The following is a 122270-nucleotide window of genomic DNA, read 5'->3' on the forward strand; positions in this document are numbered from 1 at the left end:
GGAACTTAGTAAGCCCCAGTCTCTTGGGTGCTCTTTCAGAACTTTGGTAAGCATTTATAAGAATATTTAAAATATTTGTTACTTTCTCACAAATAAGATCATACCATCCTAAATAAAAGGGTAATATGCAAATAGACTGAATGGCAGAACAACCGAACAACCAATCAAAGCATAATATGCTAATGATATCTAAGGCTGCTCAACTGCTCGCTATGACATGTACTGACCACCAGGGGACAGACAGTCACTGGTCGACCAGTTGCAATGACGTGCAATGACCACCAGGGGGCAGATGCTCCGACCAGTAGGTTAGCTTGCTGCTGGAGTCCGGCCAATCGGGACTGAGCAGGATGGGGCGGACACACCCTGGAGCCCTCCCGTGGTCCCTCCACATCCCAATTATGCACCAGTGAGGTCCCTCAGCCTGGCCTGCACGCTCTCGTAATCTGGGACCCCTCGGGGGATGTGGGAGAGCTGGTTTCAGCCAGATCCCACAGGCCACTCCCCTTGGGAGGGCACCAGATGCAAGGCTCATGGCTGGCGAGTGCTACTGCAGCAGTGTGAGCCACTCCCGATCGATTGGGACTGATTGGGCACAAGCCCTCGGCAGGCACAATGGGGCCAGGATGAGTGGGAGTGGCGGGTAGGAGCTGCAGGCAGCGTTGGACTGCGGGTTTTGGCCTGATACCTGCAGGCCACCCAGAGAGACACCCCCCCCCCCCCGCACCTGTGCATGATTTCATGCACTGGGCCTCTAGTGTCATGGGTAGGGTCCCTAGGCCTGGCCAGTGATCAGGGCCGATCTGTGGGGCAACTGGCGGGGCAATAGGGGGAAGGGGGGGCCACTGGCACCTGCCTTGGCTGGCCTGGGGCCTGCGGGTTGGGGGCAGCTCCTGTGTTGAGCATCTGCCCTCTGGTGGTCAGTGCACATCATAGCCACCTGTCGTTCCGCTGTTCAGTCGATTTGCATATTAGGCTTTTATTATATAGGATTTATTATACAGAATATATATAAAGCAAGTGTTCTGCAGCTTGCTTTATTTACCTAATGATACATCCTACACATATATAATGTACTATAATTCCTTAACTACTGCAGATCAACATTTTGGTTGTTTCATGGCTTTTTAGCATTGTCATTGTTGCTACCAACAATGCTGAGATGAACAGCCTTGCACATTTATCCCTATACACAAGCGTTTGTATATCCATAGAATCACTTCCTAGTGATGGGACTAGGTATCTTTTAAGAACCCCCAATCCCACAATTCTGTGATTCTGGTAAAACAAGCATGTTCAAGTGGTATAAAACAATCAACAGTGATCATTTGAAGAATCCTGACTTTTCTCGAGCCTAAATAAGCCTTCACAACTTTCCTAAATAAGCCCACTGCCATAAATAAAGATAAATTTTAGACCTTGAACTAAAAAGAACCTTCACACTATCATTCTCTCTAAAATTGTTAGACTTCCTTGGAGCAAATTTTTATCAAGATGCCAATGCAGAAAGGGTATTCACGCATTCACTCACTCCCCAATCATTCAACAGTACTGAAGGTCGTCTCACTGCCCTTTCCATTCCTGTTTTCCTCTCAAGGTTCATCAAGGGCATTCTTGGGTGCCTCATCATGATACACTAAGACAGTGATTTTCAACTGGTGTGCCACAAGAATTTTTAAAAGATGCAATATCTATTTAGTCAGGGGCACTGACCTCTTTTCCGACTATCAAATAAAAAAATGACAGCAGCCAACACAACAATGGTCACCCAGTGTGAAAGAATCAAAATTATACTAATTTTTTGATCAAATCAGCAAAAAAGATATCTTTTGGTGTGCCACAGATTTTTCGTAATTGGTTTACATGTTCCATGAGATGATTGAAAATCACTGCAATAAAATATTCAGAGAAGATGTGCTTATTTGCCCTAACCGGTTTGGCTCAGTGGATAGAGCGTCGGCCTGCAGACTGAGGGGTCCCAGGTTCGATTCTGGTCAGGGGCATGTACCTTGATTGCGGGCACATCCCCAGTAGGGAGTGTGCAAGAGGCAGCTGATCGATGTTTCTCTCTCATTGATGTTTCTAACTCTCTATCCTTCTCCCTTCCTCTCTGTAAAAAATCAATAAAATATATTTTAAAAAAAAGTTTTCTCTTTGCCAAAAGCTGATAGAGTCAGAAGGGACCCAAAGCCCATTCAAACCTAGAAGGAAGGTTTCCCTCTCTCCTTAGAAAACCAGTGGTGCCTGGCCAGTGTGGGTCAGTGCTTGAGCATGGACCTATGAACCAGAAGGTTATGGTTCAATTCCCAGTCAGGGCACACGTCTGGTTTGTGGGCTTGATCCCAGGAGGGAATGTTCAGGAGGCAGCCAATCAATGATTCTCTCTCATCACTGATGTTTCTGTCTCCATCTCCCTCTTCCTTTGAAATCAATAAAAATTTTAAAAAGAAAAAAGAAAACCAGTGGGAGCCAGGACAATACCCAGAGGAAAGGAGGAGCAAAAGGGTGGTTCACTAAAGCTACTCTCAGATTTAGATAGAGATGCTGTTTTAACCTCAGTGAGTTTTTCATCTTTCCTTTCCTGTGTAGCTGACAAGCTTTGTAGGACAAAGATATGGTTGTAGAAGTAGAGAAAACAGGCTAAAGAGGCCATTTGGCCTACTTCTAACTGTCTTAGACCATAGACACAAAAACTACATGAGGCCTGATCCAGTTCTCAAAATACTTCTACACTGAGATTTGTGGCCAGAACTTCAGCTGGTACTAAAGTATTTATTTTGCCTGGCCAACGTGGCTCAGTGGTGGAAGGTCAACCTATGAACCAGAGGTCACGGGTTTGAATCCCTGTCAGGGCACATGCCCAGGTTGTGGGCTCGATCCTCAGTGGGGAGCGTGCAGGAGGCAGCTGATCAATGATTCTCTCTCATCATTGATGCTTCTATCTCTTTCTCTCCCTCTCCTTTCCTCTCTGAAATCAATTATATGTGTGTGTGTGTGTGTGTGTGTGTGTGTGTGTGTGTGTGTGTGTGTGTGTGTGTGTATTAGAGGCCTGGTGCACAAAATTCATGCACTCGGGGGGGGGGGGTGTCCCTCAGTCCAGCCTGCACCCTCTCACAGTCCAAGAGCCCTCGGGGAATGTTTGACTGACAGCTTAGGCCTGCTCCCTGGCTTCTGGCGCACTGAGCACTGGGGGGCAGCTCCCGCATTGGGTGTCTGCTTTCTGGTGGTCAGTGCGCATCATAGTGACCAGTCGTTCTGCCAGTTGGTCGATTTGCATATTACCCTTTTATTATATAAGATATACATATATATTCCTCTTCCTGCAGGAATAATTCCTTCCTCTTGTACAGATCTCCGTTTAAGCTCATAGGGGTAGCTGGATCATGAAGGCAACAGTCCAAGAATTCAGGGACACCAAGACCCAGATATATCTTTCATCCTCCTTACACCCTGAAAATATGACCAATTACAGGCACTGGGCTAGCTGTTGAGGAGTTACCCATCTGTAACAAATTTGCTTTAATTCTTCAGTATACATACAGTTCAAAAACTATCCTTACCTGCTAAGAAGGCTCAGAAGAAAAGAGTTCTTCAGAAGGCCTCATGACAGCAAAGGGCATTTGCTCCAGAAAGTGTCCCATTTAATAGTGCCCTCTGCTTTTCTCAGGTGTTCTGAGGACAAAGAGAATGATGCAGCCTCACAGCGGTGCAAAGCCTGCCCAGCCCTGCTTGGCTTTGTCTGGGCCCTCTCCTTGGCCATCCCAAGTCCCTCTTCCTTTCTCTGTTTCTTTAGAGATTAAAAACAAACAAACAAACAAAAAAACAAGATCTGCTTCCAGCATCATTACTGCCAATTTTTAAAAGATGGTTCCTCAAGTGTGTTTATGGTACTGTTAGGGGCAGAAATAGGATATTGGGGACCAGCTACAATTATAATATTAATCATGCTCTGTTAACTGTGATGATTCTGTTCTGATTAGAGAAAGCACACTCTAACCTGGCTGAGAGCTATACGCCCTGGGACATGGAAGCTAACATTGGAACGCAGTCCATCCTCCTGTCCTGAGAACTGCCTATCATTATGGAAAGATTCACAGCCTAGTGGCTGAAAAAACTTAGTGGAGGCACCTGCTCTTTACAACCCCCAGCCCCATTTCCTGTAATCTGGTCCCTGGGCGCCCGAAGGCACCTGTCCTCTGTAAACCCCTCCAGCCCGCATGACTTGTAACCTGTAGTGATTATCCCATGCCTACTTTCCATACCTGTAATTCCTACTTTCCCCACATAATCTTTGTCTTTCTACCCAATATAAGCAGCTGGTTTATGGGGAGAGGATTGCAGATTTCTGTGGATGACCTCCTGCTCTCCCCTACTGCCAGTATTATTGGAGTAAATGCTCATATATGTTTGAACCCTATCTGCTTAATTGGCTCAAGTAGTATCAGGCAGCCCAGACCCTTTGGTTGTCCAGTTACAGTACTAATAGTAGCAAACACTTATTATCTATCTATCTATATATAAAATAGAGAAATATGCTAATTAACCAGGACACTGTAACGGGTAGACCAGACAGGAGGTTGAACGTGCAGTGTCAGGGGTGGGGCGGCAGGGGCCTCTGCACGCCTGCACTGGGGGAGGGCCTGATCAGCAGCGGCCGGGGCTGTTTCAAGGATCAGAGAGGGAGGCAGGGTCAGACCAGCAGCTCGAGGGTGGGGGGCACCACGCAGTTTCGAGTCGCACGCTGGGCTCCTAGTCCTATCTAATAAAAGAGAAACATGGTAATTAGAGTACGACCGCTACCCTTCCCATTGGCTAATCAGGGCGATATGCAAATTAACTGCCAGCCAAGATGGCGGCCAGCAGCCAGGCAGCTGGAAGCGAACATGAGGCTTGCTTGCTTCAGTGACGGAGGACTCCAACGTTCCCCGCCTGCTGCTGCGGGCCTCTGAGCTGCAACTCTAAGCAACTATGTTACAAATATAGAAGCTAAACAAAACCCCAGAAACCTGATTTAGTCGCCGGGCTTCAGCCAGCAGGATTGCAACATTGTTTCAAATACAGAAGGTAAACAAAGGCCAGAAACCTGCTTTCAGCAGCGGAGGCCTAAGAGTTGGAGCCTCAGAGCTAAAGCTGACCCAGAATAAAAAAAAAAGAAAAAAAGGAGCAGTTGGGAGCTTCAGTCACCCGCCAGCCTGAAAACAGCCCTCAGCCCCTCACCCAGACTGGCCAGGCACCCCAGTGGGGACCCCCACCCTGATCCAGGACACCCTTCAGGGCAAACCAGCCAGCCCCCACCCGTGCACCAGGCCTCTATCCTATATAGTAAAAGGGTAATATGCCTCCCAGCACCGGGATCAGCGGAGCCGCGAGACCTCCCGGCACCGGGATCAGCGTGACAGGGGGCAGTGCCCAAACCCCCGATGGCCCTGCGGCTCTGTGTGTGACAGGGGGCGGGGCCACAACCTCCCTATCGGCCCTGCTCTGTTTGTGACAGGGGAAGGCGCCCCAACCCCCTGATCAGCCCTGCTCTGTGCCTGATAGGGGGGAGCTCCCCAACCCCCTGATCGCCCTGGGGCTCTGTGTGTGACAGGGTGCGGTGCCCCAACCCCCCCCCCCAACGGGCCCTGCTCTGTGTGTGACGGGGTAGAGCCATAACCTCCCCATCGGCCCTGCCCTGAGCGTGACAGTGGCGGCGCCCCAACCCCCTGATTGGCCCTGCTCTGTGGGTGATAGAGGGCGACGTCCCAACCGCCCCCCACGGGCCCTGCTCTGTGTGTGACGGGGTAGAGCCATAACCTCCCCATCGGCCCTGCCCTGAGTGTGACAGGGTGCGGCGCCCCAACTCCCCTATCGGCCCTACTCTGTGAGTGCAGGGGGGAGCTCCCCAACCCCCTGATGGGCCCTGCTCTGTGCGTGACAGGGGGGAGTTCCCCAACCTTCTGATCGACCCTGCTCTGTGCGTGACAGGGTACGGAGCCCCAACCCCCCTGATGGGCCCTGCTCTGTGAGAGACAGGGGGTGGCACTGCAACCTCCCCATCGACCCTACCTTGAGTGTGACAGGGGGCGGTGCCCCAACCCCCCAATCGGCCCTACCCTGAGCGTGACTGAAGGTGTCATCGCAACCTCCCGATCCGCCCTGCTCTGTGCATGACAGGGGGCGGCGCCCCAACTCCCCAATTGGCCCTGCTCTGAGCCTGACCAGGGGCTGCACCTAGGGATTGGGCCTGCCCTCTGCCACCCGGGAGCAGGCCTAAGCCAGCAGGTCGTTATCTCCCGAGGGGTCCCAGACTGCGAGAGGGCACAGGCCAGGCTGAGGGACACCCCCCCCCCACGAGTGCACAAATTTTTGTGCATGGGGCCTCTATCTAATAAAAGAGAAACATGGTAATTGGCGTATGACCACTACCCTTCACATTGGCTAATCAGGGCAATATGCAAATTAACTGTCAGCCAAGATGGCAGCCAGCAGCCAGGCAGCTTGAAACTAACATGAGGCTTGCTTGCTTCAGTGACAGAGGACTCCAACATTCCCCGCCTGCCGCTGCAGGCCTCTGAGCTGCAAGCAACTATGTAACAAACATAGAAGCTAAACAAAACCCCAGAAACCTGCCGGGCTTCAGCAAGCAGGATCGCAACATTGTAAGCAAAGGCCAGAAACCTACTTTCAGCAGCGGAGGCCTAAGAGCTGGAGCCAAGCCTCAAAGCTAAAGCTGGCCCAGAATAAAAAAAAAGAAAAAGAAAAAAAGGAGTGGTTGGGAGCTTCCTTCACCCCCAGCCTGAAAACAGCCCTCAGCTCCTCACCCAGACTGGCCAGGCACCCCAGTGGGGACCCCCACCCTGAAGGGTGTGTGACCAGCTGCAAACAGCCATCATCCCCTCACTCAGGCTGGCCAGGCACCCCAGTGGGGACCCCCACCCTGATCCAGGACACCCTTCAGGGCAAACCAGCTGGCACCCACCCATGCACCAGGCCTCTACCCTATATAGTAAAAGGGTAATATGCCTCCCAGCACTGGGGTCAGCAGAGCCGCGAGGCCTCCCGGCACCAGGATCAGTGTAACAGGGGGCAGCGCCCAAACCCCCTGATCACCCTGCGGCTCTGTGTGTGACAGGGTGCGGCGCCCCAACCCCCTGATCGGCCCTGCTCTGTGTGTGACAGGGTGCGGTGCCCCAACCCCCCCCCCCCCCCCCACGGGCCCTGCTGTGTGTGTGACGGGGTAGAGCCATAACCTCCCCATCGGCCCTGACCTGAGTGTGAGAGTGGCGGCACCCCAACCCCCTGATCAGGCCTGCTCTGTGGGTGATAGAGGGCGGTGCCCCAACCCCCTGATGGGCCCTGCTCTGTGCGTGACAGGGGGCTGCGCCCCAACCCCCTGATTGGCCCTGCTCTGTGCATGACAGGGGGTGGCGCCGCAACCTCCCCATCGACCCTGCCTTGAGTGTGACAGGGGATGGTGCCCCAACCCCCCAATAGGCCCTACCCTGAGCGTGACTGAGGGTGGAATCACAACCTCCCGATCACCCTGCTCTGTGTATGACAGAGGGCGGCGCCCCAACTCCCCAATCGGCCCTGCTTTGAGCCCGACCAGGTGCTGCACCTAGGGATTGGGCCTGCCCTCTGCCACCCGGGAGCAGGCCTAAGCCAGCAGGTCATTATCTCCTGAGGGGTCCCAGACTGCGAGAGGGCACAGGCCGGGCTGAGGGGCCTCCCTCCCCGCCCCTGAGTGCACAAATTTTTGTGCACCGGGCCTCTAGTATATATATATAAAAGCCTAAGCAAACAGAACACCAGAACGACTGGTCGCTATGATGTGCACTGACCACCAGGGGGCAGACACTCAATGCAGGAGCTGCCCCCTGGTGGTCAGTGCGTTCCCACAGCCAACCTTCCACAGCCAGCCAACCTCCCCTGGCCTCTCCAACCACTCGGCAAGCCCCAGCCAGTAGCTGGAAGGCCCCAATCGGCCCTGATCACTGGCCAGGCCTAAGGACCTCACCCGTGCACGAATTTTGTGCACTGGGCCTCTAGTATAAAGATAAGGAAACTAAGACAGACAGAGATTGAATAACTTGCTGCTGTTATTGTTACATAGGCCCAGGCAATGGAACATGTCTGTGCTCCTTGCCACTGCACCTTATGGGTACGCCTTCTTGATGGCATCAGTGAACACAGGTCTCTGTGAACACACAGCAAAGCTCAGTTGAAGTCAGAAGCAAAGGTGCTGCCCTCATGCCAGTCACCAGCGTGTCCTGCATTTACACCTTTGCCTTACCAACCTGAACACCAGCGTCCTGATGTAGCCTTTGATCCCCTAGCCACCAGATGTCGCTTTGACTCCAGTGGAAAGCTCTTCTTTGAAGCAAAGCAGCTGTGGCTTCCACCAAAATCTTGCCAAGTTTGAACTCCATTCAATTGAATAAGTATTTATTTTAAAAGCTTAACTTTAAAAAAAAAAAAAGAGCGAAAGAAAAATAAATAAACAAACGAATGAATGAATGCATAAGAAAAGGGGGAAAAAAGAAAAGCTTAACTTTATACTGGGTGCTGTGAAGCACTTTTTAAAAAGTGTAAGTGATGTTTCCGACTATAAAGTACCTAAGGAGAATAGACACAAACAAGCTGAAACACTGCGAGTCACTGCGCAAATGATTGAAAGGAACATTGTAGAAATGATCACTATAGGCCAGACTGGAGAGTAAAGGCTTGATTGAAACTTAAAGAATGAATAAAATGAATTTAGGTCTGTGGGGAAGGGAATGGCAGGGCATTCCAGAAAACCTTGTAAACAAAATCACAAAGTAACAATAATAGCAAGGCAGGTCCAAGGAATGCACCTGAGGATGAAATCCCAAGTCACCAGGTTGGCTTTCAGAATGCTGCCTTCTCCCTCTGATAACCCCGCCAGCTGTCTCTCCCTCTCTTCCAGATAATCTCTCCTAGTCTAGTCAGGCAAGTCTAATCGACGTCCCTTGAATAGCCATACGTTCATGTTACCTGTCATGTCCCAGACTTACAGTCTGCAAGCCTAGGAAAAAGCAGTGACATTGACCACATGGGAAACCTAGAGATGGGATGGTTTCAGGGAAAGGCAGGAGGAAGTAATTCTTTTTGGCAAGTGAAGTCTGAGATGGCAATGGAATTTTCAAATGGATGATCCTATACACATTTATTCAACAAATATCAGGTGCTCTGCTGTGTGTTGGGCACTGTGACAGGCACAGTAGAAACAGCAAAAGGATACAGTTTATCAGGCAGAAAGAATAGATATTAAATATGTGCTATTTAATATGAAATTAGAATTTAGCACATTTTGGATGAGAAGTAAGATTGAAATATATAGGTTTGACAATGATCATAATTGAAGTGCACTGTGCAGGGTGCTGTGGAGAAGCAAAAGATGAGTAAGATACCGCCCATAAACAACAACGACAAAGAAAAAGGAAAAAAGGCACTGCCCAATGAGGAGCTTACAATCCAACTGGCGACATGAGGCTGGTTCACGCATTCAGCCAATGGACAACATAGCATGAGTGACACTATGGCACTGTCATGTCCAGGGAGGGTGGAGTGGGAGCACTGGTGTAATTTGGGGCCACCCCACTGCTATCCTCGAATTTGCTCCTATGGCTCTCTTGCTCCTCCACCACCCCGTCCCCACCTCATTCCCTCCTGGACCAAAGTCCTGGTGGGTGCACAGATTGGCCAAATCCAGGAGACATGCTACGGGTGCAAAGAAAGCTGTGAAAGCCAATATGTGGACATTTTAAATGCTACACTGGAAGATTGTTCTAACTCCCATAGATTCATAAGGTGGAGATTCCTAAACCCTAGGAAGGGGGTTTAGAGCTTGGAGGTGAAAAAGAATGGCAAACATCTACCACAGAGAGTATTTTAATTGCCAGGCCCACTAGGAACATCATATGATAAGATCCCAATTGCTCAGTTTTTGTTTAAAAATGTATCAAAAAGCCAGAGATGACTGCAAATGACATCATCAAGGAACTATGAACTACTTAAAGAATGCACAAAAAATAGGGGCAGAGAGCATCACAAGAGAGAAACTCAGATCATAGACTTATAGAGATGAAAGGCTTCAGAGGATATCCGAGCCACTCTTCCAACCACTGCAGGAAGCACCTCTACAGCCAGATTAGGGAAGGTGTTGGATGGTGTCAGCACGGCTTGTAGAGTGACAACACAAACACCATCTGTACCTATGGAGGAGAGTCTCATTTCTCCCATTTTTCCATTTATACAAAAATAGATTTTAGCATACTTGGGTGAGAAGATTTTTAAATTTTATTTATTAACTAGAGGCCCGGTGCATGATTTCATGCACAGGTGGGGTCCCTCGGCCTGGCGGTGGGAGGTTGGCTAGCTGTGGGAGGTTGGCTATGGGAGTGCATTGACCACCAGCGGGCAGCTCCTGTGTTGAGTGTCTACCCCCTAGTGGTCAGTGCACATCATGCGACTGGTTGCCTGGTCGTTCGGTCACTTAGACTTATATATATATATATATAGATTACATTTATTGGGATGACATTGGCTAATAAGATTATATAGGTTTCAAGTGTACATTTCTATGATAATGATCTGTATAGTACAGAGAAGTAAGACTTAAATATCTAGATTTGACAACCAGGTATACAATCATATTTTAAGCCAATCAACAAGCACTGTGCAGGGTGCTGTAAAGAAATAAAGATGAATAAGACACCATCCAACAAGGAGCTTATAATCCAGCCGCAGAGATGAGGCCAACTCACACATGCAACTACTTTGGTTCTCCTTTTTTCTTCTCCACTTAGATGAGTTATCAGCTTCAGTTATTGGCCCATTACAGGTATCTCTCCAATTTGTCTCTCTCCATTTCATCCTTGTGCCTGGGTTCCTCAAACTGCATCCCAGATGACCTTCCAGTCTTCCATCTGTCTTTGCAAATTGTCCCCCACATTAGTTTAAGATTAATTTTCTTTTTTTTCTTTTTAATTTTTTTATTGATTAAGTTATTACATATGTGTCCTTATCCCCACGTTACCCCCTATCCCCCCACTCATGCCCTCACCCCCCTGTTGTCGGTGTCCATTGGTTAGGCCTATATGCATGCATATAATTCCTTTGGTTGATCTCTCCCCCTTACCCCCAAGGATTAAGTTTCTTAAAGCTGTTTTCACCAAGTTATTCTTTTTTTATATGTTTTTATTTATTTTAGAGAGAGGAGGGAAAGGGAGAAACATCGATCAGTTACCTCTCACACATACCCCAACTGGGGACAGAACCTGCAACCTGGGCATATGCTTAGACCAGGAATGGAACCCAAGATCTCTCGGTGCATGGGGATGACGCTCAACCAACTGAGCCACACCAGCCAAAGCTCACCAAGTTATTCACTTGCTCAGAAAATCATAACAACTCCCAACTTCCCACTGCATCAAACCTGAACTCATCTGCAGACAAAAGCTGTATTGGACCCACTGACTCATAGGGTCTCTACGTTCATTGTTCACTAACAATGAAGAAATCCAGTCCAATGTTTTCTAATTGGTTAAAACTACTTGAACTCTATGGTTCTACATGAGCAAAATTCATATTTCTAACAATTCTCTCAAGAATCTTATTGTTTCGGTAGGAATACCTCATTGAGACAAGGAATTCTAGGCAATGTCTGCTTTCCCAGGAATGCAGGAGTTTACATCTCTAGAGCTTCCAAACTTTCACAGGTTGTTGCCTCGCTGTCTGCTTTACATCCTTACCTAAGTTCTCATTACTCCCTTATATACAACCTTCTCCTTTCCCCCATGAGAGGGGTTACACCTCTTTTTATGTTTTGCTTTCTGCCCTTCTTACACACCTCCATTCCTTCTTTTCACTCCATAATGATTTACTCTTTCTAAATCTAATAACTCACTTTATTTATATTGTTCTTGACCTAAAACACAACATGAGATAGTTCAGCCAATGTCTATGCCATTGGCAAGCCTAAGGTATGAGCAGAGGAGGAAAGGGAAATGAAAAAGAAAGGGAGAAGAACAAGTAGTAGAAGAAAGAATTTGGGAAAGAGAAATAATGATAATTGCTGTCATTATCAAGTGTTTAGAGTGTGCCACATACCTTCTATACATCCTCAGAACAATCCTGCAATCTCTAGCCTCATGTTTAAAATGACGAAATGGAGAGTTAAATTACCTGAGGCGAGTAAGGGTCAGAGACAAGATTGCATCCCAGGGTGAATTAAGCCCATCCTCTTGCAGCTAAAGAATATTATCTCCATAACAGAGAGTAAGAAAAGAAGCACAGATAGTGGAGACAGACAAGACCTTATCGGCAATTGCTTCAAGTGCTGCTAAAAAATAATAGCACCACTAGTTACCAAAAATTATTTAGAGACATTAAGTTTTCAGCATGACAAAACTTAAAATTCTTCTCTTATATGCAAACCCCTTTACCACATGGATACACACACTACATGGTCAATTAATATTTGACAAAGACATCTATTCAATAAATGGTGCTGAAAAAATTGGACAGAACTTTACAGAAAAAGAAAGAAAGAGCACGGCCTGCATGGTTCAGTGGTTGAGTGTCAACCTATGAACTAGGACCGTGGTCGGCAATCCACGGCTCAGGAGCCACATGCGGCTCTTTGGCCCCTTGAGTGTGGCTCTTCCACAAAATACCACGTGCAGGCGCACACGTACAGTGTGATTGAAACTTCGTGGCCCATGCGCAGAAGTCGGTATTTTGTGGAAGAGCCGGTATTTTGTGGAAGAGCCACACTCCAGGGGCCAAAGAGCTGCATGTGCCTCGCGAGCCGCGGTTTGCCGAGCCGCAGTTTGCCGACCACTGAACTAGGAGGTCAGTTTGATTCCCAGTCAGGGCATATGCCCAGGCTGTGGGCTCCATCCCCAGTGGGGGATGTGCAGGAGGCAGCTGATCAATGAGTCTCTTTCATCATTGATGTTTTTAGCTCTCTCTCCCTCTCCCTCCCTCTCCCTTCATCTCTTAAATCAATAGAAATATATTTTTAAAACAAAATAAACCTTCTTACACTACACACAAGAATAAGCTCAATATGGATTAAAGACTTAAATGTTAGACTTGAAACCATGAAAATCCTAGAAGAAAACATAGGCAGTAAAATCTCAAATATTTCTCATCGCAATATTTTTTCTGATATATTGCCTAGGGTAAGGGAAACAAAAGAAAAATAAACAAATGAGACTACATCAAACTAAAAAGTTTTTGCACAGCAAAGAAAACCATCAACAAAATGAAAAGACAATCCACTAATTGGGAGAACATGATCGCCAATAATACATCTGATAAGGGGTTGATATCCAAAATCTATAAATAATTTATAAAACCCAACACCAGAAAAAACAAACAATCCAATTAAAAACTGGGCAAAGGATCTGAATAGACAATTCTCCAAAGAGGACATAGAGATGGCCAATAGACATATGAAAAGATGCTCCCTGTCACTAATCATCAGAGAAATTCAAATTAAAACCAGAATGAGATATCACCTCATACCTGACAGAATCAAACAATCAACAAGTGTTGGAGAGGATGTAGAGAAAAGGGAATCCTTGTGCACTGTTGGTGGGAATGCAGATTGGTGCAGCCACTGTGGAAAGCAGTATGGAGTTACCTCAAAAAATTAAAAATGGAACTACTTTATGATCCAGTGATTCCACTTCTGAGAATATACAGGGTATCCCCCAAAAATGTATACACACTTTAAGAGCTAATGGCTCAATTTTGAAAATAAAATGTATTTTAATAAACACTTTATAATTATTCAAAGTGCGTGTATACATTTTTGGGACACCCTATTTGGGTTTCTACCCAAAACATTAATTTGAAAGAATATATGCACCCCTATCTATAGATATAAAACCCTAATATGCAAATAGACTGAATGGTGGAACAACTGGTCGATATGACGTGCACTGACCACGAGGGGGTGCATGCAGAATATGGTTGGCATCAGCAGCAGGCAGCAGAGCATGGAACATGGTGGCGTTGGCTGCGGCGGGATGGTGAAGCAGGTAAGCGGAGGTGCCAGACCAAGGCGGGGCACCAATCGCTGTCATTGGGGCGAGCCTCTGGTGGTTACTAAAGATTCTTTGCTCCCGCATGCCGCAGTCCCCGCCGGGCACTTGCACCTGCTGCCAGAGCCAGCCCGCTCACACCCCAATAGCTCCGCGCCATCAGTGGGTGTGAGCAGCAGCTGCTGCCCCAATTGCCCCTGAGGGCTTCTCCACCTCCCTTTGCTCCTGAGGGGCGATCAGGGGCAGAAACCATCGCTCTTACCTGCTACTGACGCTGGTCCCAATCTCTCTGCACCATCATTGGGTTTGGGTGGGGCCTGAGCCGTCAGTGAATGGGAACAGTGACAGTGGCAGTGGCAGGGGCCGGGCTGTGGCGCAGAGGATGGGCCGAGACCTGCTCCTGTGCCCACCTCATCCTCACGGCCCACAGTTCCTTTCAAGATGCATGAATTCGTGCACTGGCCCCTAGTGTTATTTATAATAGTCAAGTGTCCATCAGTAGCTGAATGGATAAAAAAGCTGTGGTACATTTACCTAGTGGAATACTACTCACCCATAAAAAAGAAGGAAATCTTATGCTTTAAGACAGCATGGATGGACCTGGAGAATTATGTTCAGTTGAAATAAGCCAGTCAGAGAAAGACAAGTACCATATAACTTCACTTATATGTGGAATCTAATGAACAAAATAGAAACAGACTCATAAATAGAGAACAGACTAAAGCTGTCAGAGAGGGATGGAGGGGGGTTTGGGGCTGGGTGAAAAAGGTGAAGGGGTTAAGCAAAAAAATAAAATACACCAAGTCATAGTCACAGACAACATATGGTTATTCCCAGAGGAAAAGGGGGTGGGTGGAGGTAGAAGAGGGTATAGGGGGATAAATGCTGATGGAGAGAGACTTGGCTTGGAGTGGTGACTACAGAATACAGTATACAGGTGATGTCTTATAAAATTGTACACCTGAAACCTATATAATTTTATTAACCAATGTCACCCCAATAAATTCAATTTTAAAAGTTTTTTAAAAGTGTTACATCTAGCAGGCTCTGGTATAGATCTATTTTGAGCTCTATACTTCTTCCTCATGTCTGCCCCACCACCCTTTGTCTTCCAGTCTTCCTCCCCACTCATCCTTCCCTACATCCAGTTCCTACCCTGCTCCTTCCCAATTGCCCACACCCCTCCATTAGTGCTCCCTACTTCCTCACAGACTCCGATGATCCTCCCATTCACCTCGCACCCCTTTTCCCGCCCTTTTCCCCCAAGGTTACAAAGCACGAGGACCTCGTTGTCTTTTTCCCCCATCCTCCAAGCAGCCCACAGGACAGCCTTGTTACCATGACAACATAGCTGCTCCCAGCTGAAGCCAAAGGACCTGGTTGCCATGGCTTCCGCTTCTCCTCCTCCATCCCCGCCCGCGCGCCCCGCAGCGTTGGCGCCTGCGCGGTACTCACCGCGAAGGGGCGGGGCGGGGCCGGGCTTCCAGCGGGAGGGGGAGGAAGAAGAGAAAGGATCAGAAAGGGAGTGGAGCTGGCACCTACGGCGGCCGGAGAGGGACTCGCCAAGACGGAGACTGCAGGATGGTAGGTTGTGCGAAGAGGGAGGGGAGGGGGACGGAGGGCCGTGGGCTGTACCTGCGGGGGTCCTTGGGGGCCGCCCTCGGTGAGAGCCACTCTTTCTTCCTCCGGTCCCCAGAGGACCTCAATTTCCTGGACGGGTGGGCGAGCCGGCCTGGCAGCAAGAGCAGCTGGAAATGGCTTTAGGTAGAAGGGGCGGGCAGAGGGCGCCTTAGTGGGGCGAAAGGGGGTTGATTTAGGGGGCGGCGGGACTGTCCCGAGCCAGGGGGAGCGCGCGGGTCGCGGTCCAAGGGGGCCCGACCACTGCCGCAGGGAAGTCGCCCGAGGGACAGGGGCGCGAGGGCTTGTGGGCGGAGGGAGGCGGCGGGGGCGCGGGTCACACTCCGTCCCGGTGCAGCCCGAGAGGAGCGGCGGCCGCGGGGAGAGAGCGTGTGCGAGGGGATCGCTTCCGGGTCCCAGGAGAGGCCGTCCTGCCTCGGTGGACCACCGGCTCGCCGAGAGGCTGAGTGCGGCGGGTCGAGCAAGTGGGCTCGAGGTCTTGCTCTGGGGGACCCGGGCCTTGGCTCCCGGCTCCGCAGCTCTTCGCTCTCCGCCCCGACCCCGTTCTCCTTCCGGAACCCAGGCCTTCCGTCTTCCTGCTCCCCCTTCACCCCGTCTTAGACGTGCGCGGCTCCCTGGCGCTCCTCGGTTGCCTTCCCACCAGGCTAACGGCGCTTCCCCTTCCTCACCACCAAAAAACCCCCTTTGTGGTCCTCAGCCTACTGAACAGCGTTAAACGAGAGCTGTTCCACGCACCCAGGGATTCCAGCCCTGGTAAAGCCCGTGGAGAGAGCTGCAGGGAGAAGGCGAGAACTCCAGGCTGGGACTGACGCCTTGGAACCGGGTAGCTGGGCACACCGGGTGTGCACGCGGAGGGCTCTGCACTCCTCCCCACCCTACCCGGCCTGAGCCCTGTGCCACACATTCCCCTGGACAGCCACCTGGATGGCAGTGTTCTAACTGAAAAATTGAAAGGGAAATTGGTCACCTGATATCTGCGAAGGAGTGGGCATGTAAGGGGAGGCATCATGAAAGGAAGAAGTGAGGAGCCCTGGCCCGGTGGCTCAGTGGGTTGGAGCGTTGTCCCCATACACTGAAAGGTTGCCAGTTCGATTCCAGGTCAGGGCACATATGGGAGGCAACAGGTCAATATTCTCTCTCTAAAACCAATTTAAAAAAACAAAAACAAAAAACAACCATGACCGGTTTGGCTCAGTGGATAGAGCGTCGGCCTGCGGACTGAAGGGTCCCAGGTTCAATTCCGGTCAAGGGCATGTACCTTGGTTGCGGGCACATCCCCAGTGGGAGGTGTGCAGGAGGCAGCTGATCGATGTTTCTCTCTCATTGATGTTTCTAACTCTCTATCTCTCTCCCTTCCTCTCTGTAAGAAAACAATAACATATATTTAAAAAAATAAATAAAAAATATAAAATCCCCATCTTTCTTAAAAAAACAAAACAAAACCATATCCTAGGGTGAGGATTGAAAAGAGAGAGAGGCATATCAATGGCCAAATGCCTGAATGGCTGAGGAGAGAGGAGGCTGGAACTTGGAGGGGGAGGAGTCTCAATACCATGTGCTAACATGAAGGATACCTAGGCATAGGACTGGCGCAGGAAAACCGTGTGTTAGGGACCTCTTTAAGGGTGAATGGCTAGGATGGGGTGGGAAATTGAGGTAGCTTCTCCAGGGACAAAATACCTGGTTTCGGTGTGGTTGTGAATAGGAGCATGGAAGAAAGCGGACAGAGCCTCTGACATCAGCTGTGGGTTGGTTGTCACTGTGGTAGGTATTTTACTTTCCTTTAGGAAATGGTTTGGAAACAGGAGGTCAGAGAAAAATAATAGTTATAACTAATGTGTTACAGTGTTTACCTTGTGGCAGGCACTGTTGCATATATCAACTCATTTAATCCCTCCTAACAACTCTGTAAGGTAAGTACTTTTATTAATCTGCTTCACAGACCAGGAAACATAAAGTAATTGCCCAAAGCAACTTACTCAACTAGTAAAGCCAGGATTTGAATCCAAATAACAGACAGACTCGCCGAAACCGGTTTGGCTCAGTGGATAGAGCGTCGGCCTGCGGACTGAGAGGTCCCAGGTTCGATTCCGGTCAAGGGCATGTACCTGGGTTGCGGGCATATCCCCAGTGGGAGATGTGCAGGAGGCAGCTGATCGATGATTCTCTCTCATCGATGTTTCTAACTATCTCTCTCCCTTCCTCTCTGTAAAAAATCAATAAAATATATTTAAAAAAAAAAAAACAGACAGACTCAGAAGCTCTGACACCCCCCCAGAAGGAAAGACACCAGCTGGTGGGAATACCCAGAGTTGAGAGCAAGGGCTGATTATTTGAAGAAAGTAGAAACTGTGAGTGGAGAAGAGTTAGATGAGTTTGGGGCTGTATGTTTGTGGAGGAAAGAAACTCAGAGAACCAAATCTCTGACCCTCAGCTCTGCCTCTCATTCCCCCATCCCTACCTGCTGCCTTTTCCCCAGATGCGATTCATGCTGCTGTTCAGCCGGCAGGGAAAGCTGAGACTGCAAAAATGGTACCTGGCCACATCAGACAAGGAGAGAAAGAAGATGGTTCGGGAGCTCATGCAGGTTGTTCTGGCTCGCAAGCCCAAAATGTGCAGTTTCCTGGAGTGGAGAGACCTCAAAGTTGTCTATAAGAGGTGACTCCCCACCTACTTTCAGACTTGCCTGAGTTCTGCGTGGTTGGGGCTTGGCAGTGGGTTTAAATGGCTGAGGAATAAGCAGTCCCTGGGTCAGAGAGAACTGGGGACTAAGGACGTCTCGAGGGCAGTGATAAACAGCTTTCTTTCCTTTCTACATTCACCTTGAAGAAATTCTTGTTCCCCACTTAGTTTTGCTCTAGTCTCACACCTACTTCACACACATACTTCTGTCCCAAGGGCCCTATCTTGTCCATTACACATGTCCCTTGCTGTCTCAGTCATAAATGGTAAATCCTGTGCCACCTTTCCCAACACACACACACACACACACACCACCATTTCTAAAAGGCGAAAGATTTATGCGATCTGAAGAGAAACCAGAGTATAACCACCATTTCTAGTTCCTTCTCTGAGGAGGTGAAATTATTTGGCTCACGGTTTTGCTGAGTCACACTGAGCAGGTCAGAGAGCAAGAGGAGGAAAGAGTTTGGTTGTTGCCTGTTTGGGAGAGGCATTAAGAGGCTGAGCGAGTAACTATATGCCCTGGGGCCACCCCACCTTTGTCCCGAAGCCACACAGACCCTGGGCTGGGAATAAGGAGAAATGAGAGGTTTGAGCCCAGAGTCCTGGAGCAGGCAATAGCCCTTTCAGCTATCTCTCATGTGCCCCTCTCCTCAGATATGCCAGCCTCTACTTCTGCTGCGCCATCGAGGGCCAAGACAATGAGCTCATCACCCTGGAACTGATCCACCGATATGTGGAGCTCCTGGACAAATACTTTGGCAGCGTAAGTCACCCTCCCTGTTTCCATACTCAGCAATCCCCTCTTCCCTCCGAACTCTGGGGTCCTTGGAATCTGCGTTGGAATGCTTGGGAGAGGTGAAGTGGGAGCAGTGAGAATGGTAAATAAGCTCCCTCTTTAGCCATGCCCCTTAATCAGTCTGGGGGAGGGGGTAGAGACCAGAATCTGCCTCTTAATCAATCCATCGAGAGCTCAGCTCAGACTTCTCACAAAAGGACAAAAGTCATATTCCGATTTTATCAGCAGTTCCTGATATTGACGACTCCTTCCCTGCCCCACAGAATTTAGGGAAGGAGGCTAGCCCAGTGCTGGGAACAATGTCACAGACTCTGGGGTCAACGCAACAAAAGCCACGGTCAAGAGCAACTAATACTTTATGATCAGGGAGAAAGAGGCAAGAGAAGAAGGAAAACCTGATCCAAGTACTTACTAAGACCTAGGGGTCAGGAGGACGTAGACCTGGGGCAGGAACCTAAGGTTGGAGGGTAGTCATGAAGAAGATGAGGAGACATATTGAGAACCGAGGTGGGGCTTGTGGGGTGGGAATGCACTTCATTACTCTACTCTGCCTTTCCCCCCTCTTCTCAGGTGTGCGAGCTGGACATCATCTTTAATTTTGAGAAGGCTTACTTCATCTTGGATGAGTTCTTGATGGGGGGTGATGTCCAGGACACCTCCAAGAAGAGTGTGCTAAAGGCTATTGAGCAGGCTGACCTGCTGCAGGAGGTATGGGCCTGGGACAGTGAAGAGGAGGAAGAGTATCACGGTAGAAGTTGCCCTCCCTCCCCTGGACACCCCGCCCGCCTGCCACATCTGCCCCCTTCCCACTACCACCAAAGGGCCCCCCTCCCTGTGGTGTCTGGCCCCCCGCACCTGTTTGGCCAGCTTACCCTCAAGCCCTGGTTGCTTGTGGTGGGAGGTGGGGGTGGCAGACACCTGTGCCAATTCTCTCCTTCCGGAAAGACCCAGGGTGTCTCACCGCAGGCAAATCTCCTTTGTCCCTTGCTTCTCTTGGCATATAAGGGTTGCTCAGAGAATTGGAGAAAGAGCAAATGGTAGATAATGCTTTTCTTCCATGGTGTCTCCCCCCACCCACCTTTTTTTACACACACAACTCAAAATGAGCCTCTGATTTTCAGAAGCAAAAAACTGTTGGTGTACAGGTCACCTAGCTGTTGTTTCACCCTGCTATCTGGTGTCCCTGCCCTCACCCCATTACTGCTTGCCCCCTCTCTGCTGTGCCACTGCTGAGACTTGGTGCAGGAAGATGAGTCACCGGAATCTGCAGTGACAAACAAGCTGGCATGAGCTGGCTATGAGGAAGGGGTGCGATAGGGGGCTCATCTCTGCAATAGGAGAAAGAGCAGAATTGAACCTGCCACCTTACTGGTACAGGTTCCCTTTCATACACACACACACACACACACACACACACACACACACACACACACACTAGCACACACATCCCCTGGCACATACACTCCTGTTACTAGTGCTCTGCTCAGACCCCAATGACTCATCTCTCTGCGGTCTAGTTCACCTTACCTCAGAGACCTGATGCCAACCTCTTACTCCCCCACAACGCTGAAAAGAAGGACCTAACCATTTGCCACCCCCACAGCCCTCAGAAAAGTTTCCCATCCTCGAGTCGCAGCTTCACTCCCTTTCACTCAGATACAAAGCTGGGCCCCCTGCTCATCAACCTGGTCCTTGGTTCTCTGGGGGGGAGGGGTGGACTCAACCTGGACCCCCTCCTTGCCACAGTTGGCTCTGGGAGGTAGTCCTAGGGGGCTGGGAAACTCCCCTGAAGGGTCCCCAGCTGTTCTGCCTTGAGCTCACATTGGCTTCTCTCTCTCCCCCCTTCCCCGTTTCTCTGTGTGCTTCCTCCACTCTGCCTCCATCCTTGTGACGCTGTTGTCTTGCCCCCCACCTCCCCCATTCCCTGCCGGCCTCTCCTGCTGTCTCTGCGTCGCCCTCTGCTGTCTCTGCCTCAGGAGGATGAGTCGCCGCGCAGTGTGTTGGAGGAGATGGGTCTGGCATAGCCCCACCCAGGCCGCATGGAGATGTGGGGAGCTGGTGAAGAGGCAGGGCACACGTGGCCCTTTTCTTGGTGGGACTCGGCTGTCCCTCCTCTGCTGTCTCACCTTCTTTTGGAGTGAGCTGTAGGCTCAGGACCCTCAAACAGCCCCTTCCTCCACCCCCTACCTCCTGTTTCCCCTTTTCCTACTGAAGGTTTTTGGAGCTGGGAGGCAGGAAAATATGACCAAGACCCAAGATGGGGGTGCTATTTGGCTTTCATTCCCTGCCTTTGAAGAACTATTACTCCAAATTTCCTTTCCTCCCTTATAATTGTAAATATATAAATATGTCAGGTTAAAGGGAAAAGGTTTTCAGGGCTCTTCTCGTCTCCCTGCCCCATATCCTACCTCCACCCCTCCCACCCCCTGCAGCCAGCCAGGGCAGCTTCTCTACCTGGGAAGGGGGCATCTGTGTAGTGACTAGGTCATCCTTTCCCCTCATCTGCACCCTCCCTTCCTTCTTGGCTGCAGTAGGGCCTCTGTCCAGTGCTGTGGGAGGAACAGCATAGTTCATTTTTTTCTAACCTTGCCACTTTGAGGGAGGGAGGGTTGGGGGAAGGGCAGGCTTCATAGGAGACTGGGCCCTATCTCTCCTTCACTCCATATTCGGGGTGAGGCAGAAACTAAGGGGGTGGTGGGGTGGGCAAGTGTCTGACTTTATTTCCTTTCCTCTGAAATAAAAGGAAAAGCATTTCTGGACTTCGCCTGCCTGAGGCTCTGTGAAAGAAGATAGGGCTGCTGGGATCAGTTGGGAGGGGAAGGGAACGCTGCACTTGACTCTTCCCCAGAAAGGGGTTGCCAGATTAGAGCCAGAAATAAAAAATAAAATAAAACACACAGTTCAATTTGTATGATAACGAATAATTTTTGTTGTTGTTAATCCCCACCAGAGAATATCTTCCCATTGATTTTTAGAGAGAATGAGAGAGAGGGAGGGGAAGAATCATTGATGTGTCTCACATTGATTGGTTGCCTCCCCAACTCGGGATTGAACCTGAGACCCTTTGGTGCACAATTGATGGTCCAACCACTGAGTAACACTGGCCAGGACAATGAATAATTTGTAAGGTTAAGTGTATCCTATGCAAATGTATCCATTGCTTATCTGAAATGCAAATTTAACTGAGTGTCCTGTATTTTATCTGACACCCCCTACCAAAAATATATTTGCTAGTTCAATGCCTCTGCAACCAGAGGAGAAACTTCCTGGGACCTGGTTTCACTCCTCTAAGATTTCTTTGTGGGAGACTTCATTTGCCCGGTTTCGTTTTATTTAGGAAGGAGACTCCCTAGTTCAAGGGTATATTCTACCTCCCATGCTTAGAAAAGGGTTGAGAAGTGGCTAAAACCAGAATGTTTCTTTGGCTGCTAACCGTCCCCTGTCCCCATATTTATTGTGAAGTATGCAGGGCCAGGGAATTTAGGGAGCAGTTAAGGGAGGTGTGTCTGATTTGGAACAGGGTCTGTGGGGAGCCACCAGTACTGCCTGTGTGGCCCCTCGGAGTCACAGGAAGAGCCCAGAGCTGTGGCTCCTTATCTACTTTGCATTTCTCTGCCAGGCCCTGGGAACCCATGACTTTAACCGCCATTTAGGGTTTCCAAATGGATGTGAGCCAATTCTACCCCCAAATACAGTTTTAAACGGGTTGGTGCCATTCAACCCCCCCTTTTAAGCTGGAAGAGATAGGTGTTGTGGCTGGCGTTTCCCTCACCGCCCCTTGGGAAGGACCGCACAGGCCCAAGGGGACGGGTGAATAACCCAGAACAAAGTCCTAATAAAATAGTCACTTTTATTTCTTAGCAAAACTATTTCCTCCGTGAGGGGTATTTACAAGAGAGAAGGGAAAGAAGGTAAATTCACAGCGATTTGGAGAGGCTTGTGGGAGGCCCCAAGGGCAGGAGACAGACACAAATGGAACTGGGCAACTAGGTGGGAGCAGCGGGAGGGAGCTCGCACAAACCATCCGCTCGCCTGCGCTGGCCCTGGGACGGCCGTGAGCGAGTTTGGGGAGTTCGGGCTTTGGACCCAGGAAGAGGTGTGACAGGTCCTCCGCGCTGCCCGGGGGCGAGGCGGGGCGGGGGCCGAGGGCGGGGCGGGGACGCATGCAAATACCCAGGAGGGGACAGGAGCGACACGGAGGGGGGCGGGGGTGACCACGCGCTGAGGTGGCGCACGGAGGCGAGACCGGTCACGGGCGTTGGAGCAGCACGTGCTCGATGTAATTCTCCAGCTCCTCCTGCTCCTGCAGCCGGCGCTCCTCCGCCTCTGCCTCCGCCTGCGCGCGCAGTGCCTGGGCCTCCCCGCCGGGATAGTGGCGCGAAGGCTGCAGGGCGTGGTGGTAGTGGCGGCGGCGCGAGGCAGCAGGAGGCTGCAGCGTCCGCGGCCGGATGTAGTTGGGAAAAGGGTGGTAGGGCCCCGGGGGAAATACCTCGTCCTCCTCCCGATCCCAAGGCGGGAGCACCTCGTTCCAATCCCGCAGCTGGTCTCCAGCAGGGGCGGGGACGGGGGCGAGGGGCGGGGGCTGCGGGGAGCGGACGTGGGTGGGCACGGGGGCAGCCCGTGGGGGAGGCACAGGCTCGGGAGGGGCGTTCTTCTTCCGCTTCCGCTTCTCCTCCACCTCCTCGATGATGCTGACCACGTCATCCGCTGGCAGGTGGAGTTTGGTGGACAGCTCAATGAGGCTATCGATGGTCTGTGGGTCCATCTCTTCGTCGTCGTCTTCCTCCTCTCCGCCCACCTCGGCCCGCTCGGCGTCCTGCCGACGGTGGCCAGGCATCTCCTCCTGGGACCGCTTGTCCTCGGCGGCGGCTTCCCCGTCCTCCTCCTCCTCGGCGAACAGTAACGCGTTCTGCCGCGCCCTCTCCGCCTCCTCCGCCTCCGCCTCCGCCTCCGCCGCCTCCTCGTCCTCTTCCCCCACCCTCTCACCGCCGCGTCTCTCCTGCTCCACCTCCTCCTCCTCCCTCTCGCTCTCTCGCTCCTTCTCCGGCTGCAGCCCCCGACCCCCCAGGCTGCGTTGCCGGGCCCCACCCTGTAGCAAATACTGGAGTAGCAGGTCCGAAGCCAGGTCCGCCAGCCGCTCTTCTTGCGCCGCGGCCTGCCGGGTGGCCTCCGCCTGCCGCCTCCCTGCCTCTACCTGAGCCAGCCCTTGCTGTAGAAGGCGCTCCCCCGCCTCGGAGCCGCTCAGGAGTGAGCTCTCCGGCCGGCGCGCCTTGGGGAAGGGGGTGCCCAGGCTTTGGTACGCCTTGGACAGGGGTGCCAATGCGTCGCCTAGGTGTGTTTTGGGGGAAGGCACTTTTTCCCCGAACTGGTGGGCTTCGGGAAGGGGGCGGCTCTCGGGCATCTGAACCTGGAATTGCTGGGGAGCCGGGGGTGGCAGGGGCGCGCGCTCCGGGACACGCGCCTGGAACTCTCCCCAGGAAGCGCGCCACACGCGCTCGGGCCCGGGGCTCTCCAGGTTGACTCGGGTCAGCGTGTGCGTGCGAGTTTCCGTCTCTGCGGCTGCGGTCTCCTGCTGGCGCTTGGCGCTGCTCGGACTGAAATCTCTCAGTTCCTGGAGCAGGGCAGCCAGCGCCTCAAGCTCCTCGGAGGGGTCGCTCGCCTCGGGACCGTTCTCCTGAGTCTGAGGGCGAGGCGGGGCCGCGGGCGCATGAGTCTCTGGCGCTGGGAGGCTGTGGGTCTGGCTTCTCACCGTCTCAGTTAACAGAGCTTCTGCTGCTTCTTCCGCTGGCTTCAGTTGGGAGCCGCCTGGCGCCGGGGGCGAGGCCGGGCGGTCAAGTGCCTGTAACAGCACCGCGGCCAGCGCCCGGGGATCCACACCCTGGAAAAGGTCTCCCTCGTCCTGCGGCTCTGAATTTCGAGCGGCTCGGACCTCTGGGGTGCGATCATCCTTCAGCCCGGGCACTGCATCCCCAGCTACGGATTCTTTATGCTCAGAGCTGAGGGGAGGTGACTGTGCCTCAAGGCGCCCGGGGGGCGCTCCTCCCAGCCCCTTAATCAGTAGAAGGAAGCAGAAGAGGGCGGAAACTGGCAACCTGAGCGATTTCATGACCAGGGGACTGTCGGAGACTGAAAAATAGGAGGGGTGGAAAGAAAGAAAGGATTTCTTTAAGAATTTTCTGATCTCTGGTTCTACATTCCTTTCCCCCACCTTTAATCAGGGTTTCCCCTAACCTTTCCCAGAAGAGGGACCTTTAGGCGCAAAGAAGAAAGATGTGCCGATCTCTGAAGTCGTGTAAATGGGAAAATGCCCATAACCCTCGCACCCACGGTGCCTCCTCGCCCCCTTCTCTGAGCCATCTCGGTGCCCGCGCCCACGTACTAAGCAGTGAGGATAAGGGGGAAATCTCTGCTCCCTCCCCACAGGACACTCTGGATGGTGCGTGGGCGACTTCAGCAGCAAGAAAAAAGCGGCGACTCCCCACTTACCAGAGACCCTTACGGGGGGCTCCCCGATGCGTTTTCAACACCCCCATCTAGGAGAGAACCCTCCCTCACACCCACCGTTGCCAGGGGTTGAGGGACAGACAGCGGAGTATTTACCAGCTGGTGTCACGACGCAGGAGGTGGAGAGGAGGGTCGAGGCGGGGTGGGGACAGGGAAGGTCGGAACGCTTCCGCCTCGGCTCCGAGAGGTGGCTAGGATAGGACCGATGGTCGAGGTCTGGCGTCCAGTGGGCTGGGCTCAGCTGGGTCCGGGCTGCTCGCTCGCTCCGGCTTCAGCACGCTGGACAGCGCCCGCGCCGCTGCCGCCTTATAAACGGGAGCGCGCAGTGTCACGTGGGATTGCCCCGCCCCATTGACGTCAATGTTCATTCATGGGGAAGCGGGCGGGCGCCTAAAGGCGGGAGGATGCCCAATGATTGGAGGATGCGGTGTTCTCCCGGCCTGCGACTGCGCACTGGGGTCCTCGGCTGGAGGGGCGTGCGCTAGTGGAGCACCGGGGAAAAGAATGAATGAATGAATGAATGAATGAAATGTCGAGGCGGGCGGGGTTGGGGGCTATGAATGAATGAAGGAGGGACAAGGAGAAAAGGATGAATGAATGAATGAATGGAAAGGTGGATGCAGAGACACTGCAAGACAGGAGGGTGGGTTTTATCCAACAATTTGCAGCGGCGGGAGCCCGCATCGCGAAACGGATGGGGCACTCCCAGGTCTGACAGGGCACCAGTAAGAAATCCATGCTGGGGAGAGGGAGAATAAGGAATCCAAAGCGGGGGAGGTAGGGGCAGTCTCCTCATCCTCCGATCTCAGGGTCCATGGGGAACACGCCCAAGGACGGCGTGAACCTGAGAAAAGAGACCTGCGCGCCTGCGGGCGCTGTCCGCGGATCGGCGGTGCGGGGTGCGGGCCCTGGGCCGGGGCGGATGGGTGGATCTTGCGGTTTTGGTAATCCCACCGACAAGGGTCCAAGTTGGAAGAGAAGGAAAAGACTGAGGATGTGTGTGCCTCTGTCGTGTCTGTACATTGTCGGTGCGTGTCTGAAGAAAAAGGTGTGTCTGTCCAGTTGACTCTGTAGCGTCTGTTGGTGCCTCCGCCGTGCCCCCTTTCAGCCCACCACTCCCCATCCCCCTTCAGTTTCTTTTTCTCCTGCTCCTTCCCCCCCTCCCCAAAAGGACGTTTGGAGGGCAAGAGCAAACCAGGTGGGGAGGGGGTTGCGCAGGTGGGGGGCGGTGGCTCAACTCCAGCTCTCTCCATTGCTTAAAGGGAAGGTTGAAACACGATGCGGGAGGTGGGGGTGGGCATGCAACGTCAGAGAACGCCCCTTACTGCAACCAGACCCCTCGACCATATCTCCGGCCTGAGGGGTTGGGGCTGGGGGCATGGACTGCTAGAGGTTCCGGGGGGTGGGGGGCGATGACGCACAGATTGCGCAAAGAGAATCTATCAGCAAGCCGGGTCCAGTGAAGGGAGACCAGCCGTGGGCGGGGGTGGAGGGGGGACGGAAATGGGGAGGGGGCGGGGGAAAGAGGAGTGAGCCAAGGGGAGCCGCCAGTGCAGGAATGAAGGGGAGGGAGGGGGGCTTCAGTGCAGGCAGAGAGCTGTGCGGAGGCGTGGGCAGTGAAAGGGGGGAGTTACAATGACACACCAGACACACAAGAACTGCAGCCATAGGGGTACCCATGGGCACACACAGGGCTCAGATTGTCAGAGCCAGTCCTCAGCCCCCTCCTCATCTCTTCCTAGCACTAATCCTCCTCCTCCTCCTCCTCCTCCTCCTCCTTCTCCTCCTCCTCCTCCTCCTCCTCCTCCTCCTTCTTCTTCTTCTTCTTCTTCTTCTCTCTCCTCTCTCTCTCTCTCTCTCTCTCTCTCTCTCTCTCTCTCTCACGCACACACACACAATCACTCACGTGTTTTCCCTCTATAGCCAACAGTGGCTTCTCGGTTCCATCAGTGGCTCGACTTTCCCAGAAGAAAGCCCATCAGCTCTGCGAGGAAAGAGGTGGGGAGGAGGAGAGAGAGGAAAGAGAGAAGACAGCAGGAGAGGGAAGAAGGAAGGAGGGAATCTGGAAAAGGTAGAGGGAACAGGCAAAAGGAAGATACTGAAAGCCAAGGTGACTGCGGAGATGCCAAGGAAAGAAGGGAGAGGAGGGGGTAACAGGCCCCACAGCAGTACTTCACCCCCCCGCCCCCCCCCCACACAACAAATCTAGGATCTCCTGCTGCCCTTGTGGCCCCCCTCATTTTTCCTTTCCCTCCCCATCTCCCTCTTTTCCCCGTGTGGTTACTGAGAGCATTGGAATGAGGAGGGGGTCACGTTACCTTCCCGAGGAGGATGAATCAGAGAGAGATGGTTCAGACATCTGGAGAGGGGGAGGGGAAGCCATCCAAGAGCCAGGCAAAGCGGGGGAGCCATGGAGGAGACTGCGAGGCTGATGGAGCTAAGGGACTAAGTGTGAGGGGAGATAGACACCTAGAGAAACTGTGTTACTGTGGGCTCATGTTTGTGGACATGCACCTATGTATGTATGTACATGTGTGTATATGTGTACAGAGATTAGTGAAATATACGGGAGGAAAGAAAAAGAAAGGGATGGGGGGGGGCAAGAGTGGTCGTGTTCTGATTTAAATATGTAGTCTTTTCCAGTGTGTGTGGTTGTATTTTTGCCTGTTTCCAGGTATCTGTGTGTGAATGGGTGTGGATTCTGATCCCTCCTGAGTGCCAGTATGCCCGTGTAGTTAAGAGTCTTGAGTCTGGGCATCTGCTGGGTCTGGAAAGTGTGCCTGGGTTGGTGCGTCAAAAATGTGTGTGTGTGTGTGTGTGTGTGTGTGTGTGTGTGTGTGTGTGTGTCTTTTGCATTCTCTGGGTCCTTCCATGTCTGTTGGTATATGTTGGAGGTTACGTGGACTTCTATGTGCTCTTTCCTGCCCCTTCCCCACATTCACCTTTTCTCTAGATTTCTATGCCATAAAGCCTCAGAATCCAAGCCACTCATCTGCAGCCCGCAAGTGCGGGTCCTTGCCCCTTGTTTTCAGCATGTTCCTCCATTCTTCCCCAACTCCCCATGCCTCCCTTTCTCCACTCTAGCCCAGGAGAACGTCTCAGAAATTAACATCCCAAGAGTCTCAGCCATCTTGGGGTGAGGGAGGTGGCAAGAAGGAGGGAGCCCCAGGCACCAATGGCAATAGGCTTGGTGATTCCACAATCTGGATCTGGATCCCTCTTATCTGGGTCTGTTTCTGCCTCTCTCCTTTCCAGTTCCCTACCTGGGCCAGTTTATTCATGCACACTCTACCTCTCGAAGATGCACTGCGTTCTTCATACCTTGCTGCCTTTAGGGGTTTCTGAGAAAGAAGCTGGATTGGGGACAGGTTCCTGGGATCCGGGAGAGAGGGAGGTGTCAGGAAAGGAAGAGAAATAGAGAGAGAGCTGGGAAAGGCAAAGCTGAGATGGGGGTCTGGAGGGGATGCCTGGTGTTTGCTGAGTTATTTGTACAAATGCATCTCTCTTTGTCTTTGTTTCTGAATCGCTCACTCTCCAGTAGGGTAAGAGAAGATGGGGTCCAACAGAGTAGTGATTCAAGCTAAAGATTTGGAAAACCAGCAGAGGGGAGCATTGGATCTTTTCCCTGAGAAAGTTTGGGAGAGAAAAAGAACAAGGGCTGGCCCCTTCCCCTTTCCTCCTATGCCCCTCCCCCCATACCTCCAGGTCCCCCTCCTTTTCTTCCTTTCCCCCAACCGGTGACTCACCTCTGCAGGCTTTCATTGCGTCAGCGATGGGGGCGGGGGGAGGCAGGGCGGAGGAACTTTATGAGAGGGGCAGGGGTCTCCACTTTGAACGGAAAGAAGCTGCTGAGGCACCCCCTCCCCCTGAAAACGGCCCCATCAGAACGCATTATTGCCCTATCTGCCACTCCAGTTGAGTAGGGTGGGGAGTCCTGGGAACGGGGCTGGGAGAGGGCTGGGGGCCACTGACAGGTCTGGGAATTATAAATAATAGGAAGGGGTTGCTCACCCTAATTTTCAGTCCCCCGTCCCATTCCCTCATACTCCCACCCACTCCTGAGTGGGGGAAGGGAGACCCAGGAAGCCGGGGGAGGGCAAAGCTGCAGAGATGAGTCACCAAGACAGGGAGAGAGAGAAGGAGACAGAGATGAGGAGAGACACAAAGAGAGACAACTACTGGAGAGACTGAGAAAGCAAAACATACATGCCATGAAGAAAGGTGACATCCACAAACTAACAAGAAAAAGGAAATTGTTTGCTTCCATAATCCTGAGTCAGCCTCCTCCAACACCCACCTGTCACACACACACACACCACTATCATTCAGAGTTACATTGACATTCTGAGACACACCCATTTACACAAGCACAATGTCACACCTAGCCTAGAAGACCCATGCTGAAGATGTGACAGGGTAATGGAGATTCGCGTTGAGAGCCTTCATTCTTCTTACACAGGATGGTGGAAGGGGGTAAAAACTCTGAAGGTATGTGACTTCAAAAACCCAAGACGCGGATCAGGGACTCGGAGGCTACGCCTTGCACACACGAGGACGACGACACACACAGTTCCCTGCCTCCCCATCCACAGCACATAGCAACATATCAAGCATCGTCCTCATCAAAGACACTTGGAGTACCTGATTCTGGGGTACACCAGCCACGATGTCCCGAACACATCTCACCCAGACACCCTCTTACTCGTACACACATGTACAGAAACGCAGACACACAAAGACGCCCATGGACACACTCACACGGACGGAAACCACCTTGCGCTGCCTCGCCCGCGTCCGCACACGTCCTGGCGCCCCCGCGTGTTACTTTTTGGGATTGCAGTCATCACCACCTCGAGGTCGGCTCCCAGGGGAAGCGGCGGCTCCACCTTCTGCTTGGTGCCCACCCAGGAATGGAGAAAGCGAGCGAAAGAGTGGAGAGCTGGGAGTTAGACGCCTGGATCGCAGGGCTGAGGGAGGCTGATCCTGGATGCCAAGGGGAACTTGGGGGAAGAGCCCATAGAATTTGGAGAGCAGCCTACTGCCAGGTGCAGGAGCCGGGTCTAGTCAGGGCCCCACGCCACTGCTCACCTTTCTGCTTCTTGGTTGGGGTGGGGGCAGGCAAGGTCTAGCTCCCCTCGGGGAAGTCATTAGCCCATGGCCACAGGGCTAAGATCCTAACACAGGGGAAGGGGGAAGATAATGGACGTCATGTGTCATTCCCTCTCCCCCCCTCCCCCCCCCCCACACACTGAGAAGTAAAACAAACACAGGGTGGACTAACAAATCGTTTTTATTGCAACATAGCCTTGGGTGAAGCGACAGGGAGAGTAGCAGCAGGTCGGGCACAGGAGGCAGAGGAGGGCATGGCAGAGCCAGAACGGGGACAGTGTGAAGCGCGGTGCTCCTCTTTGCCCACCGCCCACCTCCTGGCGCCCATGTCTTGGATCCCATCCCAGTGAACCCTGTGCTCACTGTCCATGTGTCCTTAGCAGCTGTTCATTGTCCAACAAGTAGTTTCAAGCTATCACCATCAAAGAATGAGGCTTTGGGCCTGGGACACTTGGCTTCTAGTCCCTGCGAGGCGGCTCCCAGCTACTGTGAGTGACTGGGAAGTCACTTGGATCTTTCTGGGTCTGTTTCCTCCCTCTACAGTAGATGTGAGGATGCAGCGTAGAAGACAGCGCTGTGCAAACACAGCTGTTGCTGCTTGCATTTAAATAGAAGGACTGTCTAAGTCCAAAAAAGCATAAAGGAATGAGAGAAAGGGAGGAGTGTCCAGAAATACCTGGAGGTGGGGGTTCCAGTCTCACTAGGAGGCAGCCTAGTTAGAATCAGAAGACGGCCTCACACTGGCGGAGGGGCCTGCCCTCCCCTACACCAAGTTCTCCAGCCTGAACCCCCTGGTTCTGCCACTGGTTGTGGGCATTAGGAGGGGGCCTGTGAAATATCAACAGAGTGCAAAATTGGAGGAAACTCCAGTCAGAGGTGCCAGCTCCAAGAGGTGCATCACCAGAGGGCAAACAGGGGTCCAAAACAGGGGGAGCATTATAAATCTACTTCATTTACTGGTCTCTTTCCATATTGCATACAGGGTGGGTGATAAAGACATAATGGGGAAAAGGAGCTAAGTGTCTGGGAGGTCCAGGGAGGAGGACGGTGGGGGTACAGAGGAAAGGGAGAGGACCCTGATCTAAAGGCACAGGGCAGTGAGGGGAGAACGGGCGAGCTCTGAGGGCTTGAGGCAGCTGCGCTCCTGGAGAGGTACTGTCGGAAGGGAGAAGCCAGGAAGGACAGGAAAAATCTCCGAAGCCTAGGGCGGAACAGGTTCTTTGCCCAGGAAGGGGAAAGGGTGGACACTGGCAGCGCAAGGGGCTCCACCGAACTGGGTGGCTCTGATCTGGCAGTGGGCAATGGAGAGGTAAGGGGGGAAGGAAAGAGGGACCAGCAGTGGGAAAGGATAGGGGGCAGGGGAGGGGATGGAGCTTGCAAATGAGGTCAGGGCTTTCTGGGGATCTGGGAAAGGGGGCGGCATCTTCTCAAATAGTAGGGACTTCAAATGTGGCCTCCAAGCAAGTACTGGTTCGTGTAACCTTTGACCAGCTCAAGCCCCAAGCCAACTTGGCAGAAATAAGCCAGCTGCGACCACAACTGGGGCGCCAGGAAGAGCTGGCACAGGACGTTGACGCTCGCAAGGCTTGCCACATCGCCACCTGCTTTTGACAGGGCCTGGGTGGGCAGCAGTGAAAAAGTGCCAGAGGCCCGCAGCCCTGCCTGCCAGAAGCACGGATGTGCTGAATTGGAGCAAAGTGATGCCCTGTGGGGGGCACAAGTGAGCACAGGGGCTGGCGGTGGGAGGACTGGCCTCGACCTCTCTGCATCTTCACTCCCATATTCACACCCACGGGCTCCCGCGTGAGCCCCACATGGGGCACATATCATGTGGTGAAGTGGAATATGTGAAAGCCTGGGTCTCCGAGGGTAGCAAGGACGAACCAGGGGCAAAACCTCTGAATAGGAGAGGTGAAGTCAGTGTGGAGTGTCCAGGGAACTGGGGGTGTGGGCCCCTGAGTCTCTGAGAGAGGTGGAAGTGAGGCAGCAGATCAGCTGGTAGGATGGGGGAAGCGGAGGGGGTAAGATAAAGGCTCAGCTGTTTGGGTTCCTGAAGGGAGACAGGGTGGATGCATGGGAGGCAGGGTCACCAAAGTCTAGGCTCCCGAGCTCTTCGGTGGGTTGGCAGCTGGGAGTCGGGAGCTGTTTCAGTTCCCCTTGGCAAAAGGGCTTAGGTAAAGACTGGGAGCCCCAGGGCAGGGCTCGCACTCGGTAGAACCGGCAGAGACAGAAAACGGGTGACTGGCTGAGCCTGGGGGAAGACACCCAGCCTCTTTGTGCTTCTCACCTGCTTGGTGTTTAGGCGGTATTTCCTCAGCTCCCGGGAGCCCCGCTGGTCGTCCCTGGAAGGCTGTGCCGCCTTGACCCCTGAGTGCTGCCGCCTGACCAGCTGTGAGCAGAAGCGCTGCAGCAGGCAGGCCAGCCCTTACCGCGCTCCCAGGGCGCCAGGCGCAGCCCCTCCACCAGCGCGGTCTTCTTCGCATCGATCAAGTGCACCGACTCCCCAGGCCGTTAGGGGGCCCGTTCCCTGCCTCAGCCACTTGGGCTCAGAGGGCTCGCCTCTTCCCACACACTGAGCGCTCCTTCATCATTACTCTGGGCGCCAGGCCAGACCTGGTACCTGTCCAGGGAGCTCTCCTCAGTACTTGGGTCTCAGATTCCAGCCCTGGCAGTAACGCTCATTGCTCATTGGCCCGGCCGCTTCCACCTCTAGAGATTCAGAAGCCCAGAGGGCAAAGGGGTCCCTGACCACTCGCCACGCCCCCTTTCACTGGCTCTAGCCCCAGGAGATTGCCACGCCCCGGTTACCTACCACGCCCCTTTCCTATTGGCTGCTCCCGGAGCCCATCTCTGAACTGCTTCTGCTCACTCCTGCAACCAGGCTTCTTTGTGTGAGAAGTCAGTCTACTTAGGGCTCCTGGCCCCACTCTACCTGCTCCCATCCCCAGCCTACCTCCACCCTACTAGCTCCCCTCTTTTAGTGCTCCTGTCCCCAGAAACTCCTCAAACAAATCCTCAAATACCAAAGCTCTCACCAGTCCCTCTACTATTCTTTTTAAAAATATATATATTTTATTAATTTCAGAGAGGAAGGAGAGGGAGAGAGATAGAAACATCAATGATGAGAGAATCATTGATCGGCCACCTCCTGCATGCCCCACATTGGGGATTGAGCCTGCAACCTGGGCATGTGCCCTGACCATGGAATCGAACTGTGACCTCCTGGTTCATAGGTCAATGCTCAACCACTGAGCCAGCTGGGCTCCTCCACTATTCTTGTGTTCTACGTGTCCCCTACCCGACCCTCACTGGCTAGGCCCCTGGATCTGAACACCCTACTCTTTGATTGCAAAGCCTACTTGATATCCTCAGCAATCTGACAAGGGCTGAGGGAGAGGGGCTCGCTTCCTCTCCTTCCTAAGATTCAGACACCCAAACATGGCTTCACCCCTTTTCACCTAGGCACTGCTCGGTTCTCACCACTTCTCTGGTATGCTTGGCCAGCACCACCATGAGGTTGGGATCCTGGAGCCAGATGTGGTAGCAGCTGGGAAGATAGTCAAGGTCACCGTAGATGCCTCCTGAGATGGCCAGCACCTCCTCAAACTCCGGTTCTGTGGCCATCACGAGGTCCAACTGCTCAGTCTCAGTCTCGAGCCCAGATCCTGGCCTGGGCTTGGCCCCAAGAACTTGGCCCCCAGAGGCTCCTTCTCAGCCTCCATCCCTAACCCAGACTTGGACTTCGTCCTGGCCTCCTGTGGCAGGTGTTCTGAGACTAGCTTCGCATCTGGCTCAGCCTCATTTTCAGGCTTAGGGACCTCTGAGGTGGCTACACTGCAGTCAGCTTCCAGCTTCATTCACCTGCAGAAGAGAGAACCCAGCATTCGGGTCAGAGTCTGCTGTTTCCACATTTGGCCTCCTCTACGCAGTCCCCACAACCCCTTTCTACACAAACACTGCTTCTCTTCCTCTCTCCACACAGACCTTCCTGAGAATAGAGGGCCTCCAGGCCTCCAGTTCCCCCCTCACACCAACTCCAAGAACTCTTAATCCTATCCTGCTCTACCCAACCAGGATGTGTCTTAACACTCACAAACTCGGGACCCTGTGAGTTCCCTAGAGACTAGCCCCTGACCCCCTCCATCTCTAGTCAGCCCCAGGACTCAAAGGAAAGAAGGAGGGTATAAATAATGGAGGGCCCTAACTGGTTTGGCTCAGTGGATAGAGCGTCGGCCTGCGGACTCAAAGGTCCCAGGTTCGATTCCAGTCAAGGGCATGTACCTTGGTTGCGGGCACATCCCCAGTAGGGGGTGTACAGGAGGCAGCTGATCAATGTTTCTCTCTCATCGATGTTTCTAACTCTCTATCCCTCTCCCTTCCTCTCTGTAAAAAATCAATAAAATATATTTTAAATAATGGAGGGACACTCCTCAAGTGCCCTACCACCTCTCTATAAGAGCAACATGAGAAAAAGAATTCCCATAATCTCCACTCCCTCTCCAGGACAGTTTCCAGGGAAAGTGGAGGATTCAGCTCCCACTACCTTTTCTACCATTGCCACTTATCATTCCAGGGCAAAGGGAGGGCGATGTAGACCCCAGTCACACACACACACACACACACACACACACACACACACACACATACACACACATACACATTGCTGCCCCAGTTCCCTCCACATCCAACACCCACATTCAAACATAAACCAAGGGAGTGGGCACATGGAGAGCTCCATTAGAAAATTTCAAGCCATTCCTTCCAGGCTCAGCAAAACCACCTTTTCCTTCTTCCTTGAATATATTCCCTCCTTCGGAGACTTGGCTCCACTCCAGTATGAGATGATCATTTTGAAAAGGGTTCTGTTGTGGCTCCAGCAAACCCAATGTCCACCAAGATCCCCCATGTCCCTTCCTCATTTTCCTTCCCGCCAAAGGTGGAATCCCTTCTCTTCTCTCTCCTCCCTTTTCCTCCTTTTAAAATTTGTTCCTGTAATCTCTGCGCCATCTCCTACACAGGATTTTTCCTGGCCTTTCCATTCCTCAAAGTCTCCTTTTTGGGTCAGTCCCCTGTGGATCTGGCATCTGTTTGGCCTCTGGCTTTTCTCTTTTCCCTGCCTAGAGACAGGGCCAAAAAGAGAGGCCCTCCCCATGTCCTGAGGACTATTTCCAGATCTCCTTCCTCCAGACTGATCAAATCCCCCTCCTCTCTCTTTCCAGCCAATTACAATCCCCTCCTCCCCCCCCACACCCCCACAACCTGTATCTCATTAACCAACATCTCAGGGGACAACTGCTTTGTGGAGGGTGACAGTGGCTTGGTTGGATTTAAAACAACAACAACGACATTACCCAGGCTTGGGAGAGGCACCAAGGAGTGGTTTGGGGGTGATTTTAGCTTCCATAGCATAAACAGAACTTATGTGACACAGAGTGCTTGCTACACAAACAAGATTCAAAACATGACCACCATCTCCCTCTTTCTTTTCAATCTGATGCTGATACCTAAGGCTCTTCCAGGTGAGACAGTTCAGAGGCACAGGCTCAGAGGATCAGAGGCACAGGCTCAGAGGCTCTTAGCGCCCCAGCTAGGGTCATTAGCGACCACCAAGTTCAACCCATTCCTTTCACATTGAGGAAATCGAGGCCAGTGAGGGAGCCAGGAAAAAACACACACATAACCTTTTAATCTGTGTGTGTGTGTGTGTGTGTGTGTGCATCTGGATCTCCAAACCCAGTCTGAAGAGCAAAGATAGGAATCACTGGGTCCTTGACTGGAATCAGAGTTCCCAAATGCTAAGGGCTGAGCTGACTCAGTATCAGAGATGGGATTGTGGGAGGAACCCCACTGCTTCCCTCCCCCCCCCCACCCCCCCATCCCCCACTGTCAGCAATTTCTAGGCCAACAACAAGCATCAGACTCCTTGCATCAGGCTCTGGGGATGATGGTTAACTTGTGCAGGTTAACCTGTGGCTCTCATCTGCATCACAGGCAACCTCACCAGCTGTCCATGGGGCCCTGGAAAATGCAAGCTGGTAGGTGAGGAGTAACATCAGCAATTCCCCACACCCCCCACCCCCACCCCCGCTCCTGAGGGGGCCAGAATGTGAGCAGCCTGTAAACTGGAACCCATCCAATAGATCTCAGGCTTTAGGCTTTTCTTTCCCTCCGCTGCTTTCAAGATGAGACTATTTCCAATGGTGTCTCTACATCTCCGACTAGGTTGTTTGTAAGGGGAAGGGGTGGGGTAGTTCCCAGGGTCACAAGGAAGAAAGAAAGACCTGCCAATTCATCACCCATCTTTTCTTTCAAGGCACTCCTCTATTACTATTCCCTTTTTTGGAGACACAAAGATTCCAAGGTCCTTAAACCTTGGAGGAGGTGGGTGCTGGGAAAAAATAGGTGAGGGGTTCCAGGCCAAGCCAAAGCTGCCGGCCAGCTCCACAATCCTTGCTCCACTTTCCGATCACTTCCCACCCTCCAGTAAGATACCCTCCAACCCACTCCTTGAACTTTAACTCCCAGAAAGTGTCTAGGCAGAGGCAGCCCTGTGCCTCCAGGGCACTGTGGGAAATGTAGTTCAGGCATCTCTTGGACCAAGCTCCTGCAGGAGGAGTAGCATTTCCCTTGCCACCCATATCCCCACATCCTGGTATCCCCACGTTCTTTCAATCTCATAAATATGAATGGTCACTCTGGGGAGAAGGAGATGATTGAAGTAATCACCGGGCACGCTGGGAGCGCCCCCATCCCATTTCCACACCGCCCCCCCCCCCCCCACCTGAAATACTGATGCCCTAGAAGTCCCAGCTTTGGGGAACTGGAAGAGGCAGGAGAGGGAGCAGGGAGCAGAGAGGCGGAGACAAAGAAAGGGCAGCTACATCAAGCGCCCGAAGATGCGAGGAGCGCAAAAAGGACTAGAACGGAGGCAGAAAGGAGACAAAGGCAGACAGGAGATTCGGTGGAGAGAGGATGGGAGAGGGGAGCGGGAGGAGGCATGGATACCGAATCACAGACATGACACCTCATGACTCAGGGCTCAGCTGACGCCAAAAAAGTCCTAGCACAGCACCCCCTCCCCAGGGGGCCTATAAATAGAAAGCATCGTGACACCCCCTTCTCCCGGGTGCGTGGTGGGGGGCGGGGTCAGGGAACGGAGAAGGCCAGAGAAGAGGCTGGAAGAGGACAGAGACCTGGAGAAGAGGCGGGGGAGGAAAGATGAAGTGGGGCAGAGGCAGGGGGTGAGGAAGACGCGCCCAGAAGTGGGGGACGGGGGTGCCCAGAGGGCCTCAGCCGTGGGAGACGTGTCCCTCGGCCCCTTTCAGGAGTTGGGGTGGGGAAAGCAGACTGGAGAGAGATCACAAGGAAGCTATCTAACTTGGCAGGGGGCCCCCTAGCAGCAGACCCTGGGGACGGGTGGGAACGGAATGGCGACGGGGTGGAGGAGGGCTGATGGGGTAGATAGCGCATTTGAGTATCTGGGTGCAGTCGCGGTCTGGGTTATCCAGGTCAGCGGCTGGGAGGGGCGTGGCCCTGGGGGCGCAGGGGGACGGCGGCCTCTCGACGGCCCCCACTCCGTGGAGGAGAACGCCAGCCCCCTCAAGTCTCGCGGCCCCCCTACCTCTCCGGAGCCGAAGCCGGAGCCGGAGCCGGAGCCGGAGCCGGAGCCGGAGCCGGAGCCGGAACCCCGATGCTGAGAAGCGGAGCGGGACGGCCGCGAAGGAGTCACTTCGGAGCCCGAGTGACGCGCGGGAAGCGCCAGGGTCCAGACTCGGGAGTTCCAATGCGAAAGTGGAGTCTGCGCCGCAGCTCGGTGCGGCCCGCGGGCGCCGGCGCCCATTGGTTTGGGTTCGGCGGTGCGCGCGGCTCCCGCGGCGACGCTCGGCTGGGCCCCGGCTGGCGACTCGGAGGGGCGGAGACCCCAGCGATGTGGGGGAAACGCGGCCCGGATCCGGAGCGGACTCGCGTCCCGCCGGCGCTGGCCCGAGCGGGGCGGGACGGGGTGCGGAGGAGCAGCAGCCCCGGCGCTGCGGTCCTGGCGGCGGGCGCAGCGGGTGGCCTAGCCCTGCAGAGGGGGTTACACCCCTGGTCCTGGCGGGGGAGCGGCCCTGAGGGTGGGAAGGTGTGTTGGGTTTGGGTGGAGAGGGTGAAGCTGGCTTAGCTATCGCCGCCTGCTCACAAAACCTCTGCGCTCGGTTCGGGAGTCCCCACCGTCCCGCAGGCCGCCGCCTCCTGGGCCACCCCTGAACGTCATCCCCTTTCTCCGACTCCAGCGGACAGGTCATAGCGGCTAGAAAAGGACGCGGAGCTGACGGCCCTGGGGACCGGGTCCGAGGAACTGGGAGAGGAAATTGAAAACCCGTGAAGATCGGGAAGCGAAGAGACTCCAAGAGACGGAAGAAACTGAGTCTGAAAGGGACGGAGCGAGGCGAGATGGGTCAGACGGGCCACCATGCCCCCGGGTCGCAGAGCAGCCCTGTCCCCCAGGTGCACAAGTTGGCTCAGCTCACAGCCTCTGGTTTCTCAGGGGCCGTCAGGCAGCAAGGCTCCGCGGGGCAGCACGCAGAAGGAAAGACTGTCCGGTGCACCCATGCACACCAAGCACAGGCACAGGCCTCTGCGCGCAGGCACGCGCTGGGCTCTGAGCACGCGGGGCCCCGCACCCCTTGCCACCTGGGGTGGGTAGAAGAAGGGTGGGAGGAAAAGCACAGTGTGGACCTGGAATCCCAAAGGCAGCACTGTCCCTGACTCTAATAAGCCTGTGGCCCCGCCTCTTAACTCCTGGGGGCTCCCTCCACCCCATAAAGTGAGATACATACGCCTGCAGTTCCACCCCCGGCAGGAGCCAGGAAAATGGTGCGTGTGAAAGCCCTTTAGTAACTGTAAAGCTCTGTAGGGAGTGTTGAAGTCAGCTGAGGATGGGACTCCCGCCCTTGTCCTTTTCCAGGACCTGCCCAGCTCCCATGCTCCCCGCTTCCCACCAAAGTTGATCCCTCGCCGATCTCATTCCATTTTTATACTTTACCAGGTGAGGACTCCATAACCTGGTAAACTGAGCCCATTGGCTGAGTGTGATGAAATGGAGGGTCGTGTTCCTTGACTCCCACCCACCGCGTGGTTAAAAGGATAAGCCTCATCTCTTGAATTCTAGCTCCAAGTCAGCCAGTAAAGTAACAGACAAATCACTCAACCTTTTTTTTTTTTGGGGGGGGGGGGGTTGTTTTAATAAACTCCCCTTCCCCATTTCTGATTTTTGAAACTGCTAACAACGTAGGCATCTCCCAAAGCTGCAGTCAAGGTGGATATGCTCAATCGTGGGAAAGCACCTCAAAAAGTTAAAGGTATTGAAGGAAGTAGTCACTAGTGGCAGAAGGGAGATGCAACATCCTAATCCCTCCCCTTTTACCAGAAGCTTCAGCGCCTGCCATCAGAAACTCTGGGACTGCCCTAACCGGTTTGGCTCAGTGGATAGAGAATCCGCCTTGGGACTGAAGGGTCCCAGGTTTGATTCCAGTCAGGGCATGTATCTTGGTTGTGGGCACATCCCCAGCAGGGGGTGTGCAAGAGGCAGCTGATAGATGTTTCCCTCTCATCGATGTTTCTAATTCTCTATCCCTCTCCCTTTCTGTAAAAAAAATCAATAAAATATATTAAAAAGAAAGGAAGGAAGGAAGGAAGGAAGGAAGGAAGGAAGGAAGGAAGGAAGAAAGAGACTCTGGGACTGGTCCAACATTCACGTACTTCCAGTTCCCTCCATCAGACTTGAAAGTTTCCCACAGTTCCAATTCCCTAATATCCAAGTTATTCAGAGCAATATGTCACTGCTCACTGGCCTGTCAAAAGCCATCTGGTTCTAAAATCACCATATTCAGGCTCCTCCATCCTGACTGTCCTGGAGGATAGGGGGCAGTGGTGGTAAATTGAAAGATGACTGATTACTCTTCTGGCTGCCCTTCCCAGCAAAAGAACCAGAGGCATTCAGCATCCTTAAGTGCTCTGAGGATGCAGGGAGGAGGGCCATCACCCTGTGCTACCTGCTTTGAAATCTGCCAAGGTCAAGGCCTGTGGGGGATAGAAGAGTGATCAGCTAGTTGAAAGGCTACTCAGGCCTGTACCCACTACTGGTTCTAATATGTGTGAGCCATAGAACCACTTAGCATATTTGCAAAGCACTGTGGCTTAATCCTCACAACACCATAGGAGGGGTGGGATTGTTCATTCACTTTATAAATGAAGAGCATGGGTTCCACGACGTGGGCTAGGTCCCATCGCTGGCAAGGCACACTATCAGGTTTCAGACCCTATCGACCACTCACCCCTCAGAGGTCAAGTGTACCTTGTGAAAGCATGAAATCACTTTACAAACTATAAAGCACAAAACAAATGTCAGTACTGTAAATGCCGGAGATTTCCATTAGTCACTCTGAATTTTGTAAACACTGTCTTGTACCTGGGGGTATTAGCTTTGACCCTCATGCCGGGCTTGTTTATTTGGACCTTTCATTTGGGAGAGCTTTGTGTTTGTCTTCCCTCTGGGCAAGGTATATCTTACCATCAACAGGGTGCTACTTTTGATGTGTCATTTCAGTTGGGCCCATTTTCTACTGCAGGGCCCTCCGCATTCTCCCTTTTCTTTCCCACTATTTCCCCACAATGGGCCACCATGGATCTTCTTCCAGGTCTTCTGAAAACTGCCGCCTCTCAGGATTCTAGAGACTAGAACTTCCTCCTCCAGATTTGTGAGCTTTGACTGTTCTCTCTGACCTCCCTTCTCTCTCTCCCCTTCCCTCCTCCTGATACAGTGACTGCCCCTCCTCTATCTGGCAATTCCCCAATCTCCAAGTCAAGTCTTAACTTTCCAGGATATCTGCAGCTATGTATGGAACATCTGCACTTGGATGAGAGCAGTGAAATGAAAGACATAAAAGTGCTTTACAGGAACTGAGCTGGATATCTCATATACTCTGTCGTACAAGCTTCATGCCAAACTCCTTTTGCATATAGGAAGGAGACCAAAGATCAAGGGTTAAGTTATTGGCCCACAGTCACAGGGCCAGAGTGCCTAAAAGCCTTACACAGAATTATAGCACTGAAGAAGCATCCGGTATTACAGATGCCACACACTCACTGGTGACTCATGGTTTCTTCATCTGTAAAGAGGACATAGTACCTAACTTCCAGTAAAGATTGAATAAGATAATGTTTGTAAAATGCTTGGCATAGCATAGAAATTCAATTAATGGTAGATATTATGATCTAGCCAACTGGATAAGCAATTCTCAAATGGGGTGTATTACACTTTGTACTATGGAATTCAGACATAACTGAAGACTCTATTATTTATTATTCTTTCAGCACTGTCACAATGCTAGGAACTTCATGAATCAGGGAACATAAAGTTGGAAAACCACTGAGCCTGACCATAAACTCTTTTAGAACAGGGTTGACATCACAGTTATCTATATATTGAACTAAGTTATTTGGTACTTAGTTCAGGTCTTAGCACACAGTGAATTCTTAATAAGTATGTTACAAATTAATGAATGAATGATTTCAATCTATTTCTGCATTGGGGAGAGTGAGGCCAGGCTGATTATCAAAGATCACTCAATTGGGGCTAGCAGGGTTCAGGTCAAGATGGCGGAGTAGGATGCTGTACTACACTGTACTACTTTCTTCCATGACCAAGCCAAAATTACAAGTAAATTATAGAACAACCAACGTGGATAACCATCTGAAGACTAGCCGAAGTCCTATAACTAAGGATATAAAGAAAAAGCCACACTGAGACTGGTAGAAAGGGTGGAGATGCAAAATAGGCTGTCCTCACACCCACATGTGGCAGTTAAGAATCCAGAGGAGCCTAACCAGTTTGGCTCAATGGATAGAGCATCGGCATGTGGACTGAAAGGTCCTAGATTTGATTCTGGTCAAGGGCATGTACCTTGGTTGCGGGCTCGATCCCCAGTAGGGGGTTTGCAGGAGGCAGCTGATTGATGTTTCTCTCTCATCGATGTTTCTAACTATTTCTCTCCCTTCCTCTCTGTAAAAAAATCAATAAAGTATTTTTTAAAAAAAAAAAGAATCCAGAGGAATATCTCAGCTTCCGAGGTTCTCCCTGATCAGTCCCACATCAGGCTCCCGAGCCCGGAACACCAGTGCAAGAAGAGAAGCCCACATAATATCTGACTGCAAAAATAAGTGGGAATTTCATCCATCCAAGTGAGAGAAGCCTGTTGGAAACTCAGGTGCTTCCTTAAAGAGCCTGCACACAAACTCTCATTTGCAGGCACTCACCCTGGGCTCCAGGAGAGGGACAGTACCAGGCAGGGTGGGAAATGTGTGGTCCAGAGACCTACAAGGAGAAGCTGATATCATACTATGCTAGAAGGCTATAAAAAAGTAATGAAAATAGCATGGTACTAGCATAAAAACAGACACATAAATCAGTGGAACAAAATACAGAGCCCAGAAATAAAACCAGGCCAATATGGTCTATTAATCTATTGTAGAGAGCGCCTGGGAAGCACATGGGCATTTCTTTAATTATTGTCAGCTGAATCCAGTGGCGTTGGCAGAGCCACGTCCTGGAAACACTCCTTGCCAGAGGCAGGAGTGTTGTCAGCTTGACCTTTAGCCCAGGCCCCAGGGGGTGGGTTTCCTTTATCCCTCATATTTAAAATACCGCACGTGGTATTTTGTGGAAGAGCCACACTCAAGGGGCCAAAGAGCTGCATGTGGCTTGAGAGCCGCGGTTTGCCGACCACTGGGTTAGAGCATTGTCCAGATACATCAAGGTTTCAGGTTCAATCCCTGGTGGTCAGGGCACATACAGGAATCAAACAACAAAGGCATAAATCAATGGAACAATAAATCAATATTTCTCTCTCTCTCTCCCACCCTTCCTCCCTCTCAAAAATTAATAAATTAGAATTTTTGTTAAAGGTGAGGAGCCTGGCTGATGTGGCTGAGTGGTTGAGCATCGACTTATGAACCAGGAGGTCCTGGCTCAATTCCCAATCAGGGCACAGGGCTGGGTTGCAGGCCTGGTCCCCAGAGGGGTGTGTGCAGGAGGTAGTTGATCAATGATTGTCTCTCATCACTGATGTTTCTATTTCTCTCTCCCTTTCCCTTTCTCTCTGAAATCAATAAAAAATATATTTTAAAAATAAATAAATGGTGAAGGGGTTAAGAAGTACAAATTAGTAGTTGCAAAATAGTGACAGGGATGTAAAGTACAGCATAAGGAATATAGCCAATAGTGCTGTAATAATTATGTGTAGTACCAGGTGGGCACTAGAATTATCAGGGGATTGCTTGGAAACTACGTAATTGTCTGACCGCTATGCTGCACACCTGAAACTAATATAAAATAATATCGAATGTCAACTCTAGGGAAAAAGGCACTTGGAGGTTGAATTGTGTTCCCCAAAAAGATATATTGAAGTCCTAACCCCTTAGCACCTGTGAAAAGTGACCTTATTTCAAATAGGTTCTTTGCAGATATAAACCAGTTAAGGTGAAATCATACTGAATAAGAATAAGCCCTAATCAAATATGACTGGTATCCTATAAGAGGAAAATTTGGACACAGATACAGAGGGAGAATGTCATGTGACAATAGAGGCAGAGATTGTGGTGTTGCAGCTGTAAGCCAAGGATTGATGGCCAGGAGCTAGAAGAAGAAAAGAAAGATTTCTCCTAAAATGCCCTAGCTGATTTGGTTCAGTGGACAGAGCATCGGCCTGTGGACTGAAGGGTCCTAGATTCGATTTCAGGCAAGAGCATTTACCTTGGTTGCAGGCTCCCTCCCCCCTCCCGCGCCCACCCCCTACCCCCTCCTAGGCCTGTGCCTGGTCAGGGCACATGCAAGGCAACCAATCGATGTGTTTCTCTCACATTGATATTTCTCTCTGTCTTTCCCTTTCTTTTGCACTCTCTCTCTGAAAATCAATGGAAAAATATCCTCAGGTGAGGATTAAAAAAAAAAAAAAAAGACTTCATAGGGAGCATGGCCCTGCTAACACCTTGATTTTGACCTCCAGAACTGTGAGATAATACATTTTTGTGGTTTTAAGTCTCCAAATGAGTGCTACTTTTTTTATGGCAGCCCTAGGAAACTAATTTAGCACCCTTTCTTCCCATGCTGGATGCAACCCCACTTCCAGCTCTGTAAAGAAAGCCCCTTCACTCCCACCCCCAGCTGGGTACTTGATGCAGGGCCCGACCTGCGAACCATGTGGCTGACTGCCTGTACACTAGGTCATTTGTTCAGCACTCACTACGCACCCGGCACCGTGATCGCCAAGGCACAGTCAAAATGCAAAAATGAACAAGACACACTTCCTGACCTTAATATTGGCATTTAATAACATGAGATAGAAGATACTAAACAAGCCATACGTTGGTGTAGCAAAACAATGGTTTGTATCATGTGACAGTTCACATAATGTGACCACATAATGGAATTCTTGTGATGTGGTTCATGGTTTGGAAAAGATTTTGCGGAAGAGATGGGTGAGATAATAGTGAAAGTAGCTAACTTTTACTGAGCACCCTGCCCAGGCTGTGCTAAGTATTTTCCATACGCATCTCATTGAAAGCTTAGAGAAGTCAAGTAAGTCTAACAAGGCCTATACCTATTAAGTTCTAAATACTGGAGTCGAGCTGTGACTTGATGGTAGGTGTTCCAAGGATGGTGGGCAGCACTCCAGTTAGGAAGGAGAGTCAAGGGAAGGACGGATGGGAAACTGGGCTGGGCTCTGTTTGTGGGATACCTCAAATGCTGTGCTGAGGAGTTTCACCTTCTAATAATGATGATCCAGTGACAGTGAGTAAGAAGAATGACATGATGAATACTTTTAAGGAAGAACATCCTGACAGCATGAGAAGGCATTAGATAGAAGATAAGAGGCAAGACCTCTGATCTCTGATGAATGGTCCCAGAGGGAATCCCTGAGAGGGTTGGGAAGGAGGAAGCTAGAAACGGCTTAGAAGGAAAACAGAAGAGACCAGGAAGTCTGAGTGGGATTCTGGAAGGTGGGGAGAGAGGAAGGAGGCAAAGGTGATTCTAGCATCTCCAGTGTGTAACTGGACAATGATAACCTCTGGTGGCAGCAGACAGTTCAGGATACAGAGCTCATTGGATATACAGATGAGATAAGATGACTTTTCAGAGCCAGAGGGATGAGTAGGTGGAAAGGACCCACAGGGGTGAGGCTTGGGAGGAAGGACCAGCAGAAGGACTGGAGAGGAGCCCACCTCTGAGAAGTTATGGCTGGAGTCCCAAAGCACATTAGGGTCTGCATAGGTGGCCGGTGAATAGAGATGGCACAGGGCTCAAGTCCGACTCTAGCAGGATTCTCATTGTCTGGTCTGGAGCTCCCAAAACAGTCGCAGTGATACATAACCTGTCCTAATTTCCTCTGGCCTGCTGGGTCGACTCCACTCTCTGTTCTGAGGGCTCCCCCCTACCTCAGCCCTCTGCAGAGCTGGCCTTTCTCTTTGCTCCAAAAAGGCTTGCAAATATTTTCCCAGCTGCATTGTGGGTGAGTGAGCACCCACCCAGCAGAGAAATTCAGAGTAGAGAGTGGTGGGAAGCCAGTGGATGACACTTTTCCTCAACCTTAACACAAAGACGTTGTGCTGCTGTCCCATGTGCTTGTATGCATCATATTCACTTCCCAAAATAACCCTGTTTGTGTTCAGTTGGGAAAAACTCAAGCTCTGTCATATGATTTGTGCACTTGTCTGTGTTGTATTTCAATAAAAAGTAAAAAAACAACAACACACAATTCTGAAGTAGGTAGCCCCATGTTACCGGGGGGAACTAAAGCTTGAAAAGATTAAATGACGTGGCCAAGGTCAGGGTCAATAGCTGAGATTCAAAGCCAGGTCTGTGGGACTCAAAGATGGGTACCCTTCTCCCTCTGATCACTCAATGGCCCCTTCTCCCTGTTGCTCCCTTAATATGCTAAGATGGCACCTCAGGTTTTGACAAGCTGCCCCTTGATATATATACCTTCCAACTCTGTCCTATTTCTGTTTCCAATAAATGACCATTATCACAGCACCAGGGCAGCCCTGGGGCATATTTCTCAGTCAAGAACTAGGACCTGGAGGCGGGAACTGGAACGGACAGGCCTTCTGCTCTTGGGGCCTGGCTTGAGCTCATCCTGTTTTGAGACTTGATTACTACTAGGGAGCTTCAGCATTGGCCAGGGTCTGAGCCTGCCCCCCAACAGCCGAGCTCAACCCAAAGGCCAAATTGACAGTTGTTTGGAGGATTTAGTTCCAATATGAGATTTAGTTGGAACCCCTATGACAGCAGCCGCTGGGAAATAGTTGATTGATGTGCAAAATGCCCTTCTGAGTGTTTCACTTGGTAGCTCGGTCTAGCAGGCTGTGCCCATTGTCTGGACATTGTGGTCTGGGGTCTGCACATATTGTTGGGAGTTGTATGACATGGACATGGCACCTGGACTCTCTACTCTTCTCCATGTGAAGCTCCAGCCTCTTAGACCAGTGGTCGGCAAACTCATTAGTCAACAGAGCCAAATACCAACAGTACAACGATTGAAATTTCTTTTGAGAGCCAAATTTTTTATTTTTATTTTTTGAAATATATTTTATTGATTTTTTTACAGAGAGGAAGGGAGAGGGATAGAGAGTTAGAAACATCAATGAGAACGAAACATAGATCAGCTGCTTCCTGCACACCCCCTACTGGGGATGTGCCTGCAACCAACGTACATGCCCTTGACCGGAATCAAACCTGGGACCCTTCAGTCCGCAGGCCGACACTCTATCCACTGAGCCAAACCGGTTAGGGCGAGAGCCAAATTTTTTAAACTTAAACTATATAGGTAGGTACATTGTTATTAACTTAATTAGGGTACTCCTAAGCTGGCCTTTGCTAAAGACGTCCTCAACCTGATTGAGGTACGTTTGCTGAGGTCAACCCCTTCCAACTCTCCCATCCACACTCGTCTTGTATACTTGTTTCAGATAGACAAGTGTGGATGGGAGAGTTGGAAGGGGTCGACCTCAGCGAACGTACCTCAAAACAATGTACCTCCCCCGCGCCGCGTCTCCTGTCGCCCCACCGACCAACACCCCCCACTTCTTCTAACGCCACTTCTTCAAAATAGACTCGCCCAGGCCGAAAACCAAAAACCAACTTCTACGCATGGGCCATGAAGTTTCCATTGCAATGTACGTACATGGTATTTTGTGGAAGAGCCACACTCAAGGGGCCAAAGAGCCGCATATGGCTCGCGAGCCGCGGTTTGCTGACCACTGTCTTAGACCAAGTCCCACCCAAGATGGATGCTTGATAAAGGAAGGCTAGAAAACCAGATGACCGGGAAAATGGGGACCAGAGGACCTCTGCCTTAGTGAGGCCAGGATCTGAGCATGAAAGCAGAGGTCACCTGGGGAAGCTCAGGAAAGGCTGGGAGTCATAGCAGGGACTTCTGAATCCTAGGGCTTCCTCCTAGTCTGGGCTGGCTTCCTGGGGAGGACAGCACACTCAGAGGTGGATGGTGGTGGGGGAAGGCTGCCTGTGGTCTGTTATAGTGAACAGAAAGGATGCCAAGCTGGCATAATGAATAAGGAAGTGGCACTGATCTCACCCAACAGATCCTGGAGGGATATTAATGGAGGGGCACACCTGTCATTGTCCAGTGTTGCCATTTCCATGTCTTGTCCCGATAATCTTTCCACAACACTGCGCAGTAGCAACACATTCTACTTGCTGTATTCTATCCCCAAAACTCACATATTCATGCCAAGTCTCTCTCCCAGAGACAGAAACCTGATCTTGATCTCCCTGTGCATTTCTGGTTCGTATTGTGCTCTTTCCCCCAACCCAGAGGTTTCCACATGGAGGAGACTGTCCCCACGCAAGTCTTCCTCTAAGATCAGACCTGGCACCTTTCCTGAGAACCTTGCCCTACTGGCTTCTCAGGTACTGAGAGCACTTTGTCCTTTTTATCATATCTCTGGTTCTTGGGCAAACACCATTTCTTAACTAAGCTTCTTGGCTGCTCCTATTCTTCTCCAGCCTCAGGCCAATCTGCTCCCCCCACCATGATTTCTTTGGTCTTGGATTTCAGACAGGAGAATGAACTCCCCTCTTCCCTGCCCCAAACCCACACAAAGGTCCCATTCCTCACCTACCACCCAGCCCAAGCCCACCACTCTAGAAAGAGACACTCACTGCTCACATTGAAAGCAGAACAGAGGTCTTCTTGGTGGAGGCCCACAGTCATCTAATCCTCACACCTCCAGCTCTTGGTGGCCAGGTGGTGCTTTTGCCCCTCAGGGGAAGAACCCAGAGAAAACCACACATGATGCTAACACTGAGGTCTGGGCTGAGGCACGAAGATACGATAAATTGGTCCTCCATTCCGAAAGGGTCAGATCAGACTACATGCCACATTTTTTCAAGCAAATGGTTGAGAAGTAACTCTTGAGACCCTTACCTGGGACAAAAATCAGTTTAGAGATGGAGAGAGGGGTTGGGGAGGACTTTTATTTTATTTTATTTTTTTAATCTTTATGATATCTTTCTTTTTTAAAAAATATATTTTATTGATTTTCTACAGAGAGGAAGGTAGAGGGATAGAGAGTTAGAAACATCGATGAGAAAGAAACATTGATCAGCTGCCTCCTGCACACCTCCTACTGGGGATGTGCCCACAACCAAGGTACATGCCCTTGACTGGAATGGAACCTGGGACCTTTCAGTCCACAGGTTGATGCTCTATCCACTGAGCTAAATCAGTCAGGGCAGGATATTTTTCTTTTTTTATTTTGATTATTGATGCTATTACAGATGTTCCCACTTTCTCCCCTTTCTCCCCGGTCCACCCAGCCCACCTTCCCTCTGGCCATCAACACACTGTTGTCTATATCTATGGGTTATGTATATATGTTCTTTGGCTAATCCCTGCACCTACTTTCATTCAGTCTGGCCCCCCAAGGCCCCCCCCCCCCCCCCGCTCTGGGGGAAGACTTTTATTATTTATTTATTTATTTATTTATTTATTTATTTATTTATAAAATTCTCACTCCAGGATATTTTTTCTATTGCTGTTTAGAGAGAATGGGAGGGAAGGAGTGGGGAGAAAGAGAGAGAGAGAGAGAGAGAGAGAGAGAGAGAGGGAGAGAGAGGGGGAGAGATGAGAGAGACACATTAATTAGTTGCCTCCCACACAAACCTGCATTGAGGCTGGGGATCAAATCCACAACCCAGGTATGTGCCCTTGACTGGGAATTGAACACAAGACCCTTCAGTGCTCAGATTGACATTCTAACCACTGAGCAACATCGGCCAGGGCTGGGGAAGAACTTTTAGATGGCTGCAAGCCCTGCCCCTAGAGAGCAAGGCTCACTTCAACAAGAGCAGTGACAAAAGGCTTCAAGACACAAAGAGCTTGGTAAGTCCCAGCATTTGGGGGATGTACCCACCGGAGAAATCCAGTGACCAGATTGTGGCTGACTGGACCTTCCATCCAGGACAGAAAGAAGAACAAGTGGCTGCATTGAGACCAACCTGCACTCCAAAGGGATAGGAGCCACGGAGGCTGAAGGCTAAAGCAGATTTATTCCAGCCCTCTCCCCAACACCCAAACTAGAAGAGTGAAGGAACTCCTACAGAGAAACCTATGTCAGAAAACCATGGACAGATAATAACGTAGAGAAAGTACAGAAGCTGCGAGAGGGGCCTTAAAGGGAAAACTGAAGAATCCATGAAAGTACCCAGAAGGGAAAGACTTTGAGGTTCTGGAGGCCCAGAGAATATATAACAGAGCAATCAACAATTTTGGGGCCCCCTTTCCCTTCTGCCCCACACTTCAACCCCATGAAGATCAATAACAGCAGCTAGGAAGGGAGGGGGACCAAAGAGGTATACCCCATCCCTTTCTACTCAACCTTCCCCAACTGCTACTTCTGGACAAGCAGGCAGCCCACTTGCAACCAGCCCTTGTTGGAGTGGGGAAAATTCCTACCCCTAAATCAGTGGTTCTCAACCTTCCTAACGCCGCGACCCTTTAATACAGTTCCTCATGTTGTGGTGACCCCCAACCATAAAATTATTTTCCTTGCTACTTCATAACTGTAATTTTTCTACTGTTATGAATCGTAATGTAAATATCTGATATGCAGGATGTATTTTCATTGTTCGCGACCCACAGGTTGAGAACCGCTGCAAATGAAGATCCAAGTGTTGATTATGAACTAAACATTTCTATGTACTAACTTAAAGTGAATGTAGACCTTCTCACCTGAGAATGACCCAGTTAAGTTATGGTACTGCCCAGATTTTCATTCAGGGACAAGAGAAAATTCTTCCATTGAATAAATTTTATAGGAAAGTGGGAGACAAATACAGTTGCATTCCAATTACTAGTACATTCCAACAAGTTATTCTTGTTTAAACCCCGGTTACAGACACAAAGCCAGTCAACAAATAGGACTGACAACATAAGGACCAACCACATAAGGACCCTTAGGCTGTTTAACCTTATCCTCTCATTTGACTCATACCCTGACTATAATGACAATGATGATTATAGTCAATTCTCATTGGCTCATGTGTTGCCTATCTCTGTTCTAAGCCCCTAAATCTTAATTCTTTAGTCTTCACAATAATCTTATGCTTATTAAGCAAATGAGTAAATGGTGACCTAATGCTGGGCTAGCAGTAGGGCTTAATAATGGTAAAACAAATCCTTGCTTCATCTGATCTCCCAGCCCCAAGGAAACTTTAAGGATGAGGAAGAAGTACAGAGAAGCAAGCTATGTACCTAACTGTCTTTCTACTACTGGGCATCATTCCACTCTTTATACTGTCAGGTCTCCTTGACCAAGCTCAGCTTTTACTCATAGCATTCCACTACCCACACTATCTTCTCCACTCACCTAAATCCTGCTTACCCTTCAAAGCCTAACCCTCCTGCAGCCACCCTCCCAAACTCAGTCCAAATATCCCACAGCTCTTAGCTAAGCAGATGCCTTAAGTTACAGAGGGAGAAGGGGCCCAGAAAAAGAAAGAGACTTATGCAAAGTCATGCAACAGAATTAATTTTCACTGGAAGGAGAATTTAGGGTCCTGATGCCCAATCTAAGGCAGCAACTCTAGCACGTTAGAATGGGGGCTGATTATGCCTGGGCATGCTAACTCCCAGAGCAGGAGCATCAGCTCTGCAAGCATCCGATTCTACGAAGTAGTGATGGAAGAGAACTAGCTTTTGCTTTTTTAATTTTATTTATTTTTGAAAATGTTTTTATTGATTTTAGAGAGGAAGGGAGAGGGAAAGAAACATCAAAGATGAAAGAGAATCATTGATCAGCTACCTCCTACACGCCTGCAACCGGGCATGTGCCCTGACCAGCAATCGAACTGTGACCTCCTGGTTCATATAGGTTGACCACTGAGCACACCAGCTGGGTGAGAACTAGCTTTTATTGGAGGACTAGACCCAGCAGTAGGTGGTGGTGGTGGTGGGGGGGGGGGTGGTGTTTCAGTGCACTGGGATTAGGAGCTCAGGAGCTGGCGGGCAGGGCAAGGCCAGGGCTATGTGATGGTGAGGTGAGTAGAAGCAGGGACACCACAGCTTTCCTTGTGCTCCTCAAACAGTTCCTCCAGAGCCTTCATGTAGAGTGTGTGGTAGTGGTCAACTTCCTCGTCAGTGGGGTTGAGGCTCTGGGGCACCAGGATGGGGCGGCCCACTGCAGGGAGAGGGGAGACAGATGAGGTGAGAAGTGCCCACACAGCTGATGGCAGCTTTCTTCCCTGGAGATGAGGACTCACCCACAGTAGTGATGGGCACAGGGAAGGGCAGCAGGCCCCAGGAGTTGGCTGAGAAGAGACTGCGGCCCCAGAAGATGCAAGGAGCAAAGCCCAGGTACTTCTTGATGATGGACTGGCACAGATACTGCCAAGAGTCTGTGGCAAAAACTTTAAGTCTGAAGACATCATTCTCCCCAAAGGAGTACACAGGTACCAGGGAGGCCCTGGGAAAGAAGGGCAATAGAGAAGAAGGGTGGTTGGGCCAGCAGCTCTTGGAGTACCCCAAGGATGGGAGCCCCAGAGAACAGCATAACCTCATAATTCCACTTCCCAAGCCCTTTAAAGCAAATGACAATAGCTACTATGAAAAATCTGGAAAAAGGGACTCACATTTCCTGAGAAAAGATTGTGTACTGAACCTTCATGTACACATTTCCTCATCTAGTCTTTACAACCAAACCATTGCAAGGTAGGTATTAACTCTTTCACAGGTAAAGCAACATGCCTCAGGTCTTGCCTTTGAGATAGTATCAGAGAAGGCTTTGTGCCCCGCTGTTTGTACTATGTCCCTGGCTCTCTTGGAGTGGGAGGAAGCTTGCAAAGTGGACATAGTGCTTGGCACAGAGTAAACACTCAAGCACTGACATGAGCACCTTCTGGGTATAGGGCCCAGTGTGGATGCAGAACAACCTATAGGGACCCGGGTGTGTAGGGATGGAGAGCGTGCACCCAAAGGTGCGCTGTGAAGTTCTCACCATTAAAAGCAGCCTTGGACTGGTCACCCGCACCCCTCTCACCCGTGCCTCAGCGCCAGGCGTACAAAGCCTTTGCGATTCTGGAGAACAACATGATGCACCCCTGGGAGTGCATACATGGATTCTTGGGCACCCCCAACCAGGATGACCACGGCCTGCCCACGCCGGGGCTGTGACAGGATAAAGTCCAGGCTCTGGCGGCTCACAGAACATACTCCTGCAGGCAGGCATGAGAAAGTGGGAGCAGTCACCACACCTTCCTTGGCTCCCCAGCCCCTCAGCCTACCCATTCCTCCCAACTCCCCTACCCACCATGCCCATGTCACTGTGCCCTATAGTGTCTGTCCCAGCAAGGACACCATAGGACACTTGTTCCAAAGCTATTCACTGATACCCACTGTGACCCTGGCCAGTGTTCAGACCAGGTCTCTGAGCTAGGTGGGTGGAGGTCACCCCGGCCAGAGAGCACCTCCTCCCATTCACATGGAGGCTCACCAGTGGCCATGAGGTAGTCTCGATAGATTGGAATGTGGAAGAGTCCGTCCAGCCCAACTAGTGAGGCCCGAAGCCCAGGGAACTTCTGGGAGAAGCCAGTGCTCTCGGTTGAGAAATTACAGGCGGTTCCGATGCACATGATCCCATGTGGATGAGAGCCAAACACATAGTTCTGGTCAGGGGGCAGCTCTACTGTTTTCACCAGCTTTGGGGTGTTGGGTAGGATGAGGGGAAGAAGGCATAGAAGTCAGGACACCAGGTAAAAAGTGTTGCCCCCCCCCCTCACCCCAACTGATTTCAGAGATCAAGGATGGGGTTAAGGGCACAGAGGGGCTACTCTTGAACATCACTCCACCCCCTGCCCCATTGCCTTAGCTTAGGCAGCTGGGGCTCAGGCTTCTGCACTACTAGGGGTGAATAGGTGGGGGGGGGGGGCAGGGGAGAGGAAGGGGGCAGAGAGTCTTTCTGGAGGGTAACCAGTCACCTTGATAGGATAATAATCCCTTAGGTGTTTCCAAATGGTCCAGTTCCTTATCCACTTAGACCGCCTTCCACCTTAGGGTAGAGAGATATGCGTGGAGGAAGCCCAGCTGCCATCTCCCAATACATGGCCCCCTTCCAGTACTCACCTTGGTTGGGTGTGTTCCAGTCCAGGACGAGCCATGCCAAGTAGAGAACAGAGAGTGACCAGAGGGACGTGAAGAGGAGGGAGAAGACAAGAAGGAGTGAAGAAAGGCCTGTGTAAAAGATGAGAGAATAAAAATGAATTAGCCTTTGAAACTCAGTCATGTCATCCAGCTGTCCCTCTCCTCCACCCGCAGGGATCATACCCTCCGCTACCTCCCAGCCCCACATTGGCCCTCTCCCTGTCATTTTGCTCTTGGGCACCCGGATTAGTGGCGCTCCAGCTTTTCTCCCCCAGTCTCTTCTCCCGCTGCGGACCCCCAGCACCCATGCCTCTTCCACTTCTCTCACCCATGAAAAGGAAAGTGAGCACGAATTGGTAGGCACCCACTACGTCCAGCCACTGCTTCTTCGGGGTCTTCATGGTGCAGGAGAGGGCGGCAGGATGGTGGAGACTCCTATCCCAGGAGCAGCCCTGGGCCAGCAGGGCTCCAGGACCCCAGGAGAAAAAGTACCTGGGAAGGCTTTCTAGTCCGAGGGGCCGAGCCTTTTGGACCTCCGGGAATGCGTGTGTGGTGGGGCGGTGTGAGTGTGTATGTGTGTGTGTGTGGGGGGGGGGGGGGTGTGGACGGGGAGATGGTTCGAGTCGGACGTGTCCAGGCTGTTCTCGGATTGATCTTTGAGCTCCCTGAGTCAGTCAGTCTGGGCTGGCTTGCAGGGCGGGTCTGGGAGGAGCGAGAGGCTGTGGGAGGGAGGTGAGGCAACTACCGTGGGAGACTAAGATGACGCTGGAGAGCCGGAGGGCTGGGCCCCGGCAGCCGGGGGGCCCAGAAGCCCAACTGAGACTGTCTGATCGGGAGTGGAGCCGAGCAGGGAGGAGGCGAGGGTGGGACAGGGCTGAGTTGAGCGCGCAGACCTCCCCTCTGGGCAAAACACACAAACACCGCCAGGCTGTTCCCGCCTTTAATTTCACCCCCAACCACAGTCATAGGGGGCCGGGAGGGGTGGGAGGCGCCGGCGCGCCTAGGTGAGGACCAGGTGCCGGTCGGCCGGGACGCCGTAGCGCTCCTTGTGCTCTTCGAACAGCCGCGTGAGCCGCTCCACGTAGAGCGCGTGCAGCGCGTCCACCTGCGCCCGGCCGGGCCGCGGGCTCCGCCGCACCGGGATCGGGGCCCCCACTGTGGGCGGAATGCGGAGCGAACCGAGGTCATGGTGCTAACAGTTGTCAAAGGCCAGCTTGAGGGTGAGGTCGGCGTGGCCGCCATCGGCGGCTGCTCAGGATCTTAGACCCCAACCAGGGACCGTAACCGTCCGGCCCGGGGAGCGCGCGGCCCGGGCTCACCTACGGTGTAGATGGGCCTGCGAAAGGGCAGGAGGCCCAGGCGGCCGTGGAACAGCGGCAGGGACACCCTCAGCAGCGGCTGCAGCGCTTCCTGAGCCATCCGCACCCACGAGCCCGGTGGGTTCGGGAACTGCTGGTAGAGTTCGTTCTCCCCAAAAGAGAAGACAGGCACCAGAGAGGCCCTGGGGGCGGGGGGCGGGGAGAGGCAGCCTGATTCCCGGCCGGCGCCGCGCTCCCCCTGCACCGAGCAGCGGCAGCGGCGTGCTCCTGCGACCACCCCGGCATCCTCACCCGTGCTCCAGCGCCAGCTTGACAAATCCCTTCTGATTCCGGATCCGCAAGCTCAGCGCTCCGGGCTTTGCCTCCAGCGCCTCCAGGGGCCCTCCCACGGCCAGGACGGCCACCTGGCCGCCCCCAGGCCGGGACAACAGATAGGCGGCGCTGGCCTTGGCTGAGGACACCAAACCTGGGGAGGAGGCAAAGGCTGGGGAGGGGGTGGCCCTGGCGCCTTGGTCTTCTAGAGGAGACGGGAGGGGAGGGCACTGGGAAAGTAGAGCTGGGACCAGGAGCCCCCAGGCGGGAGGAGGGCAGGTAAGAGGTGACAGCAGGGACTTGGCTCCTAAGCTCGGGTTCCCCACTCCTCACCACTAAGCATGCTGTAGTCCCGGAAGACAGGAAGGCGAAACCAACAGGGCAGCATGAGCAGGTGCGGGCAGAGGCCAGGGAAGAGGCGGGAGAAGCCGGTGGCCTCTGTGCAGAAGTTGCTGAAGGCCCCGATGACCAGGACGCCATGAGGGTGGAAGCCGAAGAGATAGTTGTGGGAGGGATCCAACTCTGCGGTTTTAACCAGCTGGGGGGCAGAGGGTGCACAACCCGCCCTGGCGGTGAGATTGGACGTTTGGGGAAGATGACTCCAAGGGTCTATTTTGTATCTGTCCCCAACCCAGTAGGGGGTTCCTGGGGGCCCTCACCGTGATGGGGAAGTAGTCCCGGAAATGTCTCCAGATGGCCCAGTTGCGGACCCAGGCAGATCTGCGACCTCCTGTCTGTGGCGTGTCCCTGTCTCCATAGAGCCAGGCCAGGTAGAGGACCCCTAGTATCCAGGCCCGGCTTAGGAGTGCGAGGATCAGCACAGCCAGGCACACCTGGGCTGGAGGATGGGGAAGGGGGGTCTCAGAACCTGGGCATTTAAGTTCCAGGTCTCCCCCTTGCCCACTCCCTTCCCTATCCCAACTAATTCCTTCTCACTCCTTGAAGGACCCAGAAGATCCCTGCCCCACCTCCCCCCTGTGGTCATGGGGCAGCAGAGCCTCAGGTGTGTGTGTGGAGGTTAGGTCCAGGGATTCAGGGACTCACACAGCCCCAAGAAGAGGAAGAGCCATTGTAGGACAGCGAACACCTGGAGACTCCGGCAGAAGAGGCTGGAAGAGGCCGGCATTCTGTAGAGGGGAGTCGCACAGGGGTCACGCTGATCTCTTAAGCATACCCCCTTTTGGCCCAACCCATTGGCCCTGACCCCGGTTCCACCCCATTTTCATTTCTTTTGGTGACTTGCACACATTAGGCCAGGGGTGGGCAAACTTTTTGACTCGAGGGCCACAATGGGTTCTTAAACTGGACCGGAGGGCCGGAACAAAAGCATGGATGGAGTGTTTGTGTGAACTAATATAAATTCAAAGTAAACATCATTACATAAAAGGGTACGGTCTTTTTTTTTTTTTTAGTTTTATTCATTTCAAACGGGCCGGATCTGGCCCGTGGGCCGTAGTTTGCCCACAGCTGCACTAGGCTCTGATGAGCTCAGGCAAGGAAGGGTTAACCACTACTTGAGCTCATGGAAATGAGGGGGGGTGGTGGATGGGGGAGGAAGGTGTTTGGACTTTGTGTTTGTCAGGAGGTTCCACCTCTGTGAAGAGCTAACAGAGGTGGGGTGGGATGTTGCCAGAGTGGTGTGTGCCACGAATGGCAGGGCTCCCAACATGAGTGAGAACAGCCTGAAAACCTTTAGGCAGCCTAGGACTCTGTGCAGAGACGCTGCAGAGGGAAGGGCTTTGTGGAAAAAGCTAAGGATTTGGGAGCCCCTCAAGAGAGGGCCCACTGAACAGTGGGCACCCCTCCAAGTGGGTTGGGGCCAGTCCTCACTATCACCATGACCCTACCCAACCCGTGACCAGAGGCCTGTGGGAGCTGGCACCTTCTCCAGGTCAGGGAAGGTCACTTCTTTTATTTTTTTTATTCCAGGTATGCTAATGCCAACATCACTACTTTATCTGAGTCTGGTTATGGTGCTTGTTCTGTCTCTTCAAACTATGCTTTTTGCTTTTTAGTATATCTTGCAATTTTTTGTTGAAAGCCAGGCATGATATCCTACCTAATAAAGACAGGATATGCAAATTGTCCATCACTTCGCAACAAAGATGGCAGCACCCACAGCCAATAAAGAGGGAATATGCAAATTGACATGACAAAGATGGAGGCGGCGGCTCCGGCCCAGAGCAAAGGCGGGAGGTGGCTCAGGCCTGGAGTGAAGGCCCGGGTCCCAGGTGCGGAGGGAGGTCGGTGCTGGCAGCCAGGGGAAGGAAGGCCTATTCTTGCACGAATCTTCATGCATCGGGCCTCTAGTACTAGATAAAAGGAACTATATAGTAAGTAGGCCTTTAGTGGTGTGGTGGTAAGGTGTGGGGAAGGGGAAGCACTTCGTCTACAGTCCTATGACCAAGGCCTCAGTCTTTTAGTGAGCCTGTATCCCTGAACTGTGAACTCCACGCATGCTTCTCTGTGGTAAATGTTTCCCTCCACATCACGCATGGTTCAGGGTTCAGGATCTGGAAGAGGAGCCGCACACAAATGAAAGAGAAAAGACAAGAGATAATTTGGAAATACTGGGGGACCAGACGGGCAAGTCCAACTCAAGGAGAAGGACTTTCACTGGTGCTCAGGCCGTGCCAACCCTTTATTGGTTTGGGATACACCCATAGCCCTTAGGCAGGCAATTTCCAGTAACAGGCAGACTACCCCATCAGCAAGGATTACATAATAATAAATGGGGAAGTTGCTTCAGCTACCATTGTCTGGACTAACAATGGGTGCACAGCCCTGACCTTTGCAAGGGCTTCAAGGATCACCAGCCTTCCGGGTTCCTTGTCCACACCTCTCTGCTAGTGAAGACAATAGGCGGTCTCCCACACTTCTCAGTCTGCTCCAGGTGCGGCAGGGTGGCTAGAGGGGGCCGACTGTACATTTCTCTTTCTCCAGGTTTGATAAGGTCTGATAAAACTCCAATATGTTAGGCTCTGTTAGGCTGCATAGCTTCTCTGGGGGTCCGGCCTTGTTAAGGACAGAATACACTGGCATAGGGAATGTCACTTCTTTAGGAAAGTCTGACACCCATCCCAACAAGTGCCTCTGTCACCTGCTTTCCTAGCATAAAAATTTCCCCTCCATTATGGTAATTTTCAGATTAAGGTCTCCCCTACACTGTAAGCAATAAGAGGCAGGTAATGTCTTCATCACTGCAGCCCTGGGAGATGCTTTGTAAATGAATGGGCCCACTGTAGGAGACAGCTTCCAATGCCCAGGTTGGCACACCCTTTCTGTCCCATTCTGGCGCAGGCTTCCTTATCCAGGGACCTTACCAGGAGGCATATTCTGCTGTCCCTGCTCAGCATACTTCCACCACCAGGGTGAGAGAACTTAAAAGTCTAGCCAGAGAAATGCTCAGTCCTCGTGGTAAGGCGTGGTAAGGCGATCCACCCACTCAGGTGACCTGCCCCACCCCCCAGGAAGGAAGGTTTCATAGGGAAGTTTTCCCGGGAGTCAGGCAGGAATAAAGTGGACAGCAAGTGGGGTGTAGGAGGCAGGAAATTTCCTGGGACAGGTGAACAGGCCTGTTCGGTTTTTAAAAGGCTTCTTCTGCAAGCGAACAATTGAAGATAAATTCAGAGAAGATAGGCTGATGCAAGGCTGGGAAAGACCCAGCTGAAGGGGCGTGGCTGGCTGGCCTCAGGGTCCCTGGGTGAAGGGGTCTTGGCAAGGGCCTGATGGCCCCCAGAGGCTGGAAGCAAGACCTGCTCTCAGGAGGTCTCTTTTCCGAGGCTGCTCCATCTTCCTCTTCCAGGAGGCTTTCCTTGGAATGACCCACCAGGGCTTCTCCTTTCCTGATACCCCCCCAACTAAAAGCTTAGGTCCCAGCAGCAGCAGTCGGGCCCCTGCCTGCCTTCCCTCATAGAACACATGCCCCCAGGGAGCCTTCCTTCTCTGACCACAGTCCCTGGTGCCCAGTTCAGGGATATGCCACCGCCTTTCATGTAAAGATGCCATCAAGTGATGACAGATGCTATCAGGGAGGAATGCGGGACAGTGGGGCGGGGGTGGCTTTCAACAGAACCTGACAGTGAAGTCCTTTTGGTTTGGCCCTTCTAAGGCACTTCCCAAGCTCAGGCAATGAAGGGCAGTGAGAGCTGGGATCCAGGGAAGCTCCCAGGTTCCCACACATGCTGCTTCTGCCTTTTCCTCTTCTCTGTTCTCTTTCTTTGGAGTAACTCTGGTCTCTCTCCACTCTGGGTGGCAGGAGGGGTGCAAGGCCAATAGGTAGATGAAAGATAATACAAGGACTCGAAAATTACAAATCCTCCTTTATTGGGAGTGAGGCTAAGAAACAATAAGTTATCGCATGGGGAACCCCAGAAGCTCTCTCCCATGAACTCTTGGGGGCTGAAGGGAGGGGCAAGGGGGCTCCAGGAGCTTCTTGAGAGGGCTGTGTGTTGGGGGTTGGGGAGCGAGGTGAGACATCCATTCCCAGACACACCGAACATACACTCAGTAGATGAAGAGCCAGACAGACCCTCTCCCAGGAGTGGGGCATAAGAAGGCACAACGGCAGGAGAGGTTTGGCAGAGTGGTTGAGTGTCAGGGGTCGACAAAGGACACCATGATGTAACGAGTGCCCTTCGTGGTAGGCAGCCCCTCATGGTAGTGGGTGAGACGGCCCGGGTGCAGAAGCCCCCAGCCCTTGCGTGGGGCTGAGATCACACAGTCATAGCGTAAGAAGCGGCAGCCACCTCCCTGGGAAGGGGACAGAAGGGGAGAGTGAGTAGACATGGTGCTGGGGCAGACAGATACAAGAGGCAGACTAAAGCTATAAGGGAGGGGGGTCAGCCGATGGGGAGACACAGGAGGAAGCGGGCAGGAGCCAGCCTGGAAGTGACCCAGGAGAGGATAGCAGCAAAATAACTGGGAAATGTGCAGGGGGCAGGCTGTGTGCAGGGGAGTAAGGGAGTGGACACAAGGTTCTAGTAGGGGTGTGTGTGTGTGTGTGGGTGTGTGCGCACGCGCACACATGCAGGGGCCCTGGTGGTGCCCTGAAGTGGGAAGACGCTAGGGGCTCACCTCATAATCCAGGTCCTTGTGGTTGAGAGCAACGTTGAGAGTGAAGGTGGATGAATCATGATGTGGCCGCAGAGAAGGCTGTTCATCCGGCCGGTAGCGGACCACAAAGTTCATCACTGCCCGGGTCTGTGGGGACATGAGAAAAGAGGCGGAGGGATGACCCTCAGGTCCTGGGGCTCTTCTGAGGAAGCGATAGCTGCTGTCCAAGGAATGGGAGTAGCTGCAGGGGTCTGGGACTGGGGTGTGGGGAGGTTGAGGGAGGAAGGGTGGCAGGAGCAGCGCCCACCTTGGTGTGGTAGCCTGGGAACAGGCTCTCGGTCATGGGCCCCACGTATGTCCTCAGCAGCTGCAGCCACTGGTCCTCATAGCCCACCTGCTTCATGTGGATGTCTACGGTGGGCACATTCTCGTAGCCTCCAGCTAGTCTTGAGTCCTGTGGACAGTGGGCACTGAGCCCTTGACAAAGCAGTGCCAGCCTCCCCTCTCCTCTTGCTCCCAGGTCTTAAAGCCCCTTGTTCCCTCGTCTGGAACAGCCTCAACCACTTCTTAGCTTGACCCACTCTTATTGTCCAAGTCTCAGCTAAGATGGCACCTCTTCTGTTAGGTCCCTTGGTCCCCCAAGTCTGGGCCAAGGGCCCCTACTGTGGCTCCCACAGCACCTGGAGTGCTACTGCTACTGACAGCACAGGTGAGAGGGCAGTGTTTGGCCTGCATAAGTCAACAGTGCACTTCAGGGGCTGGCATAGAGGACCTGCCCAATAAGGATTTCTTCATAAATGAATAAATAAATGCAGCTGTGACCCTTGTGGGCCCATCCCCGTGGGGACCGCTCTCTGTTCCCACTCTCCTGATACTATTTTCCCTCCATCGGACCCAACAGCTCCCTTCTCCTGGAAGGGATCCTCCCTTCTCCCCTTCCCCAGCCCCTCTCACCTCATGCCGGCCTCCTGACCACTGACCATAGTGCTCCATTTCCTCCACCAGCTCATCACACATCTGGTCTGAGAGCAGGGGGAACCAGTACACATCCGGGCATGGCTAAGGACAGGGCAGGGGAAGAATAACTTGTTCAGTCACAGGGCTGGGTGACACGGGGGAGGGGGCACAGCGGGGAGGCAGCCAATGAAGGAGAGAAAAAGCAGGAGGAGAAGGGGAAGCCAGGAGATGAGAGAAGCTAGGAGGATGGGGGTCTGAGTGAGGGGATGGGCCACAGCAAGGGCTCGGCCAGGAGAGGCTGGGCCAGAGGCAATGGGAGCAGCACGGAGAACACAGCACAAATGGCAGGAGCGTCCTGGAGGCGCAGATTCTGAGACAATGCTTTCCAAACTTCTCCACAAAAGTGTCATTTTGTACACAAGAGGCTGAGTAATGCTGGGTTGGGAGCTGAAAGCCTATCTGATCAGCTTTTGCCTTCATTGTGCCCGAGGAGAAAAGCCTAAGGCACCTGAGGAAAGTCAGTTTGGACACCACTAATCCAGACGGTGGACCCAAGGGATGACAGCCATCAGGCAGTAAGGGGTCCTGAGTGAGGCTCACCTGTTCCACAAGTCCCTCCCCTTCCAAAGCCCGGCTGTAGTTCTCGTGAATATACTGCTCCTTCCAGTCCTGGGGAGGAGGGAGGGGTACACCTCGATGTGTGTCCTCTTTACTTCCTCTGGTCCCACCCAGGAAACCCCAGCACCTGGACAGCCCCTCCCTGGGCAGTCGCAGGTCCTGCAAGGGTGTCATGCCCATGTGCATCCTCCTATAGTGAAGGGCATCCACACTCTTTGAGCCAGGGGCTCCCTACTCACCAGGGGGTTGTCAAAGATCTGCCAGAGGTCGGGGTGCAGGTGGTCTGTGTCATACCGGGAAGTGGCCAGGAGGCGGCCAAATTCATGTTGATTGCTGAGATGGAGGAAGATGCCCTGGAGTGGGGAGAGGGTGTGAGAAGGAGACACGAGGTGGCTGCCCCCCGGCACCCCAGCACTGGGTCCTGCTGCCATGCTCACCTTGTCCCTCAGGCTCTTACAGAAGGCCATGTCTGGGTCGGTGTCACTGCCAGAGAACACCTCCCTCTGAGGCAGCTCTGTCCTTAAGGTCTCCCCCCGGATCACATATGCCTGGGAAATGTAGGGCACATTCCACACGCCCCTGGAGGTACCGACACTAGGGTCAGCTAGGTGGGTAGCCCCCCAAATTCTGCCCAGTTCAGCCTGGGAGCCTCTTCCGTCAGGGCACCCACTCTCTGAGCTGAGAGGCCATCTCACTTCCTCTGTCAAGCACTGCTGGTCACAACCCACCAGTGTCCCCCTCCACAGTCAGTTTCTACCCACAGCTGCACCAGAAGATCCCTGAGACGGAGGCTTTGGGAGAGGATGGGGGCATCTGTTCAGGCCCAGGTGGGAAGAGGAGAGGGGCTGCAGCCCTGGCAGGACTCACACTCGCTTCCGCTGCACCAACTCCACGTAGTCCTCGGAGCGCGCGTAGTACTCGTCGGGACTCAGGGCGCCCCAGAAGTTTGACCACAGCTTCCCATGGCGGGACAGCATGGGTGCTATGACCTTCCTATGAACAGGTGGATGTGAGGACTGGGCAAAGGCGAGCCCCATGCCCAGGGAAGGAGCTGGGGTCCCCGGGGGACTACTTGGGGGCCCTCTGGCTGAGCCAGGCAAGCAACCTGTTTTCTTCAATGAGGATGCGCAGAACCTGCTGGTTGGTGATGACGGCATCAGCGTCCAGACTGAAGTAGAATTCACACTCGGGGTCCTGCCGACACTTGTCCCTGCGACCAACAGACAGAGGAGCTGAAACTGAAGCAGGTGGAGGAGGAGGGTACTGCAGAGGGGGTGAAACTTGCCCTCACTCTGGGACCTCCAGGTTGTCCAGTCTGTGAGAGAGGGGCAAGGGAGGGACAGTACATATGGAGGCCAGGAAGGCAGCACTATGGAGGCCATGGAGAAGCTGGATGGTGGATGGAGAAGGAAGGGTGGTGCAGTGGGTGGCAGCCTCATCACCTCCCACCTCCTTTCCCCCACTGATCCTCCCTGCCCAGGTCTCACTCACATGGCCATGTCCCTGGCCTCGCCTGGGGTCAGGGCCTCCTCCGGCCCCACCAGCTGCACAGCTGAGAAGTGGTCCTGGAGCTGGGGCCAGGAGTCGGCAATGTGGGGCTCATGGTACACCTCCTGGAGATGGGAGGAAATGGGGGAGGGTGCTGAGAGGGCAGAAAAGATGGCACCTGGGAGGCAAGGATGCGGTGGAGGGGGTCAATGGAGAGAAAAAAGGGGGGCATTTGTAACACTTTCAACAATAAAGATAGAGTAAAAAAATAGAGAAGATGGCGCCTGAGGGATGGGATAGGAAAGGTGGTGAGTGAACAGAGCGTAGGAAGCAATCAGGGGGCGGGGGGGAGTTCTGATCAGGGCAGGCCCCTTGGAGGGGCCACATGGAGAGACTGTCAGGGTGTCTCACGTTGTTATGCAAGAAGAGGGTGATCCTGTCGGGGGGATAGTCCAGGAGCATCAGCCTCTGCAGGAAGCGGGGCAGGAACGGGGTCGGTTGTTCCACAAACACGGCCAGAAGCACCCGGGGGAGAGGCTGGAAGATACACGACAGGGCTCATGGAAAGCCTGGTACTCCCACTTGGTCTGTCCTCTACAACCTGGCCAGGTTTGGGGGTTCCCAGGAGCTCTGTCGCCCCTGCTTCAGTGTGCTCTCCTGCCCGACCCCTCCTCACCTGCCCCGCTGGGAGTGTCCTCCGGTCCTGGTCACAGAATCCACAGCCTCCCCCAGGAGTCCAGCCATTGGGGACATAGTTTCCCAGGTAATTCAGCTGGAGCTGTGGGAAGAGACAGGGAGAGAGGCTAGGCAGAGGAGCCCATCACCAGAGATGAGGGAAGTCGGGTAGACAGACAGGAACAAGGAAGGGAGCAGTGGGCATTGGGAACCTCTCCTCGTATCTCTTCTGCTGGGGCTGGGAAGGACCAACTGCTCAGAAGGGCAGGAGGTTCTCAGGGGCTGGGATTAGGTCTGGGGCAGGGACAGAGGTTGTGGGGCCAAGCCTGGGACAGGGGTAAGGGGCTGGGGCTAGGTGTGGGGCAGGAGCTGGGGCCAGGCCTGAGGCCAGGTCTGAGGCCAAGATTGAATGGGACAGAGGCTGGGGCTGAGGGTATGAGCCATTGGGGTACCTTAGTGGGACCGTTCCCATGCACCACAACAGGAAGCGTGTCGTAGGCCACATTCCGTATACGCACACGATTTTGATCAAATTTTAAAACCACCTCATCTGGGGAAGAAATGCCAGGATTTAGACTTGCTTTCTCTTGAAGCTGCCCTGCAACAGGTGCTTCTAAATATGGGGGAATCCAGCTACTCGGATGCCACCCTGGGGATGTCCTTCAATGTGACCTGGACAAGTCACCGGCCCCTCAGAGAGGCGGTTTCCTCATCTGTAACATGTAGATAACCACAAACCCCAGTCCTCCTTTGTAGCATTGTTGTGTTAATGAAATTACAGAAGTAAAGCCCCTGACCCAGGGCCTTGGCACATAGTGTGTTTCATAGATGTTAGGTATGACAGCCACTGCTTGTACCACTGTTAGCACCATGCAACTTTATCTATCAGCCATTCAGACATTTGATGAAGTTAACATAAACATGAGTTGAAGACAACCCCAATTCCAGCAGGATCCCCTTCCTAATCCAGGACCCCCAGCAGCCTCTCTCATCTCCCCTTTTGATTTGCCTTTCTCCTCACCTAAAGCCCCGTTGAGGTTCTGAAAGATCCGGGATTTATGATCCAGATTAAGGCTGAATTTCTCCTGGATGGGATAAGATAGAGCAGTTAATTCAAGAAGGGGTGGGACATCATCTCTCACTCTTTTCTCTTTACGTTTTTCCCAAAGCCTCTTTACCCCTTCTCTCCCCTTCAGCTAAGGCCTGCCATCCCCATAGAGCTGCACGTGGCCACCCCTTCTCTGTCCGTCCCTACCCTCAGTCCTGGGTCCAGATAGAGTCGAGTGTAGAACAGCTGATCATCATCGTCATCCTTGTACTTCCACTGGCGGACAATTTGGTGGACGGTGGGGGCAAAGCCAATGAATCCTGGGGGGGGGGGGGGAGAGGAGCTGACTCCAAGACTCCCTGGGTCCCATGAACCTGTCTCCACGCCCTCTCTGGGCTCCAGGTGCCTGGAACACTCCAGACCCCATCACTCCGGGTCCCTCTGCCTCAGGCACTCTGCCACTCACCACCAGAGTTGAGGAAGCGCTTCCCCGTGCCCACCTCAGGGTACTGCTCTGCCAGCCCCCACTCAGGCCAGCAGAAGCTCTCTGCAGAGAACAGCAGGCGGCTGCCACTCTGGACGAACTTCTTCAGCAGTTCTGAGGGGCTGCCAGCCAAAATCACATCATAGCTGGCAAGGAAGGGGAGGATGAACAGGACAGCCACGGGGACCTTAGTGTCCTCACCCTCTTCCTCTTGTTTGCCCGCAGCCCCTTTCTCCCGGCCCCAGCCCCTTTCTCCCGGCCCCAGCCCCTTTCTCCCTGCCCCAGCCCCTTTCTCCCGGACCCAGCCCCTTTCTCCCGGCCCCCGCCCCTTTACCTGTCCACAAACATGATGACCATGTCCTCCCGGTCGGCATATTTCTCCATTTCCTTCTTTAGCCACCTGACCTTCTGTCCTCCACCGACTGTTCTGGCCACATCACCCCCTCGCCACTTCTCTCCCAGGCCCAGTGTCTGCGGGGGAGATCCGCCGAGCCAGGCAGGCATTCAGCGGGCCAGGCTCACCGGGGGACCCCAGGCATCCAGCCCTCGGCGCACTCCTCCAGCTGGACCCCCCCCCCCCCCCCCAGCGCCAGGAGGCACGCCTCTCCTCACCCGAACGGTATAGTTGAAGAACTCAGCTGATCGCAGGAAACGCCGGTACCCCTCCGTCTCGGCTGTGGCCACGGTGATCACCAGCAACTTCTCTGTGACCAGCGGGGAATGAGGACACTCCCCCAGCTCGCCGCCCCACAGGCACTCATCTCCGGCCTCTTCCCCTCCTTCAAACTCTGCGCACGCCCCGTACTTTCTGTTTCCCCGTCCCTCTTAGATCTGCCCCCAAGGAAACTTCGACCCCAGGGAGAGCAGTGACACCCGGAATGCGGGGTCAGCCCGCACGGGGAGGCCGGAACCGTAGTCCAGGGTGGGAGTGAGCGGTTCCGTCCCCAAGGGCACTGGCGAGCGAGAGCCCCGACCCCCACCCAGCCCCCCCCCGGCCCCGGTGCACCGACACTGCAGCCCCGAGCTCGCCCGGCTCTCCCTGCGGGTTCACCTGGGTTGACAGGGTTTCCGCCCCGGGGACGGTCGGAAGCCGAGGTCGCAGGAGGCGGCGACAGCAGGAGCAGCAGCAGGAGCAGCAGGAGCGGGAGTCCGGGGCCCCAGGAGGCCATGGCGGGGAGCGGGCCGAGACCGCACACAGCCCCGCACCGGGCTCCCGTGCGCGCCTGGATCCCCACCGCGGAGCGGGGGCTCTGGGAAGGCGACCCGGGCTGCGGCGCGGCTCCCTGCGAGGAGGAGCAGGGCGGCGGCTCCGCCCTGGAAAAAAGGCGTCGCCGGAGGTTACAGAAAACTCTAGATGCCGGCGCCCCAGACAAGGAGAGGATTGTCCGTGGGCGCGGGCGCGCGGCGCGGAGCGAGCGGAGGGGCCGCTGGGCCGCGAGGCGAAAGAGGGGCGGGGGCTCGGGCCGCGGTCACGAGCCGAGGACTTCGGTCAGAGGCAGCCCAGCCCACCGCTCGCAGACACCGGAGAAAGCTGAAACCCGGAGAGGGAAGTGACCCCTTGCGGTCCGACGAGAGGCGGGTCTTCGCCATTGCCCTGCCCCGGCGGCGGGGCGGAAGACTGGAGAGCGAGGCTGTGGGGACACGCGGAGCGGGGGCGGAGGAGGAGCGGGCGGAAGGCAGAGGCAGGCCGAGGGGACTGAAGCCCCAGAGGGGCGAGTGGTTGAAGTGTCTGTGGAGACTCCTCAGGGACCTCTCGGATCGCCCACTCAAGCCTGCTGCTCCTAGTCTTTGGGAGTCCCGTCCGTCATCTTTATGTCCCGGGAGAAGCTCCAGTGGCTGCCCTTGTGACAATGGCAAGAAAAGAAGGACCAAAGGAAAATGATGTTTCTCGAAAGACCACTGGCACCACATCTTTAAAATGACCCATTTCTAGGTTCCCACAAAATACAAAACGACACTGAGGCCGGAAGTACTTTTGCCCCTATAAAATATGGCAGAAAAGCGTGCTCATCTCCAAGGGAACATCGCGTAATTAGTCAAGGCGTAGTATTGCGCATGCGTAGAAGCATACGTCGCCGGAAGTGATGTGCCCTTATTAACGCGACTGGTTTAGCACGCGTGCGTAACAGGCTCTTCCGTCAGCTGTGTTGTGGAAATGGTGGAGAAGAAAACTTCGGGTATGTGAGCCCCCGGGAGTGTGTGTGTGGGGGGGTGGTGGTTTGCTCCCTTCCTTCTCTCAAATCCGACCCTGGCCTAAGATTTTTCTCACTATTAGTCTCAAATCCTTTCCTCGGTCCTCGGGTCCTGGAATCGGGGCTCCCCCAAATCATCCATTCACGTTTTATTGATGCCTCTTCCCAGTGGGACTCTGGGGTGGAGAAAGGAAAAAAGATCCTTATTTCCCTAGAACTGGCTTTTTGGGAGGAGGACAGACATGCAGACCTACCATTGCCCTTTGTACGTGCTATGGCAGAGGGATGCACAGCGCCTGGGCGCATGAAAGAGGGGCACCCAATCCAGCTTCTGGAAAGTAGGGGACTGTGAAGGATTGGAGGGGAAGAGAACGCTTGAAAGCCTCGTTAGATTTCGCTCCTTGCAGGCGCCTGTGGGCTCATTCCCCGCAGCAGGAACCACACTTGCAAAGGCAAGAAAGCAAGAAAAAGCAAGTTGCTTAGGAAGCCACGTTCACAGTTCTGGGTTTGCAGAGGCATAGTAAAAGAGGCTGGAGGCCTAGGGAAAGGCACACTTGAAAGGCATTATATACACTGCCAATGAATTTTAACTCAGAGCAGTAGAGAACCATCCAGGGCTTTTAAACTAGGGGAGTGACCGAACAAATTTATCTTTTAGAAAGGCAGTTCTGGCTTCAGTGCAGAGGATGGATGGGAGGGACTAGGGCAGCACTGTCCAGTAGGATTTTGGGGGATGATGGGAAAGTTTTTAATCAGCACTGTTCATGGCAGCATTAGCTACATGTGGCTGTTGAGCACTTGAAATGTGGTTAGTGCAATCGAGGAACTGAATTTTAAATTTTATTTCATCTTAATCTACATCTGACTTTAAATAACCACATGTGACTAGTGATTACTTGATTGTATAGCACAGGTCTAGAGGCTGGAAGGTCAGTTAAGAAGCCATTAAGTGGTCCAGATAAAAAGAGATGAGGGTCAGAATACCTCCAGATAGACTCATAATAAATCCAGTCATGTCACGCCTTTCTTTAAAAAAAAAAAAAGATGTTGTTTTTTGTTTGTTTGTTTTTCAGAGAGGGAGGGGGAAAGGATAGGAATAGAGAGATAGAAACATCCATGAGAGAGAAACATCATGGATCGGCTGCTTCCTGCACACCCCCTACTGGGCATTAGCTGGCAACCTGAGCATGTGCCCTAGCGGGGAATCCAACCAGCAACCTCTTGGTTCATAGTTGACACTCAACTACAAAGCCACCCCAGCCGAGCGTCACTCCTTTCTTAAAACTCCTCACGGTATTTCTGTCACCCTCACCACCATACGATCCTCAAATCCAAATTTGTATAGATACTTAAAAAGAAAGATTTTTAATGGTCTGCATGACTTCATACCTTCCCTCCCTCCCACACCCACTTTATATACCAGCCATACAGAACTTTTCGTTTGAAGGCACCACAGTCTCCCATCCAGGCTTTCTCTCATGCTGGTTCCAAGGCCTGAGACACCCTCCCTTCTCTCCCAACCAAGTTAGATTCTACTCATCAGTCAGGCCTCAACCTGGGCATACTTTCCTCTGGAAAATCTTCCTGACGACCCCAAGGCCAGGCTAAGTGTTTCTGTCATGCGCCCTGTAGCACTTTGTACTTCCCTGTACCAGCATATACTGTACTTTACCATTCTTGTTTTGTCATGTGTATTCCCCACTAGACTATAGGTGCTGGTTGTATTCCAAGAGCCTCGGGCACAACCTGGCACTTGGAAGGGAGGCAGAATAGTGCAGTGATCAAGAGCATGCTTTCTGATGCGGGGCAGTTTGGCATTTGAATTCTGAACCAGCCACTTACCAGCTATGCACAGCTCAGTAAGCTGGGGATGATAATGATATCTTTCCATAGGGTTGTTGTAAGGGTTAAAGGATTCCATTTATATAGAGCTTCATATAGTGCGTGGCTCATTGTACATGCCCAGTGTTAGTCACTGGCACTGATGCTATGATTACGGTTGTAGGCCCTCAACAAATATTTGTTTAATGAATAAAGAGACATTTTGTGGTGAACAGCTGATAATGGTAATGAAGAGAGCGCTTTAAAATAATCCTAGATTTTTGGTTTGGATGTCTATGTAGATGGTTTCCTTCACTTAAAGTCTACAGGAGAAGCAGACTTGGGTGGGAAGATTTTTGAATTTGAGTTGCATTGTCAATGGAGCCAGCAGGTAATCTCCTGCCGCCAGTTGAATCGTCAGTTTTGGAGCTCAAGAGAAGGTTTTGGATTGAGAAAATCACTTTTGGGGTCATTTGCTTGTAGGTGAGAGAGCCTTGTGTTTGGATTAAAAATCTCAGGAAAGATAACAGGGACAGCCGTCTCCTTAGAGGCAGAGAGAGAAGGCGAGGTTGGAAACAGAAGCATAGCCAGATATGGAAGGAAAACTGGAGATATGTGAAAGAAGCCTCTGAAGGGACTCTTTCAATGCAAGGGAGATGGAAAACAGTCTAGGAGTGCAGAGAACTCGGGTAAGATGCACCCTGGACTTGGCCTGCGGAGGTCACCAGTGCCCTGAGTGTGAGTGGTTTTCATAAAAAACCAGCCGGTTATTGGGGTTGGGGGTGGATGGGAGATGAAGAAATGAAACATCACATGGACCCTCTATCAAAGAAGAGTAGCTGTGAAGTTGGGTGGACACGAGAGAGTTCAGTAGGTTTTTCCCTGAAGGGAAAGTACCAGTTGAGGAGGAGAGTTTGAAGATACAAGAGGGAGGGGAGGACTCAGCTGCAGGTGAAGAACTGGGTTTAGCAGTGAGACTTGGTGGGCGGTGCCCCAGCAATTATAAAAGATGAGTGTCTCTGCGTGTCAGCGGCCCATTTCCTTTGAGGTAGGAAATGAAATTGCATAAAGGCCAAGTGCATTCAGGTACCAGTGGCGCCTGGAAGCCCTGAATTGACAGTGGTCTCCTCAGCACGGTTGTGCGGTTTCTGCCAGTGCTTCTTTGATTGGATCCTCTGGGATTGGGAGGAAAGGCTGCAGCCAAAGAAATAGAAAACAGGCATGAGTGATTGAAATGGCAGACGTAACTAGCTGGGAAGGAAGCAAAACAGAGGGGCTGATAGATATTCCCCCCTTATCCACTTCCAGAACCCCCAGTGGAGCCTGAAATTTCGGATAGTACTGAACCCTATACATATGTTTTTTCCTATACATATATATTTTACAGCTTCTCTTTGGCATATCTTTGACATCACTCTTGTGTTTTTGGGCCATTATTAAGTAAAATAAGGGTTACTGAAACACAAGCATTTCGATACCACAACAATTGATCTGATAACTGACATGGCTACTTAGTGGTTAACGGGCAGGCAGTGTATACAGCCTGGGTACTTGGGAAAGAGATGATTCACAGAAAGGAGTGGGTTGGCATGAAGGGAAAGTACCAGTTGAGGAGGAGAGTTTGAAGATACAAGAGGCTCCTGTTTTTGGTGGCCCTGGATGCTGTAACTCTTATGTGGTACTAGAGCTAGAACAGTGTGCAATTTAAAACTTATGAATTGTTTATTTCAATTTAACATTTTCAGATCACAGTTGACCGCAGGTAACTAAAACTGCAGAAAACGAAATCTCAGATAAGGGGGAACTACTGTATTGGTAGAAGATACAGGGGCCGAGGGCTCAGTGACTAGGACGAGATCAGAGAACTGTGACTCCACACCCCGTGGATATCACCCACACACTGTCCAGAGCCTGGGTTACCCCAGCTTCTCTCTTCCCTGTGCCCCGCCCCCAATAACGCCTCTGGTTTTGCCCCATCCAGTTCGCTCCCAGGACCCTGGACAGCGGCGGGTGTTGGACAGGGCTGCCCGGCAGCGCCGTATCAACAGGCAGCTTGAGGCCTTGGAGAATGACAACTTCCAGGATGACCCCCATGCAGGACTCCCCCAGCTTGGCAAGAGACTGCCTCAGTTTGACGATGATGCAGACACTGGTGAGGCGGATGGGACTGGGGAGACATGGCTGAAGGAAGGGGAAAGAGTCTGTCTCGATTAGGGTTGTGGAAAGACATTGGGCTGGGGGGCAGATGACCCAGGAGCTCCTCTGGCTCTGCCAGGAACTGGCTCCTGTGACTTTGACCAAGTCACTCTCCCCATTCTGTGCCTTCGTTTCCTCTTGTGTATGTAGAATAAAGATGATGGAGTAGGTGAGCTCTGAACTCTCTTCCAGTTCCAATATAAAGTCTTAGATTTAGGGAGTGTAGAGATGAGGAAAGGCTGGGATTAGAGAAGTTGGGGGAAGGGAAAAGGATGGTAGACAGAGGCCTACTGAGAGCCCAGGTGAGTATGTGAGTAGGGAGTGGACGAGGGCACTGGGAATGATGGGGCAGGGAAAGGTGGTGTATTTCTTGGGACGTGCCAAGTAACTCATTTCTCTTGACCTCTAGGAAAGAAAAAGAAGAAAACTCGAGGTGATCATTTTAAACTTCGCTTCCGGAAAAACTTTCAGGCCTTACTAGAGGAGCAGGTGAGAGAGGAGCTGGCAGGGAGGAACCCACAGAGAAGGGCCAAGCCACAGAGATGCTTGTCCCTGGCGGGTGTTTGCTATGTGGGTGGAGGAGTTGTGTAGTCTGCCCCCTTGTATCTGCAGAACCTGAGTGTGGCCGAGGGCCCCAACTACCTGACAGCTTGTGCGGGACCCCCATCCCGGCCCCAGCGCCCCTTCTGTGCTGTATGCGGCTTCCCCTCCCCATACACCTGCGTCAGCTGTGGCGCCCGGTACTGCACTGTGCGCTGTCTGGGCACCCACCAGGAAACCAGGTTAGCTTGGAATGTGCCCCAGGTCCACACCCTTTTCCTCCTACACCCCACATCCTCCCAGACCCCCTTCTCATCCTGGGCTTCTCTGCCTGTAGATGCCTGAAGTGGACTGTGTGAGCCTGGGTGTCCCGGGAGAGGAAGGCCCTCTGTGCATCACCCTGTCCTCAGAAAGGACATCACGGAAATGAAAGGTGCTCCCCTGGACCAAGAGAGGAACTTTCACTCACCCAACAAACCTTGTGTCTTCTCCTCCAGAGAAGACCAGTCTTACTCCCAGGGATGTGGCAGGGAAGTGGGCCACCCCCCAGGGTACTATTATAATAAAAGGTCTTATGTGAGGAGGCACCGGCCTTTTGGTCACATGGTGTTTCGGGGGTGAGGGTGATGGGTCATCTGTTTTGCCTACTCGCTACTCTGTCCTTTTTTTCCTACCTGTTAAACACTGCTCCTACTCTCTGCCCCTCTAGGTCCCTGACCATGAAAGATTTTGTCCCATTCTCCATGTCTCTGCATTTCTTGGCTGCTTCTTGATGTCACATTTTTGGTTATTGATTGAGTTAATTTGTTTTTGCTTTTTGTTTTTCTAGTTCTTCTGAATGATTTTTAAATACAGCAAGGCCCCAGGAATGGCCAGTCTGAGGATTGTCCTGAGGAAGCTCTTATTATCAGGGGCTGTGGTATGTGAACTTATTAGCAGAGAAAACCCAGAAGTTTCTGGGAGGCATGGAGGAATTCATGGTGTAGAGGCTCCTGTTCTTGGGGCCCCTGGATGTTATAACTCTTGGGTGGAACTAGAGCTTCTTCCACCCACACATCTTCTAAGTGTGTGTGTGTGTTTTTTTAAGGAAATAATTTTTTTATATTTTAAAAATAATTTTTATTGAGAATATTAGAGATGTCCCTCTTTCCCCCCCCCCATTACCCCCCTCAACTGGTTCCTGTCCTGCCCCAGGCCTCCTACCACCCTATTGTCTGTGTTCATGGGTAATGCATATCTATAATAATAAAAGCATAATATGCTAATTAGACTGGACGGCCGAATGACCTTCCAGACGTCATTCTGACATCCTTCTGGACTAAGCCACAGTGGCAGGGGCTGAGGCAGAGGCAGTTAGGGGCCATCAGGCAGGTAGGCGAGCAGTTAGGGGCGATCTGGCAGGCAGTCAGAGTCTTGGGATGGTTTGTTATGCAGTAGTAACTGGGACATCACTAATCCAGCTTGCTGGCTGCTAACTCCTGGCCTCAGTTTATTGTCTCTCTCAGGAAGAGAAACTTTCCTGGGTTCTAATCTTTCTTTTTTCCTCTCCACCAAGAAGTACACTCAAGAAAGAAACTAGAAGAAAAGATGATTTCCTTGCAGAGAAGCACCACCTGTGCTTGGCTGTGTTCCACCTGCCTTGGAATTCCTGTCAGATTTCCACTGAGTCAGCACAATCTCTTTGGTTTATTTCCTAAGTTCACGAACTTTATTTCATATTTTGTTGTTCTAAAAACAATCACACGGGTTCTGCTTGGTGTGAGGTTTGTCTGCTCACTGACACACTCAGCCTAACCCAGTGGTCGGCAAACTGCGGCTCGCGAGCCACATGCGGCTCTTTGGCCCCTTGAGCATGGCTCTTCCACAAAATACCGACTTCTGCGCATGGGCCATGAAGTTTCAATCACACTGTACATGCGCGCCCGCATGTGGTATTTTGTGGAAGAGCCACAGTCAAGGGGCCAAAGAGCCACATGTGGCTCGCGAGCCGCAGTTTGCCGACCACTGGCCTGACCCAACTGACCTTGATAGGACAGAGCCAGACCCCAAGGCCCTCCCTTGCTCTAACATGGGCTGTCTCTACAAGTCATCGCTGACATTCTCTAGGAAGGGTCTCCAGACTCCCATTTAAAACCACGGCTCCTCAAGAAAAGCCTTGACCAGCTTTTGCCAGCTTCCTGTGTACTAGTGGAAACTTGGTCCCCACCTTAGGAGGCACCCAGACCTTTGGGAAATCTACACTATGCCAAAAGCTTCTAGCGGCCAAAGCCAGGGTTGTTTGGTGGGGCCCCACAGCCCCTGCCTGGGCACACAGGAGCAGAAGAGGTTAATGCTATGATCTGGAAGGCTGGAGGCTTGGGGGGCTCATAGCTAAAGACCTCAGTGAGTGCTGACTCTGATTGATGGGAATTAGTTTGGAGAGCCAGGAATTCTGGGAAGCAGACCCGGTGTATCTTCAGTCTTGGACAAATCTTGGTCCTACTGCTTACGGATTGTGTAGCTTGGATAGGTCATTTTACCTCTCTGACTGCATAGCCACCTCCCAGATATTGTGGGGATTAAGTGAGGCAGTGACCTAGCCCAGCGTCTGGCATCTAGAAAGTACTCAGAAAATGATAGCTATTGACCTTATTGCCCAAGACCTAAAGCAGTTTGTTGTGGAGCATTTTCATAGCCAGTTCCTTAAAAAACTAGAGGATTCTTTGGAGTAACCCTGGCATCTTGTCCATTATATGGTAACTAGCTGTTTACATTTCTCTTTGCTCCTATCTTGTGAGATTTTTAGGGCAGGGGTTATGTCTTAGTGCTCTAACTTCTAGGAAAGAACATGTCGATAGCCCTTTACAGCCATGTGACCATGACTGATTGACAAAGAAATTAAAACCTAACCTGGTGATCACATTAAGGCTTATTTAAATGCTCAAATGTGAGACCTCGCTAAGGCTAGTTTTCCGGTAATGGGGAGGAGAGAAGAGGCAGGATGGAGTGTGGGAACGGAGGTAGAAGCTGTGGGGGATGGTAGAGGGAGAATTTGGGTTGGAGGTGCTTGGGTGGCAGTTATCAGGAGTTGCAACTGGCTTCTGTCCTTCAATGTGGGTATACAGGCATCTCTGTGGCATTTTCATGGCCTTTCAGAATTGTAAGACCCTTTCAAAGATGTGTGTCTCATCCAGAGAGAGAAACTACAATTGGTTTGCTAACAAAGCAAGTCAGGTGGCCTGGTACGTGCCATGGTAGATTGTTACAGTAAAGACCCCTACAAAACACACTTCCGGGTGTCTGCACTCTACGGTCCCTTATGGGCTTTGGACTTAGCCAGGGGACTGCCCAAAAGCAGAGTCTGAAGTGGGTAGGATATACAGATTTTTGTGGACTCAAAAAACACCACTGTTTCTGGGTGAAGCCCAGTGGGAAGCCTTGATGCAAATGTGTGTCCAAGGCCAGTGGAACAGTCCAGCTTGCTGGAAGAGTACAACTGTACAGAGGGATAAGAAGTGGGGATAAAAAAATATGGGCTAGGGCCAGGCAGTGTGTCAGGGTCTTAATTGTCCTTGTTCATTTTTCTGAGCCATCGGGGAACTCCCAGGGCAGGACAATAAATGATGTTCCAGGCCCGGCTTGTGTTGCTCAGTGGTTGAGCATTGACCCATGGACCAGGAGATCGCTGGTTTGATTCCTGGTCAGGGCACTTGCCCAGGTTGTGAGTGAGATTCCCCGCAGGAATCTCATTGATGTTTCTATCTCACTCTCCCTTTCTCTCTCTAAAAACAATAAAAACATTTTTTTAAAAAACTCAATTAGGGAAACCCTATGACTAGTCTGGGCAAGGGAGAATGAGGGCCTGACCAGGACCAGGGAGGGGAGAGAAGTAGGTAGATGTGAAGACACTGGAGGGGAAACTGATGGGATTTGGCAGCTGAGGGGAGGGGAAGTGAAGGGAGAAGCCAGAGATGATTGAGGTTGTTCTGTGTGACTGAGAAGTTGACGATAATGTTAATAGGAGTGAAGGAACTGTGGCTTTGGGAGAAAGTAATGAATTTGCCCAGCCTGTGCAACACAGGGGGTGCATGTACTTCTGAAGCTCTGGAGAGAGGGCTGTGAGGATGTAGTTGTGAGTATCTCTACATCCCAGGAGAGAGCACAGGTGAGCAGAGGGGATGAAAAGGAAACGGGAAAAGGCCGAGGTCACTGTAGTCGGTGCTACAAGGGAAGGTACCAGGTTAAGGCCCTATCATCTTCCACTAGATGCCCAGCTTCTTTCTAATTGCCTCATTTTCCAGTCTTAAGTGGGTACCAAGGCTGTTCAGTACCCAGTGCTATGCCTGAACTGGAGACCATGGAGTCACACATGCCACTGATATGCAAGACTCTGTGAACAGATGTTCAGAGCCTTTTCTGGAAGTTATTGAACCTTCCCCAGAAAAATGTACCTGCACCAGACCCTTGATGTGACACAATTTTAAAGGGCTGGTCAGTTTCTGATATCCACTCTCAGGCCCAGGTAAAGTAACTGCTCTAGACCAGTGGTCAGCAAACTGCGGCTTGCAAGCCACATGTGGCTCTTTGGCCTCTTGAGTGTGGCTCTTCCACAAAATACCACGTGCTGGCACGCACGTACAGCGTGATTGAAACTTCGTGGTCCATGCGCAGAAGTCGGTGTTTTGTGGAAGAGCCACACTCAAGGGGCCAAAGAGTCGCAGTTTGCCAACCACTGGTCTAGAGCAGGGGTGGGCAAACTTTTTGACTCGAGGGCCACAGTGGGTTCTTAAACTGGACCGGAGGGCCGGAACAAAAGCATGGATGGAGTGTTTGTGTGAACTAATATAAATTCAAAGTAAACATCATTACGTAAAAGGGCACAGTCTTTTTTTTTTTAGTTTTATTCATTTCAAACGGGCCGGATCTGGCCTGCGGGCCGTAGTTTGCCCACGGCTGGTCTAGACCATCTGTATCCTTGTATAGCTGTGAAGAAAGGTTGAGAGTAAGCGAGTGACTTGTTATCTCAAGCTGACCAGTTTCCTAGAGCTGGGTCTTCCCCATCTGCTCCTTGATGACTCTTATCAGTAATTATAAGAGTGCCACACTCTTGCCCTGGCTGGTGTGCCAAGGGGTTAGCAGTAGTTCTCATCCTTCTGGCCCTTTAAATACAGTTCCTCATGTTGTGACCCAACCATAAAATTATTTTCGTTGCTACTTCATAACTGTAATGTTGCTACTGTTATGAATCATAATGTAAATATCTCATATGCAGGATGGTCTTAGGCGACCCCTGTGAAAGGGTCGTTCGACCACCAAAGGGGTTGCGACCCACAGGTTGAGAACCATTGAGAACTGCTGGGTTAGAGCGTCGGCCTACGGACTGAAGGGTCTCTGGTTCGATTCCTGTCAAGGGCTTGTACCTGAGTTGCAGACTTGATCCTCAACCCCAGTCAGCATGCGTGTGGGAGACAACCAGTTGATGTGTCTTTCTCACATTGATGTTTCTCTCTGTCTCTCCCCATCCCTTGCACTTTCTCTAAAAAGGAAAAAAAAAAAATCAATGGAAAAAATATCCTTGAGTGAGGATTAACCAAAAAAATAAAAAAGAGTGCCACACTCTTTTTTTACAGAGAGTAAGGGAGAGGGGTAGAGAGTTAGAAACATCGATCAGCTGCCTCCTGCACACCCCCTACTGGGGACGTGCCTGCAACCAGAGTACATGCCCTTGACAGGAATCAAACCTGGGACCCTTCAGTCCACAGGCCAACGCTCTATCCACTGAGCCAAACCAGTCAGGGTCAAAAGAGTGCCACACTCTTGAAATCACTTGCAACCCTGCCTGTTTTGCGGGATTAGATAGTCCAAAGGTGATGGAGAGGGCACAGGTGACAGTTGGGTGTCAGAACTGAGATGACTCTGGGTATTGCCCCAGTCAACTCCTGCTTGGCCAGTTGCCCCTGAAAGTTCACAATACAAATTTATTTAAGCATGTATTTATATAGAATGTAAGCACTCGGGGTGTCCCCGCCGGCCTAATCGCTCAGACCCCAGCCTCAGGATAGAGAGGGGTCAGGTGCAGTCTCAGGAGTCCGAAGTGAGTCCTCAGGAGGCAGCTTCTTGGCCAGAGGAGGGAAGCGTAGCCCGTAGCCAGGGCAGACTACAGAGAGGAGCCTGAGCTGGGTGTGGCTTCAGGCCTGAGGTGGAGTCCTGGGAGTGGCTTGGCCCTGGGGCATGGCTTGCCTCTGAGGTGGTAACACCAAGCAGGGGCCTGCGCCTGCTGTCCGGGGTTCGAGGGACCCCTTTCCACTGGGGGCAGTGGGAAGGGAATAGGATCCATAGGCCAGGCCTCCTACACGTAAGCGTTTTTCCCGTATTTGCCGAAGCTGACGTCGTCTTCATACGAGGTTGCTGCGGGGCGCCCATGGGCAGCGGGGCCAGTGGACCGCACTGTGGAGGCCTTGTAGGGCAGCCGGGTGCTGGCAAGGGAGGGGCTGGTCAGAAGGAGGTGCAACCTCGCTGTCCCCCCCCTCCCCACAGCAGCTCACCCTCCCTTACTTGGTGGCGTGGTCCTCTTCGGGAGCACAGCAGCAGCTGGAGCAGAGGCAAACACCGCCCAGGATGGTCAGCAGGGAGGCACTCCAGCCCAGGTAGAGCGCAGGGCCCAGCTCATACCTGGGGACAAAACAACGCAAGGGGTGCTAGCTCCGGGACATGTCCAAGTTCCACCCCCAGGGTGGGGCTCCCACACTCACTTGGTTCCGGGATACAAGGGGTCAAAGAAGTCCCGGGTGATGTTGGAGGCATACCAGGTGATGGCCACCATCCCGCAGCAACCTAGCGCAGGGAGAGAATGCACTGGAGCCCTAGGCCCCTAGGGAACTAGGGGGAGGGCCAAGCAGGAGCAGCCTAGAGAGTAGGCTGTGGGGTTATCAAGTCCAAGAGCAAATTTCATTCCCTCCCTTTCTTCCTCTCCCCAGCTCATGACCTTTCTAGGGCCAACTGTGAACCCAAGACCCAACCCATACTCTGCTCCTCAGCCAGCCCTGTCCCCCCTTCATCCCCGGCCAGCTTTGTCCTTCCTGCCCTCCAGCGCCGTGATCATTTAGTGTCCCCACTGGGACTATGCCCCGTCCTTCCTAGAGGCCCAGCTAGCCCTGTCTGCCTGACACCTGTGTCCTTTGACCTCCCCAAACCCTCAGAGCAGTGGTTCTCAACCTGTGGGCTGCGACCCCTTTGGCGGTTGAACGACCCTTTCACATGGGTCGCCCACTTTGCGATTCCTAACAGTAACAACATTACAGTTATGAAGTAGCAACGAAGATAATTTTATGGTTGGGTCACAACATGAGAAACTGTATTTAAAGGGCCAGAAGGTTGAGAACCACTGCCTCAGAGCCTGTGACGTGCCTCTGCCACTCAGGGAAAGCCTGAAGCCAGTGGACTACAGGACCAGCCTTGCCACTCGCTAGGGCTTGTCTTCCAGTAGGTCCCCTGACCTTTCTGAGCCCATTTCCACACCTGGAGTTCAGGACGAGACCCTCCTTCCCTCACAGGCTTATGAAGTGATGTGTGTAGGTATGCTTTACAAACCGAAAAGGGAGAGCCAGTGTCTGCGCACTGTGTGTGTGTGTGTGTGTGTGGACACACATACCCTGACTCTGATCTTCCCAGTGTGTGTGTGTGTGTGTGTGTGTGTGTGTGTGTGGACACACATACCCTGACTCTGATCTTCCCAGTGTGTGTGTGTGTGTGTGTGTGTGTGTGTGGACACACATACCCTGACTCTGATCTTCCCAGTGTGTGTGTGTGTGTGTGTGTGTGTGTGTGTGTGTGTGTGTGGACACACATACCCTGACTCTGATCTTCCCAGTGTGTGTGTGTGTGTGTGTGTGGTGTGTGTGGACACACATACCCTGACTCTGATCTTCCCTGTGTGTGTGTGTGTGTGTGTGTGTGTGTGTATGTGTGTGTGGGCACACATACCCTGACTCTGATCTTCCCAGTGTGTGTGTGTGTGTGTGTGTGTGGACACACATACCCTGACTCTGATCTTCCCAGCCAGGCTGTAAGCTTGGGAGGGCAGACCCTCACTTTCCCCTTTGGAATCTCTCCCCACCTTGCCTCTGCCTAGCTCCTGTGGGGGCTCAGGAAACATTGCTAATGGGCTGATTTGTAGCCAAGGGATTTGGTGAGTGCATGTGAAGCTGAGGTGAGCAAGGAGAGAGGGAAGAGCTTAGCCTGGGAGGGCAGGTGTCGATGCAGAGGGGAAGGAGTTGGAGTTGGAGCAGACAGAGACCCCTGGGGTCTGTTGCGAGGACTACTCCCAACCCCCCACCACAGTGCAGGGCCCACCCATCACCCTCCTCAATTACCAGCCAGTATGTATAGGGCCCCGGCAGTGGCCGCCAGCTTGGCTTTCCTGGAGAGCACCAAGGTCCCAATGTTTGTGCAGCGCAGTCCCAACATGCCCAAGAAGAGGCCCAGGAAGCCCAGGAGGATGGCGGTGATCATGAGTGCCCGGCAGGCCTGGATGTACCCTGGGGAGGTGGGTTACAGCATGGGTCCCCGAGCCAGCCGCTTGCCCCTCCATCTCCTCTCCCCTCAGTGACAGCCAGCCCCTTACAGCCCCTGCTCAGGCCTCAGTCCCTTGAAGTTCAAATCCTCTTCTTCCCCTTGGGGTCCATCCAGCCTATAGGCTGAGGGGTCACACCCCCTCTTTCCCAGGAGCTCACCTCAGTCCCAAGGAGTCTCAGCCCCTCCTGCCCTGCCACCTGCACCAGTGCACTTCCCCTGTACCTCCACCTCCGCCTCTGTATAGGGGTTCTCAGCACTACTGACTTGGCCGGATGATGCTTTGTTCTGGGGGGCCATCCTGCCCATTATAGGGTGTTTAGCAGCATCCTTGGCTTCCACCACTAGATGTCAGTAGTCTCCTCAAGGGGGACAATTAAATTTGTAGACTGTCAAATGACCCCTGGGGGGCAAAATCGCCTAGTTGAGAACCACTGTTCTGCTACATCACCACCAATCTCTGCTGTGCATAGCAGAAATCACCTGTGTAACCCCAGCCCCTTCCCACACCTGCCTCTCTCCAGGTCCCACCTAGTACCTAGCACAGTGCCAGACATCCTCACCTGAGCTTCTTCCTTGAGTGATCAGTAGGGGGCAGCAGTGGCCTATGGGTCTCTGGGTCCAGGGCAGTTTCTAATCTGGGAGGTGGGATTACCTGGGCCCAGGACCAAGCCAAGTCAGTTTTGCACATGTGCTTTCAGTGCCTCAGTTTCCCCTTTCTCAAAGCTGAAGGAAATGGCTGGCTTCCTTCCTGGTTCCCCTTCCCCCCTCCCTGACTTTGATAGTTGCCAAGCACCCAAGGACCTTGCACTCCTTTCCCAGGTGGGGCAGTGCCATCAGTGCTGAAGGGGAAAGGCTGGGTCCCTGCCAAGAGGATGTTTAGTGGCATGGAGCTGGGGGGTAGGGAGGAGGGACAAAGTTCTCTGGGAGCATTTTCTCACTCCCAGCCATTCCCTCTGGAGTTCCCGCCCTCTTCACCTGCCGCATATCCTATTCCCTCCCACCCATCCATCTACCCACCTCCACCTGGGCAGACCAGCTCTGGTAGACAAAGGGTAATTAAAGGGCCTGTGGGAACATGGGCCGGAAGGCTGCAGGCTAGGGGTGCACAGCTTGGAGGTGACTAAATGGCAGGACCCCTAGAACCAGCCTTGGAGGTCAGCCAGCTCTAGACTCAAACACAAGTCAGGATTCCAACCTGTGTGCCTCAGGGTACATTAATGCTTATGCCTGCAGTTTCCCCGGTTCTCTAAAAATAAGTTACTAACACCCCCAACAGCAGAACTATTGTAAGCAGCCCTAAAATGGTGCAGTGAAGTACCCAGCACCACACCCGGAACCAAGATGCCCCTCAGCATGGCAGCTGCACTCTGCCCTTCCCCCAAGCCCACTCTTGCCTCTTCATCTTTCATGCACACTCATGCTCTCTCTCAGGTCAGGAGCAGCAGTTCAAAGGCAGCTCACAGCAAAGGCCCTTCCTCACGGTGTGGTTGGGAGGTATGTGAGGGATGGCCAGGGCTGCTGAGCTGGCTGCCTCCCGTGTCCCTTCTGGCCACTCAGCATTCTGGGCTTCTGGCTCAGTTCATACTAGCTTTTATAATTTGTTTGTTTTGGGGGGGGCGGGGGGAGATGGGGCACTTGCCTTGTTAAGTCCTAGAGAAAGTGATGAAAAGATGAAGCCTCTGCAACTGCTCTGGGAGATTCTGGGAACAGTGGGGACACAAGAGACCCACCTGGACCCCCTAACTGCTCAGAGCATCTCTGACATTCCTGGGGGATTGGGTGTAGCCCTGCTCTAACCCAGTGTTGGCCTCCGTTCCTTCCCCTACCTCCGGCACCTGCAGAGGGGACCCGGAAGAGTGAGAAGGCTCCGGGAGAACCCAGTGAGGCTGTGGGAATGGCACCGCAGAGGGTTCCTGGTCATCATCCCCTCTTGGTTTTTGGTATGGGGCCGACTGAAGGGAGACTCCCCTAGGGAGTAATGGGGGGCTACTCATAGGGTGAGCAGGAAACAGGAAGATGCTACAGCTACCAGGGAGAACCTTTCTCGGCCAAAAGAGCTGTAGGCTCTAGCTCACCAAGAACTGAAAAAATACACCTCCAGGAACCTCGAACACACATACACACCCTCTCACCTGCTCACATTAGACCAGGGGTCCTCAAACTATGGCCTGCAGGCCACATGCAAATACAAATATTCCCGTTTTGTTTTTTTACTTCAAAATAAGATATGTGCAGTGTGCATAGGAATTTGTTCATAGTTTTCTTTTAAACTATAGTCCAGCCCTCCAACGGTCTGAGGGACAATGAACTGGCCCCCTGTTTAAAAAGTTTGAGGACCCCTGCGTTAGACACCCAGGACTCCTTAAAACAGTCCTTTCCCATTTGCCACGGCGTTGGCGTCTCCGTGGGAGCCTGTGAGGCTACGGAGATTGTCTCAACTCCCAAGAATCCAAGATGGGGCCTCCTCTTCACCCTACAAACCCCAGCACTCCCAACCCAACACTAACATGCTAACATTGTTTGAGTGCATACAGATGCTAACATCATGTTAACATTTTTCACCTTTTATTTCTTAAAGTCCCCACAACTATTATGATTCTAATTTTACAGATGGGTCAAATAAAGCTCATTTTACCACCTGCGCAAGGCACAGAGCTAGGACACAGCAGGCGCTGGCCTGGCCGTCTAATCCTGGTGCCTGCACACCACTGAGACCAAGTGGCACATGAGGGCAGGGGGCCACGTGTGACCAGGTCACCGCTGCAGTTCTAGACAGGCAGCTACCCTCAGCAATCCCTTCTGCAGGAGCCCTTCTGAGCTTGGTCAGGCCTCTCCCATCTGTACGGCACCCACGGCCAGACCCAGGCAGCACCCAAACTCCCAGAGCTCTCTCCAACCTCCCACCCTCCCTCTGCTCCCTTCACCCTCCACCCTGTACCGGAGAGGGCCAGCATGGACGGGAACTCCCTGCAGTTGTAGACTCCCAAGGAGTCGGTTGCGCAGCTGTGCCAGAGGTTCTCGAAGATGGTGTTGGTGGTGATGACATTCCCATGCACAGTGGACACTCTCCAGTAGCTGTTTGGCAAAGTCACACCCAGCATCAGCAGTCCCACAGCTGCCACGAAGAAGCCAAAGGTCTCCACAGCCACTGACATGGTGGGACGCAGGCCCTGAGGGGCACCTGTGGCCCCAGAGGGAGAAGGGCTGAGCCCCAGGGGACCTTGACGGGCGTTGGCTAGGGAGAGGTGTTAGGGCAGTGTGGGAAGAGAGAGAGGGGGAGGGCAGAAGGCCAGCGGCAGCCTCGGCCTCAGGTCTGTCTCCAGGTCTGTCTCCGGGTCTGTCTCCGGGTTTCTGCCTTCCTTCTCTTTCTGGGTTTCTGCTTCCCTGCAGGTCAGCAGTCAGAGGAATGAGCCAAGAGCCCGTGGCAGATGTTGATGAGATGTAAGGAATAAACGAAACGGGCCAAAAGTCCACTGCCTCTGGCTGCCCTGGGTTCCCCGCCCCACAGGGTGTGGGGGGGGGACTTACCGGGGAGTGACTAACGGATGCAGCCAAGGAGGGGCCCCCATGGGAGGCATTGGGAGCCAAGGGGAAGCGTGTCTCTGACTCAGCTTTCATCAGGGGCCAGAGAATGGAATAAGAGGGACAAGAAGAGACAGACAGTGACCACGGACAGGCACGGCAGCCTTCAACAGGGAAAGAGCAGGGAGCAGAGGCACTACCTGTTGCTGTTGGTGAGAACAATTCAGGAAACTGGAAGACCTAAGGGTTGGGGCATTGAGTCTTCCAGGAAGATTAAGGCTGAAGAAGGGAACAGGGTCTGTGGGGGAAACCAATGGCTCTGGCGTCCAACCAACCTAGATTCGCACCAGATCCCATCATTTACCAAAGTGACACAGAATAAAGTTGGACCCCACGGGTTCACTTCTGCTGCTGTGAACTAAAGCTCCTCCTCCTCATCTCATAGGTCGCAGTAAGAATTGTGACCACAGATCCAAGCTCCCCACACATATGCATTACTCGGCACTGGACTGTCCTGGGTTTCGGTCCTGCAGATCCAGGGTGAAGCCATCAGAGGTTGCTTTCCTGCAAACTTCACCTTCCTGAACTTGATTTCTCCCATTTGGTGGGTTGGTCTTTGACCCTCGGCAACAAGCTTGATCTTGCTGCCAAGGGTCCCAGAGGGGGGATGAATCTCAGGCTTAGGTGATCCCATGGCTAATCTACGCAGCTCATTGTTATCAGAACTGTCACCAGCTCTGCTAATTATGATGGATTAGAAACCTCTGGGTTCCCACCCCAAGCTGAGCACCTGTCCTGGTGTAGCCAGTCTCATTTCCTGCTTCAAGGACACAGCAGGGCAGCCCTGCTCTCTTCTGGCAAGTGTGCTGGGGCTCAGTCTCCAAGGGGCTGACCCTACTGCACCCAGGCAATTGCACAACACATCGCCAGCGCCAAAGTGTAGGCTCCTAATCCCCTCCTCCCCACCTCAGGCTCCTGTGCTCCCCGCAGGGGCCTCCTCCCCAATCGATCCCCCAGCTGGGCTGGCTTGGCTGTGGAATGAGAGGTATGCAGTGAAGCAAGACAGGCCCAAGCTGAGCCTGGCACAAGGTGGGTGTGGGGCAAAGCAGGCTGGGTGGGGACTGGGTCCCCACCTTCCACTTGGAGGCTACAACTGGGGTATCCTGGGTTCCTAACCTCTTTTAAAATTCCTGCCAACTCCATGCCAAATGCCTGTTTCCTCCCCACCATCTCCCTCCCCGCCCCCAACATCACCCCCTCTCCTAAGGAGGCTAGGGTAGGAGGAAGGGGAGGAAGCAGGAAGACAAAGGGAGGGGAAGGGCGGAGGTTTTGGAGGAAACTGAGTGGGGGGGCCCCCTGGTGTGGAAAACTCCACGTGCTAAAAGGCAGCTGAGTGGGTCAGAGGAGACAGGAGACATAAATCCAAACCTGTCCCACCTCCTGTCACTTTCTCTCAGGATCCGAGGGCTGTGTGGAGGCCACGTGGCTTTGGTGGGGTTGAGGGAGGAAGGGCGTGGGATCTGGGCAGCTCTGCAAACAAAGGAGAACCCTATACCAGCACGGAGGTAATAGAAGAACAAAGAGCAGGAAAGGAGCACGTGTTACCCCAACTTCTGGGCCCAAGGGAACCTGCCCTTTTTTCAACACAGACACAGAGGTTCGCAAGTCAAAGCCCAATTTTATTTACACTCATCCTAAAGCACACGATCTGGGGCTAGAGGACAGATCTTGGGGAGAGGAGGTTGAGGCCACAGAGGACAGTGACAGGGTGCAGGAGAAGAAAGGGACGCAGCGAGAATGGATGGGCCCTCTCTGAGTGTTCTCCATGGGCTCCCATGTATCCCTGGGCAGAGGCAGAGGTGCAGTCTCATTCAGGATTTGGACTTGGATACAGCAAGTCCGATGAGTCCAGCCAGTCCCGCCACACCCAGGGCCATGCCTCCAACAATGGCCATGCCCACCAGTCCATCTGGGGAGAAGAAAAGGGAAATTGTCAGGAGCTGAGCCCCCGCCCACTAGGACCCTGGCTACTATCTTCTTCCTGCCCACTGCTCCTCAACAGCTGTGCCTCTCCACCTGGATGCACGGGGTGCGGGACTCCAAGGGCTGGACAAAGGCTTCTGGGGTTTTGAGGAATTGCTGGGAGGGGGAGTCATTTAAAGAGTGACCAGAGGGCCCAGGCACGGGGTGGGGAGAGGGAAAGAGGACTACACCAATGGTTAGAAGGACCTAGGGATGATGGGGGCCAGCGAGACGGGAGAGTCGAGAGTGGAGAAAGACAGAGGGGAGGGCGTTCACCTTTCTTCATGGCCTTGTCAATGAGCCGCTCCAGTTCTTTGGCCTGGTTGTTCTGGGGTTCTGTCTGCAGCAGCCCTCGCACATACTTTAGGGCCTTTTCATATTCCTGCACTCGGAAAACACACATACACCCCTCAGCATTTCAGCGCTCCTGCCCATCAGAGGGGCCTTCCCTTCACTTGCCCTGGGGGCTCCTCCTCCTACCTCCACCCCCTTCCCTCACTCCAGCCCCACCCAATGGAGTAGAGTCCACAAACAACCCCAACTGTGTGGGGATGATAAGCTAGGGGAGATAACAACCCAAGGCCCGGGGCTGCACCCCAATCCTGACGTCACCTTTTCCCCACACCCTCAGCACCCTGATCCTCTGTCTCTCACCTTCCCTCAGCATCCTGACCTGCTGTCACGCTGCACCTCTGTACCCGATACCACCCCCTGCCTACTGCCCTCTTTAGGCTCTACCTTGAAGAGAAAGGAGAGGGTGGGCTCTGGCCCATCCAAGTAGGATGGCGTGGAAAGGGAGCTCCCCGCCTTACCTTGAGCCGGTAGTTCCCCACAGCCAGGTAGAAGACATAATCCCGCTGCTCCTCTTTGCTCCCTTTGAGCAACAGCTCTGGGGAGGAGGGAAGAGGAAAGGATGAAAACACTTCTCTCTTTTCCTAGTACTTGTGTCTGAGACCCTTTCTACTCTCTGAACGCCTATCCAATCCTGGGGAAAGTCCTGAGCCTGTTTCAGCTCAAGTCACATTTGGCTTCTAGTCAGACCTACGGGCAGCACGAACCCAGGCTGCCCGAACACCCTGGTGATCAACACTCTGGTACCAATACTACAGTCAGTCCTGGTTCATCCAAGTAACTGAAAGGAAATCAAGGCACTGGAAAAGCCAAGAGGCATCTCTACTCAGTTTTGACATCTGTTGTTTCAACTACAGTTTCTAGTTGCCCAAATAAGTGTTAAAAGTGTGTACTCCCCACCCCACCCCCCTTTTAAAAAATCAAGTGAAAACTCACCTTCAATTAGCCTTTTCTGAATACCACCACCTGACTCTTAATTCAGTGACTTCCCAGAGGCTTATGTGTTCAACTGGACTCTAAGCCCTAGAATTTGTTGCTGAGTAGTTTCGTGGGTGTTGATAAATCTTCCCAAGTGTCTGTACTATCTCCTCAACTAGACTGGCAACCTCTTAGAGACCACTTCTTCTACAGCTGTGCCCTGTTGTAGAGGAAACCTTAAAAAAATCTGAATTGGCAAATCAGACAAATGTAGGGTAAGATTATTTGCACTAAGAATTTTTATAGATTTATAATAGGCATTCTTTGCTAGTACACTGACTGTTTTCTTATTTACAATTACTTGACCAAGACAGAGGGAGTTCAAAGAAATTTAAAGGTCAAATACTGTGGCCTCTGACAAATGGTGACCCATCCCAAAACAATGGTAAATAAGATTCCAATCAAAAAAGCACCATTTGCTCACAGGTTTTTGGGACTGTCTTCTGCACCTCTTCCATGCCACCCTCACAAAAGGTTTCAACAGCTGCTGAATAAGCAACATGGTGGGGGGCAAAGAGCACAGGACTGAGACACGGCAGATAGGAGCCTCTAGTCCTAATTCAGCCATTAGTAGCTGTAGGCCTTCAGACAAGTCACTTTCTTTATGGTTAGATTACCAGATCATCAAAGTCCTGTGGAAACTGACATGGTCTGACTGTTTGGCAAAACAATGAGGTGGTAATTAGCCCAAAGTACACTGGAAGCCAGGCTAATGTGTACAGTCCTTTGTTACAGTGAGTTTCCTGTAAAATAACTGTTAGGTGTCTGTAATACAGGGTCCCATGTTGAAAAAGAATCCCACCACTTGAGATGGAGGGAGGGAATGACCAATGGCAGGACAGAGGGGAAGACCCCGATTGCAGTTGGGGAGGGGAGTAGGGTAGCCTGGCACCTCACCCTCCAGCAGTGCAATGCCTTTACGGATGTCATCGTTGTACTTGCTTCGCACCAAGCACCAGGCATACTCAAACTGCGTGCTCTTGGACACCGAGCCTGCTGCCTTCTCAGACTGAAATTTCTTTTCAAACTTCTGCCATAGGAGAGGAGAGGAGTCATTTAGAAACGAAGAGGGCAAACCATTCTCTATCAGGACCCTGTGTCCATTTCCCAGTTACACTCCATCCTTCCCAGTCTCTGCCATATTTCCCTTGCGGGTCTTCATACCTGGCCCCACAAGTTCTATCTCCATCTCTGGGACCCAGGCTTTCAGTTTCTTGTGGGCGGCATGTCTCTGGACAGTCTCCCACCCCCCCATCCACCCCACCCCACCCCCATCCCCGCTCCCTCCCCCTACTGGTACTGAGTGGAGATGCCACCTGGTGGCGGTTCCAGGCACCGCTCCCGGAGCAAGTGACCCCGAGCGGCTAAACAGTAAACATGCTGTTCAACACCAGTCAGAACTGCTCAGCAGCCCACACAGTCCCTCGTCGGAGACTGCTTCCCCCATCCCGTCCCGCTTTGCCGAGTCTGGACTTTTTCTTATCTGCAAAACGGGAACAAGATGCTGCCTACCTCTCATAACTCAAAGATTGAGATACCGCCTGCGATGTACTTAGCACCGTGCCAGATACAGTGAATAACATATGAAACTTTATGGTGGTCGCCACCGAGGGAGCACTCTAAACCAGGCTAGGACTCTGACCTAACTGTTGCACGCACCCAGAACCCATCAGTCTTTCCAAGCCAGACTCCAGGCCTTGAGTCTGAGGCGTGGTGGCGTAAGAAACTACAAGTCCCATTAGTCTCTGGGGCAAAATGGAACATCTCGGCAGGAGACGGACGCTGCAAAGGCTGCCGGGAGTAGTAGTTCAGCGTCACTAGGGAAGGCTGATGATGAGAAAAGGGTTTGGCCCCTATCCGATTCTTCTCAGGACCCGCCCGCCCGAACCTTTCCTCTCCCTCCCTCTGGGCCAGGCCTCACCAGCAGGTCGTCCACAGACACCAGCTCGTTTAGCACGGCCTCCATGGCCGCCGGCCCGCAATCCTCACACCTCAGACGTTACTGTGCCACCAACTCCATGGCCCACTGGCAGGAGGGGAGAACAACTTCCGGCGTTCAGCGGAAAAGGGCCGCCTCCCCTAGGCAGAGCCAATCGCTTCACTTAGCCGACGCAAGCCCGCCCTCCGCCGGCGAGTGGAGCCCCGCCCCATCCTCCCTGCACAGTGGGCGTGCCGATGGCGTAATTCCTTCCCTCAGAGGGTTCCCAGTCACTCCCACCCCCAGCGGGGTGCTTACAATGCCACTCCCGGCCTTCCTGGGTGCCCTGCATGTGCCGTCCTCCAAAGAGCACAGAGGAAGGTGGAGAACCGGGCATGGACCACATAATTTTAGGGACCCGCCTAACCCTACCCGTCTCACCCTCCAACTTAAGATGAGCTATAGGACCCTCCCAGAAACCTGGGACCCTGGAAGCTATGTGACTTTTCAGTGCCAGGAAGAAAAAAAGAATTACCAGCCCTAGCTGGTTTGGTCAGTGGATAGAGTGTCGGCCTGAGGACTGAATGGTCCCGGGTTCGATTCCAGTCAAGGGGACATGCTTGGGTTGTGGGCTCAATCCCAGTAGTGGGCATGCAGGAGGCAGCCAATCATTGGTTCTCTCTCATTGATGTTTCTATCTGTCCCTCTCCCTTCCTCTCTGAAATATATATATTTATATAAATATAGAATTACCAGGATCTCTACTACTGGTACAATACAAGAGGGAATAAACTGGACCTGTTATCCGTCCACCCAGAGACTATAAGAAAAGCTGTTGCCATTACTTGCAGAAAGGGCCCAATCTTTTAAATATTACTTATATAATATTCCCCGGAGGGGAAAGGACTGCTGTGTGGGGTGAAGGGCAATGAGGAGCTTGGCAGTGAGGAGCAAAAAAGCATGGAAAGGTGAAATACTGCTGGCTCCTCCGGCATCTATTCTATGCAGTGATGGGACTGGGTAGGTAATGACTTTCAAATTCCTTTTACCTTTTTAAAGAGAAAACCACGGCCCCAAAATAGTACCACTCAGTGTAAAAGCCATATCAAACCTAGTTTTAATACCCAATTTAATTGCAATTTCAACCTCTCCCAGAAATGTAATCTTAATAAAGTCTGGAATTTTCTGGTCAAGCACAAATAAGGTAAATCTGTCATGTTTCCCCCCTACCTACCCACCCCCTCCCCAAGAATGAAAAGGCAATCTGCATGATAAAAACCCTTGCACTCCTCTCTCCCTAAAAGAAGTCCTGGTCTAAAAAACATCAGTTTCTTCTTTTGTTAATAGCTCCATTTCATACAACCCCTTCGAAGCATCCTTGTTGCTACATGGGATGTTGCCCCAGTGAATCATTTAATAAAGCCAATTAGATCTTCAGATTTACTCAGATGAGCCAGGCTGGTGTGGCTCAGTGGTTGATCATTGGCCTATGAACCAGGAGGTCACAGTTCAATTCTGGGTCAGAGCACATGCCTGGATTGTGGGCTCAATCCCCAGTAGGGGCGTGCCAGAGGCAGCCGATTGACTGATGTTTCTATCTCTCTCTCTTCCTCCCCTCTCTCTCTAAAATCAATAAAAACATATTCTTAAAAATTTACTTGATTGAATTTTTTAAACAACTTTGACCCACAGTGCTCATTAGAATGTAACTTCTATGAAGGAAGGAACTAAATTTTGTTTATCCTTGCATCTCCAGCTCCTAGGCAATTAGACAGGCATGAGTAGAATAGAAACAGCAGGCCAGTACAGAAAGCTGCCGGGTGGAATGGGCAAAACTGGGGTGGGACCTTGTCCCCCAGAGTGACCTTCCCTCCCCTAGCATGTCTGGTCATGCAGTTCAGACTCTCTCCCGATCTTTCCTCCGCTGGCATGTCACTAGTCATGTGGTAGACCCTCTCCTCCCCCAAGAGGAAAAACAAGGGGGCCAGAGAATAGCACCATATGACTCCCTTGAGCATTAAGCCCTGAGATAACATCTAGGCCTCAGCTATGTTCTGAAGTATGGTACCTATTTGCTTTGTTTAACAATGGACAGGTTACTTTGATTTTCTAAATTGTATAAGTCATCCCATTCAATTGAATGCCTTATCGATTGAATGACTATTCCATTGATTGTTATCATACTGGTCTTAGAGAGCACATTCTTCTGTACCTGGAAACAGGACAGCACAATTACCCTAAATTGTTTTAGTGGCCACAGGTGGTGCGTTCCAGCTGCCTCAGTGGTCCTGAGACCAGGACAGCACAATTACTCTAAATTGTCCTGACAGCTCAGTGGTCAGGAGACCCAAAACTGTAATTTAGATAACATGCCTAAGTTTAACCCAGGTTACCCAAGAACTCTAGATAATGTATTTCTGTCAATTCAGTGACCCCGAGACCCGAAACTGTAATTAACATGCTTAACTCTGCTTCTGTAACCTGCTTTTTTGGGAGCCAGGTGCCACATTCCAAACCCTGGGATGTAATCAATACCTTTGTGATTTTTGCCTATATAAGTCTAGTTTTGCCACCATCTTATTGCTATGAGATTTGGGAATGGCCCCTCATAGTCCCGGATTGCAATAAATGTGACTCTTTAATTCGACTTCTTGAGGCGTCCTTCTGTGATTCGCGGGGTACATTACAACAGTTTCAGCTCCAGGCCCCCCAAAAAACAACAAGGCCAGGCAGGGTGATGCCAAGGCTGACATCAGGACCAGCTGTGATGACAAATGACCCCCGGCCCTGGCACTACTAATCAGTGGAGACCATGATGAGAGAGGATACACCTAGAAAGCTGATAAAATTCTGTTCAGATCCTCCTCTGAGATGTCCCCTAAAATCCCTGTCTTTGGGAAATGGATAAAACCCCTTCAGACAAAGGACTCAGAAAAGACTCAGAGTGTTCTACTTTCCCATCTCCCTCTGCTTCCCCTCCCCTGCCCTTGAGCGTGCCCGCTTTCCCCCCTCCCCTTCCACCAGGAGCATTATCCTTGGTCTCTTTCTCCTAAGTTCCCAGGGTTCTTCTTTTGCCTCTGTAACTTGTTCCTTGAGCCCATGCAGCCTAACTGGCTCACTTTTTCTACCTCTGTGACTTTCTAACTTTTACTTGTATTTGAGTCTTGGCTCTGAATTCTTTCTTACCAGAACTCAAGTACCGAGGTTGCTGAACCCAGATCCAATTGTTGGTAACATTCTGGTGTGGTTTCCCTACTAACACTAGCACAAGATCAATGTTCAATAAATATTTGTTAAATAAACATGAAATAAAGCCAACACTAGTACAACCATACCCTGCTTAATGATGGAGGTACATTTTGAGAAATGCATTGTTAGGCGATTTTCTTGTTTGAACATCAGAGTGCACTTACACAAATCTAGATGGTATAGTCTACTACACACCTAGGCTATAGGTACAGCCCAGTAGTTCCCAACCTTTTTTTGGCCATGCCCCACCTAACCATCTCTAAAATCCTGATGCCCCCCCACCCCCGTGACATATAACTCTTATTATTCAAAAAGTGAGCACCTGTTCACATGGAGAAAGCCTAAAAGGCCATTAACTTGGTCTAAACAAGCTTCAAAAGAACATGGCAGCCATGAAAGAGAAAATAAAAGAATAAAAGGACAGTTGAAGTACTGAGGAAGAAATCACTAATAAATTATTAAAAAATAATAATATGAAGTGATATGAAAAAATAGCAAAGTTTCAAAACATAATAGAGAACTGAAATGCATGTCAAAACATATATTTATATACTGTATATGAGGCCCTTAGAACCATAAGAAATGCAAAAAATTCACTGTTAATAACTCATTCTTGAATTGCCCACCTTAAAAATCAAATTGCCCCCCTGTGGGATGTGTGCCCCACATTGGGAACCACTGGTATAGCCTATTGCTCTGTAGGGGAGAGAAAATAATTTTCCTTTTACCTTTCTGGGTTCTTGACTGAGGCATCCCTGTATTAAAAGACAGATTAATAGTATAAAAACAAACAAAAGTTTAATAACATGTATACCTCCAGTATACTTGGGAGAGACCCAAGAAAGTTGAGTAATTCACCAAAATGGTTGAAGCCACCACCTTAAATACCATCTTCAGCTGAAAAGATGTTGAGGGTGGGAGGAGTGAGTTATATGAGGTTATCAGGAAAAACACAGTAAAAAAAAAGGGTAATGTTGTTGTACAGATTTAAGTCTTGGCCTTTAGCATGATAAGAGTTTCTATAGATAACTCCTGGTATAGCAAGGCATACACCCTTACAAGTGCAGATTTCCCTTACAATGTAGTAAATGTTTTTTTTTTACAAAGAGTAACTTCTACTTGGTTTTCAGAGTTTCTCCCATGTCAGCTGTTTGTTCAAATTAACTGGCCTAAAACAATCCTTATGCCAAATAGACATATTTTGGGGTCACAAATTCTATCCCTCTACAGTACATGCTACAAACCTATATGGCACATTACTGTACTGAATACCGTAGGCAACTGTAACACAATGGTATTTATGTAATGTGTTGTGCTATGACATTATGACATCACTAGGCAATAGAAAATTTTCAGCTTCATTATAATCTAACTAGAGGCCCATTACACGAAGAGATTCGTGCAATAGGCCTTCCTTCCCCTGGCTTCTGGCACCAGTTTTCCTCTGGCACCTGGGACCCAGGCCTTCGCTTCAGCTGCAGCAGAGAAGCCAAGACTCTTCAGTCGTCTTCAGCCTTCAGTCTTCCCTGGGTGCCTGCATATGCAAATTAACTGCCATCTTTGTTGGGTTAATTTGCATATCCACCCTGATTGGCTGGTGGGCATAGCGGAGTGACACCAATTTTCATGTTTCTCTTTTATTAGTGTAGATGGGACCGCCTTCATATATGCGTTGCAGCGCATGATTGTAAAGAGGGCAGTGCAAATGCAGAGATTATCATACAAAGCACCTTTCATGTTTGTAAATCCCCTTAATTTTTTTTTATTTTGTCATAATAGACTTGTGAGTTATGTATGTGCTATTCTTTTTTTTTTTAAATATATTTATTGATTTTAGAGAGGAAGGGAGGAGAGATAGAAACATCAATGATGAGAATCATTGATGAGAGAGAATCACTGATCAGCTGCTTCCTGCATGCCCCCTACAGGGGACTGAGCACGCAACCCAGGCTTGTGCCATTGGCCGGAATCGAACCTGGGACCCTTCAGTCCGCAGGCTAATGCTCTATATCTACTGAGCCAAACCAGCTAGGGCTGTGCTATTCTTTATTTGGCTTGGGCAGTTGAAATTATTTTGATATGAGCTCAGTAAACTTTGACAAAAACTTCAGTTTGGAGAACTGGCTCTTTTATGACTGCTAGCATAATAGTCAAGAAGAAAAATTCATGTTTATTCGAAGTTGCATCGAGCACCTAGTTCTGGCTGGGCCTTGCGGTAAGCAGAGGGGATAAAAAATGTACATAATATGAAGCAGACTAGGACCAAAGACAGAGTAAGTACTGGCAATGCAGGGAATGTAGTAAGACCAGAGGGTATTATTTTTATTAGAATGTTACTTCTACGGAGTGGCCTACTGCACCTTAATCATCTTTGTATCTGCTGCAGCTCTTGGCACAGGCTGAGTGCATGGCAAAAGCTCCATCAGAATTTTTTGAATATATGTATGTGGGAAAAAAGAATGCCTTAGTTGGCTCAATTCTGTGCCAATGAAGAGGTCCTAAGTTTGAGCTTGTGTCTTTTTGGATCTAGTTAGCATAGCTTGCCACCTTGGATTATAGGGATAGGATATAGTGACTGTTAATTTTACATCAGAATTATGTTTGTCGCCCTAACCGGTTTGGCTCAGTGGATAGAGCATCGGCCTGCGGACTGAAAGGTCCCAGGTTCGATTCCGGTCAAGGCATGTACCTTGGTTGCGGGCACATCCCCAGTAGGGAGTGTGCAGGAGGCAGCTGGCCGATGTTTCTCTCTCATCGATGTTTCTAACTCTCTATCCCTCTCCCTTCTTCTCTGTAAAAAATCAATAAAATATATTTAAAAAAAAAAAGAATTATGTTTGTCTATCTTCTTCAACCAGAATCCAAATGCAAACCACTGTCATTTCTGCCTAGATGACTTCAACAGTCACCTTACTGGTCCCATGCATCCATTCTTGCCCCATTACCATCACTTTACCACCTAGTAGTTAGAGCAGTGGTTCTCAACCTTGGCTGCACATTAGAATCACCTGGGAATCTTTAAAATCTTGACTTCTGGGCCTCATCTTCCAGAAATTCTGTTTCTTTGTTATGGGGTGAGGCCACAACATTAGTAACAAAGAAACAGAATTTCCGGAGGATGAGGCCCAGAAATCAGGATTTTAAAGATTCCCAGGTGATTGTAATGTGCAGCCAAGGTTGAGAACCACTGATACAGAGGGATTATATAAAAACATAGTTCTCAATTCACCTGAAACCTTTTAGTGGCTGATCTGTCATTAGAACAAAGGCCAAAATCTTGTAACACAGCCTACAAGGTCTTCTACAGTCTGGTCCATGCTTAACTCTCGGCCTCATTTCTGCATTATTACAGTTAAAAAACAGCCCAGCTGGCATGGCTCCATGGTGGAGCATTGACCTATGAACGATGTGATTCCAGTCAGGGCAAATGCCTGGGTTGCGGCCTCGATTCCCAGCGTGGGCATGTAGGAGGCAGTCGATCAATGATTCTCTCTCATCATTGATGTTTCTATCTCTATGTCCCTCTTCCTTCCTCTCTGAAATTAATAAAAATATATTTTAAACAAACAAAAAAATTCAAATGAGTAAATTCGAAGATCTAATTGACTTATATTATTTGATTCATGAATTGGGTAGCACCCCATCTAGAAACTCCAAGTGGTGTTGTATAAAATAGAAGGCTTTTTTTTTTATAGGAAGAAGGGTAGGCAAGAGAGCTATTAACAGAAGTAAAGATTATTTTAAGACTAGAACATCTTCTTTTTTTAAAAAAAATATGCTCTATTGATTTTTTACAGAGAGGAAGGGAGAGGGATAGTTAGAAACATTGATGAGAGAAACATTGATCAGCTGCCTCCTGCACACTCCCTGCTGGATATGTCCCGAAACCAAGGTACATGCCCTTGACCAGAATCGAACCTGGGAACCTTGAGTCCGTAGGCCGATGCTCTATCCACTGAGCCAACCAGTTAGGGCTAGAACATCTTCTTTTGTGGATGGAGGGGGGAAAATGGCAAGGATTTTTATCATGCAGGTTGCTTCTTCTTTCTATGGAGGATGGAGGGAGTACAAGTAACATATTACCTTAATGGTGCTTGATCAGAAAAACTAGACTGGTTAAGATTACATTTTTAAAAAATAAATATTTTTATTGATTTCAGGGAGGAGGGAGAAACATCAATGATGAGAGAATTACTGATCAGCTGCCCCCTACACATTCCCCACTGGGGATCAAGCCTGCAACCCAGGCATGTGCCCTTGACTGGAATCGAACCTGGGACCCTTCAGTCTGCAGGTCAACACTCTATCCACTGAGCAAAACCGGCCAGGACAAAATTACATTTTTTGAGAGGCTGAAACTACAATTACGTCAGGTATTAAATTTAAGTTTGGCCCAGCCAGTGTGACTCAGTGGTTGAGCCTCCACATATGAACCAGGAGTTCCTGGTTCGATTCCCGGTCAGGGCACATGCCTGGGTTGTGGGCTGGAACCCCAATAGGGGGCATGCAAGAGGCAGCTGATCAATGATTCTCTCTCATCATTGATGTTTCTCTCTCTCTTTCCCTTCTTCTCTGAAGTGTGTGTGTGTGTGTGTGTGTGTGTGTTTGTTTTTTAAATCTAAGTTTCTTATCATTGGCCTTAGCACAAGTGACATCATCTTGGACCTGTGGTTTTCTCTTTAACGCTATCTCTCCCTGTCTGTACCCCAATCCCACAGGCCTCTTTCAGTTCTAAAAACCCCTACTGGCCGCAGGCCTTCTGCACAGACAGTGCCCCCTATCTGGAACATCTATTCCCTCCCCCTTTTCTTATTTGGCTCATTCATTCATTCAGGATTTAATTCATTCAGCAAATACTTACTGAGCACCTACTATGTGCCAGGCACTGGCACTAAATAAAATTAATTTCCTGTTCTCAAGGAGCTTGCTTTCTAATGGGGGAAACAAAAAATAACTGAACAAGTAAATAACTAAATACAGTAATGTCAGAAGTTGAAAGTGCTGTGAAAACAAAGCAGGGTAAAGGATTGTGAGAGAAGAGGAGCGCCCAAAGAAGCCCCCTCTGGAGAGCTGACACCTGGGCAGAGCACTGAAGTGAATGAATGAGCCACGCAGGTAAATGAGGAAGAACATTCCAGGCAGACAAAGCAGCAAGTGAAACAGGTTGAGGAGGGAACCTACATGGGTTGAGTCCAGCCAGGAAGCCAATGTGACTGGAGAGGAGTGGGCAGGCCAAGGAAGGCGTGATAGAAAACAAGGGCAGAGAGGTAGCCAGGGGCAGATCAGATAGGGACTTGCAGACTTTGGTAGGGAATCTGGATTTAATTTTACATGTGATAGGGAGGCATGAAAGGGTTTTGAGCAACAGAGTGAAATGATCCATTGTGAAAAGATCCCTCTGGATGCTCTTAGAGAAAAGGCTGTAGGGACAAGAGTGAACACAGGAAACTAGTTAGGAGACTGCCGTGGTGGCCCAGGCGAGAGAGTGGTGACCTGGTGTACAGCAGCAGTAGTGGAGGCGAAGGGACTTAGGATAGTGGTGAGAAGGACAGTTGGCAGGGTTTGCCGACGTCCTGGATCTGTGAGAGGACGGTAAGACGGCAGATAGGTTTCCCTCATCCACCTGAGTTCTCAGCTCCAAGACTCTTCCTGAGGGAGCCATGCAGACTCGGTGAGGTCCCCTGCAGAGAGGGAGAAAGTCACCTGTCCCGTATTTTTAGGATATAAAACTGGAACCAGCGTGTTCCTGTCTTTGTTAGCAGTGGCTTTTGTGAGCCACACAAAGAATTAGCTTGGGTACAGTAATAAAATCTGCCAGGAGTCAGAGTCTCTATTCTGTTCTCATCTATTTTTTCCTACATAAAGGAATGTTCACAGAGAACATGTGGCCAAAAATCACACCAGGAAGGCGCTATTATTAGCTCCATTTGACCCATAAGGAAACTGAGGCTCAAAAAGGTGAAGTAAGCTGCCCAGGGTCACAGAGCTAGAGGTGGAGGAGCTGGGACTTCAAGCCAGGTCCTGCTTCAGTTAAGAGACAAAACTGTGTGCTCAGATAGAGGAGGAGTCAGTTAGAGGATAAATAGGAGAAAAGAGCAGGAAAAGTTTATGAGTACATTCTAGCTATTCATTTTTCAAAAATTTAGGCATAAAGCTGTAATTTTTTTGTTGGTTTACAACAGTTCACCTGCTGCTCTCCTTAAGACTGGAAGCTTCATAAGGGCAGGATCTGTGTCTATTATGCCCCTAGTGCCCAGTTCAATGCCTAGCACCAGTAATACTATTGTAATTGTTGCATAAATGGATGGTGCTGTTACCATGATTAACTTTTTGGAAAGCAATGAGACAATATATATAATAAGACCTATAAGATGTAATATTATTTGACTAGAGTCTGCTGTTGGAAAATATTCAACAAAAGAAACAAAAAAAAGGAGCCCTGGCAGAGTGGTTCAGTGGTTAGAGCTTCAGCCCACCACCAAAAGGTCTCAGGTTGGATTCCCAGTCAAGGGCACCCACCTGGGTTGCAGGTTCGAGACATCCGGCCAGGCAGGGGAGCCTGTGTGTGGGAGGCAATCAATTGATGTTTCCCTCTCACATCAATATTTCTCTCTCTTTCTCTCCCACTGTCTCTGAAAAGCAATGGAAAAAATATCCTGGGGTGATGATTAACCAAAAAGAGAAAAAAGAAAAAAAGAAAGGCATATTCATTTCTGCATTCTCCGTGAAGCAACTGGTCACGTGGATTCTATGCATGTGGATGATGATTCAAAACAAAACAAAGCATGTACTTCTCAACTTTGATCATGTAAGGGGGACAGAGAGGAAACTGGTATGTTTTTGTTGGGGGACTAAAGCCTAGAACTGATACTTGTACTCCCTTGACTACAGTAGAAGTTGGGGTCTGTTCTGGACTTCTTCCCCACAGCATCTTGTTGGTGGTCAGTTCAGGAGACGTGCTCAGCAAATACCCACTGGAGAGTATTTCACTATTTGAGTTCTTCCAATCTTCAGTGATCAGTCTCCTCTACTTCCCACTTTCATCTGCTATCCAATCAGTCAGGAAGTCTTATCAAAGGCAAACTGATTTATTCATCCAACAAACATTTGTTCAGGGCCTACTGGGTGCTAGGTGCTCTTCTAAGTGCTGGTTAAGAGAAATAAACTAAACAGACATAGTCCTTCTCATGGAAGTTACACCTTAGAAGAGACACAGGCTCCTAAGAAATAATCATGTCAGGCCACCCCGCCTCCATTCTGTCTCCAACAGCCTTCAGATAGCTTCTTGGTCCAACCCAGCCTGAAAGCCAGCTGTATTTTTATTTATTTTTTAAATTTATTTCATTGATTTTTTTACAGAGAAGAAGGGAGAGGGATAGAGAGCCAGAAACATCGATGAGAGAGAAACATCGATCAGCCGCCTCCTGCACACCCCACACTGGGGATGTGCCCGCAACCAAGGTACATGCCCTTGACCGGAATCGAACCTGGGACCCTTCAGTCCGCAGGCCGACGCTCTATCCACTGAGCCAAACCGGTTAGGGCCCAGCTGTATTTTAAAGTGCAAATCTGAGTTCATATTTCCTGATTAAAACACCGTCTAGGCTACTCAGGACATTGCTTCACTTTCCTATGCACACGGAGCCCTCCAGGATCGCCCCTGCTTACCTCTCCACCTTCATCTCCAGGCACCCACGCGCCCTGTGCACGGAGACGTTTTCATGCCACGTTTCTTCCACCCGAATGTTCTCCAATCGGGGATCTCCATCCTCCAAACACCTGAGTGTCTACAGGGCCGACAACTGCCAGGCTCAGGGCCGGTCCCCCTCCCGGACAGCTTTCTCCCGCCGGGCCCCGCGCCCCCAGCTCCTAGGAGCACAGCATTACCACCCAATCCTACAGTCCTTTCCGTGGCCTGGGACTGTGCCTCGTTCATCAGTCCCAAAGGGCAGGCGCCCAAGAAGCGTTTGTGGGGTTAATGAAAGAGTAACGACAGGTTCTAAAACGGACACGAAGAACCTCCGAGACGTTTCACTTCCGGGTGGCAGTTCAGTGAGCCCCCGAGGAAGGGAGAGGCGGGGGCTGCTCTAGGAGAAAGGCTCGGTGGTCCGGAGGACCCGCAGAGATGCGTGGGGAGAACAAGGCGCCGGCGTCTGCGCAGTAGACATCGCGGGGCGGGCGCGGGGGCTCCGCTGGCCAATGAACGGGCACGGCTCCGCAGGAGGGGCGGGGAGTGAGGCTACTGGGAGGTGGAGGGGGCGGTACCGAGGCTTGGCAGTCCTGAACCTTCTCCCCCGCCCCGCTGTGCCCCATTCTGCCCCTGTGGCCCAGTGGCGACCCAAGTCCTCCGTGCTAACCCTTGCCCCAGAGACGGTCTCTGTAAACTAAAATTTACCTGTTGTCCCCTTTCGAGTCTATCTGGTCCAAAAGTGTGTGACGAGTGCACACAAACAACCTGCACCGAGTCGCCTGCGATCTTGTTAAAAATGCAGAGTCTGATTCAGTAGGTCTAGGGTGAGCCTGTGTTTATTTTTTTAATTTTTTAATTAAATCTTTATTGTTCAGATTATTACATTTGTTCCTCTTTCTTCCCCCTAACTCCCCTCCTCCCAGTTCCCGCCCCACCCTCCGCCCTCACTCCCCACCCACTGTCCTCATCCATAGGTGCACGATTTTTGTCCAGTCTCTTCCCGCATCTCCCACACCCCTTTCCCCCCCAAGAATAGTCAGTCCATTCCCTTTCTATGTCCCTGATTCTATTATAATCACCAGTTCATTCTGTTCATCAGATTATTTATTCACTTGATTCTTAGATTCACTTGTTGATAGATGCATGTTTGTTGTTCATAATTTGTATCTTTACCTTTTTCTTCTTCTTCCTTTTCTTAAAGGATACCTTCCAGCATTTCATATAATACTGGTTTGGTGGTGATGAACTCCTTTAGCTTTTCCTTATCTGTGAAGCTCTTTATCTGACCTTCCGTTCTGAATGATAGCTTTGCTGGATAAAGTAATCTTGGTTGTAGGTTCTTGGTATTCATCACTTTGAATATTTCTTGCCACTCCCTTTTGGCTTGCAAAGTTTCTGTTGAGAAATCAGCTGACAGTCGTATGGGTATTCCCTTGTAGGTAACTGAGGTTCTTTCTCTTGCTGCTTTTAAGATTCTCTCTTTGTCTTTTGCTCTTGGCATTTTAATTATGATGTGTCTTGGTGTGGTCCTCTTTGGATTCCTTTTGTTTGGGGTTCTCTGTGCTTCCTGGACCTGTAAGTCTATTTCTTTCACCAGGTAGGGGAAGTTTTCTGTCATTATTTCTTCAAATAGGTTTTCAATATCTTGCTCTCTCTCTTCTTCTGGCACCCCTATAATTCTGATGTTGGTATGCTTGAAGCTGTCCCAGAGGCTCCTTATACTACCTTCGTATTTTCAGATTCTTTTTTCATTTGTTTTTCCGGTTGGGTGTTTTTTGCTTCTTTGCATTTCAAATCTTTGACTTGATTCTTGCGCTCCTCTGGTCTGCTGTTGGGAGTCTGTATAATATTCTTTATTTCAGTCAGTGTATGCTTAATTTCTGGTTGGTTCTTTATCACAACATTGAGGGTCTCATTAGATTTCTTGAGGATCTCACTATATTTATCAGCGGTCTCACCAGTCTTTTCGAGGGCCTTACTAAGTTTATCGGCGGCTTCTAGACAGTTCTTGAGAGACCTTAAAAGTGTGGTTTTGAACTCTATATCCTCCATTTCTGTCAGTTGTGTCCTGTTTCTCTGTCTCCGCATTTTTTATGCTTTCTTGGTGCACCCCCTTATGGTCTTTGTGCGCAGTCTTGTTGTAGTTAAGACTTGATTGTTGTAGGTAATAATGGGGAGGATTTGACCTCCAGGCCAACTGGCTGTGAGAATCAGCTGTGTCTGCAGTGGGAGAACTTCTGTCCTCTAGGGAGGTGCTAATCTAGCCTTTGCCTAAGGCTATCCTGCAAATGCCTCTGTGCAAGGCTTGGGCAGGGCGGGTCCCAGGGGATCAACAGGGCGGGCTGAGCGAGCAGTTATGGCTGCTCTCAGTCCCATCCCCAGAGGCTCTGCCTCTCAGAGACCCAGCAACCGCTGCAAACCTCAGAGAGAAAGCTGCCCTCGAGTTCCGACCAATGCCAGACAGTCCCACTTCTCCTGTTTGAGTCTGGGTCCCTAGAGACTCGCCCGGAACTGGAGCTCAGAGCCTGAGACTCCCTCTGGATTAAAACAGACAACGGCGCCCTCAGCCGCCAGCCCGCTCCACACGCACCTCCGCACCTTTGTATTTTCCGCACTGCGCCTCCTCTGAGTCTCGGTATGCTTTTCTCTTTCCTTCTAGTTGTAGAATTTGCCCTCTGACAGCCTTCCTGTGGTTCTGGGTGATGTCCGTTCCGTCTTTTAGTTGTATTTTTGAAGTGGTTGTGCGAGGCAGCAATCTCCGGTGTTTACCTATGCCACTATCTTGGTTTCTCCCCCCATATAGGCCTTTTTTTCGGTGAGCCTGCGTTCATAACAAGCTCCCAGGGGATGCCAATGCTAAGAATTCTCCAACACACTTTGAGGAGCAAAGGTATGAAATTGGTTCTCAAAATGCACTCACCTGGGAATTGATAGAAATACAAATGTTGGGCCCTACTTCACACCTACTGGTCAGTAAGTCTGGGAGTGGAGCCCAGCCGGGGGTGATTTTAGGAGCCCTGTAGGTGATTCTGATGCATGCTCCAGTGTGAAAACCTCTGGACAGGGGGAAGGTCTAATTGAACCTCATCCCTCCACAGATTTGTGACTCATTTGGCTAAGATCTAGTTTCTTCAGCTGAAAAATCAGATAAAAATACTAGTGCCTTCCTAGTGAATCTATTATGAGGAGGAAATGTGAGCTATACATGAAAAGTACTTGGCACACATAATAAGCACTCTATAAAAATTAGCTATAGCCCAGCCCTTCTGGCTCCGTGGTTGAGCATGGACCTATGAACCCACAGGTCACAGTTGGATTCCTGGTCAGGGCACATGCCTTGTTGCAGGCTTGATCCCCAGTGGAGGGGAAGGGGGGGCATGCAGGAGGCAGCCAATCAATGATTCTCTCTCATCATTGATGTTTTTATCTCTCTGTCCCTCTCCCTTCCTCTCTGAAATCAATAAAGGATTTTTTAAAAAAAAATTAGCTATAATCATTACCATTACTGCATGTTTATCCCAGCATTATTCACAATAGCCAAGACATGGAAACAATGTAAATGTCCACTGATGGATGAATGAAGAAAGAAGAAATACACATGCCCTAAATGGTTTGGCTCAGTGGATGGAGCATCAGCCTGCGGACTGAAGGGTCCCAGGTTTGATTCTGGTCAGGGGCACATGCTGGGGTTGCAGGCTCAATCCCCAGTGTGGGGGGCTTGCAGGAGGCAGCCGATCAATGATTCTCTCTCATCACTGATGTTTCTATCTCTCTCTCCCTTCTTCTCTGAAATCAATAAAAATATATTTTAAAAAAAGAGATACACACACACACACATCTGGATATTATTCAGCTGTAAAAAGGAAATCCTGCCATTGGCAACAACATGGATGGACCTGAGGGCACTATGCTAAGTGAAATAAGTCAGAGAAAGACAAATAGTTTATTATCTCACTTACTAGGTGTACCGGTTAATAATGCAGATTTTTTCAATAGATGGAGTTACACATATGTTGATATGTATGCGATTTGATATGTATGCTATTTTGTTGTATTGCTCCTTCAGATTACCACTTGTTCTGATCAATGGCACACACACTTTCTGAGCAGCACTTCAAAACGTACAAAAAAGTGGAAAATTTGGTCTCTGAATGGTCTGCCTCAAAACAAGAAAAGTTCTATTGGGACAGTATCCACAAATTACCTGAAAGATGGGGGAAATATGTAGATAGCAATGGACATTACTTTGAATAAAGCACTTTTGATATTTCTCTTGAAATGATTGTGTTTTCTTTGATTAGCTATTAACCAGTTAATAATGAGGATTAATTATTAACCAGTTAATAGTGCGGATTAACTATTAACCGATTAATAATTTGGATTAGCTATTAACTGGTTAGAAATGCAGATTAATTATTAAACCGGTTAATAATATGGATTCAGCTGGGACCTGCCCTTCCACACCAGACACTCACGCTTCAATTGCCGGCCAAGCCTAGGGACTGCACCTGTGCACAAATTTCATGCACCAGGCCTCTAGTACTAATATAATTTGAAGAAGATTGTTACTCCAGAGTGCCAATTTAAAGCAGGTAATTATGATAACTGCTGAACTTTTATGTCCCCTGCAAATAAGTCCTGTCTATTTTTTTAATCCTCACCAAGGAGGATATTTTTTCCATTGGTTTTTAGAGACAATGGAAAGGAGGTGGGAGAGGGAGAGAGAAAGAAGAGAGAAACATCAATGTGGTAGAGACACATTGATTGGTTGCCTCCCACACCTGCCCTGACCAGGGGAGGATTGGACCTGCAACTCAGGTACGTGCCCTTGACCAGGAATTGAAACCAAGACCTCTGGTGTGCAGGCCAACACTCTAACCAAGGAGCAATACCAGCCAGCAAGTCCTTCCTACTTTTGTAGAATGTTGGCATGGAGATAATTCACACTACTAGCATGTGAAATACCTTGTTAAGACACCCTGTCCACATATTCTCAACAGTACTCTTCATGAATCATCCCAAGGCTTTATTTACTTGGTCTACTTCTAAGCTCAGTGGTGCGGAAGCACCTTTTTCTATATAGCAGTTTGCCAGGATTATCTGAACAACAGGGAGTGCCACAGGTTGAGGCACACTAAGGGACTGGAAACATTTAAAATATTTATCATTAAATATTTTAATCACTAAACCCCTATCTCTGTTCTCTTGAACTTGACCAGCAACATGCCACTGGGCTTACAGAGCTATAAAGAAACTACAAGGAACCGCATCTCTCAAAAGACTGGGAACCCCAATCTGGACACAGGGCACTCCTTTTCAAAGAAATCAAGTCAATTTTCAGAAGACCTATCTGATTAGCATGAAATTTATGTTAAAATAATAATATTTTCATAAAAGTAGTTGAAAATAATATTTTCAGTGAACTTTTGAATCACTCTCCACATACCAGAGAGATATAACTTCCTATTATATAGGACATTTCTTCTATAATCCCAATCCCAGCCCCACCCCTGTGTAAAGCTCACTTTCCTCCCATGTTTCTCTTTTACTCTTCATAATACTTATGACATTGGATGTGTCGGGGTTTTTCCCCACACCAAGCAATTCTCTGTGACACCAGCTGGGTGTCCTAAAATACAATTCAATTCTGACCATCATGGGAGTTAGCACAAACCCCACAGGTTAAGGGCTCAATCCTACAAGACTGCCCCCGCTCAGGTGCCAATTGCAAGTAATATAGGTCCCCAGGCTATCCACAACTTCTGTTCGACTCAGCTACAAATTAAATGTTCCCACACTCTTCCCACTCCCCCACCCTTCCTTTGATTATTTGCTAGAACAGCTCACAGAACTCAGGGAATCACTTACTTATGTTTCCAAGTTTATTATAATAATAAAGGGCATGATAAAGCCAGATGAAGAGATTCATAGGGAGAGGTCCAGAAGGGTCCTGAGCTCAGGAGATTCTATCCCCTGTGGAGCTGAGGTGTGTCACTTTCCTGGTGTGACTGTGTTCATTGACCCAAAAGCTCTCTGAACACCATACTATTGGGATTTTATGGAATCTTCATCAACCATTAACTCTATTCCCAGGCCCTCTCCAGTCTCTGGAGAATGGGGGGGGGGGGGGGGCGGGCTAAAAATTCTAAACTTCTAGTCACAGCTTGGTCTTTTTGGTGACCAGTCCACACCCAGAGTTGCAGTAGAACAAGAGATGCTCTCAATACTCTTATTACTAGGGAAATTACAAGGTTTTCAGGAGCTCTGTGTCAGGAAATGGGAGCAGAGACCAATATGTATATCTATATATCTACATATCTACAAATCTACAAATCTATATGTATATCTACCTACATATATCTATATATCTATATCTACATCTATATCTATATCTATATCTAATTTCACACTCTTCTAAGCAGTACTAGCATGATATTAAAAATAACTCAGATTATTTATTATTCTAGATTATTATTCCAACTTCTCATTTACATTGCTTTATTTTCCTGGTTACTAAATTTTAATTTCACACACTAATTCAGACTAATTAGTGTGTGAGGAGAGTAATTTTGAACCAGAGCAAAATTAGTATTATGCCTTTATGGTAGGTCTTGTGCTAAAAGTGGTAGATTTCCCTTTTTTATTTTTTTTTAAAGTAAGGGTTGAGGAAAGAGCGAACACAGGGAATCTATAAAATAATGTCACTTTAACCAAGTTGCAACAATTTTTAACATTATGAAGATGGAAGCATGAGAAAAGCCTCATTCTTATTCTAATTAGCCTGGGACTTAATTTTTTTTAACTTTCCAGCCCTATATCTATGCTTGGACATATACCAAACCTCCAGATAACCCTCAGATTACCCTCTGAAGGACTAATGTATCCAGACCATCTGACATCATTACTAGATGTGACCAGGCCTCTAGGCACCGGTCTTTAGGACCACCTGACATCCATAATCCTGACCACCTGTCATCTGAACGATAACCATCCTGAGTCAATCCTAGGGCTAAGAACACAAGAGTGATCATTCCCAAGAATGCACTTTTTACTATAAGAACTTTGAACTTTTCTCTCTTCTTTGGAACACTTCTAGGCTCTTTTTGAATTCGTTCAACAGGGTAGAGTTTTATCACTTTCAAGTATATTATATTGGCCTAAGTTAGTATCCTATTTAATCCTATAAAATAAAGAGCTAATATGCTAATTAGACCGGATGGCGGAATGACCTTCGACCTTCTGGAATGACCAGTGGGTAGGGGGCGGGGCTGTGAGGCAGCAGTCGAGGCATCCAGGGCTGCAAAGGCCTACTCTTGCATGAATTTGGTGCATCGGGCCTCTAGTTAATAAAAGCCCTTGAGGGTCATTCTGTAATAGGAATGTTCTCTATTAATGTATTGACTATTTGCAGATAAATCAATATGAAAAAGATGCTTGGAAATTGTCAGTTTACTTAAGTAATTTAATTGCTCCTTTGAGATTTGTAGTATAGTGAGAATACACCATCAACTTCTGATTACCTGGAATGATAGGAAGGAGGTCAAGTAGGTCAAATATACTTTAAGATAGTAATTAAAACAAAACAATGTGAAGTACATTTTTAATGTAAATCTATTAACTTAATATTACACACATTTAAACATTCATTGTTCTATAGACATTATTTAAAGCAGGGGTCCTCAAACTTTTTAAACAGGGGGCCAGTTCACTGTCCCTCAGGCCGTTGGAGGGCCGGACTATAGTTTAAAAAAAAACTATGAACAAATTCCTATGCACACTGCACATATCTTATTTTGAAGTAAAAAAACAAAACAGGAACAAATACAATATTTGTATTTGCATGTGGCCCGTGGGCCATAGTTTGAGGACCCCTGATTTAAAGTATAAAAACCTTTATAAAACACAAGTATAGCCGTAACCGGTTTGGCTCAGTGGATAGAGCATCGGCCTGCGGACTGAAGGGTCCCGGGTTCGATTCTGGTCAAGGGCATGTACCTTGGTTGCGGGCACATCCCCAGTGGTGGTTGTGCAGGAGGCGGCTGATGGATGTTTCTCTCTCATCCATGTTTCTAACTCTCTATCCCCTTCTCTTCCTCTCTGTAAAAAATCAATAAAATATATTTAAAAAAACAAAACAACAACAAAAACACACAAGTATAATAGTTTAAAAACCAAAATATATTTTTAAAAATCTATAAATCGCTTGACAAAAAAATGGCCATGCTTCTAATGGTTAAAATAATTTGTTATCCTCTTTTCCAGCTGGAAGGTGGAGGGTGCAGAAGAGAAGGAAGAGGTTCCTCCTGTGCCAGAAACCCTCAAGAAAAAGCGAAGGAATTTTTCAGAGCTGAAGATCAAATGTCCAAGAAAGAAGTTTGCTCAAAAGATGCTTCGAAAGGCAAGGAGGGCCCAAGTTGGTTTGGCTCAGTGGATAGAGCGTCAGCCTGCAGATGGAAGGGTCCTGGGTTCGATTCTGGTCAAGGGCACGTACCTCCGTTGCAGATTCCCCAAGGGCACCCCCTCCCACCCCCCCACCTCCCGCCACCTCCCTAGGCCTGGTCAGGACTAGTGCAGGAGGCAACCAGTCAAGGTGTTTCTCTCACATCGATATTTGTCTTTCCCTCTCTCTTCTACTCTCTCTAAAAATCAATGGAGAAATATTCACGAATGAGGATTAAAAAAAAAAAGGCAAGGAGGAAGCTTATCTATGAAAAAGCTAAGCACTATCACAAGGGTATGGGCAGATGTACAGAACTGAGATTCAAATAGCCAGGATGGCAAGAAAAGCTGGCAACTTCTACACACCTGCGGAACCCAAACTGGCCTTTGTGGTCAGGATCAGAGGTATCAGTGGTGTGAGCCCAAAAGTCCGAAAGCTGCTGCAGCTTCTTCACCTTCGCCAGATCTTCAACGGCACCTTTGTTAAGCTCAGCAAGGCTTCGATTAACGTGCTGAGCATTGTGGAACCGTATATTGCATGGGGGTACCCAAACCAGGAGTCAGTACATGAATTGGTCTACATGCGTGGTTATGGCAAAATCAACAAAAACGGAATTGCCCTGATAGAGAACACATTGATAACAGACGGAACTTTGCTCGGTCTCTTGGTAAATATGGTATCATCTGCATGGAGGATCCGAGTTCGTGAGACCTACACTGCTGGAAGTAACACTTCACAGTACTGTTCAAAGAGTAGTAATTTCCCGTGATCCTTCAGGTTGTCTTCCCCACGCGGTAGGATGAAGAAAAGACCACCCATTTTGCAGAAGTTGGAGATGCCGGGAACAGGGAAGACCAGATCAACAGGCTTATTAGGGGAATGAACTAAGGTCTCTACCATGGTGATTATTTGTAATCTGGTCAGTTAATAAACAGTGAGTGCTTTAAAACTGAAAAAAAGAATTATCTGTTTTTAACTGAGCTGGGGGTTTTTTGTTGTTGTTTTTTGAGTAAAGCAAGGTTGGGCACTGAACACGCCATCCTCGTTTCTCCCTAATAGTCCAACAGACCTTTGGGGTGCTTGACCTGGGTGGGGGTAGGGGTGACAGTGTTTATGGATAGGCTTGAAAGAGTCCACGAGCTCCAGAAAATTGAATGCAGAAGAAAATGTATATACACATGTGCATATATATAGGGTGTCCCCCCCAAAATGTAGAGACACTGAACAGCTGATAGCTCAATTGATGTTTCTTTCTTTTCAGATTTAACCCATTGGAATTAATCATTATTCAAAGTGTGACTTTTTTGGGGACACCCTGTATTTTGGGGAGAAGAAGGGGTCCATAGCTTTCATCAATTCCTTAAAGTAATAAATATAGGAAAGCAAGGACTTTTGTAAGTCATGATGGGGAGGTATCCACAGACATTGAGGGAGCATGAGGGCCAAGTCAGAAGAATCTGTTTTGAATGAGATGGAAGGCCGAGTGGCAGTACTCTAATATCAACACAGCATGTTCATGGTTGTGTTGGATAGGACAAGGGTCTCAAGGTCTGGACCATTCTTATTAAATGCTATTCTTACTAAATGTGAAAATGTAGCACAGACCAGCTGTAAATAGGACAAGTTTGACAGGAACCCAACCTGGTAAGTGTAGCCAACTGCAAAGAAGGAATCAACAGAGCTATAGATATGAATCCCCTGTCTCCTTTACTTGTTGCAAATAAATAAAACTACCTTGTGACAAGCACGTCTTGTTTTTTGATAGAGCACTCCAAGCAGCCAACTCCTTGAGTTTGGTAACAACTGTGATCTATAAGCCTGGTCATGCCCATGGTCTGCATGTCTTCATTACTAAGGAGTATTTGAGATGGGTAATAGTTGGGTAACTAGGCTTAAGGTCAGAATTCAATGTAATAATTGCTTTTTAGGGTGAATTAGGAGGATGCTAGTGTGATGAAAGCAGCATTTGTTTTATATTAAACTCTTAGAATTTTATAGCAGGAAGGAATTTTAATTTTATAGTAGGAAGACCTTTAATTCAGCTTCAAGTGAAAAAAACAAAAAACACAAAACCAACCAACAGGAAGTAATTTTCTCAAAGTTCCTAGATCTCCTGGTTCTCAGTTTACGGCACTATTATCTCTCTTGATACACGGCAGATTAACTCTTGAAAAAAAGTAATTCCGATACAAAATCATCTGATTCTGGTAAAAAGTCAGGTAGCTCAGTCATTCATGAAGAATGTCTGCGTGAACTAGATTACTGATTTGTTCCAGTCTAAAAAAACATCCCTTCCCACACTTGGAGGCATTCGGATGCTCAATGTTCCAGAAGTCCAGCTGTGACTAAGAGCTGAATAGAAGCTGCTTCCTCTGAAAAATGAGGTCATATCAAGCTGGGCTAGCCTACGCACTAGCTAAGGCTTTGAACCTTCCTAAATGTCAAAATTGTTAAGGTATTTTCAAAATGTTAAGACGTTTATTGATTTAACAGCTGATATAGGATGAAAGCATGGAAAAACCTGAAGAAATTTGTAGTTTAGATACATTTTACGTGTTTGGAAAGTTTTCAATGTTGAATTGCCTGAGTTTTGCACGTGTTGTGGGGTGAATTGTGCCCCCATCCCCAATTCTTATGTTGAGATCCTAACCTCCAGTTTCTCAGAATGACTATATTTGGAGATAAGGTCTTTTTTTTTTTTTTTAAATATATTTTATTGATTTTTTTACAGAGAGGAAGGGAGAGGGATAGAGAGTTAGAAACATCGATGAGAGAGAAACATCCATCAGCTGCCTCCTGCACACTCCCTACTGGGGATGTGCCCGCAACCAAGGTACATGCCCTTGACTGGAATCAAAGGAGATAAGGTCTTTAAAGAAGTAATTTAGTTAAAATGAGGTCATGAGGATGGGCCATAATTAAATATAACTGGTGTTCTTATAAGTAGAGGAAATAAGGACACAGACACACACAGAGGGAAGACCATGTGATGACACAGGGAGAAGACAGCTATCTACATGCTAAGGAGAGAGGCCTCAGAAGAAAATGACCCTACTGACACCTTGATCTTGGACTTCTAACCTCCGGAATGTAAGGAAATAAATTCTGTTGTTTATACCACCTGGTCTGTGGAACTTTGTTATGGAACCCCGACTGACTGATACAATAGGCAGAAGTCATTTTGCAAGAGAAACACTTCTTTTTATAATTCTACAGGAACATTCTTTATGGCCTTTATTTTTTGAGTATATGCACTGACCGGGGATTGAACCCTCAACCAAGGTATATGCCCTACCCAGGAATTGAACCTGAAACCTTTGGTGCACAGGACGATGCTCCAACCAGGCTCTGGGAGATTATACCCAGAACGGTCTGGAGAAGGAGATTACTCTGACACTCCAGAGTAATATTATTGTAGACACAAAAAGATAATAGACAGGCTCAGTTAAGGTAAAGATTGACTTTTGTCAAGGAAGATATGGCCTAGGATATGACTAATTGCCATGACTTGATTTTAGTCAAGAAGTTTTAATTTCAGGCCAGCCTATGGGGGGTTACTTTAGGTCTTGAGTTTGTAAGGCCTGCCATGCAGGCCTCCCGTGAGCTTGTCAGATTGTTGTGGTCCCTTTTCATCCACAGCAACTATGAGTTATTTTTTTTTAATTTTTTTTTTTCAGATTCCACATATAGGTGAGATCATACAGTATGTGTCTTTTTTTGTCTGACTTATTTCACTTAGCATAGTTTCCTCAAAGTCCATAGTTCCCTCAAAGTCTACCAATGTCGCAAATAGTAGGAATTCCTTCTTTTGGTAACTGAATAATATTCCATTGTGTGTAGTATATATAGTCCACATTTTCTTTATCCATTCATTCTTCGATGTATACTTAGGTTGTTTCCATGTGTTGGCTATTGCCAATAATGCTGCAATAAACATGAGAGTACAGATATATTTTTGAGTTAGTATTTTTGTTTCCTTCGAATAAATACCCAGAAGTGGGATTACTGAGTCATATGGTGGTTCTATTTTTAATATTTTGAAGACCCTCCATACTGTTTTACATAGTGGCTACACCAATTTAGAATCCCACCACCAATACCTAAGAATTGCCTTTCCTCCACATCCTCCCCAACACTTTTATCTTTTTGATGATAGCCATTCTAATAGATGTGAGGTAATAAGTATCTCATGGTGGTTTGACTTGCATTTCACTAATGATTAGTGATATTGAGTACCTTTTCATGTACCTGTTGGCCATTTGTATATTTAATTATAGTACTTGGGGTTTTTTTGCTATTGAGTTGTATGGGTTCTTTATGCATTTTCTTTTTTAAAAAAGGTATTTTAAAATATAATTTTTATTGATTTCAGAGAAGAAGAGAGGGAGAGATAGAAACACCAATGATGACAGAGAATCACTGACCGGCTACCTCCTGCACGCCCCCTACTGGTGATTAAGCCCACAACCCAAGTGTATGCCCTGACCAGGAATCAAACTGTGACCTCATTCATAGGTCAATGCTCAAACACTGAGCAATATTTTCAATATTAACTCCTTATCAGATATATGATTTGCAAATATTTTCTCTCATTTTATAGGTTACTTTTTCATTTTATTTATGGTGTCCTTTGCAGTACAGAAGCTTTTTGGTTTGACTAGTCCTACTTGTTTGTGCTTTTGTTGCCTTTGTTTTTAGTATGTAAAAGAATTCTTTTTAAAAAAAATTGATTTGGGGGGGGGGAGAGAGAGAGAGAGAGAGAGAGAGAGACAGAGAGAGAGAGAGAGAGAGAGAGAAACATACATCAGCTGCCTCCTATATGTGCCCTGACCAAGGATTGAACCTGAAACCTAGGTATGTGTCCTGCCAGGAATGGAATCCATGACCTTTCTGTCTATGGGACAACACTCCAATCAATTGAGTCACATGGCCAGAGGTAAATGAACTCTTAAAATTGCTTTTGCCTTGAAGGTATTTACCAATTCAGCAGGAAACTGTTAAGAAACTGAGTTGCAGTTTTGCTCACTTGCCTCAAGGCTTGAGAGGGACAAAAGTGACACCAGGGAATACCTAAGTGAGAGGTCAGAAAAAGCCAAATCCCCACCACCCACCACCCAAAACACACACAGAAGGTTCGGGTTGACCAGATGTAAACCTCGGTGCAAGAGAAAAGATTCCTGTGAGAGTAAAACAAACCCAGGCTTTCTGAGGAATGGTAGACTAAATTTGCGTTTCAGAGGAGGTACAAAAAAACTCAAGCAGGGAATTTAAAAGAAGTGGTTCTGGTATTGATAGTGGCCCAGACATGTGGCAAAAGCAAATGTCCCATTGGAAATATGTGAGAGATCCAATTTCTCTGCACTTTGCCAGTACTTGCTTTTATCAGCATTTTTCATTTTAGCCATCCTAAAAGATATTTAGTGTTATCTCTTTAATTTGCATTTCCCTAAAGACTAATGATGTTGAACATTTTATATCCTATATATAAAATGGCTGTTTATATATTTTGCCCATATTCTAACTGGTTTTTCGGGGTTTTCTTTGTTTTTTACTACTGACTTTTTTATATATTCTAGATACAGGTATGTGGTTTATAAATATTTTGCCCCAGTCTATAGCTAGTCTTTTTAAGAAAAAATACATATTTTTTTATTCATTTCAGAGAGGAAGGGAGAGGGAGATAGAAACATCCGTGATGAGGGAAAATCATTGATTAGCAGCGTCCTGCATGCCCCTAATTGGGGATTGAACCTGCAATCCAGGCATGTGCCCTGACTGGGAATCAACTGTGACCTCCTGGTTCGATGGGTTGATGCTCCACCACTAAGCAACACCAGCTGAGCTATAGCTAGTCTTTCTATCCTCTTAACAAGGTCTTTTTCAGAGGAAAAGTTTTAATTTTGATAAAGTTAAATTTATCTTTCTTTTATGGATCATGCTTTTGATGTCACAACTAAGAACTTGTTGCCTAGACCAGAGTTCTCAACCTTGGCACTACTGACCTTTTGGATGGATAATTCTTTGCTTTAGGGGGCTGTCCTGTGTATTATAGGATGTTTATCATCATCCCTGACCTTGTATCCACTAGATGCCAGTAGCACACCCTCCCCCAGTCATGGAAAAAAAAAAATGTCTCCAGACATTTACAGGTGTCCTCTGTGGGGCAAAATCACCTTTGGTTGAGAACCACTAGCCTAGCCCTAGGTCTTGAAGATTTTCTCCTGTCTTCTTCTAAAAAGTTTTAATTTTACACAAAGTCTATGAATTAATTTTTGTATCAGGTGTGAGGTTTAGGTTGAGGTTTTTTCCCCCGCCCTCCCCCGATGGATGTCAAATTGCTTCACCTTTTGGTGAAGAGACTATCATTCTTCTATCAAATTGCTTTTATCCTCTTGTCAAATATCAGTTGGGTATATTTATTTGTATAGGTCTATTTTTTGGTTCTCTATTCTGTTCTATTGAACTATATACGGCTTGTCAGCCTTTTGGCTAAGGTCAGGTGTTAACTATGTGTTTCCCTCTGCTGATGCCACATTCTTATTTTTAAATCTTTATTGTTGAAAGTATTATATATATATGCCCTTACCCCCCCCCCCCATTGACCCCTTCTAGCTCGCCCCTACTCCCCCTCCCCTTGGGCCTTTACCACCCTAATATCTGTGTCCATGGGTTATGCATATATGCATACAAGTTCTTCGGTTGATCTCTTCCCAGCCACCCACCCACCCACCCCCGCCTTCCCTCTGAGATTCGACAGTCTGTTCCACGCTTCTATGTCTTTGGATCTATTTTGTTCAACAGTTTATTTTGTCCATTATGATGTCCATGTTCTTGATTACTGTAGCTATACAGTAAGTCTTAAAATCAGGTAGAGTTATGCCTTCCACTTTAATCTTTTTCAAAGTTGTTTTGGCTATTCTAGTACATTTGCCTTTCCATCCTATATAATGAAAGCCTAACATGCTAAGTGTCCGACTGTTTATTCAACCGTTTGACCAACTCCTATGATGCATACTGACCACCAGGTGGCAGATGCTCCGACCAGTAGGTTAGCTTGCTGCTGGGGTCCCACCAATCAATCTGGACTGGGCCAGATGGGCTGGACACACCCTGGAGCTCTCCTACGGTCCCTCCCAGCCTGATCCTGTAGTGGTGGGGGTCCCTCAGCCTGGCCTGTGCCCTCTCGCAATCCAGGACCCCTCGGGGGATGTTGGAGAGCTGGTTTCAGCCTGATCCCCACAGGCCAGGCCAAGGGACCACACTGGTGCACGGATCCGTGTACCAGGCCTCTAGTATGTGTATATTATAGAATAAGCTTGTCAATAGCAACAAAATATCTTGCTAAGATTTTGATAGGAATTACATCAAATCTATAGATTTGGGGAAAACTGACATCTTTACTGTATTAAGTCTTTCAGCACATGAGTATGATGTATCTCTCCATTTATTTAGATCTTTTTTTATTAGCATTTTATAGTTTTCAGTACACAAATCCTGTTGGATTTATACTTTATACCTACATATTTAATGTTTTGAATGCTTGTAAATGTTATGTTTTAAATTTGTTTCCAAATGTTCATTGTTAGTATGTTAAAATATAATTAATTTTTACATGTTGATCTTGTATCATGAGAACTTGTTGAACTCATTTATTAGTTTTAGTTTTTTGATTTACTTGATTTTTTAAGGGTCTTTTTGTAGACAATCATGCCATTTGAAGAGAGGAATGCTTTTATGTCTTCCAATCTGCTTGCTTTTTACTTCCTTTTCTTTCCTTCTTGAACTGGTTAGGACTTCCAGTACTCTAGTGAACAGAGTGATGAGAGCAGAAATCTTTGCCTTGTGCTCCGTCGTAAGGGGAAAGCACTCTGCCTTCACCAGTAAGTACAATGCCGGCTGCAGATGTTCTGTAGATGCTCTGGGCTGAAGAAGTTCCCTTGTATGCCAAGTTTGCTGGGAGTTTTTATCATGAATGTGAGCTGAATTCTGGCAAATGCTTTTCTATGTCAGATGATAAGATCATGTGGTTTTTCTTCTTCAGCCTGTTAATATGGTGGATTACATTGTTTGATTTAAATATGGAATTACCCTTAAATTTTTGGAATTAACCCTACTTAGAGTGAAGAATTTTTTTATGTAGCTGGATTCAATTTGCTACTATTTTGTTAAGGATTTTGCATCTGTGTTTATGAGGAATATTGGTCTCTAGTCTTTGTCTGATTTTGGTGTCATGATAATACTGGCCTCAAAATATATGGTAGAAAGTGCTCCGTCTTCTATTTTCTGAAGATTGTGTATAATTTGTGTTAATATTTCTTTAAATATGCGTAGAATTCTCAAGTGAAACTATCATGGTCTAGAGATTTTTTTTAAGAGTGTGAAGTAAGAGTGGACATAGCAGGTCTGTTTCACTCATTTCTCATTTATCTCTGTATCCATGGCGATGACCCTTGGTCAAACTCTGAGAACTAAACTTTTGGAATATTCACATAGCAACGGGTAAGATGTTATTTTCTATGCCCAAAGCAGTAGGTCAAGATAAACCAGGTTGTCAGCATGTTTAAAGTAAACAAAGATTCATGATGTGCACCTGGTGCCTGGTTTGGGGCCGGGCTTGGTCACCAGCTGGTATGTGGCCAGCTCTCTTTAAAAACTTTGGACTCCAAGACTCAAGTAGGATTTCCTGGAAAGGACATTTCACATATGTCCCTGCAGTTTGCATGTGGAGAAGATGTGTCTGTCCTCTCCCTGAAGAGAGATAAGAAAATGTACATTTGACCCTTCCTACCTTTGCCCATGAATATCCTTTTCCTGCTCTTCCTGCATTGTATGCTTGATGTAATAAATCTTGAGTATATCTCTATGTGGAGTCCTATGAGTCCTTCCAGTGAATCACCAAATTACTTGCCACTGCAACAGGAAATTTTTTATTTTTATTTCTTATGTATTAACTTGAGAGAGAGAGAGGAAAGGGATGGAAAAGCGAGGGGGGGGGAGGGGAGGGAGGGGGGGAGAGAGAGAGAGAGAGAGAGAGAGAGAGAGAGAGAGAGAGAGAGAAACATCAATTTGTTTTTCCACTTATTTATGCTTTCATTGGTTGATTCTTGTATGTGCCCTGACCGGGGATCAAACCTACAACCTTGGCATATCAGGACAACACTCTAACCAACTGAGCTACCTGGCCAGGAAGTTGTTGTTTTTTAAACTATAAATTTAAGCCTGGCTGGCTGGCTTAGTTGGTTGGCGCATCATACCATGCACCAAAAGGTGGAAGGTTCAATTCCTGGTCAGTGTACATACAAGAATCAACCAATGACATGGACAACAGTGTGGTGATTGCAGGGGTGGAGGGGAATTGGTGGAGGTGGAAGAAGGCATAGAGAGGATAAAAGGTGATGGAACAAATTAAATTAAAAAGAAGAATCAACCAATGAATGCATAAATAAGTGCAACAACAAATTGATATTCTCTCTCTCTCTCTCTCTCTCTCTCTCTCTCTCTGGTTGTTGTCAAGTCTTCTCAGGCTCTTCTTGGAAGTGACAGTTTCTCAGGTTGTCCTTGTTTTTGGTGGCCCTGACAGTTTTAAGAAGTCAGGTATTTTGTAGAATTTCTCTCAATTGGTATTTGTCTGATGTTTTCCTCATGATTAGACTGGAGTTACAGGTTTTGGGGACAAAGACCACAGAGGTAAAGTGCATTGTCATCATATCATATCATATCATATCATAGGTACATAGTATCAACATGACTTATGGCCATTGATGTTGACCTTGATCACCTGGCTGAGGCAGTGTTTTTCAGGCTTCTCCATTGTAAAGTCCCTCTTCTCCCTCGATCCCCCCCATTCTATACTACAGTCTTTGGAAGTTACTATGCATAGTCAATACAATATCTTTTTTAACACTTACATCAGATCTTGCTTTCCTTTTACAAATTTCGACATATTGGAGGCATTAATTTTTACTGGTTTCATATGTTTGCAAACATTTCATTTTAATGCTCATTATGCCAACACAAAGCATCTACACAGCAAAGAAAAGATGAACAAAAGACATGATTGAGAGACTAGTTCTCATATTACTTTCATGCACTCAAAACTAATTCCTAATAAGATCTAAATACCAAACTAGTCATTTTTAGGAAAAACCTAGAATCAGATACAGCAACAATATCAAGGGAAATACTCTGTTTCAAGAACATTTCTCAGAAAAAAATAGAATCATTTCAGTTTTCTTTGAAAAGCGTATTTTAAAGAGAGACTTGGCTCTTACACATATTTCCTCATGACCCTCCTAAATTCCAAAAGGGAAGCACAACTGTTAATGTTATATTTGTCTCTCGTCATAGGGCTATTTTCAGACTAGACAGAATTGCGGAATGGTTTGTGCTTTGTATAGACTTCACAGTACATAGATGCCTGTAAAATACTCATCTTGAGTACACATATATCAGTGCAATAGGACTTGAAGCATAATGTTAACCTTTTATATGACTATATAAAGATCACAGAAATTTTATGTTTTTGCTTTTATGATGTGTTTATTAATTTGTTTGTTGTTGAATTTCTGGATAAGAGGAAAAACAACTTTTTTACAAAATGGTTCCAGAAATACATTGTAGAGAAAAGAGATGACTGTTTAAAATAAAGATATTGTTATAATGCTATTTATGTTAAGGGACCTTTGTGCAATCCCTGACATCATAGTAAACATGGTATCTTGTGATGATGTTACATTATTCTTTCATCCTTTTTCACTTTAATGAATGTGTTGATCATATACATAAGTGATCACAGTGACCCAACCCCTCTCAAAGACGGTTCCGTCTCTGAGGCACCCTCATCAGCTCCAACCACCCACCTTATTTTCACCACGAGCACTCTGAAAAGGAAGAGTAATGAGAGGAGTAACTTCATCAGATGTTAAAACAACTCATACAAAAGTTAAAAATAATTGAAGAAGATACAGATAAATGGACTAGAAATTTAAGAAAAAGACCCAAATTCAAGTGGGAACTTAATACATGATAAAGGCAGCATTTCAAAATTGTTGGGAAAAGATAGTTATTCACTAGATAGTGGCCAGAGGTGATGGGAGTGGGGAGGCTAGATCTCTTTACATCAGTGGTTCCCAAACTTATTTGGCCTACCGCCCCCTTTCCAGAAAAAATATTACTCAGCGCCCCCTGGAAATTAATTTTTTAAAAATTTTAATAGCAATTAAACAGAAAGATATATGTATTAATGTTTCTACCTTTTTCGTAAAATATAGTAAAGAAAGGTGTAAATTAGAAACATTGAAGTTTGAAATTATGAAACTATTTATTGAACTCAGAATAGAAAGGTAATACAAAAAAAGTTAAAACAAATGCACCTGTGGCCATCACCGCCCCCCTGGATCACTGCAGCGCCCACCAAGGGGCGGTGGCGCCCACTTTGGGAATCACTGCTTTACATCTTGGATTCCACTTGGATCCAAGATTTTAACATACATAAATGAAACCATGAAAATGCTGTTAGGAAGGATTCACATTTTAACAATTCTGGAATAGAAAAATATAAATATGATACAAAATAAAGAAGTCATAAAATAGAAACATACTAATCTCTGTTTGTTTTAAAACACAAATACACACACCAAAATAAATAAATAAACCACAGAGAATTTGACTATATATATATATATATATATATATATATATATATATATATTTTAAAAGGACATTATATATATATTGATTTCAGAGAGGAAGGGAGAGGGATAGAGAGATAGAAACATCAATGATGAGAAAGAATCATTGATCGGCTGCCTCTGGCTCCCTACTGGGGATCGAGCCTACAACCCAGGCAGGTGTCCTTGACCTACAACCCAGGCAGGTGTCCTTGAACGGAACCTGGGACCCTTCAGTCCGTAGGCTGACGCTCTATCCACTGAGCAAAACTGGCTAGGGCCAGAGTCCACGTCCTTTACCAAGTTTTCTTGGAAGCCCAATTTTGCTTCTATCTCATTTGCCAGAACTGTCCCATGGCTATATGGTAGGATGTGGAAGTGATTTATTCTTACACTTTCATCATATAAAGTGCGCAAATCATAAGTATACCACTCCTGGATTCTCACAAAATGAACACAACCATCTGGCCAGCACCCATATCAAGAAAACAGTGGGAACAGCCTCCTTGCAACTCCCCATGTGTTCTCGCTCAGTCCTTAGAGGAGGTATTTTTAACCCTTTGCGGTCCAATGTTGTTTTGGAATTCAGTCTGGTCCAAATTAATTGATAGGATTGAATGTTGAACTTTGTAATGTTCTTATTTCTCGACATTGGACCTGCTCCTAGCGCCTGGTCTGTCGAGTCAGC

General features: G+C 49.7%; 9 protein-coding genes and 1 pseudogene across 16 annotated transcripts; 3 read left to right on the top strand and 7 right to left on the bottom strand.

The window, feature by feature from the left end:
- The first annotated feature begins 15533 nt into the window (after positions 1-15533).
- AP1S1 (adaptor related protein complex 1 subunit sigma 1) lies at positions 15534-22097 on the top strand. Of its 2 annotated transcripts, XM_036309628.1 has the most exons (6): positions 15550-15641; positions 17944-18046; positions 18175-18353; positions 19035-19143; positions 19747-19884; positions 21153-22097. In XM_036309628.1, exons 3-6 carry the CDS (start codon positions 18175-18177, stop codon positions 21198-21200), a joined length of 474 nt encoding a protein of 157 aa, XP_036165521.1. In that variant the 5' UTR covers positions 15550-15641; positions 17944-18046; the 3' UTR covers positions 21201-22097. The 2 variants fall into 2 exon arrangements, with proteins under 2 accessions (XP_036165520.1, XP_036165521.1); XM_036309627.1 differs by lacking the exon at positions 17944-18046 and having other exon boundaries at positions 15534-15641.
- A 928-nt stretch (positions 22098-23025) lies between these two features.
- On the bottom strand, positions 23026-26035 carry VGF (VGF nerve growth factor inducible). Its single transcript, XM_036309626.1, has 2 exons — positions 25777-26035; positions 23026-25302 (listed from the first exon to the last, which is right to left on the bottom strand). The coding sequence occupies exon 2, from the start codon at positions 25280-25282 to the stop codon at positions 23426-23428; it is 1857 nt and encodes a 618-aa protein (XP_036165519.1). The 5' UTR covers positions 25283-25302; positions 25777-26035; the 3' UTR covers positions 23026-23425.
- A 4912-nt stretch (positions 26036-30947) lies between these two features.
- Positions 30948-34646, bottom strand: NAT16 (N-acetyltransferase 16 (putative)). Its single transcript, XM_036310459.1, is given in 6 exon segments — positions 30948-32449; positions 32451-32494; positions 33077-33210; positions 33213-33299; positions 34284-34459; positions 34525-34646. Coding segments are annotated over 6 exon segments (780 nt in total). The 3' UTR covers positions 30948-32232.
- Positions 34647-51189: 16543 nt separating this feature from the next.
- Positions 51190-54901, bottom strand: MOGAT3 (monoacylglycerol O-acyltransferase 3). Its single transcript, XM_036310731.1, has 7 exons — positions 54814-54901; positions 54468-54575; positions 54323-54393; positions 53839-54043; positions 53386-53560; positions 52610-52812; positions 51190-52527 (listed from the first exon to the last, which is right to left on the bottom strand). Exons 1-7 carry the CDS (start codon positions 54884-54886, stop codon positions 52373-52375), a joined length of 990 nt encoding a protein of 329 aa, XP_036166624.1. The 5' UTR covers positions 54887-54901; the 3' UTR covers positions 51190-52372.
- On the bottom strand, positions 54889-57291 carry LOC118656931 (2-acylglycerol O-acyltransferase 2-B-like). The gene is made up of 6 exons (XM_036310730.1): positions 57161-57291; positions 56776-56954; positions 56450-56654; positions 56096-56270; positions 55805-55986; positions 54889-55640 (listed from the first exon to the last, which is right to left on the bottom strand). Exons 1-6 carry the CDS (start codon positions 57240-57242, stop codon positions 55486-55488), a joined length of 978 nt encoding a protein of 325 aa, XP_036166623.1. The 5' UTR covers positions 57243-57291; the 3' UTR covers positions 54889-55485.
- A 3130-nt stretch (positions 57292-60421) lies between these two features.
- PLOD3 (procollagen-lysine,2-oxoglutarate 5-dioxygenase 3) lies at positions 60422-67951 on the bottom strand. Of its 3 annotated transcripts, XM_036309613.1 has the most exons (19): positions 67493-67951; positions 67054-67145; positions 66776-66912; positions 66424-66587; positions 66165-66277; positions 65931-65994; positions 65362-65459; positions 64911-65012; positions 64646-64771; positions 64238-64359; positions 63852-63956; positions 63614-63739; positions 63184-63325; positions 62986-63099; positions 62729-62797; positions 62126-62230; positions 61479-61625; positions 61193-61318; positions 60422-60868 (listed from the first exon to the last, which is right to left on the bottom strand). In XM_036309613.1, the coding sequence occupies exons 1-19, from the start codon at positions 67608-67610 to the stop codon at positions 60713-60715; spliced, it is 2226 nt and encodes a 741-aa protein (XP_036165506.1). In that variant the 5' UTR covers positions 67611-67951; the 3' UTR covers positions 60422-60712. The 3 variants fall into 3 exon arrangements, with proteins under 3 accessions (XP_036165506.1, XP_036165507.1, XP_036165505.1); XM_036309614.1 differs by lacking the exon at positions 62729-62797; XM_036309612.1 differs by having other exon boundaries at positions 62986-63325.
- A 220-nt stretch (positions 67952-68171) lies between these two features.
- Positions 68172-73777, top strand: ZNHIT1 (zinc finger HIT-type containing 1). 2 transcript variants are annotated; one of them, XM_036309616.1, is made up of 5 exons: positions 68172-68618; positions 72436-72606; positions 73060-73139; positions 73242-73432; positions 73528-73777. In XM_036309616.1, exons 1-5 carry the CDS (start codon positions 68597-68599, stop codon positions 73547-73549), a joined length of 486 nt encoding a protein of 161 aa, XP_036165509.1. In that variant the 5' UTR covers positions 68172-68596; the 3' UTR covers positions 73550-73777. The 2 variants fall into 2 exon arrangements, with proteins under 2 accessions (XP_036165509.1, XP_036165510.1); XM_036309617.1 differs by having other exon boundaries at positions 73263-73432.
- Positions 73778-79146: 5369 nt separating this feature from the next.
- On the bottom strand, positions 79147-86820 carry CLDN15 (claudin 15). Of its 4 annotated transcripts, none has more exons than XM_036309370.1 (6): positions 86703-86820; positions 84682-85792; positions 81542-81706; positions 79922-80003; positions 79725-79841; positions 79147-79645 (listed from the first exon to the last, which is right to left on the bottom strand). In XM_036309370.1, exons 2-6 carry the CDS (start codon positions 84896-84898, stop codon positions 79519-79521), a joined length of 708 nt encoding a protein of 235 aa, XP_036165263.1. In that variant the 5' UTR covers positions 84899-85792; positions 86703-86820; the 3' UTR covers positions 79147-79518. The 4 variants fall into 4 exon arrangements, with proteins under 4 accessions (XP_036165263.1, XP_036165267.1, XP_036165266.1 ...); XM_036309374.1 differs by having other exon boundaries at positions 84682-85563; positions 86703-86804; XM_036309373.1 differs by having other exon boundaries at positions 84682-85563; positions 86694-86804.
- Positions 86821-86923: 103 nt separating this feature from the next.
- Positions 86924-90695, bottom strand: FIS1 (fission, mitochondrial 1). The gene is made up of 5 exons (XM_036309375.1): positions 90538-90695; positions 89514-89646; positions 88100-88176; positions 87564-87669; positions 86924-87234 (listed from the first exon to the last, which is right to left on the bottom strand). The coding sequence occupies exons 1-5, from the start codon at positions 90580-90582 to the stop codon at positions 87137-87139; spliced, it is 459 nt and encodes a 152-aa protein (XP_036165268.1). The 5' UTR covers positions 90583-90695; the 3' UTR covers positions 86924-87136.
- Positions 90696-108066: 17371 nt separating this feature from the next.
- LOC118656540 lies at positions 108067-110801 on the top strand (annotated as a pseudogene).
- Positions 110802-122270: the final 11469 nt, after the last annotated feature.

This window comes from Myotis myotis, unplaced genomic scaffold (genome assembly GCF_014108235.1).
Source record: "Myotis myotis isolate mMyoMyo1 unplaced genomic scaffold, mMyoMyo1.p scaffold_m19_p_5, whole genome shotgun sequence".
Taxonomy (NCBI): Eukaryota; Metazoa; Chordata; class Mammalia; order Chiroptera; family Vespertilionidae; genus Myotis; species Myotis myotis.

Excerpts from the sequence above, each read along its gene's own strand:
- AP1S1 (XM_036309627.1), top strand. Across the intron at positions 18,354-19,034 it reads CTCAAAGTTGTCTATAAGAG|ATATGCCAGCCTCTACTTCT; the intron begins GTGACTCCCCAC and ends CCCTCTCCTCAG. Across the intron at positions 19,144-19,746 it reads TGGACAAATACTTTGGCAGC|GTGTGCGAGCTGGACATCAT; the intron begins GTAAGTCACCCT and ends CCCTCTTCTCAG.
- FIS1 (XM_036309375.1), bottom strand. The coding sequence starts at position 90,582 with ATGGAGGCCGTGCTAAACGAGCTGGTGTCTGTGGACGACCTGCTG. Across the intron at positions 88,177-89,513 it reads AGGCATTGCACTGCTGGAGG|AGCTGTTGCTCAAAGGGAGC; the intron begins GTGAGGTGCCAG and ends CCTCCTCCCCAG. Across the intron at positions 87,670-88,099 it reads TGGGGAACTACCGGCTCAAG|GAATATGAAAAGGCCCTAAA; the intron begins GTAAGGCGGGGA and ends TTCCGAGTGCAG.
- ZNHIT1 (XM_036309616.1), top strand. The coding sequence starts at position 68,597 with ATGGTGGAGAAGAAAACTTCGG. Across the intron at positions 68,619-72,435 it reads GGTGGAGAAGAAAACTTCGG|TTCGCTCCCAGGACCCTGGA; the intron begins GTATGTGAGCCC and ends TGCCCCATCCAG. Across the intron at positions 72,607-73,059 it reads TGACGATGATGCAGACACTG|GAAAGAAAAAGAAGAAAACT; the intron begins GTGAGGCGGATG and ends CTTGACCTCTAG.
- VGF (XM_036309626.1), bottom strand. The coding sequence starts at position 25,282 with ATGAAATCGCTCAGGTTGCCAGTTTCCGCCCTCTTCTGCTTCCTTCTA.
- MOGAT3 (XM_036310731.1), bottom strand. The coding sequence starts at position 54,886 with ATGAAGACCCCGAAGAAGCAGTGGCTGGACGTAGTGGGTGCCTACCAA. Across the intron at positions 54,044-54,322 it reads GGGATTATTATCCTATCAAG|CTGGTGAAAACAGTAGAGCT; the intron begins GTGACTGGTTAC and ends AACACCCCAAAG. Across the intron at positions 52,813-53,385 it reads CGCCTGGCGCTGAGGCACGG|GGCCTCCCTGGTACCTGTGT; the intron begins GTGAGAGGGGTG and ends CTTCTTTCCCAG.
- PLOD3 (XM_036309612.1), bottom strand. The coding sequence starts at position 67,610 with ATGGCCTCCTGGGGCCCCGGACTCCCGCTCCTGCTGCTCCTGCTGCTG. Across the intron at positions 64,360-64,645 it reads CCCTCTTCTTGCATAACAAC|GAGGTGTACCATGAGCCCCA; the intron begins GTGAGACACCCT and ends TCCCATCTCCAG. Across the intron at positions 62,231-62,728 it reads GGGAGGGACTTGTGGAACAG|CCATGCCCGGATGTGTACTG; the intron begins GTGAGCCTCACT and ends CCCTGTCCTTAG.
- LOC118656931 (XM_036310730.1), bottom strand. The coding sequence starts at position 57,242 with ATGCCGGCCTCTTCCAGCCTCTTCTGCCGGAGTCTCCAGGTGTTCGCT. Across the intron at positions 56,271-56,449 it reads GGACTACAGCATGCTTAGTG|GTTTGGTGTCCTCAGCCAAG; the intron begins GTGAGGAGTGGG and ends CCTCCTCCCCAG. Across the intron at positions 55,987-56,095 it reads AAGCTGGCGCTGGAGCACGG|GGCCTCTCTGGTGCCTGTCT; the intron begins GTGAGGATGCCG and ends CCCCGCCCCCAG.
- CLDN15 (XM_036309370.1), bottom strand. The coding sequence starts at position 84,898 with ATGTCAGTGGCTGTGGAGACCTTTGGCTTCTTCGTGGCAGCTGTGGGA. Across the intron at positions 81,707-84,681 it reads GTCCATGCTGGCCCTCTCCG|GGTACATCCAGGCCTGCCGG; the intron begins GTACAGGGTGGA and ends CCACCTCCCCAG. Across the intron at positions 80,004-81,541 it reads GGCCCTATACATACTGGCTG|GTTGCTGCGGGATGGTGGCC; the intron begins GTAATTGAGGAG and ends TCCCTGCGCTAG.